The sequence below is a fragment of the Chanodichthys erythropterus genome, chromosome 10 (assembly GCF_024489055.1).
Source record: "Chanodichthys erythropterus isolate Z2021 chromosome 10, ASM2448905v1, whole genome shotgun sequence".
Classification (NCBI taxonomy): Eukaryota; Metazoa; Chordata; class Actinopteri; order Cypriniformes; family Xenocyprididae; genus Chanodichthys; species Chanodichthys erythropterus.
This window is the reverse complement of record NC_090230.1, coordinates 39,102,315-39,208,539: the sequence shown is the minus strand read 5'-3', so window position 1 is coordinate 39,208,539 and position 106,225 is coordinate 39,102,315. Positions and strand designations below refer to the sequence as shown.

Sequence of the window (106,225 nt, the reverse complement as noted above, 5' to 3'; positions counted from 1 at the left end):
GTATTTCTGTACAGAGACTCATAATATCTGAACTGACTCACATGCTGGCAGGGAGGACAGAACCATTCCCCATCTGGAATGATCATGAGCGGAGGCCGCAGACAGGCAGTGTGGTAGCCGCTGTCACAGGAATCACACAGGAGTATCTAGGGGAACATAGATGAGAGGTTAAATGCAGCACATTTGATTGTGAGTTGAAGATGAAGATGTTTTGCAGAACAGTTTCGCACCAGCTCGGGATGATTAGGAAGGCCACAGTGTTTGCAGGGGTCATCATTGGGTTGATCATCTTCTGATGAAGAGGTAGAGGAGTCGGAGCTGTTCCGCTCTCGGTTTCGGTTTCTCCTTCTCTTTCTGGTCTTCTCCACCTTGTAGTCTTCATCGCTGTCATCCTCCTCCGTCTCCTCTTCTTCGCTCTCGCTCTCCTCTTCCTCATCATCATCTTCAGAACATTTCTTTTTACGTCTCATTCGAGACCATGGTTGTCGTTTTCGACGTCTCCCCACCTGTCAAAAGATGAGTTACATTGTAAATGACTTACAATCGTTCGAAAGTTTGGGGTCAGTAAGATTTTTTTTGTAAAAGAAATTAACACTTTCATGCATCAAAGACTCTTTAAATTGAGCAAAAGTAACGGTAAAGACGTTTATATTAAAAAAAGATTTTTACTTCAAATAAATGCTGTTCTTTTGAACTTTGTGTTCATCAAAGAATGCATCACAAAAATAATAAGCAGCACAACTGTTTTCAGCATTGATAGTAATATATTTTTCTGGGACATCAAATCAGCATATTGAATGATTTCTGAAGGATCATGTGACACTGAAGACCGGAGTAAAAGAGGAATAGAAAACAGTTATTTTAAATTGTAATAACATTTCAGAATGTTACCTTTTTACTGTATTTTATCAATTAAATGCAGCCTTCTTTCAAAAAATATAAAATATACATACATTTTTTTATTTGATTAGCCAAGAATTAGTGTTGTAATGACCAGTAACCAATAAATTTCAGCTATTTTGCCTAAATAAATGAAAAATAAAACACTAAAAATTTAAATTAATTATATTAAATGCTACAAGTGAGTTTAGTCATCACAACAATGTACAGTACAAAAACATGGATATTCATTTTGAGATTTGCTAAGGATATTTAACTGTTAAAAAATTATGTGTTTTGAAAGGTTAACTTTAAGTGTTCCTTTAAGCAAAGGAAATCAAAATATAAAAATAGGTAAAATTACCTGCACAATTACAGTGAGCTCAACAAATATTGGTTAATGTGGTAAATATGAGCAATAATGATGGTGAATGTCTTTTATTCCAAATATTCACAAAAATCTAAATTTTAATTTAAGTTAATCTATACAAAATATAGATGTGGAAAAAATTCAATAAATATGGTTTTCTACAAAATATTTGTGCCAAAATTATTGGCACCCCTACAAATTCTAATGAGTAAAAATCAAACTGAAGAATATTGCCATTCACATGGTATTTCACCTTAGGAAAACAAGTGATAAGTCAAGACTTCCTGTTTTACTGGGCTCTAAATATGAAGTGGCACACAGGCTAAATTCCTATAGTCATCCATCACTATGGGAAAGACCTGAGAATACAGTAATGATGTCTGACAAAAGGTTTTTGAGCTGCACAAATCATAAAATGACTAATTGTTGAAATGCTCATTTATTATACTCATTCAATAATTAAGAAGTTTAAATCACTTGGAGATGGTAACAATCAACCTGGAAGAGGATGCGTGTCTCTATGCACTGAGCAGGATGGTTTGAGTTGCCAAACAAACTGTAAGTTAAATTTGGAGAATTGCAGATGTTAGTTGGGTCTTGGGGTCAGAAAGTCTCCAAAAGTATGATCAGACATCACTTATATAACCACAACTTCTTTGGGACGGTGAACATTAATCAGTAATCTCACGCACCTACAGTTTGCCAGGCGTTACTGGAACTTTCAGTGGGACTGGGTTTAATGGTCAGATGAGACCAAAATAAAGCTTTTTGGAAAAACACTAGAGGTGGGTTTGGCATAGTCAGAAACATAGCCATGTAGAAAAGTACTTCATTCCCACTGTGAAGTATGGTGGTGGATCTTTAATCTTCCAAATTCCCTGGACAACTTGTAAGGATACATCCGGTATCAAACTCCAAGTACCAGCAGATATTAAATCAACACTGTCAGGAAGCTTAGCCTGGGCCGTGGTTGGAACTTCCAGCATGCAATGATCCAAAGCACATCTCAAAATAAACAACAGAATAGCTCACTGACCACAGAATTAAGGTTTTGCCATGGACATAGCAGTCCCGTGACCCAGACATAGGAAACCCCATAAACAACCTGTGGGATGAGCTGAAGAAAATAGTCCACAAGCATGGACCTCTAAATCTGTAGGATCTGGAGAGATTCTGTATGGAGGAATGGTCTCAAAACTCTTGATATACATTCATCAACCTTATTACACATTATAGGGGAAGGTCCAGAGCTGTTACCTTGGCAAAGTGAGGTTGCATAAAGTATTAAATGAAGGGATGCTAATATTTGTGGAATATATATACTTCAGGGAAAATACGTTTTATGATAACTTTTTTCTACTTTTTAAACTATTTTCAACTAATTTGACTTTAAAGGTTTTTGTGAATATTTTCAAATCAAAGACTAAGAGAAAGTGCAAAAACTAATTTTCAGTCAGTTTTGCTCATATTTACCAAAGGTGCCAATATTTGTGGAGACCACTGTAAATATCTTGACTAACACCACTAAATTAAATAATAAACATATCTATATTTTTAAAGTACCTTTGGTTTCGTTTGGCCATCTGGCTCAGCTTTCTTCGGTTTCCTTTGAACAGATTCCTCATCCTCTTTTTCTTCATTGTCATCCTTTTCTTTCTCATCCTTTTCTTTCTCCGACACTGGAGTCGCCTGCTTCCGTTCCGCCCTCCTATCCTGGATCTCGACAGCTTTAGCAGTGGGCCTGCAGATTCTCGGAGACCTCCGCAAGCATCTGCCCTCAGTCGTCTCAGACTCTGAATCTCCCTTGGCCTCTTCTTTCTGGAGTTCGGCCTTCCGTCTGTGAGCTGGGATTTTAATCTTCAGACGAATTCCTTCCTGTTGCAAGTCAGTCTTTTCTTCTTGTTCTTCTCCCGTTTTATCCTCATCCTGACTCTCCTGAGATTTCTTTGAAGGCCGTCCTGGTCTTTTACTGCTTTTCAGAGCTGCGTTGCTCTTTTCTTGAACATCACCGGAAGCCTCACATTGTTCAGAAGTTGCTTCTTGCTCAGATTGTTTGCTTGAGGTGCTGCTTTGATCCACAGGAACATCAGTTTTCTTCTTACTTGCTCTTGTAGTCTCACATACCTCCTTAACAGCCGATTGTACTTCATCAGATTTAGTGATCTCTGAATCAACTTCCATTTGCTTCTCTTTGTTCCCTTCCTCTGAATCTGGTTCCTTTTCATGTTCTCTTTCAGAAGGAGGTTTCTCAGAACTGTTGGGTTCATTGGGTTGTTCTGAAGCTTTAACTTCTTTAACCAATTTTTTCGCTGCAGATTCTTCAGAGCTGTTTGCAGGTTCACCCTTTGCATCTTTTTCTTTTGTCGTTTCTGAATTTTTATCCGATTCAGCTGTGTCACATTTTTCCTCACCATCTACTTTCTCTGTGGTTTTTGGCGTACTTGGCTTCTTCATTGAATCAGAAACAGATGATTTTTCAGGATCCCTTGATGCCGACTTGGAGGCAGACCGCTCTTTTGCTTTGTCTTTAGGGCCACCTGTATTTTCAGAAGGTTTAGAAGCAATGGACTGGCTTTCACCCTTGGTTGAGAGTTTGTCTGCTTCAGACATATACTGTTTTTCAGTTTTTGAGACAGGGGCAGCTGACTTTTTTTCTGTGGTGGTGTCTGCAGAGCTGTGATGAGTTTTCATTTCTTCAGTGTTCTGTGGCTTTTCTGTGCCAGAATGTGGTTTGATTACTTCATGGGAAGAGGAGGACTCCATTTTAGATGACTGGAATGGTTCTGTTTCCATGGAAGCAGTTGGATCTTGTCTTTCCAGGGCTTTATTGGAGTTGTCCGAGTCTTTGGGAGATTTTTGACTTTCTTCTGTGAGAACTTTCTGTGACTTTTCTTCTTTTTTTGATTCTTCATTTGGGAGATTCTTTATGCTTTCTTTTTTTGATGACCCTTCTTTTGAGAGATCTTTCAGTGATTGTTCTTTCGGCAGATCTTTTGGGAGATTTTCCATAGACACTTCTCTTGCAAGATCTTTTAATGATTCTTTATTTGGGAGATCTTTTACGGTTTGTTGTTTTGACAGACCTTTCCTTGCTTCTTTTAAGTGATCTTTCTTTGCTTCTTCTTTTGAGAGATCATTCGTTCCTTCCTTTTTTGAGAGATCTTGTATGGATTCTTCTTTTGAGAGATCTTTTGTTGACTCTTCAGGCAGTGTTGATGCATTTGCTTCTGTAGTTTCCATATTTTCACAAATGGGAGATTTTTTATTTTCGGTTTTATTTTCAGAACCAGGTGTCTTTTTTGAGAGTTTTTCTTCCCCAGAGATCTTTTTGTGAGTTTGAGGAGCTTCAGATTTTGCTTTATTCTCATCTGCAGTGGCTGCAAGGGATTTCCCAGGCTTCTCCACTTCCATCTGCTCTTCAGCACACAATCTGGTTTCATTGGTGTCCATCTTATCTTCTGTCTGGTCATCCTTGGTCTCCTTTTTTCTCTCATTGGATTCATCTGAGACACGTGGGAGATTTTCTGAATCATTCTCCGTTGTTTCTTTTTGAAAACTCTCTGAACCTTTTTGCGTTTCACTCTCAGATGGTTTAAGGTGAGGGACATGGCCGTTGATCTTTTCAGCACTCAATCGGTTGTCATCGAAACATGTCCGTGATTCTTTCACCGGAGCGACAGGTGCATTTCGTACTCCTGCACTGTTGCCATCAAAGTCTTCGGTTAGTTTCATCTCTCGCTTTTTCAGAGGGATTTTAGCTTGATGGTCATTTTTCAAAGTTCTCTGAGTCTCTTCTAAGGTTTTTCTCTTCATGTCCTCCATCTGTTCTGCAGTCTGTGAAGGTGTTGACAAGTCCTTGACTTTCTCATCCTCATCATGTGGCTCTTCTTTGATAGATCCAGCAATAACGCCAGTGCAATTTGACGTCTCCGAATGTTTCTTCAACTCTTCCTTTACCTTCACCTTCAAGCCCTTTTCCGACAAAGCTTCTGTGGCCTCTGGATCTTCTTGCTTTGTATTTTCTTGCTCCAAGACGTTTTCCTTACTTTCAGATGTGGATAAATCGTCTTGCGACTTCTCATCTCTGACCTCCACTAGAAGCCAAGACACACAGAAAAACAGTAAAAACACTCAGAACTAATAAAATCTGATTTCAGTAAATACTAGGGCTGTGCCGCTCAACTTGACAACCGCTCCACAGTAGCACCAGCAGTGGTATGCCAAAACACAAAGTTTTGTTTACAAAAGAAATAACAGGTTTCTTCCTTTTGTTCACTTTAAATTACTGTATTGGCATTCTTTACGGTGGTAAAGAAAAAAAAAAACATCAGATAAAATTTGATGGTCAAGTAAAAAGTAACAGTTTGTGCTTGTAAGACTTGATAGAGGACAGGATATTTATATAGCGCATTTCTCACACGCCGATAATTTAGTTAGCTTTCTCTGGCAGCGCAACATCAAATATAACCTAAATGTCTTGCACCTGTGGAAGATAAAATTTGCTCTTAAGACCTTTTACAACAAGTGTCAGTTGCTTTGGAACAGATAATTAAATAAGATAATTAGACAAGATGATCTCTGTCCTGATCGTGTCCCACATTCTTCTCAGTGCGCAGAGCAGTATAGTATATGACAATGAATTTATCTTTGTGGGAATAAAATGAATGGTTTTTAATTTAAAATGTAACTTTCTTATATTATTTATGTTAAGATTATTTAGTGATTTTTATTTCAATGTTTTACTAGCTGTAGTGTGTTGTTTCACTGACAGAAGTGCTAAAATAAACACACGTTTTTAACAAAATTGATTTTTTTATATTTCAAAATGTATTTAATTTATTACCACAGCAAAAAACTGCCACAGCCCTAGTCAATATTACTTTTTACATACCTTCAGATCCCTCTTTCTTCTTTTTCTCCTCATCGTCTGGGTTCGGACTGTTACTAGACGAGCCCTCCTCCTGATCCTTCTTTACTAGGAGTGCTGGATCAATCTGAGTCTTCAACAGACCAAGGATCTGAGCCAGGTCGTTTCTGTTTCTGCAATGGAAAATAATGGATTTTCCCCCACAAAATCATGCAAGTGAATTTCCCATCAATGTTTTTCTCACAAATTAACAGCCATCCAGTACAGGAAGGAAAAAAACTATGTTATGCATGTTATGAAGAAGTGGATTTAATTTTACTGGAAACGGATAGCAAAGTGCCTACCTTACTATACACTTCCAGGATGACCCATCCAGATCATCCTGTTCTTCCACATAGACCCTCACATTATGGTCTTGGTCTAGCTGGAACCAGTACATGAGGCCATCTTTGTCTTTGCCGATGGGCTGAAGACGCATTTTATCTGGGTCCTCTTCATTGATAGCAGTCTTAAACTTGACATTGTCATCAAACTGGCTTTCACACAAGTACTGTTTCAAAAACATAGCATTGTTTGGAAATATGTTACAAACGCAACAAAAATTTTCATGAATTAGATGTGAATCCCAATGCAGCTTAATCCAGTGGTTAGACATTAATGGTGCCATCAAATGAAAAATTGAATTTACCTCGGCAAAATTGAATAACAAGAGTTCAGTACATGGAAATGACATACAGTGAGTCTCAAACTCCATTGTTTCCTCCTTATATAAATCTCATTTCTTTAAAAGACCTCCGAAAAACAGGCGAATCTCAACATAACACAGACTGTTACGTAACAGTCGGGATCATTAATATGTACGCCCCCAATATTTGCATATGCCAGCTCATGTTCAAGGCATTAGACAAGGGCAGGACGTCTGGATCTGTGCACAGCTGAATCATCAGACTAGGTAAGCAAGCAAGAACAACAGCGAAAAATGGCAGATGGAGCGATAATAACTGACATGATCCATGATATCATAATATTTTTAGTGATATTTTTAAATTGTCTTTCTAAATGTTTCGTTAGTATGTTGCTAATGTACTGTTAAATGTGGTTAATAAAGTTACCATCATTTCTACTGTATTTACGGAGACAAGAGAGCCATCGCTATTTTCATTATTAAACACTTGCAGTCTGTATAATTCATAAAAACAACTTCATTCTTTATAAATCTCTCCAACAGTGTGTAATGTTAGCTTTAGCCATGAAGCACAGCCTCAAACTCATTCAGAATCAAATGTAAACATCCAAATAAATACCATACTTACTTACGATTAGACATGCTGCACGACGAACACTTTGTAAAGATCCATTTTGAGGGTTATATTTACTGTGTGAATTTTGTTTATGCTGGTTAAGGCAGTTGAGAGTTCGGGGGCGGAGAGCGCAAGATTTAAAGGGGCCGCGTGCTGAATCGGTGCATATATAATTATGGCTCAAAATAGGCAGTTAAAAAAATTAATAAAAAAAAAATCTATGGGGTATTATGAGCTGAAACTTCACAGACAAATTCAGGGGACACCTTAGACTTATATTACATCTTGTTAAAACTGGTTCTAGGGCACCTTTAACAGATTTTCCCATCTTACCTTCAGTATTCCTGTTTTACACTCCACTGTCATCTCTCGATAACCCTTCTTTTCCAGCTCCCATGCCCATGTGGAGTTAAACTCCTGACAGATCTACAGCAACAGCCCAGAGTAATAAAGCCATCAAAAATTAAACACTGATGAGACCAGTATTGACTTAACACTAGCTGTGAGCACAAAAGCCAGTGACATTCACATATTCATTATCACTGAAATAATCCATAATTCACAGCTGTTTGAATTTGATTGTTAAAAGCAAAATGTGTGGCATATAACCACATAAGGCATTCAATGCATAAGTTCTCATTGTTAACACTGATTGACTTACCTTAATGAGATTCTTCTCCCATCTGTCTGCAGACACAGACTTGCCAATTTTCCTCAGCAACTTCACATGAAGGTCCACGAGGAGTTTGGGTACTGGGCAAATAAAGCATTTCAATATTAAAGCTAAATGCACAGCACATTTATAAAGTACACATCCATGCTTGACGCATGCATGTTGCTGTAGGTTTTAGGAAGGTGGTTCTCAAACCACTAAGGAAAAAAAAAACCCTAAACTATAAATTACACTACAAAATGCCAAATACCACCAACATTGAATTAGCTGACTGATTAATCAATTAATAAGGCATTAAATTACTATTATAATATAGTTGTATTTCTATTCATTCAGTAATAACTGACAGTAACAGCAGTTTAGGTAAGTGCTTGGTCCAACTTCATTAGCAAAAATGATCAGTCTGCACATTATGACTTGTACTTATTGTATTGTACACTGTATTATTCATGTATTCACATTAAATTGGCACTTTATAGCAACTGCACAGTTACACACACACACAGTAATAATTTAATATTTATAATTTAATATTGCTATTGATCTTGTACCTGCCAAAGTTCCCACAAGCTTCAATGAATCAATGTATTCATTTAAATATGTTTACGAGTGAAAGAATATGTCTGTATCTACTGTAAATGTACCATAGCAGTGAGTTTCTGCCAAAATACCATAACAACTACATTTGTTACCACAATTAAACTAGTAATTTAAATGTTACCCAAAAGTGATTTTTAAATAACTCAAACATAGTCATACAGGTTTGAATAACATGAGGGTGAATAAATGATAACAGAATTTATTTCTGAGTTTAATATTCCTTTAATATTACTCAAAGTTATTATATATTAAATATTCTGGGGTTTTACATTGTTTTACCAAAAACCAAAAATAATTTACTACAGTTTTAGTATAGTAACAATAACCACAACTATTGTATTTTTTGGGAGAAACTGGGATTGTACATGTGTTTAAGGGAATGTATAAAAATTGTCTACACAATTCATGCGTCACTTCAGTTTATACATACCTAACACATTTATAATGCAGCAAATCCATCACAGATACAAATAAAATGGCTTATTGTGAACTTTCAGTAAAGTTTGAAAATCAAAATAATCCCATATTGTCATTTCTCCCTCCCAGCAGCTGGAGCAGGAAGTTTACACATTCTGCGCATGCGCGCTGCTCACATCGCACCAATTCATGCCAAATTATTATTTAACTATGAATAAACATGAATATTTCATTTCACTCAACATGTGCGTCGTTATATGCAAATACAGGTGATTTTCCCAATGCAAAAGGTCGCATATGAACGCAAATAAAGCAGCAATGAGTTTCTGTGTGCTGTGATGAGCAAATAAAGCGGAATAAAACATTCCGTCCCTCAAAACGCCGAAATCAACGATAGAAACGGCGCATTAGAGACGCAAACAGCGATAAAAACACCGACACTCGCTGCTGGATTACCGAGCAGCCCGTTTAAACGCATGTAAAGCGACCGAGGAGCAACAATGGAGGAGCGGCTCACCCGCGCTGCTCTCCTGCAGACTGCGCTCCAGCATCGGGAACGACACCTCCGGCAGGTCCAGCAGAGCTCCATACCGCTCCAGAAACGAGCAGATCACGGCGAAGCTCGGGCATAATCCCGTGGAAGAACCGTCCGCTGCCTCCGAGGCAGACATTATTCCGAACCGAGCCGCTGGAGGACCACAACCTCCCCACAATGCACCGCGATTATGGCAGACACATGGCCCAGAAGCCCTCGCGCCAGAGACACTGAACTGATGTAAACAAACCAGCAGCAGCAGCAGAGAGACAGAAAGCGGGAGAAATAGTGAGAAAAATAAACAAAGGCCCATAAACCAAAACTTAAAATGGCACAAAATTCCAGATAAGAAGCAAAACAACAAAAGAAAAGTCAATCTGTGTCACTTAGGGACTCTTTCTATTTGAGAGAGAGAGAGAAGAATTGCAAGAAAGATAACAGTGAACGTAAAAGAAAGAGTGAGAGAAATCCAGACACAGTTACTAAGAAACAAAAAAAGCATTTAAAAAATTGTTGAGTGAGCAAGTTCACTAACTTGTATGTATGACCATATCTTATGCATTCACAGGACAGGTGAGTTAATGAAGCGTTAACAATATCATCGGTTACCAGCAGAGGGCGCTGTCAGTTAACTATATACAGTAATACCAGGTGAAAAAAAGTACACTTCTATAATGTACTTACAGTCAGTGCCGCGTTAAGCCTTCGCGGGGCCCTGGGCTAACGAACGCAAAGGGGGCCCCCCCTCCCCCTCGACATCCATAATCGCGCGTCTTATGCGAATGAAGATTTTAATATGAATAAGATATCAATTTAAAACATGCGGACAAAAATGGTAAAAACATTTCTAGGATGGATTGACAAAAACAACAGGCTCATATGCGCTCCTCCATCATTATGACTTTGCATTGCTGATCTAAAAATGTAAAAAATAAAATTTAAATTTAAAAACGGCTTTTTACCAAGTCCAAGTTTAAATTCGACCGATTCGACTCTGGCTTTGGAATTTCAGAATGGTCATAGCATCATTTCAGATGCGATGTGTCCGAAGATTATTCTAGTTAATTATTCTGTCACAGACTTTTTTAATGCACGTTTTATACCTAATAAATGTACTATTAGTTTCTTCACTAAATATGTTTTCATCACGTTTTATGTGCATTTTATTTCGTTGAATAAAAAGTATCCACCCCAACGAGTGTACGAGTTACATTTATTCACTTGTGCAATATCTTAAAATGTGCAGATGTGGCCGTTTTTTTTTTTTTTTCAGAAAACCAATACGACTCGTTTAAAATTCTGTACCAACATTACTGCATGCATAAGTTTCAGAAACCCACCTTAAAAATGACGGTCAAATGCAATAGATCGTTAAGACATTGTATGGACCCTTTCTTTGTCCATTTACTAATGATTTTAGTAGTAACAACATAGATAAGCTTTAGCAAGTTATTGACAACATTATTTCTATTATGCTTCATTTTTATGAACATGCACACGGCTTCTGTCTCGCGCACAGACGCGCGTGCTAAAAGTATTTGGCTGCGGAAAGATGCGTTCGGCGTGTGCACTGCGCACTATCTAGTGGACTTTTGTTTTCAAGCACTCAATTCACTTTCGCATGGGCTGTTGTACAGTACACACACGGTCCGTGCCATCACAAAAATTGGGCTGCACGAGGACGGGGAGCGCGGAAGTCTGCGAACCCTCCTGATGACGAAAATTACGCGATGCGAACGCCCGAAGTATACCTTGGTGTTAAGCATGTAATAGCGGGCCACCAATCCACCCATATGCACATACCCAGACGCTACGCACACTGTCCTGGTTGTATTCCTGCGTGCGTGTCCGCTGCGCGCCTGTGACTCTTGATTCGGGTGTGACAACGATGCGTTTTAAAACGCAAAAGAGGATTGTCTCGCGGGCCCCCCAAGTGTTCGGGGCCCTGGGCTGCAGCCCATGTTGCCCATTAGGATAACGCGGCCCTGCTTACAGTGCTCTATTTTCGCGCACTAATTTTGTACTTAATATAGTATTCTGAGACACCATGAAATATGAACTAAAATGTGCTTTTAATATACTAGCTCTGTATTTAAAAAATATATTTAGCTACCACTTGTAGTACACTATGGGTTCAAATGTACTATAAGTAGCATCTAAATACATTTTTTTAAATAATTGTCTTAAGAAGTACTAAAAAAGAATTTTTGTATATTAAGTACAAAATTAGTGCCCTAAAATAGAGCAATTTAAGTATATTATAGAAGTGTACTTTTTTTCACCTGGGTACACACACACACACACACACAGGTTTGTTTTTGTGAATTGTGGAGACATTCCATGGGTGTAATGGTTTTTATACAAACCGTATTTTCTATCGCCTTACACCAACCCTACCCCTAAACCGACCCATCACAGGAAACTATGCACATTTTTACTTTCTCAAAAAAAAAAAAACTCATTCTGTTTGATTTATAAGCCTTTTGAAAAATGGGGACATGGGGTAATGTCCCCATAAGTTACCTTCTCCTTGTAATACCTATGTCATACCCATGTCATTATACAAATTTGTCATATGTCACAAAAACACGCGCACACACACATAGCAGCAGAAGAAATTTGTGTAAATCTTTTATAAATCCATTGAATATATAATTGACACATTTTTAAAAAATGTATTTGTAAGATTTACACTAAAATTCATTCTGCTTTTGTTTAATAAACAAGGCCTAACTGTAAAACAAAAATTGTCACTTTATCTGTAAAAGACTAAAAATGCTACAGTAAAAATCTGTTAGGGGAATATATAGGGGAAATTGTAATTTTTAACAGTACATTTTACAGTAAAATACTGTTAAATGTACTGTTTTTAGAAGTAAAAAACAAAACATCTTAAAATTTACAGTAAAAAGCCATAAACTAACCCCAAATTCTCTGTGACAGCTCACATTTGATGTTTTTTAATTTTAATATTTTTTTTTAATCACTTATGTACATTAGGGTTTAATGTTACATCATATGTGTCACATAATCCAGGGAGAAAGAAGAAGTAGTTCAAAAATAGAAGTGTTGTTTATTAAACAAATTAACTAGTAATCCGATAAGAGGAAACAAACAAAACAGCGTGCCATTCACAAACAATACGGGACATTAAAGGACTAAAATACACAAGATGCAATGCAAACAGGTGTGCTTTAATTAGTAATATAATGAATATCCATGATAACTAATGGAAAGCGGGAACATAGGAACAAAGGAAACAAAGAAAAACAAACCAAAAGTCCATGAAATTGAAAGTAAAACACACTAATTGTGAAAATATGTTGTTCAATTCATGTTTCTTGCAAGAATTTACATTATTACAGTTTTACAGAATTATTCTGGCAATCACATCTGTAAAACCAAGAGGATTTTTGTTACAGTGTACTAAAATGAATCACTTTTACTGGCAAACTCTCAGCCAGAAACACAAGGTTTGTGCAAATCATCAAAAACATTTTTTACATTTTCTTTTGGCTTAGTATTTTATTTGAGAATATATGTATATTTATGGTCAGTATGATTTAAAGTCAATGATTAAGGTAATCAGACATAAAGTGACAGGCAGTGTCTGGTATGTAGAGTACATTCACTCTTGGGTTAATTTGTGACAGATTTCTTCCCTCCAACTGGGGAGTTTAATTAAACCCACACACTTTTTGTTCAGTGCCCCACTGATGGTTAGGTTTAGGGGTGGAACCTTCACGCTTATTTCCCCCCCCTAAAAATCATATATTTCCAAATGAATCACATTGTATGAATTCATACGAAATCGCTATCTCATAAAATAGCTGTTTTCTCATGAGCAGAAACACTGACCCCTCATGTCTGAATAAGCTAGTGACAAGCATATGATTTATGTTTTATTGTGCATTCATAAATGAGCTGTACTGTATATATTCAGAAAAAGCACCAGATATTAAAGGGGAGCTATTTATGTGTTGTGTACTGAGGTGGTCTTTTTCCTTTCAATGAAGTTTAGATAATGAGAAGGGCAGAGTGCGTTTAAAAAAGCCTATTGGCTGGAGCCAAAATCATTCCAGATGCTGTGTGCCACTTAGTAAGTATTACATAACAGGTTTATGAGCTTCACATGTAGGTTTGTAAGTCATTTAAATAATAAAAGAGGACAAAATTGCTGCAATTTCATTGGGTGAAAGACCACATCATAAAGTTATGACATGGCATATTGGGAAAGTTTAATATAGGCAAGCAATCTGAAAATTCTAGAACAATCATGTGACACTTTAGTTGCTTTGTACATATCCACTGAAACATGGTCATATCTCCTCCTGTCTTATAAAATCTTTAGTTAACATGTGAGAACATAATGGTGTACTTATTTGTATAGCATATGATGAAAAAAAAAATTCAAATGAAAATTCATCCGTCTATTTCCTGATTGTAGTTAGATCAGATAAGCCACAACTTCATGCAATTCCTCATTTCTCTTCATCTCTGTGGTCATTCTTTTTCTTCCTACCTTTGACACATGCAAAATGTTCCTTGCCATCTCACCCAACAGGGTAAAATTTTACAATAAGGTGCCATAAGTTAACATTAGCTAATACATTACACTGAACACTGAAATTAACATGAATACACATTTGTTTTGTTTTTCAAATTAGAACTATTACATCCTGATCATTTACTGCAAATATAAATATTTCTGGTATGTAGTTTTAAAATATTTCTTTCTATAAGGCAGAAACTAAGTTGACAAGTAAAACAACAAACAATTATTATATGTATTATTATATTGTTAAATTTTGGACAGGAGCTACATTACTGAAATGCTGCAATTCTGTGTTGGAAGTAATTTAATGAATGATTTACTTGTAATTGCTTCTGCACATTAAACTGGGACAGGAGAAAGTATTTTACTTTATTTACTTTTGCAACATAAAAAAAAATACGCCCTGTTATGTAAAAAAAAAAAGAGAGAAAAAAAAACACAAAAGATTAAGTTTTGGAAGGATAAAGGATAATTTATAGGTATTAGGTAATATATAAATGTTTGACAGAACATTACTTGTTAAAGTAAAAAAGCACATAATTGACTGGAGTCATCTAAAATTGCTTTTTATACAGAGGGTCATGCCTTTCTAAAATGAATCGCCACTATGGTTGAGTATAAAGACGAGGACACAAATGACTCGAGTGCCTCCGATTTCCATGTACTCTGCCAGCTGACACAGCAATAGCCTGCAGAGAATGATGTGGCATGATGGGACAGCCATATTAAGTACGACAGGAGGAAAACAAACCAATCCAAGTCAGCAGTGACGTTAATGTGCACCACCTGCTTATTGGTCAGGATTATAAATGCATCTTTTAGGACCTTCAGGAGGTCAAGAAAATCACTAGTAATATGAAAACAGGCCTGAAATGTATATATATATTAAATCATATTTTATTAACTGTTACCTGTCTAATCTTTTGTTCTTGTGCATATAGCTGCTTAAAATTGTATGTCTTCGCATTCTATAACAAAACCAAGTGCCATTTATTTAGAGGGGACCTATATGCCTGTATGTAATATAAGTCTCTGGTGTCCCCAGAATGTGTCTGTGAAGTTTCAGCTCAAAATACCCCATAGATCATTTATTACAGCTTGTCAAATTTGCCCCTATTTGGGTGTGAGCAAAAACACAGCGTTTTTCTGTGTGTCCCTTTAAATGCAAATGAGCTGCTGCTCCCGGCCCGCTTTCCAGAAGAGGGCGGGACTTTTAACAGCTCGCGCTTTGGTTGCTCAACAATAACAAAGCTGGACAATCTCACGCAGCCAAAATGACGAGTTTAGCCTTACATTGTTCAATCCGGAGTCGGACATTGATGGAGATATTTAGGAAGAAGTTAGAACTTTTAGAACTCAGCTGAACAGAAAAATTAAAGAAGTTAAAGAAAAAAAGAGCATTTTTCAAACTATTTTTTTTTAAATTTAAGGTTTGTGCATGAAACAATAAATATATACAGTAGGTTGAATATAACAAGGTTGTTCAAAATTAAGAAAATAAATGCATTTGGACATTGTAAGATATCAAACATAATGGAAAACGATAGTTAAATTCATTGCAAGTTTAATTTGTAGAAAAGGTCTTGAATTTTTTTTTTTTTTTTTTAATAATAAAAACAATTTTTTTTTTAAATAAAGGTTGTTAAAAATTAAAAAAATAAATGCATTTGGATATTGCAAGGTGTCAAACATAATGGAAAACGATAGTTAAATTCATTGCAAGTTCAATTAGTAGAAAAGGTCTTGATATTTTATCTGGCATTCAGACATTTTAAGTGTCCAAATACTTTTTGTGGGCAACTGATAAGGAGTTTTGATGGGATACTTGCCTTTCCATTAACTTAGTGTGGCCTACTGACCTTTGCTTCAGTACAGGGAGGTATATATAGATGTGCCTGTGCTTTCAGAGGAAATATGTATTCATACGTAAGACAGGTCTCAGCGGCAGCTGTCTATGGTAGACATTAATTCATGTCTGTGTCTGCGTCATTCATGGATGTATCAGCTTTCAGTAGTGGGCGGTGTAAGTGTGTGTCTGGCAGGACACAGGGGGTTGTTTACCTCTTTCAGAAGCTGAAAGATCACAGAGTACATTGAAGAAACTGGTTCTAGCTGGATGCAGACAGCAGAGGTAGGGCATCAAGTTTACAGACCAAACAATGCAGAAAAGGGTGCAAGTGATTCGAGAGTAGACATAAACACACAACACAAACAAATCTTGAAAATACAGAATGTAAGAATATAACAAGGTTGTTTAGCAGTGATCGTCTAATGATCAAGGTTTACAAAGGTGCAAATCACATGCCTTTATTGGCCAGTGATGCAAACCCATTCTAGGAGCTCATTTGTCACTCACAAATTAAATTCCTGGTGGGAATGCCGGTAGCAAACAGCATCAGTTTGTTTATGTGAATGGTGCAATAGCTGTGCAGGCAGAAATATCATAATAACGCAGCATTTTCGTAAGTTGAATGTCCTGATCTCATGTACTCACACAAACCAGTCTGTGATGGATATTTTGCTTTTATTTTTCTGCTGATCTTCCGCCTACAGCGGCTTTAAGACAGCAGGTCAAGACAGAAAATATTTCTCACCATTTACTGAAACATGATAATGCCACTGTCACGTAACTGCCACTGGCCATTTGTTCAAAGCCAAAGCTAAAATAGCAGCCAAATGATTATGAATGATTATCATATTAATCATAGACTATTTTAAATTTAGTTTTTAAATTATTTTTGTAGTTTCAAATCTTTTCTTTTAAGTCTTTTGCTAAATTCTATTCCTTTCAGATCACTGGTGTGTGTGTGTGTGTGTATGTGTGTGTATATATATATTTTTTATTTATTTATTTTTTTTATTTTATAAATCATATGTATATGATCATGTCTAGACCTGATCCGGATTCATCCGGACTACAGAGGTTCCTGATTTACTGTTAGCAGATGCCCATTCACTCCCACCCGGAGACATGCACAGATTGGCTGTAGAGTGGCGTTCACCGAACAGCTTATACAACTTTAACAAGCGTGGGGCGGAGCAGCATCTTGGTACATATTGTTTTCCTCTGGAATGGATGTCAGGCATATTTACGTAAAGGCGCTGGTGTCTCTTTATCCGTCAAAAAAATAAATAAATGGAAAAACCATTGTGTTTTTTAATAAACTGATGGCAACGTTACTTGAAACACTGATCCCTTCTCTGTAAAGAGCAGAAATGAGAATTATCCCTAAGTGCTTAAGTCAAAGTGACAAGGCCCTCTCTGATAGGATGAATATATAGCCCCTGGCAATCTCAGCAGCCAATGAGATCGCACTCAGATTACAGTGCAAAAATTCCCCCAGAGGTGTTTTGGGAAGCAGGGGAAAGGTGACAAAGCAACACATGACTGAGGCCCATGTGTGTTTATGAACATCTATTTTTGTGAAAAACAATAAATAAACAATCAAATTAATCATTTTAAATGGACATGTACAAGAAAATATTTCCAAAATGATATATAATGTTTATGTGTTATTTATAAATAATAAAAAAATAAGATTAATTAGCAATTCTCATAATTTAATATTATGAGAATTGCTGATTAAAAATAAATAAATAAATAAATATATATATATATATATATATATATATATATATATATATATATATATATATAGATAGATATATATATATATATATATATATAAAATTTATTTTATTTTTTTAACTGATATGTGTGTATCTTTAATATAGAGAACAGACAACAACCCTATCGGTAAACTACTAAGTAGTAAACAAGTGTACATATTCTCCCGCCACACAAAGTTAAAATTAGAGCTGTGTGATGAAAGGAAAACATGGGACTGGCTGCGACCGGCACATGTGCCTATAAATTCAGAGTTTGACAGACCGGTTCCACTATACTCAAGTGGAAAACGCACTCGCTGGATTAACCCTCGGATGGAAATAATTATTTTGCTTTTTGTCAGTACAATTTGGACTAACAATTTCATATTACCACAAGGTTGGTGAGACACTGTATTTTATTATATTTCACACAATGTTGTATGCTAATTTATATGTTTCTGGCAACCCATAGATGAGGGATATTGAGTATTTATCTATAACCACCAATGAACATATTATGTGTATTGATCCTAAATGTTTCTCTGTAGTGTTGTGCTGCTGGAATGCTGCTTTGGGACATTGAGCCACAATTTTTTATGGACAAAGGTGTTGAAACATTTAAAACAAAAGACAAAAAAGTTATCCTTTTGGAAGAAACTTGATCGTGAATCAGCAGTTCGCTGAGGTAAATTGAAGTCTAAATGTTTATTTAGAATTCTTGAATCTGAATCAAAATTAATTTGAGATGATGAATCTTAACCACTTTTGGTCTGCTTCTTATTCTCTCTCAGGTAGGGAGACACAAGAAGCTCTATAAAAGAAAGTAAAATTCTCTTGCTGCGGTTTCTACTGTTAGAAGCACAGAAAAATGGTTGGAATAAAACCTACCGACCTGCCACCAACTGCCACTGTCAAGTTTTTTGGAGCCGGTACGGCAGCATGTTTTGCTGACCTGGTCACTTTCCCCCTGGACACAGCAAAAGTGAGACTTCAGGTGAGGACTTATTATATATATATATATATATATATATATATATATATATATATATATATATATATATATATATATATATATATATTGTACATTAAGAGTTGTTTGAATTTGTGTTTGCATTTACTTTATATGCCTGAAACAATCAAATAACACCAAAAATTGGTTCCATCTGTCATGGCTTTCATCAGTACATCTTATTTCAGATCCAGGGAGAGTCTATAGCTGCCTCAGGATCAGCCGTGGTGAAATATCGTGGAGTATTTGGCACCATCACCACTATGGTGCGTACAGAGGGCGCAAGGAGTCTGTACAATGGCCTGGTGGCAGGACTGCAACGACAGATGAGCTTTGCGTCTGTTCGTATCGGTCTTTATGACTCAATGAAGCAATTCTACACCAAAGGATCTGAGAGTGAGTATCAGACTGTTTGTTTAAATAGAAACAGAAAAACAGAAATGATTATAGACAGACTAACACTCTGCTCTTCTCTTCTCAGAAGCGAGCATTGTGACACGCTTGCTGGCTGGCTGCACCACCGGTGCCATGGCTGTCGCTTTTGCACAGCCCACAGATGTTGTAAAAGTGCGTTTCCAGGCTCAAGTGCGCCAGTCTGATGGATTAAAAAGATACAATGGCACAATGGATGCATATCGGACTATCGCCCGTGATGAGGGTGTTCGGGGGCTATGGAAGGGTGAGCAATAGTTCACCCAAAAAAAAATTTCTATCATTTACTCACCCTGATTTTGTTCCAAACCTGTTTTTTGAAGAATGCTTTTGTTGTTTTGTCCACACAATTAGTTTATGGGGTCCAAACCAGTGTTGCTTATACAGCTAAAACTGAAACTAATGTTGTAATGTTGTAAATCTGTAAGTGAAATCAAACTGAAACAAAATAAAATGTAAATATTAGAGGAAAAGTACTAAAATTGCAATATACAAGCATTCAAAACTTAAAGTCTCTCACTTCCCCTAAAATGAATCACAGGTTTTTATGACATCACTGCGCACTTCAGCTTCTCATCCAATCAAATGCTCTCTAGAATCTAAAGCATCCCACCCCCTACATTATAAATAGAAGCTGAAATCGGTCACTTGTTCACACATTTACTGTTTTCTACATGGTGATTATTTTAATCAACTATTTAAAAATTACTATTTTAAAAAGGGGGAGGAGCTATTCGATATTTCCCGCCCTGTCTTCCTGTTTCAACACACTGAATAATTCTGCGCATTCCAAGGCACTTCAGTGGGCCTTTAAAGCTAAATAAATTTTAAAAAGTAATAAAAATGACAAAAGTATGTGACAAAATTACTAAAATCAAACTGAAAACTGATCATTCAAAAAATAAAAGCTAATTCAAAATATTAATAAACACTAAAATAGCACTGTACAAAACAGACCGACTTTCATTGTATGGATAAAAATACACTGAGGCAAAATATCATCTTTATGGTTCCGCAGAAGAAATAACAGGTTTGAAATGGCATGAGGGTGAGTAAATTGTGAAAAAATGTGTAATTTTAATGCACTTTCCCTTTAAGTTCAGCTTTACCATGCCATTCTAAGTATAAGTGTTCTAGTGGAGATAAACCTGCACGTGTTTCTCTATTTTAGGCTGCATGCCAAACATCACAAGGAACGCGATCGTGAACTGCGCAGAGCTGGTCACTTACGACATCATCAAGGAACTCATATTACAATACGACCTCATGACAGGTATGCTTCTATATGAATATGCTTTCATTCTGGTTATTTTTATGCACTTGTATGTGTCTAACACATGTGCCCTGTTTAGATAACCTACCCTGCCACTTTACTGCTGCATTTGGTGCTGGCTTCTGCACCACGATTGTGGCGTCTCCAGTAGACGTGGTAAAGACCCGCTTCATGAACTCATCTGCAGGCCAGTACAACAGTGCACTTAACTGTGCCCTCACTATGCTGACCAAAGAGGGACCAACAGCTTTCTATAAGGGGTAAGAGAAGTCATGCTGTAAATCATTATTTACTTAGAACAATGCACATATTCTTATTTTCAGTACCATGAATGTGCCATCTTCATCTTCCCCGACAGCTTCGTGCCCTCCTTCCTGCGCCTGGGATCCTGGAACATTGTGATGTTCGTCTCCTACGAGCAAATCAAGAGATTCATGACTAAAATGCAGTACTCATGGGAGTCACCTTTCTGAATGGACATTGTCAGTATCTTCTGATTTTGATTAAACAGAGAGCGCAAATATAAGTCAAGGGATTCCCAGTTAAGTCTTATCACTGAAAAAGCTGCAACTTTTTAAGGCCAAAGGTCAAGCTCATCACAAATGAAAGATGAGTCACCAAAAAATCCTGAGATGCATGGCTGATAAAGCAAAATGTGCATATTTTGTCTTAGTTTCAGTGTCATGGTACACTGAGAGAGGTGGTATTAGCATTAGAGTTCACTGTTTATGTATATGCTTTTAAATTGTCATGAAAATGGGTCCATAGCTCTAATGAATGAATGTGTATTTATACTATAAACTGTACATTATTGAAAAAATAAAGTTTTTTTTATGATATACCTATTTCCTTTGATTAAAAGTCATTTTGAGTGCAAATCAGGAGCATACAATTCATTTAGATCACATGCATTTGACTCTTCTGAACCCAAGAGTCATTTAATCAGGTTCAATCAATGATCAAATCAACAAAAAGTCTGTCACAAATGGCTTACATGTGACAAAGGATCAGAAACTGCTTTTCTGCTGACCTATAAAAGACAAACAAACAAAATCTTCATTAGAACAGAGCTGTGAAGTTCACTTAAAGGAAAGAGGATGTGAATGTGCCCAATTAACAACCAGAAGAAAAATGCAAATCTGTAAAATGTGGGTGACAAAAAGGAAGACAAGGATGTGTGACAGAAGAGATGCCTGATGCTCTCTGAAGACCGCTGTGTATATGTGACCCTTGAAATGACCTGAGATCATGCCTGACAGTCACACAATAATAAGCAACAGTGTGCAGTTCATGAAGCACGTGCCACGTTAACCCATGTCTCAGGTGAACACAATTATTTTGTTTTGCCTTGACGCTGTACTTTCTCCAAGATAGTTCCACAATAACATACCTCGGAGAAACTTAAACAGCAGCTTTCTCTTCGATAATAGTGAAAGGAAGTTCAGTTAAAGTATAAGTTGAGATGCTTTTGGTTTTTGTATTCGAGGAAAAACTGAAATGAATTGAATTAATTATTTACATGAAACTGACAAATAATAAAAACAAACTTGTCCAGCTTTTACAACAACATCTTTTGTATCAAATACCAAAAAAGCAGATGTGCCTTGAAAAAAGAAAAAGTAGAACTGAAAGTCCTCTTATGAATAACATATGTGCAACTACATCACATAATGATTCAGAATGACTCAGCGTTTCAGTTAAATGGGGAGTCTGGGGCTAGTTGTCACATTTTCACTCAAAGTAATAATTCTCAGGATAGATTTGTTTTTGCAAGTCAAGTACAAATGCACATACTAGGTAAGTTGTAAACAGTAAACAATTCACAAACACAAAACAATTCTTGAAACACCAACATCTATTAAACTCGACAAGTTTGAGCAAGAAAAAATAGACAACTATTATGTAAAAATATTTTGACTCGACACCTCAGTTACTGAGATAACACCCTTATGTGAATTTGTGTGCCCTTGTGTTGAAAAACGACGACCGTGCGTCGTGTTTTTCTACGTGTGTGAACGTTTAACAGCATTTACCTGGTATTTAAAAAACATTGAGGTATTTCGTATGCTGACAAACTTCCTAAAATAAAATATATGTTTGCCTAGGTTTCGAAAACAATGAAAGATATTCTTTAGAAACCGTTTGTTATCAGTACAGTCAGCGGAGGCGTTAACTTATGCGCCGAGTGACGCGTCACGTGTCACGTGAGTCCTCGAGGCAGTTTAAAAGGGTCGCCGCATCGCATCGCTCAGAATAGAGCAGAGCACCTGCGTTTTTTAACTGTTTGCTTTCCGAGGAAGTTATTTTTCCCCAGTAAACTTACTTTTCTTCATAGAAACTTTATACATTTTTGTTCAAGGTGAGTACTGTGACTTTACATACTACGAATAGACTTTCTCCGCTACTTGCGAAAGTAATTCATTTGTTTGTTTGAAGCGATGCTGAGCTGTGTGTGACACGGAAATGTTTTTGCCTTTCAGACTTTGGAGTATGTTTTTTATTTGTACGGGTTCTAAACGTTTCTCTATGGAAGAACACACCAACAAAATTCAAGTTGAAAGTAATTTCAACGAGAGAGATACTTTTAGAGAATCCTGAAGTTCTCGTCCCAACCGGTAAGTTTTCAAATAGTGTTTTTTCTTTTTGTTTTAAACCGTATTGTTAATATAGTTGATTTATTATCGTGTGAGCATTATGTAATCTCGTACTTTTGTGCGTATCCGCACTTCCTTTGTTTAAGTTCCTTTGTGTGGTAGAAAGTCAGCAAAGCCGCACGCAGATGCAAACAGGATGACGACGTCAGCACATAGATTAGCATGTCAGAAGGAACATGATGTTCCTGTTTTTGTCTGTTGATTGACCGAGAGAAATGTCTTAAGCACAGGCTTTGTCCCACACCAAATATGCATTATAATCCTCATAAACCATGCCATAAGCTTCAAAAAGCAAGTGAATAATCATTATGTATCTTCCTAATCCAGGTTACGGTGGAGTTCACCTATCTTGTGTTCACTTCATTGGTTTTCAACACTTTCCGCTTCACCTTTTACATTCCCGTGATTCCGACTTCAATTAAACATGGTTGGATTCAGAGCTGGTGATGTGCCTCCTACAGCCACTGTGAAGTTTATTGGTGCAGGAACTGCAGCCTGCATTGCAGACCTCTTCACATTTCCATTGGACACCGCAAAAGTTAGACTTCAGGTGAGTCTTTGTGTGAAATTTGAGAACTTGTTTAAATGACAACTTTGCTTGAGTGACAGCTGAGTCAGCGGTTGAGTTTGGAGACAACAGACGACTGTGTGACGACTCAACCCAGGTCAACGTGCAGCAACAAAAACAAACTAATCTTTCTTTTCAGGTGGGATGGTTTAAAGTCACACCTTTACTGACGACCGCTCTATTTCTTTTGACTCTCTTTACACTAGCAACGTAAGCAGGTCCAGGCCTTGATGATTGTCCTTGCTGCCCCAGGATCACTGTGGACCCTTTTAACCTGAAGATGCCTCTTCCCTCCCCTGTGATTCTGTAAAGTTTCTCCATCCACCTTTTGTTCTGTACAGATTCAAGGGGAGACCAAAGGTCCTGCGAACACAGGCCATGGTCCGGTGAAATATCGTGGAGTGTTTGGTACGATCAGCACCATGGTGCGTGTCGAGGGGCCGCGCAGTCTCTACAGCGGGTTGGTTGCGGGACTGCAGCGTCAGATGAGCTTTGCCTCTGTACGCATTGGCCTCTACGATTCAGTCAAGCAGTTCTACACCAAAGGCTCAGATCGTAAGTTCCCTCCATGTGCTCTATGCTTGTATGCAGAGATGATTGGAAAGTATCTATGCAAGACCTCTCATTAACCACATTCAATGCATTATCTTTTTATTAGATGTTGGGATTGGCAGTAGGTTGATGGCCGGCTGTACGACTGGAGCCATGGCAGTGGCTCTGGCCCAGCCCACAGATGTGGTGAAGGTACGGTTTCAGGCTCAGATCAGCGCCGGGGCCAGTAAACGTTACCATGGCACTATGGATGCGTATCGGACCATTGCAAAGGAAGAGGGGTTTCGTGGTTTGTGGAAAGGTGAGTTTGGGCATGCACGCATACAGACAAATAAAAAAATATTTATTTAAATTATTATTATTATTATTATTATTATTATTTATTATTATTATTATTATTATTATTATTATTAAAAACTGTATTAATGACTTTAAATGTGATAATGATGGTTATCGTTAATTTTATTTAACTTTTATATATTATTAATAATAATCATAATCATTATTGCTATTACATTTTATATAAAAATGGTAGAAATAGTAATAAAATTAAAATGTATAATAATAATGATGATATTATTAATATAATTTTTTACAATATTTTATTATTATATAAACATGTATATTATTATTTATTATTATTATTATTTTATTAATAATGTAAACGTTTACTATTATATTATATAAAACATTTACTTGTACATTATTAATAATAATAATAATAATAATAATAATAATAATAATAATAACAATAAAAATTACATTAAAATAACCTTATTTTCAATAATAATGTTATTATTAATAATATATTTTATTATTATTATTAATAATGTACAAGTAAATGTTTTATCTAATATAATAGTAAACGTTTACATTATTAATAACAAATAATAATAATAATAATATTAATAATAATAATAAAAATAATAAATGACATAACTTTATTTTCAATAATGTTATTAATAATAAAATATTTTATTATATTATTATTATTATTATTATTTTTACTTATTACAAATTTATTTTAAAATGTTATTACTGTATTAATATTTTAAAAAGATGGTGGTATTGTTGTTAAATATTAATTTATAATAGTTTGTTAATGTCAATTATTAATAATAATATAATTTTTTAAATAATACAGTAAACTTATTACAAAAATCAAATATTTTAATTTATAATGGGTTATTTTAATGTCATTTATTATCACTATCAATACAGTAATAACGTAGTAAAATTTAATGATAAATTTTATTATTAATAATACTATTATTATTGTTGTTGTTGTTAACTAATACAAATTATTATTATTATTATTATTATTATTATTATTATTATATAAAAATTATTTAAAAAAACCTATTATAAACTTGTTATTGTTGTCATTACCTCCTTCTCTCCTTTCTAATTTATACTACCCTTTCTATCCTTTTTAAAGGAACTGGCCCAAACATCACCCGCAATGCCATTGTAAACTGCACTGAGCTGGTGACCTATGACCTCATCAAAGATGCACTTCTAAAATCCTCACTGATGACTGGTAAGATGAGGCTGCAGAAAAAGTACTGCAAACTTAAAATGAGACCATGACCGAAATATTTATAACTGCTCTTCACAGATGATCTTCCATGCCACTTCACGTCTGCATTTGGAGCTGGTTTCTGCACTACAGTTATTGCTTCTCCTGTTGATGTTGTGAAGACAAGATACATGAACTCCGCCCCGGGCCAGTACAGCGGTGCCCTCAACTGTGCTGTAGCCATGCTAACTAAAGAGGGACCAAAGGCTTTTTACAAGGGGTTGGTTTTCTTTACCAACTATAGCTTTACTGTAATGATTTGAGGATGAATGTAGAATTGACATATGTCTGTTGTCTTTTAGATTCATGCCATCGTTCCTGAGGCTGGGCTCCTGGAATGTGGTTATGTTTGTCACTTATGAACAGCTGAAACGGGCCATGATGGCAGCTCGCCATAACTGGGTCACTCCTCTTTAAAGCAGATAGTTGCAGTTAGTTGAGCTTTGCTGATGTGGTTCTAACTTTCTCTTTACTTTAGATATTCTTTGTGAATTGTTTACATGTCTATTAAACTTGATCTTTGGCTTTTTTACATGGTTCTTTCTGTCTTTCAGAATCTGCCAATAAAATTAGACTCTTAACCCTTGTAAGCTATTTGAAATAACATTTTGCTGAGAAATTCTCTTGCTCCAGATGGCATGGAACTTTAAAAATAAATTGGAATGGTATCTTATGTTGGTGTGGAAAATGCTCTGAAAATGGGTGAAATTCATTCTCAAAATTAGAAACCTTGAAGAACAGGCATAGACAAGAATTGACAGCACTTTAAAACATCCACAATGCTAAATGATCACACACGGTTTACGGGGACTCTACATAGATGTAATGGTTTTTATACTGTACAAACTGTATACTCTATCCCTCTACACTACCCCCTACCCATCACAAGAAACTGCATTTTTTGGGAATTTCATTTTTTTTTTTTTTTTTTTTTTTTTAAACCATTTGGTTTATGAGGTAACCAGAAATGCCACCCATGCTATTATACACATTTGTGTCCTCATAATGACCTCCGTGAAGTTGGCACCCCATAAAGCGAAATAATCCCCAAAAATATGTCATTCGTTTGTGCTACGTTTGTGCTGATTTGTGCCGCAAAAACGAACGTTTGTGCTGGTTTGGTGTTTGAGATATTAAGCATTATTTTTTTGGTCGTGTGACGTCATTCTCCACCCCATGTCGTTCAAATCGCTTCAAACCGGTGCCATTCGTTTGTGCTCGATTTGTGCTGGTTTGTGCCGTTAAAACAAACACTGTAACTGTTCTCCTTCCACAGATATAACAAATATAATTCGGGAGCTGTGACGTCATTCTCCACCCCATGTCGTTCAAATCGCTTAAAACCGGTACCATTCGTTTGTGCTCGATTTGTGCTGGTTTGTGCCGTTAAAACAAACACTGTAACTGTTCTCCTTCCACAGATATAACAAATATAATTCGGGAGCTGTGACGTCATTCTCCACCCCATGTCGTTCAAATCGCTTAAAACCGGTACCATTCGCTTTGTGCTCGATTTGTGCAGGTTTGTGCCGTTAAAACAAACACTGTAACTGTTTTCCTTCCACAGATATAACAAATATAATTCGGGAGCTGTGACGTCATTCTCCACCCCATGTCGTTCAAATCGCTTAAAACCGGTGCCATTCGTTTGTGCTCGATTTGTGCTGGTTTGTGCCGTTAAAACAAACACTGTATCTGTTCTCCTTCCACAGATATAACACATTTAATTCGGGAGCTGTGACGTCATTCTCCACCCCACTTCGTCTAAATCGCACGAAACTGGTGTCGTTCGTTTGTGCTCGATTTGTGCCGGTTTGTGCCGTTAAAAGAATCCCTAAATGATGACTTTTTGACTTAAAAATAAAAAATAAAATAAAAACCAAATCATTTCCACCCCATGTCTTCTTAAATCTTTACAAAATGGTGCTGTTCGTTTGTGCTCAGTTTGTGCCGTTAAAAAAAAAAAAAAAGCAACAATGACATAATCTTAAATATAAAGTTGGCCTAACGAAAAAAGTTTTTTACATTCAGTTTGCTTAAAACCGGTGCCCCCCCCCCCCACATGCTCCAAATTCGCTAAAAAAAGGTTTGTGCCGGTAACAAGTTTTGTTTGTGCTGCTTTGGTTTTTAAAATATTAAAAAAAAAAAAATGTATAGGTCATTTTCAGGTCACTCAGCCCCCCACATGCTCCAAATTTGGCCAAAATTGTCTCATTTGTTTGTGATGGTTTGTGCCGGGCGAAATTTTCGTTTGTGCTGCTTCGGTTTTTAAAATGTAAGACATTGAATTATAGGCATTAACTCACTAGCCTGAATGAAGAATCAGAAAAGCTTAATAGCCTAAATAATCTATTTTAAGTCTTCAAGTAAAAGGTTAAATAAATGTTTACTTTTAGCCTAACTTTACACTTGTAAAATATTTAGCCAAAAACGAAAAAAAAGATTGAATAAAAAACATCGGACTCTTTTCTCTCATAATATGTAAAAACAAACAAAGAAACAAACAAAAACAAGAATAACAGTTTCATATTTCAAAGAAATATGGAATCATCATAGAAAATACTACTCCCGGTACACAAATCATCATACACAAATCAAACTCAGCATGTCTTGCATGTCCCATCACGCAGTTCATCTGATGTAGGCTACAGCTTTGCATATTAGTTACAATTTTTCTATTTGGTTGTTTCATATATTTCTTGCTACTGTAGCTGTCTCGTGCAGAGCACAACAACACACTTCTCTTGCCCACGGAGGCGCCGGCGCGATCCCTTCCATTGTTTTCTGATATTTTGGGTTTTTCCAATGAAACACAAATTATGTTATTTATAAAAAATAAAAAATCTTCTTGTAATAGTGAGTGAAACACGTTGCATCATGGAGGTTTTTTTCTTAGGCCTTTTAATAATAAAATAAATACAAATAAATAAAAATTTCCTCAATGTTGTTTTAGACCACATATAGCCAAAATGAGTATTTTAGGGGCCGCCCACACATTCGAAACAAATTTAAATAAAGCATAAACTAAATTAAGTTTTACCCTTAAAAATACAAAAACTCTTAGCCTAACTAATTTTTCATTTTCTTAAAAAAGTTATTTGTCTTTGTTTATTTTCAAGTAAAATAATTAAAAATAATGTCTTTATTTATTTTTTTCGATTTGGTTAAGTTAGACAATGAAATAAGTGTTTTTTTTTTTTTTTTTTTTTTCGACGTAGGCTAATTAATTGAACGAATTACACGGACAGATGCTGCACAACTTTCCGTTTCTGACACGCGCTTGTCACTGAAAAGGAGGAAAGCAAACGGAGACTTAATTTGAAATCACATTGCTCCTACTAAGTGATTTCAGTGTCATTCAATTCAATGCAATCAATGTCTAATATTTATAAACCGAGGCAGCAAATGAAACTTTTATCGGCACAAACAATTGCGATTGCGACTGTTTGGTGAATGAGCTATAAATGACATACAATTTGATTTGCAGCCTGATTATTATCGAAATATAGCGTAACAGTCAATCTAAACATCTAAACATAAAGTAGTCTAATCTAAACACCTTGGCCTAATTAACTGGTTCCAGTCAAGAAGGGAAAAACAAGGACTCAAAATCATATGAATTAATTTATAAACAACACTAATTTTATCCGTTAACTCGTTCTATTTAATGTAACAATTGCAATTCACTTTGTACAGTGTATTTATGTTTTTTTTTTTCTTCATTATTATTGTTTTATTTAAAGAAAATTGCCTTCGCCTATAGGCTACTTTACATGGACAGTGATTAAAGTCTGTGTTTGTTTGAAAGGTGTATTGTTAGATGATGAAATAATCTGAGCATAAGCAGTTCCACAAGAGGCCTGTTAGTTGCAGCGTTTTATCGTTGTCCGCGGAAGATGCGAATCGATGTGTTCAAATGTTATACACGCGTTCCTCTGAGTTTCTTGATTGCACAATAATTAATAAAAGAATTCCCTTCTCTGACGTGCCAAACAAATTTTAAATTAACCTGTAAATTACCCTGCACACATGATTTTTTTTTTAGTCTCAGTGCATACATCTTTTCCGTATGCAGACCTTCCTATGCATTGTTAAACGTTTTTGAAGGGCGCAGAAAGACGTTAAACATGTATTTGAAAATTTACCATGCAATTGTATAGTATTTTATTATTATTATTTATTCAAATATCTGTCCCAGTACTATAGCACAGCATAGAACACGCCTGGTTCCAGAAGTAGTCAGGTAACATGTAGGCCTAAGTGGTTGTGACAATATCTGGCACAAATTTAGTCCATTTAAGAAGGGGTCTTCGTACTTTTCAACGGCACAAACCGGGACAAACGAACAGCACCATTTTGGAACGATTTAAGATGACGGGGAGGAGATTTTTTTTTCTTTTTAATTTTTTTTTATTAGGCCTATAATAATATAAAAAAAAAAAAAATTAAAAAAAAGGGTAATCAATTACAGGGATTCTTTTAACGGCACAAACCGGCACAAATCGAGCACAAACGAACAATACCGTGTTGGAGCAATATGGATGGCATGGGGTGTGGAGAGTTAGGCTACATAACTGTTCATAAAACATTTTTTCGTTATATTTAAGAAGAGGTCTTAGATACAGTGTTTGTTTTAACGGCACAAACCAGCACAAATCGAGCACAAACGAATGGTACCGGTTTGAAGCGATTTGAACGACATGGAGTGGAGAATGACGTCACAGCTCCCAAATTATATTTGTTATATCTGTGGAAGGAAAACAGTTACAGTGTTTGTTTTAACGGCACAAACCAGCACAAATCGAGCACAAACGAACGACACCAGTTTCGTGCGATTTAGACAAAGTGGGGTGGAGAATGACGTCACAGCTCCCGAATTAAATTTGTTTTATCTGTGGAAGGAGAACAGTTACAGTGTTTTTTTAACGGCACAAACCAGCACAAATCGAGCACAAACGAACGACACCAGTTTCGTGCGATTTGAACGACATGGGGTGGAGAATGACGTCACAGCTCCCGAATTATATTTGTTATATCTGTGGAAGGAAAACAGATACAGTGTTTGTTTTAACGGCACAAACCAGCACAAATCGAGCACAAACGAACGACACCAGTTTCGTGCGATTTAGACAAAGTGGGGTGGAGAATGACGTCACAGCTCCCGAATTAAATTTGTTTTATCTGTGGAAGGAAAACAGATACAGTGTTTGTTTTAACGGCACAAACCAGCACAAATCGAGCACAAACGAACGACACCAGTTTCATGCGATTTAGACGAAGTGGGGTGGAGAATGACGTCACTGCTCCCGAATTATATTTGTTATATCTGTGGAAGGAAAACAGTTACAGTGTTTGTTTTAACGGCACAAACCAGCACAAATCGAGCACAAACGAATTGCACCGGTTTGAAGCGATTTGAACGACATGGGGTGGAGAATGACGTCACACGACCAAAAAAATAATGCTTAATATCTCAAACACCAAACCAGCACAAACGTTCGTTTTTGCGGCACAAATCAGCACAAACGTAGCACAAACGAATGACATATTTTTGGGGATTATTTCGCTTTATGGGGTGCCAACTTCACGGAGGTCTCATAATGTACAGTGGCATGAAAAAGTATGTGAACCCCTTGCAGAATCTGTGAAAATAAGAATTATTTTAATAGGAGATGATAAATGCATATTTTTTGTTCAGTACTGTCCTGAGTAGGATATTTTACATGAAAGATGTTTGCATTTAGTTCACAAGATGAAACAATAGCTGAATTTATTAAAATAACCCCATTCATAAGTATGTGAACCATTGATTCTCAATACTGTGTGTGGTTACCTGATGAACCACGACTTTTTTTTTTGTTTTGTGATGGTTGTTCATGAGTCTCTTGTTTGTCCTGAAGTTAAACTGAGCTCTGTTCTTCAGAAAAATCCTCCAGCTCCTGCAGATTCATTAGTTTTCAAGCATTTTTGCATATTTGAACCCTTTCCAGCAGTGACTGCAGGATTTTGAGATCTGTGTTTTCATACTGAGGACAACTGAGGGACTCAAACTCAACTATTAAAAAAGGTTCAAACATTCACTGATGCTCCAGAAGGAAACACGATGCATTAAGAGTTGGGGTGTGAAAACTTTTGAACAGGATGAAGATGTCACATTTTTTCTTATTTTGTTTAAATATTGTTTTTCATTTAGTACTGCCCTTCGGAACCAACAGAAGATATTTGCATGTTTCCCGGCAGAAAAATTACAAAGTACAATTTACCTTGATATTTGAATTCAAAAGTTTTCACTCCTCGGCTCTTAATGCATCGTGCTTCCTTCTGGAGCATCAGTGAATGTTTGAACCTTTTTTAATAGTTGTGTTTGAGTCCCTCAGTTGTCCTCAGTATGAAAACACAGAAATCACCACAAAAATAAAGTGGCGACACCACAACACATCCAAGATGGAGAACAGTGTGTGCTCACTCATACACAAGAGAAAGCTGAAAGGATAAGACAATACAATTTAGCACAAACATCAGTTCAAACCTTACTTTGGTAAAATAAAAATAAAAAAATGCTAAACTTGGACGAAAAGTGACTTTTATTGTTATAGTTGTGTTTTCATAATATGTAGATATGAATCCAACTGGAGGAAAAAAAACTTATGGAAAGATGTCATGACTTTCTGAAAAAAGATGTTTTTCAGTCAAGTAGTAAAAGTGGAGCTCTATAGCCATCTACTGGTGATAATATTTTACTTTTAAACCTCTATTTTCAAACAGATGGCATAAATCTTACACTAAACCATGGCAAATTGTCCATGTTATCACCATGAATGAAAATTAGAAATGTGGAGCTTTTTTAAAGTGTATTTTACATAGATTGTTGTTTTTATTTAAACCTATTTAAAAATATATATTTATTGATGTAAATTTAAAACATAAATGTCCCCAAAAACTGCATAAATATAGATTAAAAACATTAAAAGTGAGAAAAATTACTATATATATATATATATATATATATATATATATATATATATATATATATATATATATATATATATATATAATTTTTTTTTTTTTTTGGTTACAAAATCACATTTTATTGTCTGGGATCTCTGGAGTCCCCAACAGCCTGAGTGCACATTCCAAACGCACCGCTTACAAGGATTAAAAACACCAGTTTAAAACAAATTTTGCATTTAAGTGTTTAATTTTTAGAATCAACATTTCTATTAACAAAGCCATTAAGAAGCCTGGATTAGTTTTGATGAGAGGGCTTGTTGTAGAAGATGTTTCCTTTCAGCCGAGAGCTTCTCTGGGAAATGTGTAATGAAGCGAATTATCAGGTCACCTCTCTTGGACGGGCTGTTGGCTAGCGGCATTCCCTCCCCGGTCACAACCTTGGTGTACTGAGGGCTGTAGTATAGAGAAATTAAAATGAAACAGTCTTAAATATAAAAACTATGTTCAGAAGTTCTGTCGAGTATCATTTAAACATGCGGATCTGTGTATGTTAAAAAGAGAAAGCAATGTTTTACTCACTGCACAATGTCATTAATAGGGATGTTGAGAAGCCTGCCATCTAGTGTCTCAACTTCCACTGAGAAACCAGTCAAAGCCTGCAGATTTACCACAAAAACATATATTCAAAGACATAAAATGTACTAATAGTTACACTTATTAAACGTAAACTGTTTATTTTAATTATAAAAAGCGACATTTATAGCGGAACTATGTTAACATAATATTGAGAGACCCCAACCCATGTAGACAGAAAAGATGGAAAGCCTCTCTGGTCATAATCTATTAGAGCTAGAAAACATCTACATTTAAATGTGCTGAAATGCTATGTTAGTTACATTTCTGCTTGTGTTTCTCACCTTCTCAAGAGAAATATTTGCTGTGAAGTACAGATCATCATTTTGGCGGACAAAGCGCGGGTGATGCTTTTGACGTATGATGAACACAATATCTGCTGGAATGTTGTTTGGTCCCTGTGGAGAAAAAGATTCTATTCTGTGATGAACAAGATCAATTTACAATCATGACAAAATGAAATTGTGATAAAAATGTCATGCCTGGTCTCCCTCTTTTGGAAACGTGATCCGTGTCCCTTCGTTCCATCCTGCTTTTACAGTGAAGGTTAAAATTTTGTCCCTGATGCTGGACGTGTGTCCGTCTTCATTCATGACCTGTATCAAACATGTCTCTTTGCTTTAATTTCTCATGAGTCCATATGATTTTATCTGTACCCATCTGCAAAACTTACCCTACGGGATATCTTAATTTTTTTAGTGCATCCATAATAAAGGTCCTCCAATGCAAGATGAAGATCTCTCTCTATTGGTGGATCCTGTAGCTTTTCTTTTTTCCCACGCAGGCTCTGAAAAGCTGTGTTGACCTCACTGCCATCACCAGTGAAGAAATCTATGGAAGATGAGTAAGCAGATATTACCAATCAGAGCTTGGATTCTTCAAAACCCCACGGCATTATTATGAACACTGTATATTTATGACTTGATTGCACCAGATTGCCTCTTGAAATAAGGAATAATAACCCAGTTTTTTTTCATCCTATAATAATTACCTGCAAAAGGATTATCTCCTCCGAAAAACTGTCGGAATGTTTCATCTGCATTTCCATGGTAGACATATCCTGATGACCAGGCGCCATTCACTCCCAGCTCAGATGGGATTCCTCCTTTTAAACCCTCCTCTCCAAACTTATCATAAGTGGCCTTTTTCCGTGCTGCATTGGATGAGAATGACCTTCAACAAAATGAGGGCTGAACTGTGTTCTGTGTGCTGTTTCCTTATACAGTAGTACATTTTTGTACATTTCTTTGATCAAGTACATGAAAAATAATAAAAAAAGAATAACATTTACATGACACTTTAAAGCTGGGGTTTTCAAACTAAGTCTTTTCTGAAGAGACACAATCACTTTATATGATGAACAGAATTTAGGCTTTCATTCACATATAAACATTGATCAGCGAACATAAACAGAAGCTCAACCGTACATGCTTGACACACGAGAATGAACCTCATTGGCTCTTGCTGAAGCTCAAATGTGCTGCGTAAGACACAAGAATGGAGGGACAGAAATCACTCAGATTTTATTAAAAATATTATCATTTGTGTTGTGAAGATGAACGAAAGTCTGGGTTTAAAACGACATGAGGGTGAGTAAATGATGACAGAATTTTTATTTTGGGGTGAACTATCCCTTTAAGGGGGTGCTAGGGGGTCCAAAAAAAGAAAATGTAAATATGCAAATAAATTAATGAAATCAAATTATTAGATTTATTTATAAATTAATAATAAAATAGAAATAATATAATCATTACCATTTTGTTTTCTAAAGACTGGTCTGCAATTCATGAGATTAATAACAGTTACTTTGTTATATTTTATATGTTTCTCTCTGGTAGAAAAAAGGATTCAGATATTTAATATAATGTTATTAGTTAGGAATGTTAACATTATATTTAGGGGTTCATGTCATCATAATGTTTGAAAACCCCTGCCTAAAAGAACGTTCCTCTAACCTAACGTTAGTGTATATGGTTAAATTTTGGTTATTTTTTACCAAATCTTAATGTTACAGTGTTATGCAAAAGTTTGGGAACCCCTTGCAGAATCTGTGAAAATATGAACAATTTTAACAAAATTAACATTCACTGATGCTCCGGAAGGAAACATGATGCATTGAGATCTGGGGAGTGAAAACTTTTGAACAGGATGAAGATGTCCACATTTTTCTTATTTTGTTGAAATATCATTTTTTTCATTTAGTACTGCCTTTCGGAAGCAACAGAAGACACTTAAATGTTTGCCAGAAGACAAATTAAGTACAATGTTCCTTGATCTTCAAATTCAAATTAATGCATCGTGTTTCCTTCTGGAGCATCAGTGAATGTTTGAACCTTTTTTAACAGTTGTGTTTGAGTCCCTCAGTTGTCCTCAGTGTGAAAAGATAGATCTGAAAATTATATAGCAACTGCTGGAAATGGTTCAAATATGCAAAAAAAAAAAAAAAAAAAAAAAGCTTGAAAACTGAAGAATTTGCAGGAGCTGGAGGATTTTTCTGAAGAACAGAGCTCAGTTTAACTGCTCAGGACAAACAAGAGACTCATGAACAACCATCACAAAACAAAAAAACAAAAAACAAAAAAAAAAACAGTCGTGGATCATCAGGTAACCACACACAGTATTAATAACCAATGGTTCACAAACTTTTGAACAGGGTTATTTTCTTAATTTCATAAATTAATTTTTTGTCTTGTGGACTAAACATCTTTTATGCAAAATATATCAAAATAAAAAATAACATGCATTTGGTATGATCTCTCTTATTTTGTTAAAATTATTCACTGATTCTGCAAGGGGTTCCCAAACTTCCGCACAACACTGTATATGAATAGTCTTTTTCTTTCTATTATAACAAAATAATAAACTAACATGTGATAATAAGATCTTATACTCAACGTTCTGTCATGGTTATTTTTAGGTTTATTCTTATAACCATAAACTAGCCTGCCGGAACTTTCTGGGAAACAAAAACAATTGGGGATACAGATGGGATACACGTGGAGAAAGTAACGTTTTGTTGAACATCATAGTGCAGTTGCAGGTTTGTTTTTGTGGATGTATATGGCAGTTGTAGATTTATATTCTTTTGTCTTGTGAACTCACGGTCGCTCAGCACGTCAAACGCCTCCGCGAGCAGTGTGAAGCGCTCGGCGGCGCTCGCGTGGCTGCTGCTGCGCGGATGATGCTTCAGCGCGAGCCGCCGGTACCTGATACCGAAATAAAAACATGTTTTTATTAAAAAATTATTAAAGTTATTAAAAAAATCTGCTGCTAGCAAACGAGTCCTCAAAATGAAGGTAAACCATATCGTTGACTAGTTTTATCTGATTAGATATTTATAAAATTGACTAAACAAAACGTAACTTACGCCTTCTTTATGTCAGCATCAGTGGCGTTGCGGTTTATTTCCAAAATAGCGTAATAGTCTCTGCCCATGGCCTAATTGGTTATCAAACCCTGTCTTTACACTTTAAATATATCAAAGCACAAACGCAACCCAGGATTTCGTCAGTAGGAACGAACATTAGTTTACTGTTGTCAAAGGAGGTTGTTATGGAAACAGAGCCCGGAATTCTGGGTGATGTAGTCTTTCATTAAAGAGTGCTGAATTAAAAATATTCCGATAAAATTACAGCACTCACGTTAAAGGGATAGTTCACTCAAAAATGAAAATTCTGTAACACATCTTGCGCCCCCCCCCCATTTACTACCATAGTAGGAAAAATAAATACTATGGTAGTCAATGGAGGGCGAGATATGTTTGGTTACTCACATTCTTCCAAATATCTCCTTTGTGTTAAGCAGAACAAAAGAAATTCATACTGGTTTGGAACTACTTAAATGATGACAGAATTGTAATTTTATTGGTGAATTATCCCTTTAAGAGTGATTTTAAACTCCAGTGCATTCAAATCAACTTATAAAGCAAGGCTATGAAAAAAAAAAATGACTAGATATGGAAAACAAGATAATATAGTTTATTCATTACAGCACACACCAGGTAGAAAACTGTCTGTCATGGAAAAACACATGCCATTTCATATGGAAAACATTTTTAAATAATGTATTAATTATTAATTTTTGCAATAAGCCCCTCGAGCTCAGGCCTTGTTTTGAACCGGGCTTGAAAATCTGCTTCCGTGTGCTGAAAAAAGAAAAACAAAACAAATAAAGTCCGTGACAATTGATAGAAGTGTCATAAATGCAACAAGACAGATTAAAAAAAAATAAAAATAAAAAGAGCAGTGTCAATAATTATGAAGTGTAATTTTCTGACCTGCTTTATACAGAGCTGCACTCCCTCAGGCTGGTTCTTCAGAAGCACTTCCGCAAGTATGGGAAAAAGTGTTGCCTTCATTTCACTGATCTAAACGCACATCACCAATAAATCAGTTATAGACTACACGACATCTACAACAATCATAAAATGATGTAATTTATTCATACAACCAATCACAAGCTGCATTAACTCTACCTGAACCACACGCTCATGGGTTTTCAGGACTCCATCTAAATACATCTTAGTGCCTTGCTCCTGCATCACCATGACCTCTGTGCTTTTTGTAGGCAGGGCATAGCTTTAAAACACAAATAATTGAGAATTATTTTCACCGTTACCTTACAATAATTCATAGAACATTAAATGATGTATTGTTAATCATGACACATATATCGTCCTCTTGGAATTATAAGGTTCTATCTGACATTTTTGTCAAATATTCTTATTCTGTGACAACTTATTTACATTATGTTTTTTTTTTTATGTTGTGTTATATTTTGGGAATTTTTATTTAAAAAACAAAAAGGTTCTACCTACAAAGTCGAATGAAATTTGAAGCTCAATATCTCGAAAATGCTCACAATGCAGATAGAACTTACAATTCCAAGGGGATGATATATTATATGCCATATATATTAAAAACAACATGATTTTGAGAACATGTCTCGGTCTGTGTGCAATGCATAGGGATTTTAAAACAATAATATAATATAATATAATATAATATAATATAATATAAAAATAGCTCTCTCTCTATCCCACCATTCGTCGACTTTGATGTCCAAGTGACTGCAGAGATTGTGGATGTACTGGGAATAATGTTCCACTAGAGTCAGTTCATAACCAGAAACACACACATTCAGAACGCCAAACTCTGTGGCTGTCGCCGCTTTGATCTGCTTTGCCTGAATTTTATCCTTCTTCTTCTTTGGCTGGATAAAAACAATTTAGCATATGTTATTAAATGCTTAATTAAATTTAATGGCTTAAATTTAAACTTAAATTTTATACAGATGATGTACAAAACTTTAGGTCTTACCAATGCTTTTGGGAGAAGATGCCTGTATCTTCCAATACCATGTGTGGGCATTGATCTATACTGTCTGTTAGTCAGCAAAACACCTAATTGGACAGTTAAAAAAACACTTGATTACCATCAGTTAATAATTATATTTCAGGAAACATACATAAAAATGAAAATAAAACAGAGAACAACTGATTTTTTTTGCTCTTACCCAAAGGCATCTGTGTAGTTAACACTTGACTTCTGTGACATTAGAGAAAAAACAATGTATTATGTTTATTAACTTAACTATATTATATTATATTATATATTATACTATATTATATATTATATATATGTATATAAAATGACACTTACTGGACCGATGATGCTGCACACACTAACGCCCGTGTGTTCTGGAGCAGAAAAACCTGATGCAAAACAATCATAATATAATGTTTGTAAACAATGTAAAATTGCAATCATTCATTTAAATGTACAGTTCTGCTCTTCCTCTACGACCTTGGCACGTCAACAACATACACTACTGCAACAAACCGACAATTAATATGTCATACTGTAAATACCACACCTTATTCAGTAAATTATTCATCGTTTAACGTTGATATATAATTATCCAGTAGTAAAGTTTTAAAACAAGCATCCAAAACCAGTTAATATCATTAATATCAATCCGATAAGCGCATGTACTGCGCCGATCTTCTTCACGGAATCCAGCAGATGAATTTACGCTCGTTCGGCACATTGCTGCCACCTGCTGGAGCAAAAGCGTCACACGTGGAACAAGTTTGGAGATTGATGCAGGTTTTGTCTTCACATGCAGTTCAAATCTGTGTGATTTATTTTCTTTAGCATTCAGAAGTTATCATTAGGCTTAGAAAAACATTTTAAAATATTAAATATAAAAAAAAAAAATAGCTGAAAAGACAGCATTCACAAAACTGTTCTAATATCAAATGGTTCAAAACTAGCTATTTGAAATAATCGTAAATAACAACGGGCACAGAAAGCAAGCGTTAGTGTAATATATCCTCCATTTAAATATATTTGTATAATGTATTTAAATTGGGAACAACAGAGTAAGTTAATCCTGGAAAAATTCAAGGGGTAACGGAATGCGATGATGATGATGATGCAGGCATGACGCTGGGAACGTGACGTGGCGCCGGTGGCTCTCAGAGCTCAATCTAACTTGTTTGTAGTCCCGCCCTGTTACCACATATAGACAACATTCAGGATTCCGCTCGCTTGCTCAATAACTATTACATTTTCCGCTTGAAAAAAAAAAAAAAACGTTTAAAAATATTATTTATATTTGATTATTGACGCGAAAGAAGCCTGCTAAATTTATATTTCATTATAAAAAGACATCGCAGCAAGTGCAATGCTCAAAAGTCATACATTATAGATTAAATTATATTCATTTTGATATAAAGTTTAAATACTTGACCTTATTTGGCATCTACAGTACTACTATGTCATCATTAATTTGACGTATGTCATTGTGTTCTCTCTAATTCTATAGGCTGAGCTCAGCTGTCAATCACGTCTCTGTGAGTATCATGCTAGGTTGCGGCGCAGAACTGGGCCTGAATAGGAGGCTGAGAGTCTCAAACTGAACCGAATTACCGCTTTATTTTCTTGTTTAGAGCATTTTGATAGTTATAGCAACACATTAACACCCACATTAGGCCAACGGAACCGGCAGCATGTCTGCAGCAGGAGATTTCGGCAACCCGCTCCGCAAATTCAAGCTGGTGTTTCTAGGCGAACAGAGCGGTGAGTGCCGAACCGAACCGACCATACTGGGCTCTCTGTTTTAATGAGTGTGTGTTAGAGTTTGTGTGCGCACTATCTAAATGGAAATGTCTAAATATTTGTGTGTATGATGGAATATTTCTACATATTTGGATATATATTGCTATATGCTCACAAATCCAGTAAAACATGTCTGATAGTGATGACAACTTCAAATGTAATCACTTCAGCCCAAAACGGGTTTTTCTTTTAACCTTTTAATATCAACAGGTTTGTGAGGGTTTGGTTTAGGGGGTTAAGTTTTTAGCAAACATCATCACCGCCATATAAATCTGGTCTTGAACAGCTTTTCATATTCATTTCACAGTATATTTTTTGTCTGTCTCCTGTGTAAACATGATATTCTCATGTTTGAACGTGTTTTGCTGACATGCTGAATTTTCTGGATCTTGGCTATTGAACACTCATATTTCAAAGCTTAGGAGAACTAGCATGTTTTCATAGGTTATAAACCCCAACATTGCCTTTTAGACAACATTAAAGTCTTTGTATGAAGAGCCATTCCCCTTTCTGAGATATGTCAATGGCCTGTCAATCTCAAAAAATAAATAAAATAAAATCACTGGTCCCAGATTTCAACAGCACATCATGCCTGGTGCTTTGCAGGTTCTGTCTAAATCAGAAATCCATATAAAGCATAAAGAAAGATCATGTGGCATTATTTTGTAAACATTAGTAAGACTAGACCTGTGTAGAATCGTTTGGCCTTTCAAAACATTTGAGTAGGAAAATAGACATGGCAAATATTCACACTATTTGCATATATTTACATAGGCATAAACACATGCCTATGCATTTGTTCATTTCATTCATAGTTTTTAAATGAATCTATTACAAATTTACACGTTTCATCGGATGTGAATAAGAAATTAATGTGCACAGGTCTGCTTCAGTTTTGTTTTTAAAGTTATGCTTTTGGAATGACCCTGTGAAATAGACATTTAATTATGTAATTATTTGCATCTTTTCCTTCTGCATTCAAGAAAAATGTGTTAGCAATGAAAGTGATGAAGAAATGTCTTTGTGAAGATGTGACCTGTATGCCAGCAGCTTTTGTTCAAAGATATTTGTAATGTTTTGATAGTAACCAGTTAACTTTTCATTCAATTTTGCAGTGGGAAAGACGTCATTGATTACCAGATTTATGTATGACAGTTTCGATAATACCTATCAGGTGAGTGAATGTTTTTCTGACTCATTGGGTCATTTTAAACGGTCTTCTGATTTGTTTGGTTTCTGTTTTGGAGGTTTCTGATCAGTTGCCTGGATTATTGTCCTTTTAAGGAAAAGTTTTGTTGCTTTTCATTTGCAGGCGACAATAGGAATCGATTTCTTGTCGAAAACAATGTATCTTGAGGACAGAACAGTAAGTAAATATTTTTTGTTCTTCCAATAAATCGCATCCCTTTCAATGATTTGAGGGAACAAAATGCATGAAAATGTAAAGATTGTGACGTTTGGGATGCTATTGAATGATGACTTTTTGAATTTTTTTACATTTACATCTTACATTGGTCAATACTCTTTATGGCTGTACAATGTGTCATTTTTAAAAACATTGCAAGTGAATTTTATTGCAATTGATATAATGACTTGAATGTCATTGCTATTTTTTTAATATTGTTATAAGAACAATATTGTTGGATTGTTAATTTTCTTTGTTTACGGAAATGTTATTTTTATGATTATTGTAATGTTTACAACTTCTCCATACTGTGCAGCCATAGGATTTTTATTTGCTTTGTTGAACGTTGATTTGAACATTTAGTGAGATGATGTATCTGTAAAAGCCCAATATAAACTGCTCCATGAGAAAGTCCTGTGCCTCTCTCCTCCTGGTGTGTCCATTGCTTCAGCCTCCTTTCTCTCTGTCTTGCTCTTTCTCTCTCTCTAGTTATTTGTTCACATTTGTATGTTTTTTTTTTTTTTTTCTGTAAAGAATTGTTCTTCTTGATTGGTTTTGAGTGGGAATGTTTCACTCTGAAGATCTGCAGTCCTGATAACATAACCCAACCATAACCCATTCCATAACCCTAGGGCCCTATGAAATCCTTTTTAGTTTTTCCCAAATTCTGTCTTTTGCGTTTTATTTTTTTTCTGGATTCCTTTTTTCCTCTCTCTCCCTCAGTTTTAGTTTTTCTGATTTAATGCTTATATTAAATGTCAAAAAGCATGTTTAATTAATTAAAACCATGAAGCGTAAACAACTCAGCAACAATTTATTAAAAGTTGAACAAAAAATACATTTTAGTGCCCTATAAAATACTTTTTGTATTTTCTCAATTCTGTTTTCGTTTTAAATTTTCTGGATTCTATTTTAATGGTTTAATTACATTTTATTAATCAAAAAGCATGTCTATGTCAATTGAATTCACAAAAGTTTAACAAATTAATTTATTACTTTTTTTTTTAATAATAATAATAGGCCCTATGAAATGTTTATTTTTTTCAGAAATTCTTGTGTTGTGTGTTTTCTGGATTTATGATTTAATACGAATATATTATAAATAACATTGATAATCAAATGAAGGTGTAAAACATTAACACTTTTTTTAATATCTTAATGTTTAAATTTTTTTTTAAAAACATTAAAAAAAATTATTATTATCTTTTTGCAGTTTAATATTCACTGAAACTAATCAATATCACAATTTGATGTGCACAGCCCTACTTTTGATATATTCATCCAAAACATGCCAAATTGCATGACATTCCACGTTTTACGGTAAATTCCATTTTTATGACTGGATTCAGTGATTCTGAAACCATAGGGCCCTATAAACCTACTAACATGAGCCGATCTGGAGACTTTAATCCGTTCCCTAACCCAAATCCTGAGCTTGAGAAATCTTTTCGATCCACTTTGCTTTTTCTTATTTATTAAATTTCATTCCACTCCTTTATCTTTTTTCCCCCTTTGAACGTTTAATTTCTCCTCTTTTTTTTCCTTTATTCCCCTCTTTTTCTTTTTTTTGTTCTCCATTCACACAGATCAGGCTGCAGCTTTGGGACACAGCAGGACAGGAGCGTTTCCGTAGCCTCATTCCCAGTTACATCAGAGACTCTGCTGCTGCTGTTGTAGTTTACGACATCACAAGTAGGTATCTGAGACCCGCTCTACGTCCAGTTCCCCTCCTCTTACCTCTTCCTCTTCCCCTTTCTCCCCTCTCTCTCTCTCTCTGTCTCTCTGCTGGAACTCTGGTGCTAAAATATTTGGTCAGGTGCGGCTGCAGCTGTGGGACACAGCAGGACAGGAACGCTTCCGCAGTCTGATTCCCAGCTACATCCGGGACTCTACAGTTGCCGTGGTAGTCTTTGACATCACAAGTGAGTGTGGATCCTCGACGGGAGAACTTAAGGACGGGGAAGGATGTCTGTCATCTCAACGCAGTCTCTTTTTGTTTTTGTTTCACATCCTTTGAGTTTTTTCCTGTGGTTTCATTCTTTTTGTCTTCTCTCTTATTTTTTTGCAACATGTTTTTTGCTTTGCAATTGCAGTTCAGTGCTAAATACTTCATAGACCTTTGTTTTAAAGTACATGCATATCTTTTCATTTAAAGGTTAACAGGCCATTGTTTTATTAGCAGCTAAAGTGTAGCGCAGATATATACGTTTTTAAAAAAAAAAAGGCTAAATATTACCTTTTTACAAAAAGAATGCCGAATACAGATTAATGTCCAATAAAAATACAAATCGCTAGTACATTTTTGGTAGAGGTGGCCAAAAGTTAATTTTACACCCCCAGCACTCAACATTCACTGGTCCCACCATAAAAGAATGATACATTTTTATTTTTAACAGTACATACTTATATTTGCTAGAAATATTTACATTTTTAATTTAATGTTAAATGTTATGTTTTCTTTTTTATTATTCATATAATAAAGTAATTTTAATTATTTATAAAAAAGAAAATATGCATTCATTCATAATTTTACAGACTGATAAAATGTAGTTGATGTAGATGAAAGATGATTTGTCGTCTTTTTTTTTCTGTAGACTGAGTTCCTGTGACACATTCATGAGCACAGAGTCGCTTCCAGCTTTAGAACTTCCTTCTGTCTTTCCTCTTATTTTATCCTTGTGTTTTTTTTCTACCTGCAAGTTGTGTCTGCTTGTCTATGATCCTGGGATTCCCCCATAGACCCCTTAAGGCTCATCTTAAGTATTAACCCAATGTCTCTGAAATCCCCTCAACAGATGTCAACTCGTTCCAGCAGACCACCAAATGGATCGATGATGTCCGAACAGAAAGGGGAAGTGATGTCATAATCATGCTGGTGGGAAACAAAACAGATCTTGCTGATAAACGGTTCGTTTTAAATGATTTCAACCTTTTAGGAACATTATGATTACACAATTGCTGTTCTTTTGAACTTTGTATTTATCAGAGAATCCTTAAAAAAATGTAGTTTGCACAAATATTTTAAAGGGTAAGTTCACCCAAAAATGAAAATTCTGTCATTAATTCCTCGCCCTCATTTTGTTCCAAACCTGTGAGACCTTTGTTCATCTTCGGAACACAAATTAAAATATTTTTGATGAAATCTGAGAGGTTTCTGCTCCCCCATAGAAAGCAACACTTTTACCACTTTCAAGGCCCAGAAAGTTGGTAAAGACATCGGTAAAATAGTCAACATGAGTACAGTGGTTCAACCTTGATTTTATGAAATGACAAGAATACTTTTTGTGCACTTTATAAAAAAAAAAAAAAAAAATTAAAATAGGAAAAACTTTTAAATTGTAATATTTCACAATATTACTATTTTGAGTGTATGTTTGATCAAATATTTATTTTCAAAAATGCAATACTTCATAAAAATAACATATTTATCCATTGACAAAGCATATTTATGAATTTGCACAAACTAAAACTTAATACTTTAATCTGCTCAAAATCGCTAAATATCTGCTGATTAGTCAGTCTGGCTGTTTTATCGGTCTATCTCTAGTATTAAAGAAATCTGTGGGAAAATAGTAATGATTACATGTGTTTTTGGGCTCATTTCAGGCAAGTTTCTATCGAGGAAGGAGAAAGGAAAGCCAAAGAACTGAATGTAATGTTTATTGAAACTAGTGCTAAAGCCGGATACAATGTCAAACAGGTGAGTGTGACTGAGATTTGACTTGATTCAAAAGTAGAAGTGCTTTAATGATTGAGAATCAATCTCTGAATCTTTCGAATGATTATTCGAAAAACAGCATTACTGAACATTTCTCTCATATCAGTGTATTCAGACGCATCCAGATGATTAAATATTCAACTTTTCTGAATGCAAACACAAACACTGCTTGTTTTTCCTGATCCTGGTGTGAGAGTTTAATATGGGGCTTGTGTTTGTCTCCTTTAGCTTTTCCGGCGTGTAGCAGCAGCTCTTCCTGGTATGGAGAGCACACAAGACAAGAGCAGAGAGGACAGTATCCTACACAAATATATGCATACATATTTACATTCACTGCCTGGCCAAAAAAAGTTGCTGGTTGGATTTAAAGGGATAGTTCACCCAAAAATGAAAATTTTGTCATTTACTCCCCCATAAGTTGTTCCAAACCTGTATGAATTTCTTTGCTCTGCTGAACACAAAAGAAGATATTTGGAAGAATGTTTCAGATCTCGCCCCCCATTGACTACCATAGTATTTATTTTTCCTGCTATGGTATGGTCAATGGGGGGCGAGATCTGCTTGGTTGTAGTGTTGTCAAAAGTACCGACTTCGGTACCTAGTCGGTACTGAAATTTAAAAAACGTGAAGCTTTGAGCGCTGTTGAGTGGATTCGTAAACATCTCTGATTGGCCGTTGTTTTCACGGCTCATCGGATATGTCTGTGATAGGCTTCAATGATCAACGCTGTAAAAACGTTGTAAATCGTCATCAATTAATCTCTTCACTAAGCGCTTACACAGATATACACGGGAGCGTTTGAAAGCAGGCGTCTATCGCGGATCGGTCCACTGTTAGACACCTGCTTTCAATCGCTCACGCTCCCACTTTCAAAACGCTTTCAAATTCAAACACTTCCGTGTGCTTTCAAATGCTCCCATGCGTTGATCATTGTAGCCAATTGCAGGCATATCCGATGAGCGCGTCAACACAATGGCCAATCAGAGGTGTTTACGAATCCGCTCAACAGCGCTCAAAGCATCACGTTTTTAAAATTTCAGTACCGATAGGAACCGAAGTGGGTACTTTTGACAACACTACTTGGTTACAAACATTCTTCCAAATATCTTCCTTTGTGTAAAACAGAACAAAGAAATTCATACAGGTTTGGAACAACTTGAGGGTGAGTAAATGACAAAGTTTTCATTTTTGGGTGAACTATCCCTTTAAATAGGCAAACACTTAAGTCTATGACATTATTATGTCTCTGGCATGTTATGTTTAGCAACAGCTGTTCTAACCCAATTGATCGAGTGTGTAGCTTTTCATTTCTTAAACAACCATGTATTAAGACACATCACGTCCATATTTCAGGATGACAATGTCAAGATTCATCAGGCTCAAATTATGAAAGAATGGTTGGGAGGGAGCATAAAGAATCATTTTCATTTGAGTCCAGACCTTAATGTCATTAAAAGTCTTTGGGATGTGCTGGAGGAGACTTTCCAGAGTGCTCACCTCTTGCATTGTCAGTACAAGATCTTGACCAAAAATTGATGCACCTCTTGATGGAAAAACATCACGACATTTATTTCCATCAAGAAGTGCATTAATTTTTGCTAAAAGCTGTCTACACTGAACGCGCCAAGTGTTGCTGTGTAACACACTACATATTTTTTCCTTAATTCCTTTTTCCTTCAGTGATCGACATAAAATTAGAAAAGCCACCAGAGCAGCCGGTCAACGAAGGCGGCTGTTCATGCTGAGGCTTCAGTCGACATTTCTATGCCGTGTCTCTTATTGTCGCTCTTTCAGACGCTCACAGTTGCACTCACAGCATCTCTCTGGATATTCTGCAGAAGCTCCGCCCACCCGGGAGGAGTCGAACACTACCTGCCCATCACCCTCGCTTCCACTGACCCACTCAAATGACTTTAAAATTCGAAAGCACAACGTGGATGTGTATGATGTTGCTTTTCTATTAATAGTTTCCGTTAATCGTACACCTTTTGTGGTGGTTTTGTTTTTCACTCTCAAAACGCTTTATAAAGTGTTGTTTTTGTCCATGTTTCGTTTTATGTGAAATTATACTTATATTACTGTAATAATGACGTGAATAGGAACAAACCAAGTTATATAAATTAAAAATGACAATAAGGAGAAGGATATCCAGATTTGAATATGCGATGACTATAAACGTCGTTCCATAATGACGGTGCAGAGATGGACAAAAGGTTTACAGAGTGTTTTTGGAAATTTCCAAGTCTAGTTTTCAGCACATGTGGCTAAAGCGCGTTGAATCTGTGACGCTGCTGATGTCTCCTTTTCAGAAGGAAGAAAGGAAAGTGTAAAAACAAATGTTTTTGGAGTTTGCGAGGATCAAGTGCTGCTTTTAGCTCGGTTGCCGCTCAAGCATTGTGCTTTTTTTTTCTGCTTAGATGTCATATTATTTGATTTCCTTCCATCTTATTTTGAGCATTAGAAAGCCAATAGCTTAGTCAAAGAGATATACAGTTATTGTAAAGAAATATGTATATTAAGGGAATTATCAGATCCGGTTTAACAGATAATATGCAGCTGTTGCCTTCAATGGTTTGTTTTATTGGGCTTCCACTGGTTTGTTTTTTATTAGCATTGTAAAGTTTGATTTATTTTAATAATGACACACTAGATGTGGTTTGTTTTCTTCTTGATTTGTTGAATCAACCATGAACCCTAATATTTATTTGTAATATCTTTGTTTTGAACACTGTTTGGTTTTTCATAATTCATAGACAGAGTCGTTGAGATATTCTGGCCTAAGCAGCTGTCACATTTGTTTTTAAATGTACAGTGATATTTTGGCCCCAGACTGATCTAAACGTTTCTAAGAGTTAGTGTATTGTGTATTTTTTTCTTGTTTTCTTTAAACGGTCTCATACATTTCAAATGGATTTTAACCAGTTTTGTCAGGCAGTGCTGCTTGACGCCAATGCTCATTATTTGCACTGCTAAAATTGGCCAGCATCTTGAGACATCCCTAATAAAAACTTTATTTAGCAAGTGTTTTTTGTGTTTGTTTTGATTGGTGGATATATAACTAATAAATGTGCAGAGCAGAAAATTTTGATGTACAAACACAGAAAATGAAATTCCAAATGTTTTGTGCTTCTGTGTGTGGTAGCAGCTTTTTATTTATTTATAAATGTTGCACAACAATGTAACTTTATACATTTGCAAGGTAGTACATTAGCGCATAAACAGGCCAGGTGCAAATGCTGCTCTGCCTCCTCTAGTGGTCAGTCGTGAGAACTGATTCCATTATGCAGCCTTCATCATTGAGGCATCTCAGAGGCGTTTCTCAAATCCTAATTATAATGAATACATTCAGCTTTTGGTGGCTATTTCTGCATCATATTTTGCATATCCACCTTTTTCCTAACTAGCCTACTGAGATTACGAGAGGCACTTCCGGTTTGGGAAAGATCCCCTCACTGAAAGAGATCATTTCAAAATAATCATATGGTTACACTACAAATAATACTTATCCGTCAGGTTGACTGAATTGCACCCAGTTTTTGAAAATGCTTATTATTGCGCTCATGAAGCAACCTTTCGCTGATTGTTTACAGTTTAACAGAAGTTACTCCCATAATTTGCGCACAGCATCATGGGCCGTAGGAAAAAGGTGGATAGAAAATTCCTATAAACACACAAGTTTCTTCTATTTGGAGAGCAATCAAAGGTCTGCCGGTCACTCCCAAACCTCATGCTAGTTAGAAAATGTTTTGGAGCTATTTATAAATACAAATAGTAGATATCTGACAAAATAAATATAAATTATGGACAAAACTGAACAAATTTGCAAAGCTCTACATGTACATTATACACAAAGCAGAATCATAACGGCAAGAAAATGCAACCTTAGCTATGTGCAGAATTATTCTATAGATAAGTTATAGAAATATCTGTTGATATTTCACATATTAGAAAAAAAAATCAGTTCAACAGTCCAGTTTTGAAGCAGCTAGAATCCCTCTTTTACACATTGAATGCCCAGTGAGTTTAAAACAGCTGCAGCTATTCTCATATTTACATATTTATATGCAGGAACAGGAGCGTTTGCTTTCGCTGAGCATTATGGATGTCTCTTCCAGTGTATTCTTTCATCCAGCTATCTGACTGGTCCTCAGCAGAACCAGAAAGGCATCCATAGAAGTGAACGCATTGCTGCACCCGCAGCCATTCCAGCCAGGAGTCCCAATGCAATCTGCTCTCCGAAATTGTCATCAGATTCTCTGTGCACCCAGACATGCTGAGTTCCTACATGGAAGCACATCAGGGGTTTTTTTGGAACATAATTAAAAAAAAAAAAAAAAAACATTTAAAACAAAGAGATAACTTTACAACAAGGTTCCACTGTTAACATCAGTTAATTAGTTAATATGAACTAACATTGAAATATACCTAAAGCATTATTATTCTTAATATTTCCTAATACATTATTAAAATCAGTTGTATCTAACAGTGTTGGGAAAAGTTATTTTATTAAGTAATGTGTTACAGTATTGCGTTACTCCCTAAAAAAGTGATTAATTACCTTAGTTACTTATAATGGAAATTTATGGGCTACATTACTTTTGCGTAACTTTTTCTCACCTGGACTGGACTTTGTTGTTTGTTTTTTAATAACAAAAAAGTTCTATTTTTGTCAAACCAGAAGTGAAATTTATAAGCCAAATTTACTCCACTCCAGTAGAGGGCGCAGCTCAAACAAACCTTTCAGCTGTGCTGCCATTCTGGATAGCAGAAGTATAGGACTGCGGGAGAAGAAAGTGCATCACTCTTGCTATAGCAATAAAAACAAAAATATTAAACACAATTGTGATGTTTAACTAAAGTAATTTTTGCTTATTAGTATGGGTGAATTAGATCATTGAATGTCAGCAGCAAAAACATTGGTTAATAAAGTGAGATTAAATACATAAAGTATATATGTGTTATTTAACATATTTAATTATTGCAGGTTTGCGTAATATTTTGAGTTTGCATTTCACTGTTTCACTGCATCCATTTTGAGGAATACTGAATCTGTTTTTGTGCAAGTGAGCTGAGTAAATGTTCACATTTAGTCTAGAACTACAATAACCGTCATGTTCACACACAACACCTCTGCACTTACTCCCGATTTCTCTCAACATGGGGACAGGAGAGCTGTCAGTCTATAAACTGGAAAACAAAGTAACTTGCGTTACTTATTTGAAAAAGTAACTCAGATATTTTGTTGTAAATTTAAAAATTATGCATTACTGAAGTTACTGAATAGTTACTTTAAAAAAGTAATCTGATCAGTAATCTGATCATGTGACTCGCATTACTCCCAACACTGATAACTAATGCTAGCAAAGAATAATAAACACTGTAATGAATGTATAGCTCATTGTTAGTTAATATTAGCTGATGCATTAACAAATGTTAACTAATGGAACCTTATTGTAAAGTGTTAACAAAATATCTAAAATAATATTCTGCACAATTTCTTCAGTGAATTGTTCAATTCTATTTTCAGTTAAATTATCAGCTGATAATATACATTTCAATGAAAATATTGTAATTGAATAAATAAATATTTTAACTAGTGGACTTTTGGAGACAAATGTCCTTTTTTAATAAAAATTACTTTTGAACTGAATTTTCTGATTGTTCAGCACTTTGAGCTATTAAAGTAGTTGTTAAGTGCTTTATTAACAAAGAAAATGAATGAATGAACAGCATGCTTATATGGTTGCAATAATACTACTGAATTATCAATGGATTATATCAATGTATATAAAAAAAAATGCAATAACCATTTAACCATAAATAACTTTTAGAATGAGGGATGTGTTTGTATATTTACCTCCACACCCTGTACCTGGCATGATGTAAACTGCATTATGACTGTCAATCGGAACGGTCTGGTAAGTATCGTCATAGGGATTGTATGTGAAAACCTGTGAAAGTGAAAAGAAATGTGAATTGAATCAAATATTAAAGCAAATATAGAAAACCATCCTGTATGTAAAGAATAACACTCACTGGATTTCTTTTCGCCTCCATGAGCGTGAGTTTCCATGCCCTGAAAAGTGATTGAATGGAAATAAATAAGATGGTTAAGTGGGTGGGGCTTCATTTGATGTGGGAGGGGTTAAAGGGTTAGTTCACCCAAAAATGAAATTTCTATCATTTATTACTCACCCTCATGTCATTTCACACCCATAAGACCTTCGTTCATCTTCAGAACACAAATTAAGATTTTTTTTATATATAAAATCCGATTGCTCAGTGAGACCTGCATTGCCAGCAAGATAATTAACATTTTCAATGCCCAGAAAGCCACTAAAGACATATTTGAAACAGTTCATGTGACTACAGTGGTTCAACGTTAATGTTATAAAGTGACGAGAATACTGTTTGTGCACCAAAAAAAACAAATAACCACTTTATCCAACAATATCTAGTGATGGACGATTTCAAAACACTGCTTCATGAAGCTTTGAAGCTTTTCGAATCTTTTGATTTGAATCAAAAAGTATTCTCGTCACTTCATAATATAAAGGTTGAACCACTGTACTCACATGAACTGTTTTAAATACGTCTTTAGTTGCTTTCTGGGCATCTGAAAGTGTTAACTGTTTTGCTGTCAATTGAGGCCTCACTGAGCCATCGGATTTCATCAAAAAATATCTTCATTTGTGTTCAGAAGATGAACAAACGGCATGAGGGTGAGTAATAAATGACAGAATTTTCATTTTTGGGTAAACTAACCCTTTAAGTCAAAATGCCAAAGGTCAAGACTTACAGTGCCTCATCTTCACTGTTGGCACACAGGACCAGCGTAGATCCATCCCTCAGATAAACAACCAGTAGATTCTCTCGGGGGTGACTCTCAGGTGGACATACACCTGCAGGACACAGTTACAACACCATTAAAGTACTTTCATAACATGCACTTTCTACATGACTGCATAAATAAGTTCCTTCCTACCTGCACACTCCAGTCCAGACTTCACATTCACACAGCTGGCCTTCAGATTGACTCTGGTCTCATAGTCTCTTCTGGATTCAGATTTGTAAAAAACAAAACTCCCATCTATCCACAGGTCACACCAGTTCAGCTTCCAGCGTTTGAGGACTGAAGCTGTAAACGTTTTTAACAAAAATATTATGGAGTATCTGTCTTCATTTCCATTGTCTTTTCACAGACAAACTATTCTCTACAGCTTCATGCTATGTTTAAAAATAAAGGTTCTTTATTGCATTGATGGTTCCATGAAAAAACGTAACTTCCATAAAACCTTTCCACTACACAAAAGGTTCTTTATAGTCGAAAATTTTTAGCGATTAAATTAGCAAAATTAGAACTTTTTTAAGAACTTTTCACTGAAAGGTTATTTGGGAAATCCGAAATGGTTCTTCTATTGCTTTGCTGAAAAAAACAGTGTCTATTTACACTAAGTGCAAATAGCATCCCTTGTTGGCAAATGCTATTTACATTAGCTCCGCCCACCAATGTCTGGTTAGGCCACTCAAATTTTAAAAAAGACACCCTGAATTCAACATCTTCAGTAAAGTTCTTTGGCAGTAGCGAGTAAGGCTTGCAGATCTGGCTTTTAATGCAATCGGTGCGGTTTCGTATCCGCCTTTTGCCAGGCTTGCATTTATTTTCAATAAAAATGAAAATAATGTTCTAAAGTGGAAATAAACTGTAAACAAGTGTTTAATAATATTAAAAGTGTTTATTGGGTAGGGTTAGGGGGAGGTGTAGGGAGGGTTTTTAATTCTCCCAATAAGGCAGCATCCATTTAATAATTTTAATAAATATAATCATTTAGACTTTATGATATTATTGCATCCTGTTAATGTACAAAAATACTGAGATGCAAATAGTATCTGCTAATATATAGCATCTAATTACCATTTACTCTTATTACAAAGAAAAAACTGATACTTTTACATGGTGTAAATAGAATCTATCACTATTTTCACCTAGTGTAAATAGCATATCGCTAAGAAAATGCTATTGTTACTTAGTGTAAATAGCATCTATCACATCTATAGTATCTACATGTTTTAATAGACAAGGGAACAACTGTTGATATATCGCTAAGAAAATATGCTATTTTCACTCACAGTGCAAATAGCTTCTTTCCAAATAAAAAAAACCCTTTTGGAACCATTACTCCAATAATAACTGATTCTTCGATTCAGAGCCATTGGGAATCGAGAGTCCACTCCAAGTTTCATCACCTACAGTAGCTTATTACACCATCCCGGAAGAGCCTTCAATGAACAAATATGAATGGAATCAAAAGATTCAGTTGACTGGAATGAACTAAAATGCCTACTACTAGCTGCCATTTTAATTCATTCCAGTGAATCTTTTGATTCCGTTTATATTTGTTCATTGATTTTTTTTATTTGAATGTTCCTGTAGGTCACACTTGTAGCTGGCAGCAGTGAGCGTGTTTAAGCATGTTATAAGTAAGACATTGAATCATTCAATCAACAGATTCCTTCAAAATCATTGTTCAGAAAGTCACATTCAAAACACCATGACAATAGGCCTACTAATAATGACTGTCATGCTAAATGATCATAAGTACCTGATTGTTGAAAGCAATTCTTGTGTTTTGAATAATATATGAATAAACATAACATATGCTTTATCACAAAGGCTTCCACTGAAGTTAGCACTAGGAACTAAAACTTCTCAAAGATGTTACTAGACTATGTGCTAACAAAGAATAGACCTATATTTATTTTTAATAGAGAATATAAAGATCACTTAGTCATTTATATTACCAGTCATACTATTGTATTGCATATTTTATTTTAAGAATCGAGCTTGGAATTCTAAATGGGGAGAATATTAGTTCTTAAGTTGTTATTTTAAATGTGTTATTTTAAATGCAGTTATCATTTCTTTTTAAATTAATGCGCCATTTGGGATTTCTCTAGGTGAGTGTACAGAACAACCTGAAGTCTATAACTAACATCTACTGTTCTGTAACACTGACCGTAAGAGGATTATTACTGTAAACAGTGTCAGACTCTGAGTTTCATAACAGACCTTCTGGAACAGTCATTTTATTTAATATAATGACTATATATATATATATATATATATATATATATATATATATATATATATATATATATATATATATACACACATATATATACACACACATATATACTTTGAAATGGGAAATATCACTGTCAGCAGAAATGTACTGTCAAAAAAGCACTCAACAGACAAATTTGTATTATATTTGTGCTGTTCAATACTTATACACATCCTAATATCAAGTTTTTTCCAATTTAGATAATTTAACTTTAATTTAAATGAATTTAAATGTCTGGAAAATGTCAAAAGCAACTGCACTTTGTTTTCTTTCTTCTTCTTTTTTTTTTTTAAGACAAAATATTCACACTAGGTTTGTTTCTTCCACAATTGTTTTGCTAAAAACTTAAATTACTTCCATTTCTTGATATCTCTTTACAAAAATCTTTCTATAAAAGTATATAAATGAATAATCTTCCACTTACACTGTCTCCAGAGCAAGCCAGATTTGAGCAGAGCCATTGTTCAGTCAGCTGCCACAAGAGCAATAGAAATATTCCCAATGTTGTGGTGCTTGTTTGACGTGACGGCAGAGTTTGCGAGTTTTGTTTGTGAGTGATGACAGTGACTGTAAGACGTCTCAGCAGTCGGAGGGGGTTGTATTGCTGGAATAGTTTGATGACTCTTCTTCTAATCCTTTAAACAGGCCAAAGTGAAGCTTCACTTGACCAGTAATCTCAGATTACAGCACCATGTGAGTTAGTACTGGTCATCTGTGGAATATTCTCTCCCTTTCTTAAGTTACTCAATCTACTTAATGTTTTTATGTGTAATATTAAGTCTATATAATTAATCCTGTTATCAGTGTAGCACTGTTGACATCAATTTTTAAACCTGATCACATTAAAATCTCACTTTTGGATAAACAGACTACCCTTAAACCTAAAATGCACCTTATTGTATTTTAAGATTTGATTTAATGTCGTCCCTACAGACTCAGCAAATCATGTTCACTCACATAGCCTACCTTAATCTCACCCTTAGCTAAATTTAGCAAACATTGAGGAGGTGAAGCAGTCATATCAAGCCAATTATCTGTTTTTAAACCATCTAAATAACTGACCTATAAACAAATTCAATCAGGAATTACCCTTAAACTCTAGCAAACACTTTATAGCCATGGTAATTTTACTGTTTTTTACAGTCAGGCTCCTTAAACATGCTAGCATTTGCTTGAACAGCAAGTATTTAGTAGCAGTGTATTTTTATCGTAATGCACAATCATTTAAAATGTATTTAAATCATGAAAATAATATTTAATTAGTTATTTTTTTATAGTATTAATAATAATAATTTATATTATTATTATTATTATTATTAAAAAAACTAAAGTCAATATTTGGGATATTGAACGTGAGTTTGACATACGCCCGCCACTAGATAGCATCATCTCACCAACAACAAATGACGCAGGGACTTTCACACCCCTGTGTCATTGTTACATATGTTACATTTACTTAAAGGGTTAGTTCACCCAAAAATGAAAATTCTGTCAGTTATTACTTACCCTCATGCCGATCCACACCCGTAAGACCTTCGTTAATCTTCGGAACACAAATTAAGATATTTTAGTTGAAATACGATGGCTCTGTGAGGCCTCCATTTAGGGAGCAATGACACTTCCTCTCTCAAGATCCATAAAGGTACTAAAAACATATTTAAATCAGTTCATGTGAGTACAGTGGTTCAATATAAAGTGACGAGAATATTTTTGGAGCCCCAAAAACAAAACAAAATAACGACTTATAAAGTGATGGCCGATATCAAAACACTGCTTCAGGAAGCATCGGAGCATAAATGAATCAGTGTGTCGAATCTGCTGTTCGGAGCGCCAAAGTCACGTGATTTCAGCCGTTGGCAGTTTGACACGCGATCTAAATCATCATTCGATACACTGATTCATTTATGCTCCAATGTTTCATGAAGCAGTGTTTTGATATCAGCCATCACTAAATAAGTCGTTATTTTGTTTTTTTTGGCGCACCAAAAATATTCTCGTCGCTTTATAATATTAATATTGAGCCACTGTACTCACATGAACTGATTTAAATATGTTTTTAGTACCTTTATGGATTTTGAGAGAGGAAGTGTCATTGCTCCCTATGGAGGCCTCACTGAGCCATCGGATTTCAACTAAAATATCTTAATTTGTGTTCCGATTAAGATTAACGAAGGTTTTACGGGTGTGGAACGGCATGAGGGTGAGTAATAAATGACAGAATTTTCCTTATTGGGTGAACTAACCCTTTAAAAACAGTACATGTTGCATAAGTACATACTCTCAACCAAGCCCTTATCCTACCATAACCCTAGATATAGTAAGTACATGTTGTTAATTAATATTACTCTGTACTTAAATATATAATTACACGGTAACAGTGACACCTTAAAATAAAGTGTAACCAATATTTATCATTATCACTGCAATTATATGTAGAAAAAGAGCGGCACAGAAAGAGTCTGAGAACCTCTAACTTACACATCTGGAATCTGTACACATATATCAACACAGCTTCATATTCTAACGGAAACAAATATCACATATATCAACACACATTAATAAACACTCAACAGCACGCACACACATAAACATACATTACCGTTTTCATCCAAATAGAACATGTATTATTATTATGTTTGGTCACTGGAGGGCGCTGTTCTTCTTCATTCTGCTCCACTGACTGAAGTTCTCATTGAGTTCACTTCATTTCTCAGCTGTGTTTTTATGTGAGCGGTTCAACGGAGGGGTCTAGAAGTATTTCACTGCTCTTTTTTTTCTAGCTGCCATTTAAAAAAGCATATTCTGAACTGCATTTCTCCGTCCCGCAGATGTGTTTGGGTTTCACGGGTGAATTTCCAAGAGTTTTGTCCTGTATATCCACATCCAGACATGCAACCTCCTCCAAGAAAGGTGAGTCGACCTGCTTCTTTAATAGATATTTCTCACTTTTTAACATTTTTTTGTTGTCATGTCCGTATATTTGTAACAAACAAACTAATAGATAGATAGATAGATTGACATACAATGTTTAGCTGTCTGAACACCCATATACATAGAAACATGATGTTTATGTTTATGCTGAGTTCCAGCATCTGTCTCTATTGACTCAAGGATGCCAGACATGGATTCCTCTTTCAGGTTGGTGTGATCTGTGTCAAAGTTGCTTCTCCAGAGGTTGTCACTGTGTGTGTTGCAGGTAAAAGTCACACAAGAGGTGAAACACACTCACGCTGAGCAGCTGAACAGACTCCAGCTCAAACATCAGACCGACTTGGACTTCCTGGAGGATCTGAGGTCGAGTTCGATTCACCTTTTACATTGCTATATAAATGTCTGTCAGTCTATTTTCTGTATATTTGCTGGTATGTTAGTGCTGAAGTGTTTGACTGTGTGTGTGTCATCCTCAGGACTTACAGCCAGAAGAAAGCACTAATAGAGAAAGATTACTCACAGGTGAGTTGTGGACACCATTTTCAATTACATGAGTTCATCATTTACATTACATTTAGTTTTGATAATGTTGAGCGATTTGTGTTTTGTATTTTTATTTATTTGTTTAATCTCATTCAGCTTAGATTTTATGGTCAGAATAATGAAAAATGTGTCTGCCTCTGATGTAAACTAGCACTGACATTTTATATGTCAATTTGTTTTTGTAGAGAAGCAGATTTAGTGACTCAGTGGAAAAAACTGTGGTTGTTAACGATGTGCAGGTGCTCATGTTTTTACCAGATGCGTTCTGGTTCAAATCTGCTTTTCTTGTCTCTTTCTGTTACGTTGATGAGAAGATCTACATGACATCAGTCATGGGACAGACTGCATTATGATCTCTGATATCTGCTGATCTCAACATTATATTTGGGGCATCAGGACATACATCTTTAACTTTAATTCGATAAATTGATCGAAAGTGACAGTAAAGACTCCTGAAAAAAATGTATCACTGTTTCCACTATAAATATTAAGCAGCACAACTGTTTTCATCATTGATAATAACAATGTTTCTTGAGCAGCATATTAGAATGATTTCTGAAGGATCATGTGACTTTGAGGACTGATGCTGAAAGTCCAGCTTTGCATCACAGGAATAAATTACATTATAAAATATATTCAAATACAAAACAGTTATTTTAAATTGTAATAATATTTCACAATATTACTGTTTTGAAACTCATTTTTAATCAAATAACTGCAGTCTTAGTCAGCATGAGGTACGTCTTTTAAAAAACACTGAAAAATCGTACCAGCCCCCAAACTTTTAAACTGTAGTGTATAGTGTATAAACAGATTCACACCCAAAGTGTTCATACTTACAGCCTAACATGTTGATCGTCTTCATGATACTATAAGATCTGTGTGATCATTTGATGAATGGGGAGCCCAGCTGTCTGAATGACGCTCAGTGTGTGTGAGTGTGAGATTCTTTGCTGTTGGATCTGAAGCTTGTGCACCTGCAGGGCTGCTGCGTGCTGATTGGCTCATGAAGACAGGACTCTCTCTCTTCCTCAGGGTCTCTTCCTGAGTGGACTCATCAGAGCTGGCAGCTCATAGGATTAGGTTGACAGTGCCAGATTGTAGTCTGAGGGCCAGGAAGTGAATCCTCTCTGTTTGTCCATTGTAGAAGTTGTTATCATTTCAAGTTTAGCTATCGTTTGTTGGAATTATCATCAGTAGTGGTGAAGAAATGAAAGGACTTTTGGTAGACAAATACTAACCTTTTTGTTTTCAGTTCAAACTGTCATTTTTTTGTGTTTGTTTGCTTTTGCGCTGATATTTTGCCAAGTTTTTATGACTTTTGGAGATCAGTCCAATACAGTGACATTTGCTTTAGTTAAGGATGGAAAGTGGAAAGCTACTTCTGTTTCAAAAGCAGCCAGCTACTTACTCACTTGTAAATCTACACATTGGCACAGTTTGTACCGCTGTCTGGCATTTAAGTGTCAAGCAGACAGGCAGAAATACCCATGTGGGTTTCACTTTTACAGACTGAAAGTTGTCCTCCATGCTTTCCACATTTGCACTGATCTGGAGTGACGGGATGAATTAATGTTTCTCCTTGCAGACATCTGTTTTATTTTGTGGCGACTCTTGAAGTGGCATTTTAAAAATTCTATTCGGAGGCTCTGAATTTAAATTTTCATAAACATTTAAAATGACGTTAAAGAATTGTTTTCTTGTTTGTTTGAAATACACTTAATATTCAGAATTATTATTAACTTGACTGCACTGGACAACGTCAGTTGTCTTCTATAGATTGCTGCTTTATAGGTGAATCGAACAGGGGAAACCTGCCACTCACATGACATCACAGCAATAGCAAACCACAACCATCCAATCAATTGCCGATGGACAAAATCAAGTCTCCCCCTACATTTTTAATTTTTTTTTTTTTTTTTTTTTTTTTTTTTGTATGTCTAATATGCCAAAACGCAAAACGTTTCTTGTCTCGTCTCATTCAGTTATGAATTACATTAATCATTTCATTATTAATCAAATAATTGCATGTTTTACTGAAAATTACTGAATATTTCAATAATAAAACAGTCATCAAATATTAAATGTTTAGCTACTTACTCGCCATATACTCTTTCACTGCTAAAACGAAAGAATCGCACGCCTTCTTTGATTTGATTGGCCAGCTCACTCATTCTGACAGTGATGCGTGCTGTTAGACTGCTGAGGCAGAGCAGCCTAAAAATGTCACGTTTAAAACTTTTTTTTTTTTTGTCATGCAGTAGAGCAGCATCAATAATATCAAATACTGGGGGGGACAATTTGGCCATTTCTAATTATTGGGGGGGACCTGTCCCCCTCAGTGTCTATGGTGGTTACGGCCCTGCGTCACAATATGGAAGAAAAGACTATCACAATTTCTGTTTCATGCCGATTTAAAGGGTTAGTTCACCCAATAAGGAAAATTCTGTCAGTTATTACTCACCCTCATGCCGTTCCACACCCGCAAGACCTTCATTAATCTTCGGACACTTCCTCTCTCAAGATCCATAAAGGTACTAAAAACATTTTTAAATCGGTTCATGTGAGTACAGTGGGTTCAATATTAATAATATAAAGCGGCGAGAATATTTTTGGAGCGTCAAAAAAACAAAATAACGACTTATTTAGTGATGGCCGATTTCAAAACACTGCTTCATGAAGCATCGGAGCATAGATGAGTCAGTGTATCGAATCATGATTCGGATCGCGTGTCAAACTGCCAACGGCTGAAATCACGTGACTTTGGTGCTCCGAACAGCAGATTCGACACACTGATTCATTTATGCTCTGATGCTTCCTGAAGCAGTGTTTTGATATCGGCCATCACTAAATAAATCGTTATTTTGTTTTTTTTGACGCTCCAAAAATATTTTCGTCACTTTATAATATTAATATTGAACCACTGTACTCACATGAACCGATTTAGATGTGTTTTTAGTACCTTTATGGATCTTGAGAGAGGAAGTGTCATTGCTCCCTATGAAGGCCTCACAGAGCCATTGGATTTCAACTAAAATATCTTAATTTGTGTTCTGAAGATTAACGAAGGTCTTACGGGTGTGGAACGGCATGAGGGTAATTTTCATTTTTGGGTGAACTAACCCTTTAAAGTTCGTTTCGTCATTTAATGTACTTTGCACTATTATTGAACTAAAAACTGAACTGAACTGGCTTGATCTGAATAATTTTGAGTTGAATTGAGATTGCTTCATGAACTTTGTAACATCAACACTGTCATTGAACTAAACTGAATCAACATTTAACTAACCTGAGATGAAAAATAATAACACTATTGTCTTTTTTTGGAGCTGCTTTACAGCTGAAATTGTATTTGTTCATAATTGAAGAATTTTGCAACATTAATACTGTTATTTTCTTGTCTATTACTGTGAATCTGCTTTGAAAGAATCTGTATTGTATAAAGCGCTGTATAAATAAAAGTTACTTGACTTTGTAGGCTCTGCATAAGCTTGCCTCGCAGTACTCGAAGCGAGAGTGGAATGGAGCACCATCGGAGGATCTGAGAGAATCCAGGTAATAAGAGGAGATGAAAATCTCATTCAGCTAAATCATTGAATTTCAATTGCATTGTCCATTTGTCTGCATCATTTGAAAAAGATGTCTGTGTATATGCATACAGAAATGTTTGGGCCGTATGGAGGTCTTACTTGGAGGGTGTGATGAAAGTGAGCCAGTCTCGTATCAACGGATGCGAGAATTATAGGAGCCAGATCTCAGATCCTGTGAAGACGTTCAGAGCGCAGAAGGACCTGCAGCTGAAGAGGGTAAACGCATTAACAGATACACTGCACTAAAGCAGCAGAGTGGCAGTTTTTGACTGTTCACGAAAGTGTTTATTCATCTGTCCTCTCAGTGCTGCGAACAGCTGGCGAGAGCTCAGGCCGATCTGCAGGTCACGATCAGAGACCTGGAAAAGAGCAGGAAGGCCTACCAGGAGGCGGAACAAACAGCGCAGACTGTGAGAGAGAAAGCTGATATGGAGGCCAAGTACGTTCGCTGACCTGACATCAGCTGTACACAGAACAGGGCTTAGGGTTATCATGTTTTTCAGTTTTAAATGGAGATTCATCATTATTTGCTGTTTTTTCCTCACCCTCACTTGTTTTCCTCTGTTTTTTTCCCTTCTTCCTGTTGATCATGCAACACAAGGTCAAAACTCAGCCTGTTTCAGTCACGCTCCAGTTTGAAGAGGGCGAGTGTGAAGGTAATCTAGGGATTAGCACAATATCAGTACCATACTGGTTAGCGCTATAATATTGGATATTTTATAATGCATGCTCATTTCTCATATTTTTTATATTTGGATTACATTTGCCATCATCTAACACTCACTGAAAAATTAAAATTTCCTAATAAATCATGGTGACTGAAAATCAAGCATACAACATTTCCTGTTGATTTCAGCTGAAAGCAAAGAAGAACGAATGGAAGTGCAAAGCCACGCAAGCAAGGAATGATTACCTGCTCACACTGTCAGCCACTAATGCTCATCAGGACCGCTATTATGAGACAGATCTAATCAGCTGCATCACGGTGAGACTGGATGATACTATGGGGAAAAACTGCCATATAGATATTTTTAATATTTGGCAGCAGATATATTAAGTCAAGTCAAGTCACCTTTATATATATAGCGCTTTTTACAATGTAGATTGTGTCAAAGCAGCTTTACATTGATAACTGGTACATAATTTTGGCTGCACAGCAGCTCTTAAAGAATAGTGTCAATGCAGGCAGATCAAAGCACTGTTGAATATCAAATCTCAAGTCAAATGTCAAGTGTCCCCAACTAAGCAAGCCAAAGGCGACAGCGGCAAAGAACCCAAACTCCAATAGGTGACATCAGGTGGCAAATAGTTGTTAAAATGGAGAAAAAACCTTGGGAGAAACCAGGCTTAGTCGGGGGGACAGTTCTCCTCTGGCGAATAGTGCTTTGTTACGACTCGGGTTGCTATCATAAGTCCGATAGGATCACAACATTCAAAGTATTTATTTCAGTTCCATCCAGTATATATGTGTGTGTATATATATATATTAGTATATTAGGCTGCTGTCACTTTAAAACCTGACGCACGGATCCATTATACTGTTATACATGTGTTTTAACTGACTGTTTCCGTGAATACTCATCACGACCGGCATTTAGACATTATTTTGTGTGTATTTGACTGTGCAATAAGCAGTGAAAAATAACTCAATTTAGTACTGAGAGGCGGCTTTATGTGAGTGAGCACAAAATCTGTGGGAATGAGTAAAATTCTGCATAATATTACGCGCAATCCCACTCTGAAATTCAAGCCCTGTAACACCAACAATATTCATCCTGAGCAAATGAAACGAGTGAGTGTGTGTGTGTGTGTGGGGGGGTCTGTGTGTCAACTTGCTGTCGGAGAGATGAGAGAGCGAGAAAGTGCAGCTGGTATCGTGTATGTATTCTATCTGCAGATTATTGGAAGCATTTCTGACATTTTCATTATTGAAAAATCGTTATTTTTGACAACACTACATTGCATTTTGTTTATTATTTATTATTTATTTATTAATTATAAATAATAAACTAAATGCAGTATGTGATGAATGCAAATGCAATAATAAACTAATTACAATTCAGAAAGTATATATATTATATATAAAATTTGGAGTAACAGCGTTACACCCCACTGCTGAAATCCACCCGCATTTGGCGGACTGGTGGGTATGTGAAAACCGTTTATTATTATTATTATTATTTAAATATACTGTAAGTTATGTATATGTACATATGTATATATGTACTGTAAAAAGCATATATTTTTAATATATCACAACCAAAAATCCAACTGAAAGTAAAACTATTGTGCCTTGTTTTTGAGTCCAGGTTCTAGATGGCAGTTTCTACAATCACGTACAGAGTTTTCTCATTTCACTGTGTCAGACGGAGCTTGAGACGTCTCAAAGCATTCAGGACACTTTCCAGTGCCTGTTGGAGACGTCCAGTGGGGTGAGTTACACACACACAAACACACACACTTGAGTATACACTGCTACAGAAAAGCACACATGAACCACAGTGGCCGAATGTAGAGCAGGTAATATGATCTGCCACTGGAGGGTTATTGGATCAAATCCCAGCTCAAGCATTTAAACCTGACCTTAAAGAGAAAAATGTACCTGGTTTAGAAAGTTTGCAGTGGTTTAGGGATAAGATCTTTATGTTACGTTAGAGCAGAATGGCTTTTTAAAATGTATTGATGTTTCAAGTTAACTGTAACTGGGTAGAACATCAAAAATGTTGAAATGAATGATAAAATGAGTGTTAGTTATTCTAAATATGTAATTTGAAAAGAGAATCAACTCATTTTCAATAGTAACAGTGTGACAGCCTTTGGTATGTGTCATTAGGTCTTTGTTGGTCTTGTGTTGTTGTAATTCGATGATTCTCACAGTGTTTCCATTCAGTTTGTGGGACTCAGGTTTAATGTCTCTAGCCAGCATCAGGTTACAACACACACACACTCACTCACATATTGTTCATGAATTACCTGTTCTGGTCTGTTGTTCCTCCAGATGAGAGATTATGTTAACTGTGCTATTGTTAATGTGACTTCTTGTCATTAGTCTACATTTGTTTACATTAGTTTAATTGTCCCTGTGTGTTTGTGTGTGTTTGGCCCCTCTGTAGGTGACACAGGATATCCACCAACAGATTTTCATTCAGGACAACTCAGTGTTTCAGAAAGCCATCCCCTTCCAGTACCAGCCCTGTGAAAATGATTCGGTAAGTTGCATCCAAGTGAATAATGTGTGAAAGATATATTTTTTGTCATCTAACACTCACTTAAAGATAATGATTAAAAACACTAAGAAATGAATAACACTGTTAAATGTTACTCAAATAAATTATATTAATTTGTAACTACTTCATTAATGTAGCATTAATAATGATTAATAATAGAGTCCTTCCCTTGACCTGCATACTTATAAACAAGATGATTTTACCAGGTATATTTGACATTTATTGTGGATTAAATGTCTTAAATGGAGGCTCACAACATACTTTTAATCCAAAACTTCTCATTCACTTAAAATGTCACTTGTTACAATATTCTTATTTGTCCATTAATCAGTCTGACAAATGAAGGCAGAATGTGTTCTTCTATGACTGCGCAGCTGTTTTTCAGATGGTCAACAGCGCCCCCTGCTGCCCGTATGTCATCTCGGCCCTCACCACCCCAGCATAGTGGTCCGTTTGTTCGCTAACCCTCTTTTTGTTTGCAAGTCTAACAAGCATTGGTCTGTTCCTAAAGAAAACATTAGAGATTCAGCCCTCAGCACTGGTGGGGCGGAAAGATCAGGGAAAACTGGGCGTCAGTGCAGGCAGGAAGCAGCATGGTCTGTGAAAAGAGGGCATTGAGAAGTGAACCTGTTCTACCTCTTGCACTCCTAACGAACACCTCCCATACCCCTATTTCTAAAATTAAATAAATACATTTATACACTACAGCATTTTTATGCTGTAGTGTAGATCCATATACTGTATGCATGCATTTTGTCAAAGAACTGTCGGGAATTAGTTTCTGGTAAAGAGGAGCTGCTCTGTAAAGCAGCATCTCGAAGGAACATTCTTCAAGAGCTTACCTCACTTAATCATTTAATCTGTCAATATTTACAGACAGTCTCGTTAAGTAAAGATTTGTTCATCTGATTTTGGAGATTGATGTTGTTCCAAGTTATGCTGTGACTTTCGTGTACACGTGTGCACTGAGAAGTTATCAAGGTTTCATGTGCAGAAAAAGGCTCTGTGTTCAAATTAGTCAATTTGTTAACTAGTGAATTAGTCAACACTCTCTCTCTCTCTTCATCTCTTCAGGTCAGGGAACTGTTGAAGGAGAGTGGCACGGCTGAAGAACACAGCCTGAATAAGGAAGCACGGAAATGGGCCACACGTGTGGCCAGAGAACACAAGAACATCATTCTCACGCAACGGGTGAGGGGTCACTGAAACAATATGATTTTGATTTGTGATTTTAAAAATATTTATATAATTTATTTATATTTATTTCTTCTTCATTTATATCTTTAGGGTTGCACTAATTGTGGTTGAGTGTCCGATATTAAAATAAATATAAAACAATTTAAGATTTTTTAAAGGGGACCTATTATGCCCCTTTTTACAAGATTTAAAATAAGTTTCTGGTGTCCCCAGAGTGTGTATATGAAGTTTTAGCTCATATAATCATTTATTATAGCATGTTAAAACTGCCACTTTTTGGGTGTGAGCAAAAACGTGCCATTTTTGATTATGTCCCTTTAAATGCAAATGAGCTGGTGCTCCCGGTCCCCTTTCCAGAATAGGGCGGAGTTTCAAGAGCTCATGCTCCGGGCATACCAGCAACAACAAAACAGGACAATCTCATGCACCAAAAATGTCAGAAAGGGTGTTCATGTGCAATTTTTAACTAGGAAACGCTTGTTTACGATAATTCCGATAGCACATGAGGGCAGCATCAGTTCTGGATATGAAGTTTGAGCACGAATCGTTAGTATTGACCCATCTTTCAGAATCAACCTTTGTGAAAATTCAGCATTGAACAGACATGCATTGATGTTCAAACACCTCATAAAAGTGAATTTTGCAAAATAGGTCCCCTTTAATGAAAATTAAAGGTGCCGTAGAACATCTTTTTAAAAGATGTAATATAAGTCTAAGGTGTCCCCTTAATGTGTCTGTGAAGTTTCAGCTCAAAATACCCCATAGATTTTTTTTTTAATTAATTTTTTTCACTGCCTAATTTGGGGCATCATTAAATATGAGCCGATTTAGGCTGGGGCCCCTTTAAATGCTCACACTCCCCACCAATGGAGCTCGTGCTTGCCTTAAACAGCATAAACAAAGTTCACACAGCTAATATAACCCTCAAAATGGATCTTTACAAAGTGTTCTTCATGCAGCATGTCTAATCGCGTAAGTATGGTATTTATTTGGATGTTTACATTTGATTCTGAATGAGTTTGATAGTGCTCTGTGGCTAAAGCTAACATTACACACTGTTGGAGAGATTTATAAAGAATGAAGTTGTGTTTATGCATTATACAGACTGCAAGTGTTTAAAAATGAAAATAACGACAGTCTTGTCTCTGTGAATACAGTAAGAAACAATGGTAACTTTAACCACATTTAACAGTATATTAGCAACATGCTAACGAAACATTTATAAAGATAATTTACAAATATCACTAAAAATATCATCATATCATGTATCATGTCAGTTATTATTGCTCCATCTGCCATTTTTTGCTGTTGTTCTTGCTTGCTTACCTAGTCTGATGATTCAGCTGTGCACATCCAGATGTTAATACTGGCTGCCCTTGTCTAATGCCTTGAACATGAGCTGGCATATGCAAATATTGGGGGCGTACGTATTAATGATCTCGACTGTTAAGCCGAGTTCAGACTGCACGATTTTCAAAGTAGTCGGGTCACTGTTCTTTTCACACTGCATGACTATCTTGGCCAGCATTCAGTCGCTGCTGTGTTCAAAATGCACAATGGATCGGCGACAGAAGGTTTCACACTGCATGATTTTACATTAGGAAGAATCGCCGACAGCTCTGTCTGGCACGCAAACTATGTTTCACAGCCAAACACACGCGAGATGTGACAAGGAAACAACGCAATATCACGCGTGCAAGACCGGAGTTATTATTATTATTATTAAAAAAGCAAGAAGCTTGCAATACAAATTGCCCGTGCGCTGATTTGCAGCGAAAACAAGAAAAAGAAAAGAAAAATATGGAGGAGGAAATGATTGGGGAGGCTGTGGATTGTGTGTTCTGCAACGAGAGTTGGAGGTAAATAAATAACTTTTCAATGTTCTGTTGTTGCGGATGGTCAAGCAAGTGTTTGTGCTGTGGTTCTGTTTGATAGAATTGTAATGTTTATCTGAATATTGTGGTCTATAACTCCTCCCCGAACTCCCCGCTGCTCTGTATCTTGCTCTCTCATTGGCTGTCGGTCATCGCCGATGTAGTTTTCAGTCAGAACACTTTTCACACTGCAGGATTTTGAATCGCCAACAGGTCCAGATATTTAGCATGCCAAATATCTTACGGGTGTCGGCGACTCATCGGCGATTCTCTCAGATCACGTCTTTGCTCATTCACACTGTGTGATTGTCACTCGCGTGAACGAGCACCTATTTACCTGTGATTTCGGGCATTTGTCGGCGATTTCTCAAAACCTGTCGGCGAGCCAAAATCGGGGCTAAAATCGTGCAGTCTGAACTCGGCTTTACGTAACAGTCGGTGTTATGTTGAGATTCGCCTGTTTTTCTGAGGTCTTTTAAACAAATGAGATTTATATAAGAAGGAGGAAACAACGGAGTTTGAGACTCACTGTTGAGACTCATAGCTGACTCACTCTTGTTATTCACCTATGCCAAGATAAATTCAATTTTTAATTCTAGGGCACCTTTAATAAAGTTAATTATTCTGTTGTCGAATCTAAAATGTTTGGCCTAAATGGCCAATATTAAAAATAAATGCAAACTAATAAAATATTGTTTTATTAAAATGAATAAATAAATAAAATTAATTGTTCTATTATGTAACCTAAAATATTTTTGTCTAAATGGCCAATATTAAAAAAACATTAGTTATAAGTTTTATAAACTTATAAAAAAAAACTAAACTAAATTAAATAAAATAATAATTATAAATCTATTTTGTCTAAATAAATTTAAAATAAAAATAAAAACAATATTAATAGTGCTGCTAGTGAATTTAGCCATTACAATATTTTAATGTACAATATGAAATTTGTGTTTGATTTGATGTTTTTTAGACTCTGTCCGAGTATATAGAGTCGCACCAACAGGACCAGAATAACAACGAGCTGGAACTGAAAATGGACGATGCAAGAGAATGCATTCGGAAATCAGAGGTGAAGAGTGTTTATTTGTGTTTGTACAGTATATCACTCCAGATCATAAGTTGTCTGTCACCTCTGGGAGAAACTTGCCCTGCGTTCCATTCGGAAGGGCTCATCCCTATGCCCTAATCCCTTCAGAGGGTTTACCCTCCGGAGTGAGAGCTTCGAAGGGATGAAGGGTGTAGGGGTAAAAAAAAACTGTTCTTTTGGAACGCACTTCAGCGTCATCTTAACGAGATAATCAAAGATGAGTAAATTGTGCAAGCTGCGCCTTTTGTTTAACGTTATTTATTTATTTATTTTAGGTTTACCGCATGTAGGCTATATTGTATCTGTGTATTTGAAACATTTGAATGGACTGATAAATGAGCTGTAAAGTATTTTTTTTTTTGAAGTACAATGAAATTTTGACCATAATAATGTACCAAATCTAACTCGTATAAATATTACAGTAGTACAGAAAAATATTATACATACCTTTATAGTTAAAATCGAACTCCTAACCTCCTGTACCCATTCTGTGACGTCAAACAACTTCCCTGTGCAAAGGATCATGGGGGCCCGAAGTGTCCATCAGTTGTTCCCTTTGAAATCCTTCATTCCGAAGGGCCCTTTGAAGTGGCCAGTTTTGAGCACTTTGGTTTGGAACGACCCTTCAATATGGCGGCCATGATTATTTTCACTCCGAAGTGCCCTTCGGAGGGCGATATATCCCGCTTGGAACGCACCGTTAGTGTGAAATGAAAATATTGGCTCAGTGGCATCAAACTCCCTCTGCTGGTCACTACTCGTTAAACTGATTATTAAAATAAGCTGCACATTTTCTCATGTATTTAGACACAGTACCACTTGTTGTATAAAGAGTTGTTGGAATAGTTAAACAATTGGTAGATAGATAATGAGTCCACTCTTCCTGTAGACGGTGAAACTAAAGGCAGAGGTGCGTCTGAACCTCCTCAGAGATGTGGGTGTGGCTGTAGACGTCTGGCTGAAGAGTGCTATGAACCAAGTGATGGAGGAACTGGAGAACGAGAGATGGGTGGCCCTCAATACCCATGATGCGCCATTCTCTGTAAGTCTCAATCGCTTACAGTCAAAGCCAGATTCACGTAGACCACTATAACTCATTATAATCATGTTTTACAACAAATGTCTTAAGCACTCTGTAGATTTGGACAGAGAAGATGACGAGGACACAGAGACGTTAGACGACAGCAGTTCCAGCCCCTCCAGCACTCACAGGAACTACCCGCTCACCTGCTCTGTGCTGTACTCGTATCAGGTACATACCTTGTGTGGTCTAGCCTGTCATTCGCCAGGCTTTCAGGGTTCATGCATTTGTGATGTCATTTCCTGTGCTTTACTTCCACAGGCATCCCAGCCTGATGAGCTCACCATCCAGGAACAGGAAATACTGGAGCTTATTGATGATGGAGACATGGAGGACTGGGTTAAGGTACACGCACACCAAATCAATCTATATCTAGATTTTTGAACTTTTTAATGCATATCCCCTTGCCCTTCCCTAAAATAAAAAGGCATATATTTTTATTTATTAATTATATATTTTCATATATACAGTCCCTTTTAAACTGTGTGAAGAAACATATAATTTATTTAATTATTTACAAAATTGTTATAAATATTATACAATATCTTTCAAAATTTTGGTGTCAGTAAGATTATTTTTTAAAGAAATTAACACTTATTTAGTAAGGATGCATTCAATTCATCAAAAGTGACAGTAAAGAAATTTATGATGTTGCAAAATATTTCTATTTCAAATAAAATTGATGACTATTCATCAAATGTAAAAAAGTGTATCCCGGTTTACACTAAAATATACAGCAGCAGAACTGCATTCAATATTGATATTAAGAAATAATGTTTCTTGAGCAGCAAACCAGCATATTAGAATGATTTCTGAAGGATCATGTGACACCGAAGACTGATGCTGAAAATCCAGCTTTGCATCACAGGAATGTTACATTTTAAAATGCATTAAAATAAAAATAAAACATTTAAAAAATATATTTTAAATATATTTTTTATTTAAAAAAATAAAAAAATCTGTTTTTACTGTATTTTAATAAAATAATTGCATAAAAATAAATTAAAATAATTGTTTCTTTCAGAAACATTACAAAATCTTACAGACCCTAATCTTTTATATGGTAGCGTGTGTATATATATAATAATTATAAATATAATTCTAAACATAATTAGTACATTTTGAGAATTTGCTAAATGAAATGTTGAAACTAATTTAAATTATGTAAATATTTTAAAATTGTATTTAGATTTACATTTTTACTTCAAAGAAATATATATATATATATATATATATATATATGTGTGTGTGTGTGTGTGTGTAATATATATATATATATATATATATATATATATATATAATTTTTTTTTTTTTTTTTTTTTTTTACAAACTATATACATATTTGGATTTTATTTCATTCTGTTAAATAAATTGTATGTTTTTTTTATGTCTCAAATTTTCCACAGGCATCCCCTTGTGGCCCTCAGTTTGAAAACACCCTGAACTAGATGTCACTTTAATAATTATGTTGGCATTTATTGGACAAGTTTTGATTTTTCAGGCAAGGAACCGAACAGGGCAGGTGGGATATGTGCCTGAGAAATACCTGCAGCTTCCAACCACCAGCTCTCTTCTGAGCATGATCCAGTCTCTCTCCAGCATTGACACTCAATCACACACCTCCAGCACTTCTACAGAACAAGAGCCAGAAATAGAGACACTCACCCAGAGTAGCTTGAACAGTCACGCCAGCGGTGAGACCACCCATTATACTATTATATCTAGTATAATATAAGTTTATAGAATTTATTAAACTTTGCCAGTATTGAATGCCTGAGAGAATTTAACAAACATTTTCTGCCCTCTTCCTCTTTTTCACAGCCATAAATCTGGCCAGGGCTCTGTATGCCTATGAGGCTCAGACAGAGGACGAGTTGTCCTTCCCTGAGGGAGCCGTTATTTGTATTCTCAGTAAACACAACCAGGAAGATGATGGCTTCTGGGAGGGCGAGTTCAATGGCGCAGTGGGCGTCTTTCCCGCAGTGTTAGTGGAGGATCTATGCAGACCGGAGGGTGCACAAACACACAAGAGCATGAACGTGCAGGTTTATACAAATACTACTGGGAAACACAGGCCGCATTGAAAAAGTTTCTGTCTTCATGTTGAATTATGTTTTGTAATTGCTGTTTCTTACCACCAGGTGTCTCTATCAGTTCTGGATCAAGCGGCTTGTCCACCCACTGTGTTTCCTTCCTGTAACAGTCCAGAGTCTGTCCCGCTGCCGTCTTTGACCGGCACACTCAGTTTAAATGGCTATCAAACCCCAGAACCCCCCAAAATCTTGAGCCACAGTAAGACACAGAGCACCACGGCAAACCCTAAAGCTTTATAGTAAACCTCACTCTTGACATAACGGTTCTAGTGATGTTTAATCTCACAACCTGATTGTCTATCTTAAAAATCTTGAATAAAAAACATTATTTCCTTTTATTAATTTAAAAAAAAAAAAAAAAAAATTACTGAATGAACTTTTTGTTAGTAGGCCTACCAGTGTTATTTTAGTATATTTATATTATATAATATTATAGTATCTATTCATGTATTTTTTTATATTATTAATGTATTTTAGTTTTAGTAATTTTTGTGATTTTGTCTTTTTTTTTTTTTTTTTTTTAAATATACATATATATATATATATATATATATATATACAGTGGTGGTCAGAATTATTAGACCCCTTCATAAACATGATCAAAGATGGCTGTAAAAATAAATCTGCATTGTTTATCCTTTTGATCTTTAATTCATAAAATTAGGAAAAATCCAACCTTTCATTGAAGAAAAAGAATTGAAAGTGGAGGGAAAATCACATTTTGAAATAAATGTTTATCTACAAAACACATTGGCCACAATTTTGGGACCCTTTTATTCAGTAGTTTTTGCAACCTCCTTTTGCTAAGAAAACAGCTCTGATTCGTCTTCTATAATGCCTGATGAGTTTGGAGAACACCTGACAAGAGATCAGAGACCATTCCTTCATGCAGAATCTCTCCAGATCCTTCAGATTCCAGCTCCATGATGGTGCTTCTTCTCTTCAGTTCACTCCACTCATTTTCTTTAGGGTTCAGGTCAGAGATGGCCATGGCAGAAGCTTCATTTTGGGCTCAGTGACACATTTTTGTGTTGGTTTTGATGTTTGTTTTGGATCATTGTCCTGATGGAAGTTCCAACCACAGCCCATTGTTGGATTTCTAGCAGAAGCGGTCAAGTTTTTAATTTTTATCTGTTGATATTTGATAGAATCCATGATGCCATGTATCTGAACAAGATGTCCAGGACCTCCAGCGGAAAAATAGGCCCACAACATTAAAGATCCAGCAGTATATTTAACCGTGGGCATGGGGCACTTTTTATCCATGTGTGCACCAAACCCATCTGGAGGGTTTACTGCCAAAAAGCTCTTTTTTAGTTTCATCTGACCGTAGAAGCTTGTCCCGTTTGAAGTTCCAGTCTTGTCTGATAACTGAATATGCTGGAGATTGTTTCTGGATGAGCAGAGGATTTTTCTTGAAACCCTCCTGAACATCTTGTGGGGATGTAGGTGTTGTTTGATCATTTTTTTTTTCAGGCACTCAAGACTCAAGACTCTCTGCAATTCTCCAACTGTGATCCTTGGAGTCTTTGGCCACTCAAACTTTCCTCCTCACTGCGCATTACTATGATTTAGACACTCGTCCTCTTCCAGGCAGATTTGTAACATCTTTAGTTGATTGGAACTTCTCAATTATTGCCCTGATGGTGGAAATGGGGATTTTCAGTTCTTTAGGTATTTTCTTATAGCCACTTTCTATTTTGTGAAGCTCAACAATCTTTTGCTGCACATCAGAACTATATTATTTGGTTTTACTCATTGTGGTGAATGATTAGGGGAATTTGGCCTTTGCGTTTCCTCATGTTTATACTCCTGTGAAACAGGAAGTCATGGCTGGACAATTTCATGTTCATGATCACCCTGATGTGCTAAAAAAATGTAAATATGAATGGGAATATACTTCAGAGATATTTGACTCATAAAACATTCTAGGGGTGCCAATAATTGTGGCCAACATGTTTTGGAGAAAAACATTTATTTCATAATGTGATTTCCCCCCCACTTTCAATTCTTTTTCTTCAATGAAAGGTTAGATTTTTTAAATTAAAAGATCAAAAGGATAAACAATTCAGATTTATTTTTACAGTCATTTTTGATCATATTTACCAAGGGTCATTTTAGTACTTTAACTTTTATTTATTTCAATTAGCTGCCAAGGCCACACTTCATTTAAGTTTTTCTTCTAATATTTATGTTTTATTTTATTTCAGCTTTATTTCAAGTAATAACAATAAAAAAAGAAAATTTAATATAAGAAATTATGATAAAATAATTTCTAAAGTTTTAGTTTTTGGTAACAGTAGCAACACTAAGGACCAGGATTATTATTATTATACTAAAACGATTAAAGTTTAATAAAATAAAAAAACAAAATAAACATTTACTGACATAAAATATAGTATATAATATAAAAACGTAAACTTCTTTCAGCTAGTTGCTAAAGCAACATTTCTCATTTTCATTTAGTTTAACTTGATGTACTAAAGTAACTAAAATTGAAATAAAAATTAATAACTATATAGATATTTAAAAATAACAAAAAACAATCTAATAAAAATGACAAAACCACACATCAAAATTACTAAAACTTTAAAATGAAAATGGGAAATCTGAAAATAAAATATTCTTAAAGATGATACTAAAACAACACTGCTGATGCCATAGAGACAGAGCGCATTTAGGCCATGCCCACACCGGGGGGAAAACAATCCAGCCGTCTCCATTGACCTTGTATTGCGTGAGGCTGCCTCCTTGTCATTTCTGAACAAAAAAACAGAACAATGCCTTAAAGCTGCTGTGTGGCAAGGTGTAAACCTTGTCACATAGCAGCTTTTAGACATTGTTCTGTTTTTTCAAGTCAGAAATGACAAGGAGGCAGCCTCATGCAATACAAAGTCAATGGAGACGGCTGGATTGTTTTCCCCCCGGTGGGCGTGGTTTTCACATTATGACTCGTGTCGCTCTGTCTCTATTGTTCTATTCTTAGATTGATGCTCTTGACAAATCACAGTCATCTGTGTCCTCCACAGGCCACGCCTACACCACATCACCCAGGTCCCCAGGAGAGGGCGGGTCAGGCACCCTGAGACCTGTGAGATCTGCACTCCTAAAGCTACATGCCTGTGATGGGCGCATATGTGTGAAATCTGATGGGTGTTTTTGTTTTCTGCAGGTACGAGCTGCTCCTCCTCCACCCAAACAGCAGGCGCAGGGCCAGGTGCAGAAGAGAGAAGAGGTGGAGATCACACTGGTGTGAGCACATTCGGCAAGATTGACGCTACCATGCTTGAATGCACCATGTGAATACAATCCCATGCAGAGTGGACATTCAGGAACTTTTTAATAAAGATATGGATGCACAAGTTGACCATTATTTAATGTGGTCCCACACCTTCTTCTTCAGCTTTTTGAGGGCAATTAAAACACAACAAGGCTTTACTAGAGCTACAAAGAGACTTTAAAGGGAAAAGTGGCAATTTCAGTGTTGACTTGTGAGAGATTATTGTGTATGATTCTCTCCATAAACAAGTTTAGGGCTAAACATTTTAGGAGCATATTACAGTTTTAGCTTATCTGTAACATTTTTGTCAGTATTTTACTTGTTTGATTTGTTACAGCCATTATTTGAATGAATATTCACATATATTTTTAGCTATTTTAAATTCCAGGAGGCTAAACTCAACCTGAGCACTTTAGATGCAGTTTATAATGCATTACAGTATTTTGTTTTATTTTTGAAACTGTCTTGTTGTCATTTTCTTTCTATATAATCATAAAAGAGATCGAGACCATTTTAGTTTCGGTGCATTCAAGTTTAAAGAGATGCATGAAACTTTTGGCATCATTTATTCAATATCATCTTCTTCAAAACCTGTTTGACTGTTTCTTCTGTGGAATTCAAAAAGGAAAAAACTTTAGTGGTCACATGTTTATTCATTGTTATTGTATGGGAAAGCCTAGATTTTAAAACATTTTGTAATGTTCAAATGATGACAGACTTTTTACTCATTTAGTAAAAATTCTGAGGTTTACTGATATAATTTCGCATAGTTTTGTGTTTTTTTGACATTATGTCTCAGGATGGTGCTGAAGTTGTGTTCTTGTCAGATTTCATGTTGTTCATGATGGCTGTTCAAAGGCTGCTATGGTAAGATAAAAAAGCTAAAGTGAAAAACATTTCAATCAACACATCTTGTAAAATGGCATACAATAAAATTGGATAAATGTAATTGTTCGGTTTCTGTAACTCAAATGAAGCGGGAAGAGAATTTGATGTATGTGTCGTGCACTCTTCAGTTCTAGCCTGAAGTCACAAACTCACTAAAGCCACCTAATAACGAACGTAATTCGCTCATTCCCCGCATTGCAAGATGTGTGTTTTAGACATAGGTGAGCACGTCTCAAACACCCGTGGGGTTTAACTTGAGAAGACATCACGTACTAGACCAAGACAAACATGCCTGAAATGCGATCTACCGCCAAAAGCACGTCAGCAGTGTTTGTTTGTAGGTGAATTTTACACTTGATATCATTTCACGTGTGATATAACCGATGATAGTCGTAGTTTAAGATGTTTAAGAGCTGCAATTTCCTTCTTCAGGGGTTTTCAGTCTCAGATGACACGGACTCCTAGATATGATCGTTTTAATGCGAGAGCGCTCCATTCTAAAATGTACTATTGTACTGTACTGTATTTCTTTTTGTAGTATTATTTATATCATTTTAATGTTAATCAATTTCTTATTTATTTAGTGGTAATAGTCACAGACCCCAAATATAGACCCTTTTTGCTTTTTACATATCCAGTAAGGTTTCTTGAAGCGGAAGGCGTCATGAGAATAACGTTATTATATATTTTATGTATGCGTCTCCATTTTCTCAGATAGCAAAAGAAAAACTCGTGTTTTTACAACTTTCAAAAGGAGGGAAAAAACGGAGAGATTGATAACGGCAGTCAGAAGAGAGGAAGATGTCAACTTTAACAAAGTCCCTTTAAGACAAGTCATTTCACTCTGCGGCCATCTTTGAAATGCCTCTCGGGCATCCTGGGCATCATGCAATCTCTTTGAATGGGGAAACATCAAATTCTCCAAAACTGTTCGCCAACCTTATGATTAAATTTCACATTTGAAATCTAACAACAACCGGCTCATAAATGTAGTTTCTAAACCACTTCCCTTTTTTTCTGTGCTTCTAATATGTAAAGCTGCTTTGAAACAATTACCAATTGTAAAAGCGCTATATTAAATTTGACTTGACTTGACTAAACGCTCGAATCATGACAAAAAAAACTATTTTTCAGGCTTGATCAAGCTAATGCGCATGCGCAGACCTAAATGCGCGTCTTTTTCTATAGAAACCGGTGATTCTAACGGCCGCTGAAGTGACGCGAAGACTTTACCAGTCGGCGATTGGCTCTTATTTAGAAGGCGGGACTTCTCCCCGATTCAAACGGTGACTCTCACAGCAGTTAACTTTTTTTTCCTTGTAATTTGATGAAAAGGTAACATACATTAAAAAAAAAAAAAAAAATGAAAATATAAAACTTTCAAAGATTTACGATGCTGACGACCGTTAAAACGCGTCATCACAGTCCGTGAAAAGGGTCCAAATTTTAAAGGCGGATATTGGCTGATTTTTTTTTTTTTTACAAAAATCATAAAATATAAGTTGAAAAATATTTAGTTTCTATTACAATTCAGTATTTTCCTTTTTATTCCTACTCATTATGGTACTAAATAAATCTGTTAGATTTTTTTAATTTACATTAACCAAGTTCATATTTGTTCATTTAGTTTAATAATTGTATAATTTATTTTTTACATTTGTTTTTCTGTAAACCTTTCCCTTTTGGACCCCGGTTAGAAGCCCCGTCTTAGATTATGACCTGCTGTGATATGTAACAAAAGGTTTACATGTCTGATTTAAACTCAATTTACTTTAATTCTGTTGGGTATTAGCATGTGTGTCAAGGAAAAAAAAATATATTGCTCAATGCTCATGTTTCTTTCATTATATTTGAATGATCAAATTTCATATTTCATACAGTAAAAAACAACCAGGATAAAGGTGATTCCATTACATACTTTAATACAGTTAAAAAAAACAAACAAAAAAACACTCACCCAGCATACAGCAGTTAATATAAACATACAAATAAAAAAAAAACACTGTAAACCTAGTAAATAATTGTGCGTCCGTAAACACAAAAATTCCACAATCAGTTTCGTCACTTCATACTCGTTTTTTTCTCTAGGGGTAAATAAGTTCACAGACGGTCTCCATCCACCAGAAATAAAACAGTTCCTCTGGCTTTATGAAAGACCGCTCAGTTGTTCACTGACTTCCCAAAGCTTTTTGGCCACCGCGTCATCTTTGGCTTTGGCACTGACTTCCTCCACAGCGCAGCATGAGAAATAACGTCCACTGAAATGCTCAATTCCTTCCTGAACGGCACAATGAAGAGTCGTTTGGGCTCCAGTTTTGGGGTCCAGGAACAGCAGTCTAGCCACTGGCTCGATAAACACTTTCTGCCAGAGACTCACATGGCGGGAAAGCTCGGTCTTTACAACACCTGCAAAAGGGGTAATGCAATATTATGCGTTAGTGGTTCTCAAACTTTTTGGTCATGTTTTAAACCTTTATAAAAAAATAAACAAACAACAAACTTTATGAAGAAAACTTATTCATTTTGGCCATTCATTTACACAATAACTACATTTTGGGGGCCTGAAAATGCAAACTTTTGAAAACAATACCATTTTCATTCAACTCCATGGTAACTACAAAAAAAAACATAAATTTGTGAAAACTGTGACATCATGTGTTCAGTCTATAGGCGCGTAGTGTTTCTTTACAAAGTGACATCGCCATCTACTGGCCTGATATGCAAAATACAGCATTTTTAGTTTTTGTGAATCCATGTGAACGGGGAACGTTTTGACAACGTTGTCGTCTGTACGCAAAACTTTTCAAAAACGCAAAGGAAAATCTTTTCCGTTTTAAGTACCTCGTTGTCGTGTAAACGCCCAAGCCTAAATGTGATCAAATTTCGGACCTCAGTTGCAATTTGTATAGGCGTATAATCAGGCCTGGCATTTTGTCAGGTAATTTTTATAGAGCTTCAATAAAATCAGTACTTTCTTAGAGTCACTTTGTAGGCTATATTTTTTTTCGAAATGCAAACTGACTTTTAAAGTGACTGAGGGGGCATTTACAGGACACTGTTTCAACTAAAAATGGACAAAATTTTGTAAGTTTTGGCCATTCATTTACATGAGAACAGCATTTTGGAGGCCTGAAAATGCCAAAGTGACATCGCCAACTTCTGGCCTAGAAGCATAATAGAGAATTTTTAATTGTTTTCGCGGATCCATGTGAAGGGAATCGTTTTGAAAACGTTGTCTGTACGTGAAAAACACAAAAAGGAAAAAAACTTTTCAATTTTACAATGTTGTCATTTAAACGTACGCTTAAATGATTAAAGGCCATCAGAAATATGTGATTTTGCATTCTAGAGTCTCCAGTTGGTTGTAAACACACTTAGATTTTATGTACAAATAACTGCGTATGCACGATTAGTGAACAAGACTCTTCCAGAGTATGAATATGCCCATTTCTATACTATATAGTACGTTAAAAAAACAGCACAGCTAGAAAGTATGACGAATTCATAGTTTTCGAAAAAACAGTAGGCGAAAAGATGACCTATGGCTTCCATTCAATGGACACTTTACTATCCCATGAAACCAGTTGTGAATAACAGCAAAGACTATAGAATAACACAAGACGTGTCACTCGTATGGTTTCGAATGGGAGAAAGTGTAACGCGCAATATGGTGGAATAAGTCCCTCGTTCTAAATAAGAGCCAATCGCCGACTGGTAAAGTCATCGAGTCACTTCAGCGGCCGTCAGAATCACCGGTTTCTATAGAAACAGTCAGACGTGCGCCTCCGAAGAGACGCGCATTTAGGTCTGCGCATGCGCATTAGCTTGATCCAGCCTGAAAAACATTTTTTTTTGTCATGATTTTGTCATGAGCATTTAGAAACTAAATTTATGAGTTGGTTGTTGTTAGATTTCATTGGTGATTTCAAATATGAAATTTAATCGTAAGGTTGGCGGACAGTTTTGGAGAATTTGATGTTTCCCCATTCAAAGAGATTGCATGATACCCAGGATGCCAGAGAGGTGTTTCAAAGATGGCCGCTGAGTGAAATGACTTGTCTTAAAGCGACTTTGATAACAGTAAAACGACTCTGGTAGCTCATGTGACAGTAACAACATGGCTGATGTAGTACGCCTTAATTTCATTCATACTATACAGAACACACTTTTTTAATGGTCATAACATTTCAAACCAAATGTAGTACCTACTAGACTGTATGCTTTTTCTGACACAGCTTCTGTGTGCGTGCGGTCTAAAGATACGGTCAAATTTACCTTTGTTCTAATTTCGCTTAAGGGTGAAAGATTTCCACACACAGAATTCACAACGGGTTCTAATTTTTTACAGATTTATCGCACTGACCAAAAGAAAGCTGCATGGTTTAAACGGACTTCTGTGTGAGCAGTGCTACACAATTGACAACATACAATAGACCAGGTGAAACCTGCCATTATTTACTCAACCTCGTGACATTCCAAACCTGTACAACTTCTCAGTGGAACGCAAAAAGTGGAATTCGAAAGATGTACAAACAAATGAAAAAAGTCATGCAGGTTTTGAACAACATAAGGGTGGCTAAATAATGACAGAACTTTCATTTTACTAAACTATACATATCAAGTATGAATTTTTACCTGGATGAACACTGTAGCAGGTGACATTAGTGCCCTTCAATCTTTTGGCCAGTTCATGAGTGAACAGGACGTTGCAGAGTTTGCTGTTGCAGTAGGCCTGGAAGAACTGCCAGCTGTATCTCCCTGACCCCAGGTCTTTGGTGGCGATAAGAGAATCAAAATCAATCTTGCCCCAGCGATGGGCCATGGAGGATAGAGTGATGACCCGAGCAGCAGGACTCTCCTTCAGACGGTCCAGCAGAAGACATGTGAGCAGGAAATGTCCAAGATGGTTGACACCAAACTCTATGCCAAAACCATCCTCAGTTTGACCATCCGCAACAAGACCTAAACGGAAAAAGCCTTTGATTACAGTGCCATGTTTCCACTAATGTTCAGAACATTTGAACTTGAACATTTGTTTACATTCTGATTTGAAACACTTTTGAGGGTTTGGCTTACCTGCATTATTAATGAGCAGATCCAGTCTCGACTCAGATTTGAGGAAGTTAGCAGCAAAAGCTCGCACAGATTTGAGACTTCCAAGATCAAGCTTCATGAACAGGATATCATTGCTTCCTGTGGCCTGAACAACAAATATGGGTTAAATAAACACTCAAAATTTTTGAATTAGTGGTCTTAAGTGATGGTCCTCACCTTCTTGATGTCATTTATAGCTGCCTCAGCTTTCTTCTGGTTTCTGCAGGCTAGAATTACTCTTACTCCACGACCAGCCAGATCCAGAGCTGTGGCTTTACCGATACCGGTATTCCCGCCTGAAACGTCAAACCAAACATCTCTCATTAACAAAACAAAAACACATTCCAGGCTCGCTATGAAAAAAATATTTTCTCAATCTGTATTTTTTTTTTTTTTTTTTTTAAGATTTATTTTTGGTGTTTTTGCCTTTATTATGATAGGACAGTAAGCAGACAGGAAGAGAAGTGGGAGAGAGAGATGGGGACGGGATCGTGAGTCAGGAATCAAACTCGGGTTGCCTTAAGTGCAATGGCGCTATATGTCAGCGCTGCCCACGAGGCTATCGGCGCCGACCTCACAGAGTATTTTTGTCATTTTCCATTAGAAATATCAAGATTATTTTTCTTTTTTATTGTTTTAAGCATAAACTGACTTTAAAAAAAATGACTTTTCTACATCTGAACCTTGACTTTTTTTAGAGTGCCATCATTTTAACTGACTTTGTCCTATTAGGGACAATTATTTTTGGCAAATTGTCTGAAACTTCACACACACGCACATGCATTTTCACTATCTGAAAAGTAGTTAAAATGTCTTTGTGTTTCAAAGACATTAAAAAAAAGCTTTATTAACATTCCATTTCATTTGGAACTCACATGTGAAAATGTCAAAAACCTCACAAATTCAGATGCAACTTCACTGCTTGGAAAAATTGAACCATGTCTTAAAACACACACACATTAAAACAATCTTAAACATTGTTTCTTTCTTGAAAGTTCAAATCAGTGATTGTAGCACAAGAGTAAATCAACAAGACTCTTCTTTTTCAGTGTAGCCCACACTTTCCACATTTAACTTGATTTTGACGTGTTTCTTTGGTTGTAGTGTGGATCACATCTTCCAAACTGGCATAGGATAATGTACCAAAATATCTGACTTCAACAACAATGTGACTTATAATATTCATCTCTGCCATCACCCTCACTGCTTCTATTCTCCTTAATCCTCAACTTCTCTTACTATGGCCGTATGTTCTGATGCACTGCAGTCACTATCATCAATACTTTCTGGAAAAGGTACAGCTTCTCCTCTGTCTTTTACAAACTTACTAACATCAATCTAAAACACAGGCAAAAGGGCTATTATACTGCCTGCCAGTAGTGAACAATAGTGCAGCTAAATTGAAAATATGAATCCCCTATAAAGGATTTTTGGCCTGTGAGTTGTTGATTTTACAAAATATGCGTTAAAATGACCAAAAACTTTAGAAAACACATTTGGATGTACAATAATATTTGTAAAAGTTAAATTTGTATGCATTTCCTTGACAGCAAGTGACCTAATGTCTCCTTCACTTCCGTGTTGCCCAAAATGTCAAGCACATGGCACATAGATTTTAATTTTATTGGCTGAAGAGGATGTCATATGATGATATTAAAATGTATTTTTTTTTATTACTGAATATTATTATTGTATTTTAAATACAATTTACGCTGCATCATTTATAAATGACGACGTTACACCAAGTCATTTTGCTTTTTCAAGTAAACGCATTTTGATTTACGAATGTTTAGATATTTGTACTGGAAAACGAGACAAAAATAGTCTACCGAGTACGAAAATAATTGTTTTCAAGTGTTTTCACAGTGTCTCAGATCACATTTTAAAGAGAAAGCCAACGTAAAGACGACAAACGCATTTAAAGCGGCATTTTCCACAGGTGCGTTGTGTTTACCACAATGAAAACATTAATCACAAACCTCACCTGTAATGATGGCCGTTTTCCCCGTCATATCAGCGGTTCCTTTACATTTGGACTTCTTAAACAAAGTCTCCACCAAGACGACATAGAGAGCTGCGAGGAGAGCAGCGGCGATGATGAGATGAAACATGACTGTGATCTACTGCAGGTCAGGATTCAGCGGGCTGTTCTTATGCTCTCCGCCCGGGCCAGAGCCTGATCAACCGGTCCGGGGTTTCTCTCCAACCCGCCCCCTTGGCTCTCACTGGACCGGTTTGTGTGTGCTCAAGCAAACAATACACAGTTCAATGCCAAAGATCGCTGTTTTATCTGTATATCTCATCATGTTTTTTTAACGAATGGGGTGAAAAATGGAGCATGAAACTCTTAAAAATTAAGTTTAGTTCCAACAGCTCAGTCAGGGTGTCAAACGATTTCTTAGGTTTTAAATGATTTTATTTGACAAAAACACGAGTGTAAATAACATTTTAATTTTAAGCAACAAATATTAAATAAACACCACAATTAGCTAAGTGAACATAATTTATATAATAAAAACACTTGGCCAGTATAAGCAACAAGGTTGCAAATAAAATAAAATAAAAAATATTTAAATTGAAAACAATTAAAAATATATTTTTCTTACAAGGTTAATGTGGTTCAAAATGTGGTACTCAGCTACACATTTTTAAGTTATTTTAAATATAAATATATGGTAAAATGGTTAAGATGCCCACTGGGTCAAGATGACCCCCCTCCTTAATTTTTTCTCCTGACCATAGAGAAGACAAAAAATCTCATTTCAGCACTTTTGATGAACGGCTACGCTATTTTTAAATTTAGCATTTCACCTGAATATCAACATTTGTGAAATTTAGTCAGACAAAACAGTTTTGAGGTTAATTGGTCTAATTTTGTGTCTCTGGAAAACAGTGATCTATAAAAATTGTATTACATTAAATATCAAAGTTTTTTGTGTCTGTTTGTTAATGAGGGATCTGTGGACACATTAATGTTTTTGGATTTGTGGGGTAAAAGTTACAGTTTTTATTTTGAAGTAAAAAGATAAAATTAGGCCCCAAGTGGCATGTTGTTACTTGTGTTTTTATTTTTAAAAGTAATATTTATTGTAATTAACAGCGTTATTATTGAATATTTCCATGAATTAGACATTTCAGGCATTTTCGTTTTCATTTAAAAACAATATAGGTTAATTGGGTGTAATCATTCAGCTTGATTTCATTGTGTTGCTATTATGACACATCTTCAAATAAAATATGGGTAATTAAATAAGTAAATCTTCATATGCCTTAATGCAAGTCGAAGAATAATTGTACCTTTCAGATAAATCTCTTTTACATGGGATTCTGCTTTGACTGTCATCTGTTTTTTAATTTTTCAACTAAATTGTCAAAATTCAATTTTAAATAGATTAGTTGATTTAGTATTTTACATTAATGACACTTAATAAGAATTATATCAAAAGTCATTTATATATTTTGTAAAAGTTTTTCCAGGGGGTCTTCTTACCCCAGTAGGGGCCATCTTACCCCATTTTTAAGGGCGGCATCTTCCCCCATGTTACCCTATATATACACACACCAAGTTTGTATTAGTTATAGGTAAAATTAAAGAAATTGCTTGAATGTTGTTTGAAATCCTAGTAAAGGTGATATCATTCAGTACCATTCAAATATTTTGAATCACATTATTATGCAGTCATTGAGTAACTGGGTTCAAAGAAGAACTGTTGGCATCTTTTGACGTATTTTTGACACGTGCAGTCTACAGTGCATGTTGTTCCTTTACTAAAGCAGTCACATACTTTAACTGGGAGAGGTGACGCATTCAACACAGTAAAGGCCTCGGCATCCCCAGACACACCTTATGTGTTTCGTCTTTACTCTGGTATGACAAAGACACATGATTTTTATGTAGTGGAAACTTTATCGCATAAACTACAGGAAGTGAAACAGGTTCTTGCAAGTTACAGGTGATATTGTGATATTTGCACAAACACAATCTGTAAAACAATCAAAGAACGCATTTATTAGAGGAATTAAACAGACTGTTTGTTGCGTTCAGAACATGTTATGAACCACAAAGTAGTCTACACAGGTTTTTTATAAGGTTTATCCAATGCAGTCGACCACAGGTGCCACTAAGACTGTGCAAGTGCACATCTTTACACGTGTAATGAAACTGATGCTCTCATGCTAAACCAACAAGCCTCTCACTGACTTCCCAAAGCTTTTTGGCTGTTGCATCATCTCTGGCTTTAGCAGGACCATTCTGCACTGCACAGCTAGAGAAGTAGCGTCCACTCAGGGGCTCAAGACCCTCTTGAAGTGCACAGTGAAGAGACGTCTGAGCTCCAGAATCCACATCCGAAAAGAAAAGCAGCAAAAATGGTGCCATGATCAGCCGCCACCATAGATTGCTGTGACGACCGATTTCTGTTTTGATGGCCCCTATAATAAATAAATCAGCATTAACTGTGTATATGACCTATGATACTTCATCAAGTACCCAAAAGAACACCGACTGACCTGGATGAAGACTGTAGCAGGTGACTTTTGTGCCTTGGAGTCTCTTGGCCAGCTCGTGTGTGAAGAGGACGTTGCAGAGTTTGCTGTGACCGTACAACTTCAGTAAGTCCAATGTTGAATTTCCTAAACCCAAATCTTTATGAGTGTTGATGCAGTTGAAATCGATTTTCCCCCACCAATGGGCCATTGAAGATACAGTCACAACTCTGCTGGGGCCGCACTCTTTTAACCGTTCCAGCAGCAGGAGGGTTAACAGGAAGTGACCAAGGTGATTGACGCCAAAGATCTTTCCAAAGCCATCCTCAGTCTTGCCATCAATTACAAGTCCTACAGAAAAAAAAGTAAAGCTTTTAAACCTGATGCAGATTTTTAATTAGTTGTCTTAAAAAGGAAGCAATTGCATCAATGCATAAAATAAATTGGCATGTTTGATAGCTACCTGCATTGTTGATAAGAATGTCTAATCTGGATTCTTTCTTGAGAAAGTTTTCGGCGAAAGACCTCACAGACTTTAGACTGGCCAGATCCAAGTGCATATACAACACCTCTTTGTTTCCCGTTTCCTGTGTTCCAAATCAATGCACAACAATACAGCAGTAATTCATGGCAATGAAATGTAAATTCAGCAAACTTAGAATAGAATCACAGATTTGTTACATTAAACAGCATTTATATATTTATATATATATATATATATAAGTACTATTTCATAATGTTTTTAAGAGTAAAACTGCCTCTAGACACTAGTATTCAGTCGCTTAACTGCTGACACCAGACAGGAGCGTTGTGTCGCGTTAAAAGCAAATAGAGCCAATTATAATCACTGATGCTGTCTACACTGATCACAGATTACACATCCTGTTTAAATAGCTTGTTTGCGTCTCTGTACAGACTTTAGATGGCCACCAGCAACATGAACAAGAGGATGATTTATTTTTAATGGCGGATGGCATCAGGAGGATATATGTTTGTTCGGAGCATTTGACTGCAGATTGCTTTGCATATGTTTTCTCAAATAAACTTTTGTTGAAAGATGAAGCAGCCTCTGTATTGGATATAACAGCAGCTGCGTTGCAAACCATAAGTAAACAATTTCATAATCACCTTATTGTTATCAAAACACTTACTTGTGTGCAGTAGTGATGGGGTGTTGATTATTTTTATGCAATTATATTAGGCAATCATAACTGGGTGTTTTCGCTTTTTTTTCTTTATCTTTATAAAAACTTTGTTAATATTAGAAGTCAACCTTAAGGAACATATTAAAATAATAGAAATTATAAAATTATATTAAAATAATCTATGCTATAAGAAAAATACTTCTGGAACCAAGACCGCTGAAAAAGTGGGCACACCAGTGGCGGACACTGAAATTGAATACTACAGAAATAGGAGTGGAACTATTTATTTATTTTACTATAGTTTTACTTCTCTGTATATTTTCAATTAAATAGCTCTTGCAGTTTCTTAGTATAATTACTCAGGCATATATCGTGCTCTAAAAACTGCTACTCAAGCATTATGTAGATGACGTTGTCACGTCATCTACATAATTTGGCCAGTTTCTTTACTGAGTGCTGGTCAGAATAGACCAATCACAGTCATTTGTGATAACTGATTCATGCTTTTTACTCACATTTATAAAACGGTTAGTTCCAGTTCATTCTGATTGGTCAATAGCTGTGTTTTATTCACGATAATACATGGTTATGACCGCTTCACCCAACGGTTCTGTGTATCACTACACAACACCCTTAGCAATGTAAACAGATTGTTCTCAATTGATATTGTTCATTGAAGCTTATGTATTAGAAGAGTATTGTGAGAAAAAGACTGAGTGGGCGAGTTTATTACCTGCATTCAAATTTAGCATTTTACTTCAGGTCAGTCCTATGTTCATAATAAAAAATCTGTTTAAATGTCCACTGCAATATTTTTTCCTTTTAATAGTTAAGGGGTTTTCCATTTCCAAGCATTTGTCAGTTGCGTCTTGTTCTGTGTTCACAACAATTCAGTATTTTCAATGTAAAAGTCTTCGATACTGACTGACACACTCAGGGCTGGACTGGGACAAAAAAATGGCCCTGGCATTTTTGCTCAGACCGGCCCACCACAATCGGTCGGACACCACCCACCAGAGTATTACAATTATTTGGTAGAGTTATTAAAAGTACACTTAGTAAGAGTAGGATTTCTAGATGGACAATGTGCTCCATGATATAAAAGCTAACCCTTAGAACGTGGATGTAGAATACTGATAATTCTATAAAGAATTTTTTTAATTTTTTTTTTTTTCAATGAAACAGACAACAGAAAAACTATAATTTACAATTACAAATATACTTAGTTTTAAAGAGCACAAACCCCTGTTTAAGAATCAAACATTTACCTCTCATTGTTTAGATATTCCCCATTAAAAACAATGAAATAGCTACCAAATTACTCACAAAATACGTCCTAATAAAATGATAAGAATGCTATTCACTTGCCATAAACAACCAAGTGTTCACACCAGAGTAATAGGGTACAAGAGCTACAAAACATAACTTTTTATAGCCGAAAAGTGAGATCTAGTAGACCATCATCACGACTAACAGCTATAAATAGACACATATAGTCTCGTTGTGAAATAAACACATCATCAGTAATATTACATTATAATAATAACCTGAATTGTTTTTTTTTTTTTTTTGAAAAATCAAATTGCATCATTTCAGGTTTTTCTATGAGAAGGGCCGTTACTGCATAAGTGAACTCTGATAGCTACAAGGGCACTGCTAACTACAAAAAACAGTGCAAAATAACTTTTGCTGTGCTATTTGACTTTAGCTGACTGAGTGACCAGTGCAGTAGGTGACAGTCTGACTTTATAATAACGACGACGATTATGTTGTCTTATAATATTCATTAATTTAAGCATCATCGTCGTCGTCGCATCATGAGTCCATCGCTGTTAATCATGTAACTACCCTGCTTACCGCTTCTATTATACTCTCCTGCTTACTCTGTCCCTCATTGGCTTCACTGTCAGACACCTGCTGCTCCTCTGCCTTACAGGTCTCCTCCATGTTCTTCTATGTTCACCTGTTTTTGCACGTCAGGTACTGTAAGTTTGGAAACTGAAGCTATAGTAACTGCACTAAACATGCCTGTAATTTTTGCACGTTGAGGCATCAACCTCTACATTTTTTTGATTTTGTTTTTTTTGCCCGCAACTTCTCCACACCCCCCTTGCACTTGCACTTTTGTTTCTCCATCCTCCTAATCCACGGATGTTCTGGCGAAACAGAGGGGACGGGGTGGAGTCTGTTAAGAGATGTGATTGGGCCAGCCCAGTGTCAGTATGGAAAATGAACCAATGGGCCGCTGTCCCTGCTTTATGGGCCGGTCATTGGCCAATTTTATGTTTATTAAAAAAAAATCATATCATATAGCGGCCCCGCCCTCAAGTGCATTTGCCCGGTATGCCAGATTACCAGTCCAGGCCTGGACACACTCATAAAGACATTCTTTGCCGCTATCTAATGGTGTAATAATGTAACTTCTGTTGCTGTTCATGGTCAGGGCCTATTTTTTCTGGCGGAAGGAAGGCTTTTAGGGAAAGTTTACTTCATGAAAGTTGCACTGATATTTTTGGCTTTAATATTTGTATTGTGTAGTAACCGTTTTATAAAAGCAATAAGGTACTCGAGGCTAGTGCTGTATCATGAATAAGTCATGGCTGAAGGGATTGCAGGGACTAACAACACCCTTCAGCCGTGACTTATTCACGATACAGCAGAGCCTCTTGTACCTTATTGCTTAAATTATACAGGTGCTAGTCATATAATTAGAATATCATCAAAAAGTTGATTTATTTCACTAATTCCATTCAAGAAGTGAAACTTGTATATTATATTCATTCATTACACACAGACTGATATATTTCAAATGTTTATTTCTTTTAATTTTGATGATTACAACTGACAACTAAGGAAAATCCCAAATTCAGTATCTCAGAAAATTAGAATATTGTGAAAAGGTTCAATATTGAAGACACCTGGTGCCACACTCTAATCAGCAAAACACCTGCAAATGCCTTTAAATGGTCTCTCAGTCTAGTTCTGTAGGCTACACTATCATGGGGAAGACTGCTGACTTGCAAGTTGTCCAAAAGACGACCATTGACACTTTGCACAAGGAGGGCAAGACACAAAAGTTCATTGCAAAAGAGGCTGGCTGTTCACAGAGCTCTGTGTCTAAGCACATTAATAGAGAGGCAAAGGGAAGGGAAAGATGTGGTAGAAAAAAGTTTACAAGCAATAGGGATAACCGCACCCTGGAGAGGATTGTTAAACAAAACCCATTCAAAAATTTGGGGGAGATTCACAAAGAGTGGACTGCAGCTGAAGTCAGTGCTTCAAGAACCACTACGCACAGACGTATGCAAGACATGGGTTTCAGCTGTCGCATTCCTTGTGTCAAGCCACTCTTGAACAACAGACAGTGTCAGAAGTGTCTAAAGACAAAAAGGACTGGACTGCTACTGAATGGTCCAAAGTTATGTTCTCTGATGAAAGTAAATTTTGCATTTCCTTTGGAAATCAGGGTCCCAGAGTCTGGAGGAAGAGAGGAGAGGCACACAATCCACTGACCAACTTTATGGAGATGCAGATTTAATTTTCCAACAGGACTTGGCACCTGCACACAGTGCTAAAGCTACCAGTACCTGGTTTAAGGACCATGGTATCCCTCTTCTTAATTGGCCAGCAAACTCGAGTGCTGTACATGCTCATACTTTTCATGTTCATACTTTTCCGTCAAGATTTCTAAAAATCCTTTCTTTGTATTGGTCTTAAGTAATATTCTAATTTTCTGAGATGAATTTGGGATTTTCCTTAGTTGTCAGTTATAAAATCAAAATTAAAAGAAATAATAAACATTTGAAATATATCAGTCTGTGTGTAATGAATGAATATAATATACAAGTTTCACTTTTTGAATGGAATTAGTGAAATAAATCAACTTTTTGATGATATTCTAATTATATGACCAGCACCTGTATATTCTAGTGCTGCAGGTTTGCTTTTGCATATAAGATGCCAATTAACAGATTAAAAATATTACAATTTTGTACATATGTCTATGAAACAAGACAAGTGGCTGCTTTGAAGCTTTGAATGAACCATCAAGCGCCCCCTAATGGAACTTTTAGCTTAAAGGAAACGGTCATCATCCATTTGACAGTTGACATAATGGTCACTCTCACCATCTGGATGTCTGTGACAGCAGCCTGAGCTCTGCTTTCATCCCTGCAGGCTAGAATCACACGAGCTCCTCTTCTCGCCAGATCCAGCGCGGTGGCTTTGCCGATACCCGTGTTGGCTCCTGGAAGAAAACCAGCTCAACTGTCAATCATATCAGTTGCTTATCACGAGCGCCTGTGTGAACTTTAGTGCACGAGTTGTCAGTTCTGCGTTATGTAACACGACTAAAATGTGTTTACTAAAGCGTAAAATCTTTAAAACTACAAATAATTACGACAAAAATTAAGACATGCGTTGACTGTTTAAGGAAAACAAACAAACGCCCTAAAACCGAACACATACCAGTCACGACCACCGTCTTCCCGTGCAGTTTGGCTGTACTTTTGCATTTTGGCAGTTTAAACACCGTCGCGCACAGCAGCAGGTAAAACCCTACGAGTCCTCCGCAAATAAGCAGAACGGTAAACATATTCAAACGACCAGAGCAGTAACAGTTGATTATGAAAGAGCTCGTTTTCCTGCAGACTGAAGCAAGAAGGCGTGCTCGAGCCAATCCCTCCCTCTTGGACACAGTTCATTCTGATTACAAAACCTAACCAATTATAGTGAACATAACACTACTGTTGTGCTGCTGCTGTTACTTACATCAGACTGAAATTGTATCTGAAAACTGAAGCTATCCGTTTCATTGTCTGAGGAAAAATGTGAATGTTCATTGCCTATGCAAAACTCACTACCATGTTGCTATGCAGTTGCTAAGTGGCTTCTGTTGCTAGGAGAGAGAGAGAGAGAGAGCATGTCTTAACATGTCATGTAATAGATACTAAATATTTTCCATATGTTTTCCACATTTATTATATTAATTTTACACAGTATAAATTGGGTCTTTATACATGAAAATATATACAGTAGCTGCCTTTAGAATGGGACTCCCTTACACAAGGATGATCATATTTTGGTATCCATGGCATCTGAAAGATTGAAAACCCCAGGTTTAAATCACACCTTCATTGTAAATGTATCATACACAAGATGAAAATGTTAAGTCTGGTTGCTTTAAAAACAAACAAAAACTTTTCTTAAGAAACAATATGTTTTGCATTGTGCACGTACAAGTTAGGCACTTGAATACTTTGCATTGGAGATGTTTCAAAACCGTTTAGTCTAAATATAAGCAGTGTTGGGGAAAGTAAGTTACTTTTAAAAGTAATGCATTACAATATTGTGTTACTTTTTATGGAAAATAATGTGTTACATTACTTTTGCAATAATTTTTTCTCATCTGGGCTAGGCTGTTTGTTTGTTTTTATAACAAAATTTCTATCTTAAAGCAGCAGTCCGTAAGTTTTGCCTCTTTGTCGCCATCTCTGTTTGAAACCTGCAATTGCAGTTGTTTGCGGAATTATCTTTACGTTATTATGCCGCGGCACGAGTCGACTACCAAGGAATCACTTAGCTCGGATCAGGTCAAACCGTGCAAATTATTACTGTTATACTTTGTTCTCAAATTGTTAAAGTTAACAACATCACATTGCATGACTATGTGTATTTAGTGTGTATTAGCATTACCTGTAGATTTCAATTTCTGTACAGTCAAATCTCTAACGTTAATTTGTCATACCATACAATCCGCCATCCAAATAAGTTTAATTATTAGGGCTGGGACAATGCATCGATTCTCGATTCATACAATGAATCTGGATCGATTCTGCTCTTAGTTTTAACAGCAGATGGCGCTCTAGGCTAGTTTTTAACTGCACGCTCAAATGCTCACGAAGAAGAGTGCTGGAGAGAGCTTGTGCGTTCGGCTAAGTAAGTGGTTAATATACTTGCGCTGTGGCTCAGAATGCTTGTATGACGCAAGATTTGTAATTCACTTCAACCTTTTTGAACTTTATGAACGATTATTTAACGTTTAACTGGTGTGTGTAAAAGGAAGCGCAGACAGTGTACGAGTGCTTCTAAAGCACATATAGTAGTGCCATCTGCTGTTAAAAACTAAGCTTAGAATCGATTTGAGAGAATTGCAATCCATCTGAAAATATCAGAATCGCTCCAGATTTTTTGTATCTCGAATCAAAATGCGATGTATTGTCCCATCCCTATTAATTATTGCAGCTGCTGTGAGAAAAGGCTATAAATGATCCGCATCACATGCGATATAGCCTACTTGCTGGGAGTCGTTCTTTATGTAAACAGACGTGACGCAATGACAAATGGCGGCATGCTCAAATTTCCCGCCAAATCCCACCAGTACCACCTGAATTATAAAACATTATTACAAGCTTACCGTTGTGAATCGGGGTAAGGAGATTGCCAGCTAGTGTTCAAAACTTACTCGAAAATTGATTTTGGATCAACCTAAAAAGTTATGCAAAGCAGCTTTAAAAGTTCACTTATCCATCAAAAGTGAAATGAATAAGCTTCAGGCTGTACAGTAGAAGGCGCAGTTCAAACAAACAAGCCTTTCAGCTGTGCTGCCATTCTGGATGAATAGGAAGCAAAAGTAAATGAGTAAGTGGTTGCTCACAGTTAGTAGAGAACTAGTCTACAATAACCATCATGTTCACACAACGCCTCTGCACTCCTGATTTCACTCAACATGGGAACTGAAGAGCTGTCAATCAATATTTGGGAAAACAAAGTAACTTGTGCTACTTATTTGAAAAAGTAATTTAGATATTTTGTAGATAATTTAAAAGTAATGCGTTACTTTACTAGATATTTGAAAAAAGTAATCCGATTACATAACTCGCGTTACTTGTAATACATTACCCCCAACACTGAATATCAGCAATTGTAATGCTAACTTGAGAAAACTTCTAATCTTGGAGAAGAGTGAATGAATCATTAAACATGACACATGAACACATGCTGGTGGATTTCTAAAGCATGTTATTTAAAATCTGGTTTGTATTTACATAGTTTGACACAAGAACCTGGTGGAAACTAATTACAGAACACATGAAACAGACACAAAGTACTCAACAGCAACCAAATAGTGCAGGACCGAAATAATACAAACTGGAGCATTTTTGCACCATGAATCGTGTGGATCTCAGGCTATTCACATGAATACATACACATATGTACACGAGTCTCTCTGCATGTGTCGGGCTGAAGGAACACCAGGTCTGACTGCGCTCCAGAAGACATACATAAATAAAAGCATCCGTTTTTTGAAAGAAAAGAAAACGCATGTTTGTATAAAAACTATTGTTACTGGCACAAAATAGAACATGTTTTGATTTCTTTACATGTGAAAACTGCTCATTGGTTCTCAGAGCATTGAGGATGATCAAAGTTTCCCTTTAAAAATGCAAGTCTTGCATTGAGACACAAAATGTGCAATCTGCCAAAAGAGTCTTAAAGAAATTAGAAAAAAAAGTCACGTCATGCAAATGTATAAACCATTAAATAATTAGGAAACCGTTTAAACTGTACAGGTCGGTGCTTTAGGGGTTAAGTTACAAGATTGTGTTGGAGCGAAGGAGGCGTGGCCTTGCTCAGCTGCTCCCCCTGTTGGCCAGGTGTGGGAGCGAGGCTGCAGGTGGTGAGCTCCTCTTTAAGCAGCTTGTTGGCAAACTCCGTGATGCTGAATATAAACTGCAAGCAGCCCAGTTTGACGTGGCTTCCGTGATGGAGGAGTGCAGTGCCTTCCCATCCCGCACCATTGCCTCCGATCAAACTGGAGCCGCTGTTTTTACAGTTACAGGGAGTGATGGGAGCATCGTGAGATTGGCAGCTCATAACTCTGCCCTCGGTTGCAGAGGCCACGCCCGTTGCAGACTCCTCCTGCTCCTTTTTCCTGCAGCGTCCTGCAAACACACTTGAGTTAGTAATGATGCTTACCTCCAAGTTGACATGAAATGGAAATTTCCTAATGTATTTTCTAAATGTATGTTATAGAGCTTATTGTGGACGATTAATCCATGCTTGTTAAATATTTTAAATTGGAATGTTTTAAAGGATTAATTCATTTTGGAATTAATTTCCTAATAATTTACTCACCCCCATGTCCCTTGTGTCTTTCTTTAGTCGAAAAGAAATTTAAGATTTTGAGGTAAACATTCCAGGATTTTTCTCCATATAGTAGATTTCAACAGGGAGCAATGTGGTGAAGGTCCAAACTGCAGTTTCAGTGCAGCTTCAAAGGGCTCTACATGATCCCAGATGAGGAATAAGGGTCTTATCTAGTGAAACGATTGGTCATTTGATCTAATATATATATATATATATATATACATATATATATATATATATATATATATATATATATATTAATTAAAAAAAAAAAGTTTAACCACAAATGCTTATCTTGCACTGCTCTGCGATGTGCCACACATTACGTAATCACATTGTAAAGGTCATGCGTGACGTAGGCGGAAGTACCAAGGTAGGGTGAAAAATTCAATCTCACTCATCCAACTTTAAAATCCTCCGACATCGTTGTTTTACCTTTTTTTGTAAAGGGCATTTGACTTAGTCTTTGCATGTTTGCTTTGTAGACACTGGATTGGTACTTCTGCCTACATCCTGCGTGACCTTTCCAACGTGATTTCGTAATGTGTGGCGCAGAGCAGTGTAAGACGAGCATTTGTGGTTAAAAAGTATATAAAATTTTTTTAGAAAATAACCAAACGTTTCACTAGATAACACCCTTATTCCACGGCTGGGATCATTTGAGCCCTTTGTATGTAAATTATCAGGAAATTTTAATTCTGAAGTGAACTAATCCTTTAACTCAATATTCCGGTGAAATGACACTCTAATCAGTTGCTTAAACTCCGCCTCTTTCTTACAATCAACTGCAAGCTAGTACTCAGCTGATCAGCTTCCATCCAATCAACAATCGACTGATAGAATTAAGTTCCTGCCCTATATTTTTTTCTTTTACAATAGTTTGTTTCAATTGGATGTACATCAAAATAAGATTCTTAAGATTCTACATGACTAGAAGAAATAACTCACGGATTATGTTCTGCACTTTAGTGAGCAGGTTGCTGGATGGGCTCTGGCTCATCTTCTCAGAGAAGTCACAGGAATATAATACGTTGTCAACGGTCGTCCCATGTTCGCTGTAGTTCAGCAGTTCATACTGCTTTGTATTCTGGAGGAGGAAAGAACAAATTTAATCACTCAAGAGATTAAACCTTTGTCCTTCTCTTAAAGGGGTCATATCATGAAAAACGGACTTTTCCCATGTTTAAGTGCTACAATTGGGTCTATGGTGCATCTACCAGAACAGAAAATGTGAAAAAGGACAACCCAATAACTTACTGTTTTGGTAAGCCTTTCTCTACAAGCATGTGAAAAATCAAGCCGTTCTGATTTCGCTCCCCTTGTGAGGTAGAAAGGGGATCTTATTATAATATTACCGCCCCCTGAATCTGTATGTTTCCACCCACGGCGCCGCCATTGTTTCCGCAAGCGACAAGTAACACTGTTCCTGAAGTGCAGCAGCAGCAGCTGTCCTGCAGTTTAGCTACAATCCTGATCAAACTCACTTGTATGTCTTCAGGATTACTAAAGCTATGCGAAGGAAGGCGAGTTGGGTCGGCGCAAAACTCTGCAGGACAGCAGCACTCAAGAAAGACCCTGAACTCGTGATATGTCTCAGCTATGTAAACATTATCACTGATCCGTTAACGGCTATAATAGTAAACATATGAGTCTCCATAAACTCCTGGCATCTGAGCCACTAAGGACACAGTGGTGCAATTTTGAGGGGAATGTGGCTAGATAAATTCATATAGCAGTATGCGTAAGTCTATAACACTAGAATGCTTCACATGATCGTCAGTAAAACACAGGATTTGCTCAGAAATTGGGGGCGGGGAGCATGAGCTCATTTGCATTTAAAGCAAGCCACCCACAAAAACGACTTGATTTTGCTCACACCCAAATCGGGCCAAATTTGACAAGTTATAATAAATGATCTGTAGAGTATTTTGAGCTGAAACTTCACAGACACATTCTGGGGACACCAGAGAATTATATTAAATCTTGTCAAAAGGGGCATGATAGGTCACCTTTAAATGTGTTCATTGTTTAAAATAGCATACCTCATCATAAAATATACAGGCATGTTTTCCTGAAACATAGTTACAATGTCCGTAGTTTGTAAGGCACACATCCATATCAGCACCTGCAATGAGAAAAGACTGAAGAGTTGTACTGAACACTGTAGGAAGATGTATTCTCAGCAGTCACAGGATGATAATCACCTGTCCCGATGTACAGACTCCTGTAGCACATACTGACAGCCGTTCCCTTTCCCGAGACAGAACAGAACGAAGCTCTCGCCTGCACCTCCCTGCTTTGGGCTGTGAATGGAAATATCAAGAGTTCATGCACATGTGATGGAAACATGTGATAGTTTCAAAAATGAAGAGCATAATGAATACAATCTCATACCTTCACTGTGTTTCCTGTGAGCGGGTGACACAGATGAAGGAGAACTGCTCTGAACAGGAGAGGTTTTTGACTCAAAGAGCTGCTGAATCCGCTGCCAGGCCAAGAGCTTGATAAACTTCTCGTCCAATGAGCCGAGCTCAACTTCTGCAATACAAATAAGGTTCCAGAATGACTACAAAATGCTGACGGTTTTTGCCGTTGGGTCTTTCGAGTTTGCGGTCTTGTTTATTATTTTTATTTAGTAGTAATACGAATAATTTTTTATACGGATATATAATAATTTTTATCCGAATTGAACAAGCTTACAAACTATGGAATCTTGTTTCTGCCCCACCCCCCCAAAAAAAGGTTTTTATTTGACAAGTCTGACTTTTTCCCCCTTGCAATTGCAAGTTTACATCTTGTAATTCTGACTTTTTTTCTCAGAATTGTGATATAAACTCAATTGCGAGTTGTAGAGTCAGAATTGCAAGATAAAAAGTCGCAAATGCATCTTATAAAGTCAGAATTGTGAGATATAAAGTCGCAACTGTGAGTTAAGTCAGAATTGTGTGATATAAACTCACAATTCTGAGTAAAAAGTCCCCCCCCCCTCAGAATTGGACTTCATAAATAGCAATTGCAAGTTTATATTTCACAATTCTGAGAAAAGGCGGCAAAATTGTGAGATACAAAGTCACAATTATCTTTTCAATTGTTTTATTCAGTGGCAGAAAGAAGCTTCCATACAAAAAGCGCTGGAGCCTTAAAAAAATATAAACAATTAAAAAATTTTGCAGTTTACATGTTATATTAATGCTTAATTTAGAATTGTAAGTGATTTCAAATTATTAAAGTTACACCATCTTCTTAAATCTAACCTGAAGACCAAAACTGAAAATTCCTCAAGAATCAAGAGTCCTCTCTCAAACACACACAAACCCACCTCCACTGCTCGGCATGATGTCCTTTATTCGACCGGTCAGCTCTGACATGTTAGGTTCTGTGCAAGAGAAGACGTCCCCACTGCCCGTCATCACAGAGTCCAAGCCGGCCTTTCCATCTGAGAAGAGAATGCAGCCATTCAATATTTTAAAGGGTTGCTAGGTAATAATCAAGCACATAACTACACAAGCAGACTTTTACCACAGGAAAAGGATGGAAATCTCTGACCTTTTGATGCGGTGATTTTCTGCGGTTTAACAGCATACACTACTGTAGATACAGTAGAGGCTGAGAGTTTTGCTGCTGCTGCGTCTGAAGCTGATGGAGTTTTTTTATGGTCACATAGTGGAGTGCTGGGCTCAGATTTGACACAGGCACAAGCAGAGACCTCTGTGCCACTACAGGGCTTTAAACTGGCATCCTCTGTCTTGATAATGGCTCCAGAGTTGGCATGGTTTTGTGGAGCGGGTATGGGTAAATGGTCAGCTGTTTTTTCTTGGGTTCTAACAGGACCTTGCGTTCCATTGGACTGCACCAATCGTTTCAAAGGGCCATTTGTGGTCTTACAGTTCTGACACAGTCCATCAGTACATGAACTACAGGAAACCTTTGGCGCTACGCTCTGGCTGTCCTGTGAGGCGGCGCTCTGGCAGGAATCTCTGAGTTTCAGATCAGTCTTTTCTGTGTGATCTGAATCCCAAGGAGATGTCTGTCTGTTCCATAAATGCCTCATAATGCTGCACTGCAGCGAGATGACGTCTTTGAGCCACTACACCAAAGCATAAACAGAATAAGATCACTGGTTCAGAAACAACATTGAATCCAAAAGCAGCCGTAAACAGTGGGCACCTTATACACACCTGACACTGTTCGTCTTCACTGGCTAAGTGCTGCGGGACAAAAGCTTCTGGAAGGCCGGTGCAGATAAGCTCCCCTTCACGGATCCCTGCCGGGGCCATCAGAGTGGGCGGGTTCTGATACTGTGACTTTATGGCATCTGGAACCTGCGAAAACCAAGCGATATCTCGAATGAGTTTCAACAACATCTCTAGTGTCCATCACTGGTGTCACACAGCGAGTTTAAAAGAAGACCGATCACCTTCAGAGTCTTTTTGCTTTGAGCATAAGCTGACCGCCGTATAGGGGGGCGCTGTCGATGTATCCTTTGCAGGAAGTCAAGTTTGATGGCATGCTGGGATATGCGGTCCTGAAACTGGTCAAATAACTGGCAACGGTTGCTGAGGGTGAAGGTTCTCTGGTTCAGCTGCGAGGAAAGAAAGAGAATGAATGAGTTGCATGTTGGTAACAGTGTTTCAGGGGTGTTCTTCAATTTGGGATATGGAAATCAAAGTCTTTTGTTTTACGTAAGCTTCCTTACAACCATGTTCTGGATGTGGTTTGGACACATCCACCTGCCTGTAGGGAAGGCAGTGAGAGGCGGATCCAAACAGTCCATGTGAAACAAGAGAGGGCAATAGTCACATTGGATCAGTGGAGCCATTCGGCAGCTCCTGTGAGAAAAAGACAGAATAAAAGACCATTTATTTTTGTCTTGATAGCAGTTTTCTAATGTCTCTAAGGTTGAATTTGCACTTCCACTCAAAAGTGTGGGGTCAGTAATTTTATTTGTGAGAAATCAATGCTTTTATTCAGCAAGGATTAATTAAATTCGACACTTTTATAATGGTACAAAAGATTTTTATTTCAAATAAATACTGTTCTTTTTGACATTCTATTTACAAAACTATCCCAATAAAATGTATCAAAAGATGCACAACTGTTTTCAACACTGATAAGAAATATTTCTTGAGCAGCAAATCAGCATATTAGGATCATGTGACACTGAAGACTGGAGCAAGTACTGCTGACAGTTCAGCTTTGCCATCACAGGAATAAATTACATTTTACAATATATTAAAATGGTAAACAGTCATTTTAAATTGTAATAATATTTCACAATATTACTTTTTTTAATTATGCTCTTGGTGAGCCTACTAAAGCAGAATCTTAAAAATAAAAGTATTTTATTGATGCAATGTGTGGCCTTGCTGCTTTAGCCTTCAGGGTTTCCTCCTTTTGCTGATTATAGTAATGTCAGAGAAAAATCCAAAAGTTCCTCTGCTTCTAAATGACATTACAATAAATATCAGTATAACATTATTCAAATTAGATTTGCATTATCTTAAGAAAAAACTAGGGCTTGCAAGACAGACAAAACACAATACAATATGCAAATTACAACATCGTCAGTTCGATTATGAATGCCGAACATTTTATGAGCAAGTCAATGACATTTTCAAACTTTAAATGTTTAATTTCTTAAAAAGCAGTCCTACTTCTATTAATAAAAATAAAATCAAAATATATAATAATATTAGATCTTGTACCTGCTGCATGTGTAACACACTTTCACCGGCAGTGGAACCAGTCCATGATTGTCCAGCTCATGTTGTGGGCGTTTAACATTCTTGCCTGATAACTCGTCTTTTCGTCTTCTTTTGCTGGTGCCTGAGAGGAAGAGATGCATTACATCTTAGAATCACACACAATCTGTTGTTCACACAATTCTACAGTGAGATAGGGCTGCACAATATTGAAAAAAAAAAAGAAAAGAAAAAGAATCGATACATATTGATTCTTTTTCGATATTTCAGCCCTAGATCAGGATGCCCTGTACCTGGAAGTGCAGTCGTGCAGGTGAGGTCATTTGGAAGCTGGAACTGTGTTGGGTTCCTCTGCATGGCAGCGGCGATTAGGAGGTCAAATGGTCTTTTGAGGGTGGTTGTGGTATTCAAGAGCTCGGGTTCAGAACCCTGGGCCTCATCCTCCACGTCCAGGAGGTCTTCCTCCACGTCATTCTGCTCGGACGGTGTGGGCGTGTCAGCGGAAGAAGTGTTGGAGTTGGGGGTTGTGGGCCGGCTGTTAGGTCGCCCCTCCAAGAGTCGTACCTGAGCGACGGCAGCCCGTAGCCCTGTACCGCCCGAGCCCACGGAGGGATCCAGACGTAATGTCCCACATTCCTGCTCAGGAGCCGGAGAAGGCGTCTGCTTTCCCAGCTGACGCTCCAACAAACCGTTAATTTGCTCCTTCTTCTGTTCCCTTTTCTGGAAAAAAAAAAAATAAAAATAAAAAAAAAATCACAATCCAACATGAAAATGACATAATTGTCAGTTTGATTATGGATGCCGAACATTCTAGCCACAGCCATGCAATATCGCGTTCATATCGCAGATGAATCGCCTTCGATAATGAACGTGATATTGCGTGGCTTGTCAGTGATCTACGGCTCTGTCTATTAAATACCGCTCCATTTGAAAGCAGGCGATGGCGATTTAGCGGCAATCAGGGAACCGGCTTTACTGACGAAATGCACGTGAAAAAATTATTTTTTCAAAAAATTTTTTTTTTTTTTCTCATTAAACATTTTTTTTTTAAATATGATTTTATTTCAATTGCAAAAATTAAAAATCAACAATATTATTATTGCAATAATATTTAAAATATAAAACATTATTATTACATAGTAATAATAATTATTATTATGTCTGTCTCTCTTTCAAAAGTTAACCTGCAGGGAGATCTTAAAGCTTCTGTTTTGTTGACAACAAATTATAAACTATTCTTAAGAGAAAAACTAGAAAGATAAAAAAAGGGTCAAATTTAAGACTTCACACAGCATGGGTGGTTGTTTCATAACGAACGGAACACCAACCTTCTTGCGAACGCTGCAGCGATGACACATCCAGTCACCAGGGGGCAGCATTTCTCTGCTCATTGGCGGGTTACTGAGGAAATGTAAACAAAGTCAAGAGGTGAAACTACAGGCATAATCTAACACAGATCAAACATACACAGTTACGTATGAAAAGCCATTCAATACTTCAATAAACGAGGACGGCAGACAGCGTTAAACTCCAGTCTACTCTGAGTGTGACATTCAAATGAAGCAAACAAAATCCAACATTATGCTATAACTTTAGCAGTTTCTAAAGCCAGGCCTACGTTAAACATGACTACAAGAGATGTTTTAAAAGAAGTGACTTTGAATTAGCCATCTATACCCAGCCTACACAGAGAGGGTAAATCAATACCTCACTCTGTAAGAAAGGAGTTTTTGTTTTCTAATGCACACATGCAAACCTACGCTTCTGTTCTACAGATGGTTTAAAACAAATCAGCCATGAAGCCGGATTCTAAAACATCAAGCAAATAGAATCCTGTTCTAACCTTCTAAGTTACCACAGATCTTTCAAATAACTTCAAGACTGATTCATCTAAAAGCATTAAAGAAGCATTAAAAGATCTTGACATGCCACTTCAATCTCTTTTTGAAGCCCATTAGATCAATCCCAGAAACTGTAGTCGAGACAATGCAATTGAAGGCCAGTGTGGCAGATTTCCCAGGGCTCGCACAGCACCAGCTGCATGTGTTTCTCCTCAAACACACATGGAACCATTTCAGCCCCCAAACACAAAAGAATAAACAATGAGAAAATACGGAGGGGAAATCGAAATTCAAACATCCTTCGTTCCAGCTTACCGACTGCAACACAAAGCGAGGTTACGGTTTCGATGAAATGGAAATAACAATCTTCCATACTGTGACGTACATCCGAGTGTAATGGATTATTGAAAAAAGGGGAAAAAAAGTATGGCAAAAACTTGGTTCTATGCATCGGCAGTTGATTGGATTTTGAGATTTGGGTGCTGCGCTCAAAAGTGGAGACAGATGAACGTGAGTTTGCAGGGTTTAGGTGCACTGAATGATTGGAGAAGTCCTGATCAGAAAGAACTCTGTCCTTTAAAATTATTTTTATAACAAGCAAGGGTGAATTGATCACAATAAGACCTAAAACTTGCATTTAGAAAAAAGAAAAGGTGGATTTTCATTTCATGCCGACTACAATAAACAAAACCGAGCGATCACAGACCTTCAGCGGATCTGCAAACATCTGACAAACCGACTGAGATGATTAAGAAAAATCCATCTCGCAATCTCAATCAGATCTCTCTATAATGGAGACTTGATCGTGGCCTTCAGATCAGATGTCCATAGTTAATGAATATTTTGTCAGCTCCCTGCTAGAGCTTTTCCCTGCTCATTCAAAAAACATCAGACAGCATATAAATAAACCCCAGCCTCCATAATGGAGATGTAAGAAAAAACATCAGCCAAATCTGATGAACATCTAGCTGTCAGCGCAAAAATGCAGCACTAATTACTTATGTGCTCCAACTAAACCAGCATCACAGTCCTGGTCCTGGGCCCAATTTTGTCCCAGCTCCAGGATCACACACACCAGCATTGTAGATGGAAGGCAGCGGGGCAGTGATCACAACACAGCAGGTCCCCTCCTTCCCGGCAGCTGTCGCAAGTATCGTGATTGGTGGCCCTGCCGGCTCTCCTGGTGCTCCTGTCCGGTTTCCTGTTCCTCTTCTCTCCATCTTCAGACTTGGGCGGCGCCAGTAGAGTCTGGATTTGCTGCGGGAGAGATTCAGAAACTCATTAGTGAAACATCTGCACGCGTCTACATCACATCAGCCGCTCAAACCATTGTTGGGCCGTGACCGTGAGCGCGCGCATGCACGTTCATGTGAGGGGAGCCTATGGATGACATTAGCGAGCAATTAGCGGCTACGTTGAGAATACTAGCCAGGCAGTAAAGAGAGGAATAAACGGGTGTGTGAGTGTGTGTTTGTCTTACCTCCATCAGCCCGCCGGAGGTATCCAGATCGTACACGATCGTCGGGGTCTCCATTTTACCCCACATCAACACCGGCCAGGACTGGTTCTGACTCCCTTAGCCGCTACACCCCGACTTCTGTCAGATGAGTAGCCTCTGACCTCTACCAAAATAGCCTCAGAATTCCCGCCCGTGTCTGTTGTGGCTCCGCGCGGGCTCTCCGTTAATCGAGCAGGCGCGCGGAGGCCTCTATCCCCGGTGCTGTGCGAGACTCCGGCCCGGTAAGAGAAGGAATAATAAAGACACAGAAATTATCATTAAGTCCATGATGCGAAGACGTCAAACATCAAGCCCCCCGAAGAACAACTCATTTGAGGAACTGGCAGCGGCGAAAAGCAGTGGTTTTTCTCCCGGTGAAAGAGCGACTTAACGGCAAAGCGTCTCTGTTGTGATGAAGAAACGCTCGCGCTAACTGACGCACAAACCTGTGTGCGCATGCGTGGGCCAGTCAGTCGAGTTGGGAATCCAATTCATTTTGGGAATCGATTCGTTTTGGTGAACCGGTGCAGTAGAATCAATTCACTGGTTTGCCATCGCTGATATTAATTGTGTTATAACTATTTAATATCTATATAATATTCAATATTTAAATAAGTATTTTATAATACATATTTTAAATACTGTTGGTTATGACTTATTACGTTGTTTACGGTTCCAACATGTCACACACCTCAACATTTTACAAACAAAGCTTTCTCTTACAAGGGATAATCAACCCAGAAATAAACACTGAAATCATTTACTCACCCTCCAAGCTGTTGGTAACAGACTGTTAGGGACAGTCAGCCATTCATCTTTCTTCTTTACAATGAAAGTGAATGGTGACTGAAACTGCCATTCATCTTTCATAACAGAAGAGAAAAAAAAGTCATGCATTTAAAATCAACATGAAATGATGACTGAGGTTTAACTTCTGGGTGAACTATTCATTGTTTACATTCGAGTGTTTTACAAACGCTTTGCGAATCGGTTCTGATGGATCTTTAAAAAGAGCCGGTTCAACACAATGATTCGTTCGCGGTCAGGAATCACTACCCGTCAACAGTGGAGCCATCTTGCTGTTTTCCTCCGTTTATAAAAGCTCTCTTTCGATGGGGTCATTGATGGAATGGTCAATACGTTCTTTTATTTGTGGGTGTGAGGAGCTTGTTCAATACATCAACCGGTGACGGTTAGAAAGCAAATGCCTTTATACGGTTTGTTTACGTGTTCGAGCTTCTTTGTATTGTGAGGGAATTTGCTGGGCTCTGATTGGACTGTTTCGTCGCCGACGTAACATGAACCAATACGCGTAACGGAAGAGACGGAACATTTTTTTTTTTTTTTTTTTTTTTTTGATGACTAGTTACAAAATCATATGTGAGCACTGAACAATGGAACTATTGGTTATATATGTGTAATTTTATATATATATATATATATATATATATATATATATATATATATATATATATATATATATAAATATATATATAAATATATATATATATATATATATATATATATATATATATAAATAAATAAATAAATAAATAAATATATATATATATATATATATATATATATATATATATATTTAGAAATTGTTTTTATTCATATTTATATCCATAGATATTCAAAATTTATATAGTCTTGGTCAAATAAAAGTGTACTACATACAATATTGTA

At 36.4% G+C, this 106,225-nt stretch overlaps 11 protein-coding genes across 15 annotated transcripts in view; 4 read left to right on the top strand and 7 right to left on the bottom strand.

Moving 5' to 3' along the window:
* The window catches only part of rsf1b.1 (remodeling and spacing factor 1b, tandem duplicate 1), a 25,005-nt gene extending 8,522 nt beyond the window's left edge, over window positions 1–16,483 (bottom strand). The window contains exons 1-9 of the mRNA XM_067397681.1: window positions 16,259–16,483; window positions 9,625–9,877; window positions 8,079–8,170; window positions 7,751–7,843; window positions 6,461–6,666; window positions 6,141–6,289; window positions 2,813–5,343; window positions 231–506; window positions 42–146 (exon numbers count right to left, since the gene is read on the bottom strand). Of these exons, the coding sequence (XP_067253782.1) occupies window positions 42–146; window positions 231–506; window positions 2,813–5,343; window positions 6,141–6,289; window positions 6,461–6,666; window positions 7,751–7,843; window positions 8,079–8,170; window positions 9,625–9,877; window positions 16,259–16,291 (3,738 nt within the window). The 5' untranslated portion in view covers window positions 16,292–16,483. The remainder of the gene's footprint in view (window positions 1–41; window positions 147–230; window positions 507–2,812; window positions 5,344–6,140; window positions 6,290–6,460; window positions 6,667–7,750; window positions 7,844–8,078; window positions 8,171–9,624; window positions 9,878–16,258) is intronic.
* A 1,567-nt stretch (window positions 16,484–18,050) lies between these two features.
* ucp3 (uncoupling protein 3) lies at window positions 18,051–21,360 on the top strand. 2 transcript variants are annotated; one of them, XM_067399143.1, is made up of 8 exons: window positions 18,051–18,203; window positions 18,355–18,491; window positions 18,598–18,800; window positions 19,004–19,211; window positions 19,297–19,494; window positions 20,419–20,520; window positions 20,600–20,780; window positions 20,879–21,357. In XM_067399143.1, the coding sequence occupies exons 3-8, from the start codon at window positions 18,675–18,677 to the stop codon at window positions 20,991–20,993; spliced, it is 930 nt and encodes a 309-aa protein (XP_067255244.1). In that variant the 5' UTR covers window positions 18,051–18,203; window positions 18,355–18,491; window positions 18,598–18,674; the 3' UTR covers window positions 20,994–21,357. The 2 variants fall into 2 exon arrangements, with proteins under 2 accessions (XP_067255244.1, XP_067255245.1); XM_067399144.1 differs by lacking the exon at window positions 18,355–18,491 and having other exon boundaries at window positions 18,093–18,203; window positions 20,879–21,360.
* A 1,364-nt stretch (window positions 21,361–22,724) lies between these two features.
* ucp2 (uncoupling protein 2) lies at window positions 22,725–26,454 on the top strand. Its single transcript, XM_067399142.1, has 8 exons — window positions 22,725–22,879; window positions 23,001–23,135; window positions 23,502–23,724; window positions 24,084–24,297; window positions 24,401–24,595; window positions 25,733–25,834; window positions 25,913–26,093; window positions 26,176–26,454. The coding sequence occupies exons 3-8, from the start codon at window positions 23,599–23,601 to the stop codon at window positions 26,288–26,290; spliced, it is 933 nt and encodes a 310-aa protein (XP_067255243.1). The 5' UTR covers window positions 22,725–22,879; window positions 23,001–23,135; window positions 23,502–23,598; the 3' UTR covers window positions 26,291–26,454.
* A 6,642-nt stretch (window positions 26,455–33,096) lies between these two features.
* dnajb13 (DnaJ heat shock protein family (Hsp40) member B13) lies at window positions 33,097–36,985 on the bottom strand. Its single transcript, XM_067399141.1, has 8 exons — window positions 36,825–36,985; window positions 36,560–36,663; window positions 34,449–34,610; window positions 34,131–34,288; window positions 33,940–34,053; window positions 33,742–33,855; window positions 33,404–33,480; window positions 33,097–33,277 (listed from the first exon to the last, which is right to left on the bottom strand). The coding sequence occupies exons 1-8, from the start codon at window positions 36,890–36,892 to the stop codon at window positions 33,106–33,108; spliced, it is 969 nt and encodes a 322-aa protein (XP_067255242.1). The 5' UTR covers window positions 36,893–36,985; the 3' UTR covers window positions 33,097–33,105.
* Window positions 36,986–37,420: 435 nt separating this feature from the next.
* On the bottom strand, window positions 37,421–39,464 carry mrpl48 (mitochondrial ribosomal protein L48). The gene is made up of 8 exons (XM_067397677.1): window positions 39,332–39,464; window positions 39,118–39,170; window positions 38,972–39,003; window positions 38,776–38,858; window positions 38,499–38,668; window positions 37,932–38,034; window positions 37,734–37,823; window positions 37,421–37,601 (listed from the first exon to the last, which is right to left on the bottom strand). Exons 1-8 carry the CDS (start codon window positions 39,350–39,352, stop codon window positions 37,524–37,526), a joined length of 630 nt encoding a protein of 209 aa, XP_067253778.1. The 5' UTR covers window positions 39,353–39,464; the 3' UTR covers window positions 37,421–37,523.
* An 855-nt stretch (window positions 39,465–40,319) lies between these two features.
* rab6a (RAB6A, member RAS oncogene family) lies at window positions 40,320–48,471 on the top strand. Of its 2 annotated transcripts, none has more exons than XM_067397680.1 (8): window positions 40,320–40,539; window positions 41,694–41,752; window positions 41,891–41,944; window positions 43,800–43,905; window positions 44,779–44,890; window positions 45,590–45,683; window positions 45,930–45,996; window positions 47,382–48,471. In XM_067397680.1, exons 1-8 carry the CDS (start codon window positions 40,470–40,472, stop codon window positions 47,444–47,446), a joined length of 627 nt encoding a protein of 208 aa, XP_067253781.1. In that variant the 5' UTR covers window positions 40,320–40,469; the 3' UTR covers window positions 47,447–48,471. The 2 variants fall into 2 exon arrangements, with proteins under 2 accessions (XP_067253781.1, XP_067253780.1); XM_067397679.1 differs by lacking the exon at window positions 43,800–43,905 and adding an exon at window positions 43,570–43,675.
* A 1,377-nt stretch (window positions 48,472–49,848) lies between these two features.
* Window positions 49,849–55,287, bottom strand: plekhb1 (pleckstrin homology domain containing B1). 2 transcript variants are annotated; one of them, XM_067399139.1, is made up of 6 exons: window positions 55,251–55,287; window positions 52,687–52,839; window positions 52,501–52,603; window positions 51,738–51,777; window positions 51,559–51,652; window positions 49,849–49,982 (listed from the first exon to the last, which is right to left on the bottom strand). In XM_067399139.1, the coding sequence occupies exons 1-6, from the start codon at window positions 55,285–55,287 to the stop codon at window positions 49,849–49,851; spliced, it is 561 nt and encodes a 186-aa protein (XP_067255240.1). The 2 variants fall into 2 exon arrangements, with proteins under 2 accessions (XP_067255240.1, XP_067255241.1); XM_067399140.1 differs by having other exon boundaries at window positions 51,574–51,652.
* Window positions 55,288–57,510: 2,223 nt separating this feature from the next.
* Window positions 57,511–75,817, top strand: si:ch211-176g13.8 (F-BAR and double SH3 domains protein 2). Its single transcript, XM_067399138.1, has 21 exons — window positions 57,511–57,580; window positions 57,655–57,736; window positions 58,023–58,120; window positions 58,234–58,279; window positions 61,779–61,855; window positions 61,962–62,106; window positions 62,196–62,329; window positions 62,492–62,546; window positions 62,747–62,875; window positions 64,200–64,322; window positions 65,004–65,099; window positions 66,192–66,308; window positions 69,165–69,263; window positions 70,171–70,323; window positions 70,411–70,533; window positions 70,624–70,707; window positions 71,864–72,053; window positions 72,184–72,407; window positions 72,504–72,654; window positions 75,485–75,546; window positions 75,628–75,817. The coding sequence occupies exons 2-21, from the start codon at window positions 57,716–57,718 to the stop codon at window positions 75,709–75,711; spliced, it is 2,211 nt and encodes a 736-aa protein (XP_067255239.1). The 5' UTR covers window positions 57,511–57,580; window positions 57,655–57,715; the 3' UTR covers window positions 75,712–75,817.
* Window positions 75,818–78,588: 2,771 nt separating this feature from the next.
* On the bottom strand, window positions 78,589–83,828 carry dhrs13a.2 (dehydrogenase/reductase (SDR family) member 13a, tandem duplicate 2). The gene is made up of 5 exons (XM_067399137.1): window positions 83,702–83,828; window positions 81,895–82,013; window positions 81,700–81,823; window positions 81,259–81,585; window positions 78,589–79,029 (listed from the first exon to the last, which is right to left on the bottom strand). Exons 1-5 carry the CDS (start codon window positions 83,826–83,828, stop codon window positions 78,770–78,772), a joined length of 957 nt encoding a protein of 318 aa, XP_067255238.1. The 3' UTR covers window positions 78,589–78,769.
* Window positions 83,829–84,214: 386 nt separating this feature from the next.
* dhrs13a.1 (dehydrogenase/reductase (SDR family) member 13a, tandem duplicate 1) lies at window positions 84,215–92,012 on the bottom strand. Its single transcript, XM_067397676.1, has 5 exons — window positions 91,815–92,012; window positions 91,475–91,593; window positions 86,666–86,789; window positions 86,227–86,553; window positions 84,215–86,148 (listed from the first exon to the last, which is right to left on the bottom strand). The coding sequence occupies exons 1-5, from the start codon at window positions 91,939–91,941 to the stop codon at window positions 85,889–85,891; spliced, it is 957 nt and encodes a 318-aa protein (XP_067253777.1). The 5' UTR covers window positions 91,942–92,012; the 3' UTR covers window positions 84,215–85,888.
* Window positions 92,013–92,208: 196 nt separating this feature from the next.
* On the bottom strand, window positions 92,209–105,284 carry phf12a (PHD finger protein 12a). Of its 2 annotated transcripts, none has more exons than XM_067397675.1 (15): window positions 104,519–105,284; window positions 104,114–104,295; window positions 102,526–102,598; window positions 101,491–101,917; window positions 101,201–101,321; window positions 100,195–100,324; window positions 99,913–100,077; window positions 99,674–99,817; window positions 99,042–99,582; window positions 98,815–98,931; window positions 97,890–98,033; window positions 97,700–97,798; window positions 97,538–97,620; window positions 96,444–96,582; window positions 92,209–95,290 (listed from the first exon to the last, which is right to left on the bottom strand). In XM_067397675.1, the coding sequence occupies exons 1-15, from the start codon at window positions 104,582–104,584 to the stop codon at window positions 94,935–94,937; spliced, it is 2,787 nt and encodes a 928-aa protein (XP_067253776.1). In that variant the 5' UTR covers window positions 104,585–105,284; the 3' UTR covers window positions 92,209–94,934. The 2 variants fall into 2 exon arrangements, with proteins under 2 accessions (XP_067253776.1, XP_067253775.1); XM_067397674.1 differs by having other exon boundaries at window positions 92,213–95,290; window positions 100,192–100,324; window positions 104,519–105,283.
* Between the last annotated feature and the right edge of the window lie 941 nt (window positions 105,285–106,225).

Excerpts from the sequence above, each read along its gene's own strand:
- dhrs13a.1 (XM_067397676.1), bottom strand. The coding sequence starts at position 91,941 with ATGTTTACCGTTCTGCTTATTTGCGGAGGACTCGTAGGGTTTTACCTG. Across the intron at positions 91,594-91,814 it reads GAAGACGGTGGTCGTGACTG|GAGCCAACACGGGTATCGGC; the intron begins GTATGTGTTCGG and ends GTTTTCTTCCAG. Across the intron at positions 86,790-91,474 it reads CTGTCACAGACATCCAGATG|GAAACGGGAAACAAAGAGGT; the intron begins GTGAGAGTGACC and ends TTTGGAACACAG.
- si:ch211-176g13.8 (XM_067399138.1), top strand. The coding sequence starts at position 57,716 with ATGCAACCTCCTCCAAGAAAG. Across the intron at positions 62,547-62,746 it reads TGAAGAGGGCGAGTGTGAAG|CTGAAAGCAAAGAAGAACGA; the intron begins GTAATCTAGGGA and ends TGTTGATTTCAG. Across the intron at positions 72,408-72,503 it reads ACAAGAGCATGAACGTGCAG|GTGTCTCTATCAGTTCTGGA; the intron begins GTTTATACAAAT and ends TCTTACCACCAG.
- phf12a (XM_067397674.1), bottom strand. The coding sequence starts at position 104,584 with ATGTGGGGTAAAATGGAGACCCCGACGATCGTGTACGATCTGGATACC. Across the intron at positions 101,322-101,490 it reads CTGCACGACTGCACTTCCAG|GCACCAGCAAAAGAAGACGA; the intron begins GTACAGGGCATC and ends TCTTCCTCTCAG. Across the intron at positions 100,078-100,191 it reads ACCACATCCAGAACATGGTT|CTGAACCAGAGAACCTTCAC; the intron begins GTAAGGAAGCTT and ends CTTTCCTCGCAG.
- dhrs13a.2 (XM_067399137.1), bottom strand. The coding sequence starts at position 83,828 with ATGTTTCATCTCATCATCGCCGCTGCTCTCCTCGCAGCTCTCTATGTC. Across the intron at positions 82,014-83,701 it reads GAAAACGGCCATCATTACAG|GCGGGAATACCGGTATCGGT; the intron begins GTGAGGTTTGTG and ends TTGACGTTTCAG. Across the intron at positions 81,586-81,699 it reads TCTGCTCATTAATAATGCAG|GTCTTGTTGCGGATGGTCAA; the intron begins GTAAGCCAAACC and ends TTTTCCGTTTAG.
- dnajb13 (XM_067399141.1), bottom strand. The coding sequence starts at position 36,892 with ATGGGCAGAGACTATTACGCTATTTTGGAAATAAACCGCAACGCCACT. Across the intron at positions 36,664-36,824 it reads GATGCTGACATAAAGAAGGC|GTACCGGCGGCTCGCGCTGA; the intron begins GTAAGTTACGTT and ends TTTCGGTATCAG. Across the intron at positions 33,481-33,741 it reads CAAATATTTCTCTTGAGAAG|GCTTTGACTGGTTTCTCAGT; the intron begins GTGAGAAACACA and ends GTAAATCTGCAG.
- rab6a (XM_067397680.1), top strand. The coding sequence starts at position 40,470 with ATGTCTGCAGCAGGAGATTTCGGCAACCCGCTCCGCAAATTCAAGCTG. Across the intron at positions 41,753-41,890 it reads GTTTCGATAATACCTATCAG|GCGACAATAGGAATCGATTT; the intron begins GTGAGTGAATGT and ends TTTCATTTGCAG. Across the intron at positions 44,891-45,589 it reads ACAGATCTTGCTGATAAACG|GCAAGTTTCTATCGAGGAAG; the intron begins GTTCGTTTTAAA and ends GGCTCATTTCAG.
- plekhb1 (XM_067399139.1), bottom strand. The coding sequence starts at position 55,287 with ATGGCTCTGCTCAAATCTGGCTTGCTCTGGAGACAGT. Across the intron at positions 51,778-52,500 it reads AACAGTGAAGATGAGGCACT|GGCATGGAAACTCACGCTCA; the intron begins GTAAGTCTTGAC and ends ATCACTTTTCAG. Across the intron at positions 51,653-51,737 it reads TGGAGGCGAAAAGAAATCCA|GTTTTCACATACAATCCCTA; the intron begins GTGAGTGTTATT and ends TCACTTTCACAG.
- ucp2 (XM_067399142.1), top strand. The coding sequence starts at position 23,599 with ATGGTTGGATTCAGAGCTGGTGATGTGCCTCCTACAGCCACTGTGAAG. Across the intron at positions 23,725-24,083 it reads CCGCAAAAGTTAGACTTCAG|ATTCAAGGGGAGACCAAAGG; the intron begins GTGAGTCTTTGT and ends TGTTCTGTACAG. Across the intron at positions 25,835-25,912 it reads AAAATCCTCACTGATGACTG|ATGATCTTCCATGCCACTTC; the intron begins GTAAGATGAGGC and ends TGCTCTTCACAG.
- mrpl48 (XM_067397677.1), bottom strand. The coding sequence starts at position 39,352 with ATGAATAATTTACTGAATAAG. Across the intron at positions 39,004-39,117 it reads TGTGCAGCATCATCGGTCCA|AAGTCAAGTGTTAACTACAC; the intron begins GTAAGTGTCATT and ends CTAATGTCACAG. Across the intron at positions 38,035-38,498 it reads GACATCAAAGTCGACGAATG|CTATGCCCTGCCTACAAAAA; the intron begins GTGGGATAGAGA and ends TGTGTTTTAAAG.
- ucp3 (XM_067399144.1), top strand. The coding sequence starts at position 18,675 with ATGGTTGGAATAAAACCTACCGACCTGCCACCAACTGCCACTGTCAAG. Across the intron at positions 19,212-19,296 it reads CTACACCAAAGGATCTGAGA|AAGCGAGCATTGTGACACGC; the intron begins GTGAGTATCAGA and ends TTCTCTTCTCAG. Across the intron at positions 19,495-20,418 it reads TGTTCGGGGGCTATGGAAGG|GCTGCATGCCAAACATCACA; the intron begins GTGAGCAATAGT and ends TCTCTATTTTAG.